Source organism: Stegodyphus dumicola, chromosome 10 (genome assembly GCF_044657685.1).
Source record: "Stegodyphus dumicola isolate Sdum_Otavi_A_Nest chromosome 10, ASM4465768v1".
In the NCBI taxonomy this organism is placed as follows: Eukaryota; Metazoa; Arthropoda; class Arachnida; order Araneae; family Eresidae; genus Stegodyphus; species Stegodyphus dumicola.
Genome location: NC_140777.1, coordinates 69,574,131 through 69,677,862, shown reverse-complemented (window position 1 = coordinate 69,677,862; position 103,732 = coordinate 69,574,131). Strand labels below are relative to the sequence as shown.

Below are 103,732 nucleotides of genomic sequence, written 5' to 3'. Positions count from 1 at the left end.
AGAAGATAGCGTCACCTCGTGATTTCAATTAATATCGCGGATTGGAGGAGCCTCGTGACGTACACATATGTATAAGTAGGGCTTCTGCAAGGTACGAGGAGAACGCTTGTGAGATGGATGCTAAAATAAACCTACCACTTTATATTCCAAAATTTGTCTCATTCCTGTTGCCCCGGCTGCACAAAACAAATAATGTATGAGAAATTACATTTCATATATATATGTTTGGCTTCCTTGAACACTTGATGCCAAGTTTACGAACTCGGAGGCATTGGATTTTCGTTTGGTTTATTTGGGGATGCCTGCATAAGGGGAAGGATGCCTTCGTTGAGGGCTTCCTAAAGGAAACTGGCTTGTATACTTGTTACATATGAGGAAAACCAGAAAACGCCCACGCAGCCAGCCCTTTCGTGGGAATTCGAGCCTCAAAACTAGCAGTGTTCAGCGACTTTACCGTTCGGTCACTGGTGGGCCCCGAAGGCAGTGGGAAGATTAACAATATAACAGAAGAATAATTATTAATTTAATTGATTACTGTTAAGGTTTAATGACTGAATCAATTTAAACCCAAAAATTAAAATTATGGGCAATATTTAAAAAAATATATTACTTTACTGGGTATGAATATTAGATTATTTTAGGCCTCGCCAAACACCAGATTTTAAACTATGCATAATTTATATTCAGTGACTTAATAAAAAACATAGCTTGATAATTATTTTCTCAGCACAGTATGAAAATTTAAAAATTGTTTAAAGAAATGTATCTAAATATAATAAGTATGTATACATAATACATGGTGCAAAACTTACCCTAGGTTATCAAAGTCACATCGGAACAATACCACATTTCATTCTTTTACTTTGCTCATCTGATACTGTAAACAGGATTTGTAAAGAGAAATTCTGAAATATAATGAAATCTTGCTAAGACGACCACCCACAGATTCTGACAATTTTGGTCTTCTGAAGAGGTGGTCGTCTTAGAAAGAAGATTTTTTGATACCGCTGTTTATGCATGCTTTCAGTAATACTCGTCAGTTTCAAGAGGTTGCAGATCTAGGGGGGGGAGGTCAGAGGTCGACACCATGAGGAAGTTTCAGTGTCTATATCGCTAAAAGTGTATACCAGCCGCGCTTCTTGTATTTCCCTTGAAATATATACGCATTTGTATAGAAATAAGATGATAGATGTATGCAACTAATGCATTTTTTTCATAGAATTCTCAAGAAATCGTTTCATTCAAAAACGCTTTTAATGTGCGATATAAATGGAGATAGAAGCTCTAAATAAACACATCTCAGTTTCTTTTAGTCAATATCTAAGTGCAAATAGGAAACATAAAGTAGCATATGACATTCATTTCTATGCTTGTAAAAAGGCACTAGGGACGAATAAGCGACTAAAGAGCATGTACATTTTCATTTTGAGTGAAACATGAGAACTGATTTAGGTTACTGGTAAAACCCCTATTCAAATAGCTGGCATAAATCGATGGCATTGTCCAGTGACAGAAGGAAGGCATATAAAAATATAAAGAAATAATAACCAGCATAAACATAGAGCAGGTGACAGAATTATTGACTTATTATAATCTTTAGCTGTATGAACTGCAGACTTTTTATAGGTATTTAATAGGAGGGGGAAAAAACAGATTTTAATGCTGTATTTTGGATCCCTTTAATTGTATTTCAGACGGAATTTTATTGTTATTTATTTATTTATTAGTCCAAAGGGATTTGAATCCCGAAGGACTATTAGTTTCGTTTTGACATTTTGCGTCGGACTCATAAATGTCGGTTCACTTTTCAAACTGTTGCCACAAAATGTTAGAGTCCTGCATTATATTTGAAGAAATTAAATAATGAAAAATCTGCATAAATGTATGTATATTTCTCGTATTGTGATAAAACAACGGTACATAGAGTCATCGAATTTTGAATTACGTAATCCTCCAACGAATATGAGCATGTGGAAGACCAAATTTGAAATTTGAAATTTGTTTTATGATCGATTTCCTATTTTTTAAAACTTTGACGAATTTTTGATTAACAAACTCAAGGATTTCAAAGCGAGCAATGGCAACGTTGTGCAGAAAAACATTTTTATCTCCAGCGCGTGACTCTCTGTATCGGAAATTCTAAAGATATGCTCGTTTTAAAACTATTTTGCGATATTGCTGTTGCACTGGATCTTATGGTTTAAGTGCGAAGAACATGATATTTAATAAAGAAAGGTAACACACAAAATGTTAAAAAACGCCCCTTTGGACGTAATTTAAAATCTGAAACATTTCAGATTTTTTTTTTTTTTTTTTTTTTTTTTTTATTTATTTATTTTCAGCTAAATCTAGTTTCGATGATATACAACGTAGTTTGAGGGAAAATTATTATCTTAACCTCTTAAATATATTTCATACGAAATTTTAAAACAATCAGCATTAAATACTGTTACCAGTTTTATATTTAGACAGCTAGTTTTAGTAGAATTATAATTAAAATTGTTGTATTTCCCCGTGGAATGTAGCGCGAGACAAATTTTAAGAGACGGCAATGCCGGAAAAGTAAGAATACAGAGGCCTGTGCATTTAATAAACGGATATCTCTGTAACTTATGTTGAACTTGAATAAATGTAATTGACCATTATGTTAGCTATAACCGTGATTCCATCCTCTTTATTTATTTATTTACCATAAGATGAGCAGCTGCACCGCCTTTAAGACATTCAGCTTTTACGCTCATCTGATGGAATTAGCTACCAACTGTGTTGTTATATAAAATACAATAAAATTTTAGAATTCTGATAATTACGTAATAAAATTAAATATCAAAAAATAAATATATAAATAATACAATATATAATAAACATAAATAGATACAATAAATAAAAGCTAAAAATTTAGAATAAGATAAATACAATGTTGCTATATATGAAGCCAATAAAGTATTAGAATTTTGAGAATTATGTAATAAAAATTTTAAATTCCATCCTCTTATAGCTTTCCAGAAATCTCGAGAAGGAGAAAGTACAAGAAATTTCTCCCTACCGGTTGAAAATTCTAAAAGGCCGGAGAAAGAGCGCCTCAGATCAGTTGCTTAGTTATTGTCGTTGTGATTTGTTTAGTTCCGCGGGAATTGTAATCACGTATTGTACTGAAACGTGTATTGTAATACGTGATTATACTACACGAAATGGTGTAAATGTTGAAATCGTGTGTTGTAATCGCGAAAATTTCGGGTATCATATTTCAGCGAAACTATCCATTTCAACCTTTCTCGAAACCATTTGAACTATGTTTTTGCCTAACATCTGTACGTACGGACAGAATAAAGGACGGTATTTGCCAAAAATGATTGTAAAATGGATTTAAAATGGATTCAGAAGAGATTTTCTTCTTGACATTTGTACGTAGGCATGTATGTATGTATCTAATATTACTCAAGAACGAGTAGACTCACGTTGAAATTTTGTATATAGGACTGCTATAACATATAGTTGTGCACCTCCCATTTTTGTTGCACTCGGTTGCACCAGTCTTATATAAATGTATATAATCCCACTCTGCCTCGGTAAACTTAGTATTTTATTTATATATTTTGGTAAATTGTGCATTTTTTGTTTTAAAAGTTATTGAATTATGTGGTTTTTATGCTCTGGTTAGGGATTTTGTGTTTTTAGTTAATCTGAATGCAATAGTTTTAGAATTATCAACAATTTCAAAGTTTAAGTTACGATTTAAGCCTAACGATACCGCCATTTTTTTTACATTTGAAACTTGATAGAATATTGAATACGTCTGTTTCTGCATTTTCAAAGTCTTTTGGTCGAGTGGGACCAAAAGTAAACTTTCAGTTTTGTGCACCGAATAATCTGATTTCTTGCCCGCTGGCCGTATTGCTTGCTTCTGCATATAAAAATCTAATTTTAATTGTAAAAATTATTGTTTTAATTGTATTTGGTGTTTTACATTTTTTCTATATTTTATAATTTCACTGGACCCGGGCACTTTGGACGGGTGTCTACCCGGTGGCATTTGGTTCGCGGAACTGCCAACCGGGTGGTCCAGGCGTTGGGTTTGGGCGTCTCGTGCAAGCCTCCCATGTGGCCTCTCTGCCTTTACTCTGTATAAGGGCGGACGTGGCCCTATATGCTAATTAACTTAATAGTAAAGGGGTGGTGGCCACGTCCTCCGTCACTATCACTATCACTTTCACTATATTTTATAATTTTGAATGGAGATGTTTTATGTTTTTATGTATTTTTGCTTTGCCTCGAAGTAAGAACTAAATTAATTGAATGAGAAATATATCTCTAATGAAGTTCTAGTAAATAAGTTTAAATGAAATACAGCAAAAAGTATGTATAATTTAATAGGCTATACAAGGAATCCATATGTTATCCACATCAGATTAATTTCCATTGAGCAAACTAATGTCATGATTTTAATACCTGCTAAGGACTTTCATGTGGTAAAGGTGCAGTAAGATACAAAATTCAAATAGGAATAGAAAAACTGTTAATAATTCACAGTATGGAAAGCATTTTTGGGCCTTCTGAGTGGATATTGAATCTAGAATCATAATTTTAGGTCATCGGCATTTCAATATCATCTGAATTTCCTCTTTTCTAAAGTAGAGATGGGCAAAATCACTGCTTTATGGGATCGAATCAGAACATTAGCTCACTGAAATGAATCGATTATCTTTTATGACCCACCGCTCACTAGCAGCAAATAAGCATCATGAAAAAGATCCGAAACGAGAATGGAATCAAGAGCGGTTAGCGAGGATGGAAAGACGAACAGAACGAATCAAACTAGCAGTGGGATCGTCACCGACTAGCGAGGTTTTAGAGAAGAACGAAAAGAAACGAGATGTGGGATCAGAAGAATCGGCGGTGTCAAAGCCTAACTCAGTGAACTGGTTTCTTTCAGCTGTAGTTTTGAAGTTCTTTAAAGCTTCCTTTTTAAACAGAACTAACAAAAATATTTTAGAATAATTTTTTTTTTCAAAAAGTTGGGCATGATAAAAATTAAACTTATTTTCAGTGTGGGGGAATAAACATTCTTTTCTCCCCTAAATTGGGAATCGAACTTTTTTAGTACGCTTCTAACAAGTGCTCTGCTCTTCTTTTGTTTTTACGAATCAGGCTTTCGCTCTTTCAGTAAAGTGAATCAATTTGTGAGCGAATAGCAGATCTCTATTCCTGGCATGCTTCCAACAAGAGCTCTTCGTGAACTATAAAAGAGCTATTGCTGCGTTTTCAGTAATCAGAGCAAACTCACTTAGTAAAGTGAATTAGTTCCAGAGCGGACCATCTAACTCTATTCTAAAATATAATAATGATTTTAATACCTGCTAAGGATTTTCATGTGGTAAAGATGCAGTAAGATACCAGATTCAAATAGGAATAGAAAAACTGTTAATTAATTCATAGTACGGAAAGTATTTTTGGGCCTTCTGAGTGGATATTTAATCTAGGATCATAATTATAGGTCATCGGCATTTCAATATCATTTGAATTTCCTCTTTTCTAAAGTAGAAATGGGCAAAATCACTGCTAATTTTAATTAATCTTGTAAAATTTTAATTAATCTTGTAACAGCCATCTGCAGTGAGATACCTTTAAGGTATTTCTCAATTATTTCATTCCATTGATAATTCTTAATACATTACTCTGCACTATTTGAAGGCATTTTCTCGACGTAAACAAAAGATTGATTTTTCATGTGGCAATACTAGGTACATCGTTACCATTTAAATTAGTTTTTTATTTTCTGTACCAGTCCATTTCTTCTTTTTTATGGGGAGATAAATGCTGATTAGAATTTAACTTAATCCGAAATAAAATTATAAAGTTTAATATAATTATAATGTTAATAATTGTAATGTTTGGTATGTTACCTTAAAAATTAAGTTTTTCTATTTAATTAAGGTAAAAAAATTTAAATGGATAATAATTGATAAATCATCAAGCATTGAAAAATTGTTTATTTGAATTCCTATCATTTCGTGGGATAAATATTTTCTGGTAAATACAGCTGCAGTGCATTTCGATTTAAGTCGTATGAGTGCAATTAATTTATGTTCATTAGTTAGTAACAAACAAATTTTTAACTTTTTCTGCGATGATTTCCCTGACGGAATGCTGCATTATTAAGATTGAAAATACAAATTTGTAGCTTTTCGTAATACTAGCTTAATGCAGTGAGGTACTAAAACATTCTGATTTGAAATGCCTATTCCATTTGACCATTATCTCTATACAGGAACATTTTTTTAGAAACTTTTATGCAGAACTTAATTCAAGTTTGTTGAGTAGTCTTTCTAATTTTATATGTGTCTCTGAGACTGATATTATTGATATTTTCTCGGAAATATTATGGTAAGAAGTGGATGGAATAGGTTTTTAAATGATCGTTCGAAAGAAAATGCAAGAAAACATGACTGAGATTTGAGGACATAAACCTGGTATAAGGACGTTGCCTGCCTCGGTGGCCAAATCATGCTACGTGCTTTCTGAAAAACTTAATTGTTAGAAATCAATGAATCTCGCTTGACATCTGATTATTTTACTGTCAACGTTCTTGTGAAAAGAATATGTTTCTCTTATATTTTCATTATAAACAGCATGAATTTGTATTTTTATAGTATTTAAATAAACAAACCGAAAATTTTATTTTCAATATTATTCTTTATATATTTATGTCTTTATTATTTATATATTTATGATGCTATGCAATTCTGTCACTGATGAGAAGAATTTTATAAAAATGAGAAAAGTCTGATTTTTTTCATTGAAATTTTTTCTTGTAGTATATATCTATACTTTTTAATTTAAAAGGAAACCTGTTGAGTCAAAAACATGCAAAAGTTTCATAGTATTAGAATAGATAATTTATTTCATAGTTTAATAGATGTGCTCCTTAAGTTAATTACAAAATACCGATTATTATGAGAAATTTGTAAACAATCATCATGAATATGCCCTGATGTGCAACATTTAAGCACGAGACAGGTTTCCAAAATTTTCTTTAGAAAGAGGTGTTTCATATTGATCCAGATCATACCATACCTGCAGAAGTGTTTGACAACGATCCACTCGTACAGAAGTGTTTCACATCGATCCAGATCATACTGTGAGATCCCAAAGATGTGAAATTACAGACAAGAGACCAAAACTATCCAAACAAAGAATAATATAATATACAAGTAGTTTTTGTAATTAGATGTATCTACATGGACTGGAATCCCAGCTGAGAACCCTCATATGAGGCAAGGCGGGTAGTACGCCAAAAAAAACTTTAGAGATCAAACAAAATCCTTGTGCCGAGTATTCGGTCCCACGCCGGATCCTTTCGGTCTTTAACAAAGTTATGCATAACCCCAAAGTCTAACCGAGCTCGAAGTGTCTTTTTCTCGGTCTCGGTACCATGGCCGGGTAGCATATAAGCAAAATCAGTGCCTCCTAGATAATCTAGGAGGCACTGGCAAAATGTACACTGCTAGGACAACGGTTAAGTTTGGCCAATGACAATCCAGATAAGGATCAGCATTAACTCCGCCCACATGAGTGATGTCACATTCCTGACGTTTGTTTACATTCTGCTATTCGGCGTTAGGAAGTGCGTTCTTTGAATGAAAAACATTTTTACTTTGCAACGTAAATTTGTTCTAGTGATACTATTTTTTAAATTTTCCTTTAAAGTATTATTTCCTTACTGTTCCAGAAGGAATATAAATTTGTGTCTCAAACATTACAAAATTTCTCACTATATGCGTGAGTGTGTATACACACGCATGCTCACATACATATATTTTCAATATATAATTAATCATATGTCAATTATATCTATCAATATGTGTGTGTTTTATGCCTATAAATATGAGTGAGTGTGTGTGTATGCGTGTATTCATTTTTCAGAATGTCAGATTTCTAGAAAATAATCTACAAAGCTTTTTTTTCTCTTAATTTTTCCCATCTTCACATTCAATTTTTTAAAATAATTAAGCTGAATGTATTCATATTTAATATTTCTGCACAACTTGATTTATCACTTAAAAATGCATTTATTTAATTTTGAATAAAGTGGGATGTTAATTTCAGTAGTATATGATTTTTAATAGTAGAATAATTTCTTTAAAGAAGCTTTTGTTTGTTTTTATTTTTTAATTCCTTTATAAGAAAATTTCGTAATAATATTACAAATAATTAATTTGTTACTCCTTACACATGTCTGAAACAGGTTAACAGAAAATTTTCATTCAATAGCTTTATAAATTTATTTTAAGCAGTATTTTAATTTAATAAGAACTAGTGTTGATAAGTGAATTTCCATTGCTTTCTTTATACATTTAGTTTAGAATTCAGTTTTCAGTGCATGTAATTATTCTCCTTCATGGCCCTCGAGCCCATCAGCGGCCGAGCGGTAAAATCGCTGAAAATTGGTAGTTCGGTTCGAGCAAGAATCCCGTGAATGGGCTGGCTACATGAGTGTTTTCGTGGTTTTCCTCATGTGTAATATGTATACGAGCCAGTTTCCCTTAGAAAGTCCACCACAGAGGCATCCTTCTCCTTAAGCAGATAGCCCTCGAGGCTTTGCCGTAATTAAATAACCTAACCTAACCAAACCTTCATGGCCCTCCCCACACAGCCCAACAGAGGCTGAGTGGTAAAATGACTAGAACGCTGATAGTTCGATCTGAGTTTGATTTCAGTTGGACAGGCTGGCTGCATGAGCACTTACCTGGTTTTCCACATGCGTAACATGGATATGAGAGTTTTTCCCTTAGAAAATCCTCCACAAAGACATACCTCCCACATAGACCTTGTATGCTTTCCATAATCAAACAAACGAAACCAACCCTCCAAGCAAAACAGCTCCTCAAAAGAAATTCTTCATATCTGTCAAGCAAATGACATTCGTTAATGTAATAAACTGTAATCATACATACTAAATCAAACTCGGAGTTGTTATTAATTATGCTTACAGAAACAAAGTACAGATTTTGTTGATTAATTTGCATTTTAGAAATAGTTGAATAAATTTCTGACCTTTAATAAATACAGTGAACTCTAAGATGACCACCAGTTCTACATGATTTTAATTTTGTGTAAAGCTTGTCATTTCAAAAAGAAGATGTTCAGTACCAGAATTTGTGTATTGAGGAGAAGTAGTCAGTTTCAGAAATGATCACAAAGAAAAAGTTTACTGTGTTAAAATGATAATCTGTTCCTAACTTTTTTGCAGGGTTTGATTTGGTTTATGTGATTTATAGCATTTTATAGCTCGAGGGCTATCTGCCTAACCAGAGGGATGCCTTCATGGAGGACGTTCTAAGGGAAACTGGCTTGTATACACATTACACATGGGGAAAACGATGAAAACGTCCATGCAGCCAGCCTGTTCGCGGGATTCGAACCTCAGACCGAACTACCAGTGTTCAGCGACTTAACCGCTTGACGCTGGTGGGCTTCTTTTTTTGCAGGGAAGGAAGTGTAGGACATAACATATCTAAATAGTCCATGTTAAAATTTAATCTAGGAAATGAATAATGTTGAAGCTGAAATTAAAATTATATAAATTTGAATATCATGTAATGTTAATCTCAAATTTCGTTTCCTGTGATGTGATTTTTTTTTAATGTAAAGATCAGGCTCTGATATATTGATATATATATAAACTTTAAATATAGTATGAAGTCTTATATTTGAGCATAATACTGAAAAAGGTTCGACATATGAGAAAATAAATATATGTTTTCTTCACATGTTATGGAATATTCATCCTTGACTTAACGGAGCGTGAAGTTACACAGTTTTAAATTTAAAGTTTACAGAAAAATGCATGATAGTCACAAGCGTGACAAAAGATCCTTTGCTCAAATGATAAAAGGCTTTGGGGAACATAGATGCTAATTAGAAATGTGTGCTAAATACGAGACAATTGGCATCCACAAAAATGCAGAGTATTAATTTTAACACTGTTTTAGGTTCTTACATATTATCCCTTTGACCGGCCAAATAGCATGATTTAGTGCCCTTGGTTTAGTGATTTTTTTGCCCTCGGTTTGGTTTGGTTTATTTAATTATGCAAAGCACTCGAGTGCTATCTGCTTAACAGGAGGGATGCTTTTATGCAAGACTTTCAAAGGGAAACTGGCTCTTAAACACATTACCATTACATACATTGAGGAAAACCATGAAAGCGCCCATGCAGCCAGCACATTCGGCAAAATTGGAACCCTGGGCTAAATATCTAGTATTCAGCGACTTTACTACTCAGGTGCTGGTGGTCTGGCCCTCGGTCCTATTAAACTAAAATTCATCTATATTTATAAACGGCCTATCAAAAAAATGCACACACTTTAATAATAAAAGAAAATTCGGTTAATCTTCAGATTATGTTAACTTGGCAATTTTTGGGTGAAAATTTGGGGACCAAACCTGCTAGTTTTTTTTTTTTTTTTTGGACGCCATTTTGTTTTCACACAGTAAAGGCTTTTTTTTTTTAACTCAACATTTTTTTCCAACAATCTGCTAGCCGAATTACGCTTATGCTAGAACTTTTATGGAACAAAAGTGCTTAATTATGATGAAGATTAGGTTTGAAATTGGGACAAAGTGCAGAATCGCCCACTGCTTGCCGCGTTTTTAAGAATTGCACATACAACACCGTATCCATGTACACGTCGACCTATTTTCACTTAAAAAAACATTCCAGAATTGCACAAATATGGCATTGCGCACACTCTTGACTTTATCCATGTACACTCCTAAAGTCCTAGCTAGTAACCTTTATCACCTTACCAAAATGTCGCCAAACTACCTGTTACCATATTCCAAAGATTATTTGTAAATTCTTGTGCTTTAGTATTGAACTTAATTATAATTAAATCATAATATCAGAGGCTATGCTAGGTTTAATAATAATATTTATGAATATGTACAGTAACTTAGATTGCTCAGTCACAGCGGTAGCCATTAACAGCTAGAGTTATAGCACAATACTGAGCAGTTATTTGAACAATGTTTAGTCGATGTGTCTGAGGCGACTGCTGCACATTCTGCCATAATTTTTTGATGAAGGACCTCTAGCCTAACCGATTTCTTGTACTACACAACATCGCTCAGAGTCCTCCAAATCCATTTTGGTTCACTGTCATGTGTTACATATATGCGAGAGTACGAACATGTTAAGGAAACATCATACTACATATAAAGATAATTCAACTTAGAAGCCCATATATAGATATCATCTATTAAAGTTTCTGTGTATTTTTCTGACAGATCCTGTATGTGAAGTTGTACTTTTCATTAGTCCCACCTATTAATTAACTTAGGGGTTTTATTGTACGGAATATCTATGAAACTGAACTGATAAATTTTCATATCTGTTTATTTGTTTGCTTTTCATATATTTTTTATGTTGCTTTACATGATGTCAATTTAAACATAAGAAAGCAGAGAACAAAAGAAATTCACACTGAAACTAAATTTAAAATTAGTCTGAAGATTACTGATGTAAAATAAATAGTGTCTAATTTATCAAAATCACATAAGAGGGCAAATAAATAATTAGCATATTCAGATATTTATTATAAGCAAAAATTTTATATTCTTAACAGTAAAAATGCACATATTACAATGCAATTACTTTATTACTTGCAACCACCTCAGTAGAACTCGTCAAATTTTTAAAATGTGTCAAACTCTAGCAACCATGCTCATAACAATCCTTTAATAGGACAATGTCGCCATTTTCGTATACATTCTTTGTGTTGTATTTCAAGTTTCAACATTTTTATGAACAAATTGTGATATTTTTTGCCTTAATTTTAAAATATGCTCTTTGGAATTTATCAACAATGGAAAAAACTACAGTGGAAACTCTACAGGAATACAAAATTTCTAAAAGAAAGAAAAAGGAAATGCATTTGGTAGATAGCCGATGCTGCTGAAGTTTGTGTGATGCCAAGTGTCTGAAATTATTTAATTTTTTTTCAAGCAAAAACAAACCGCTTGGGGAAAAGAATAGGGCAAAACAATTACAGAAAGATTTGGAGATGAACGTGCTTTATTTCCTTATTTAATAATTAAAATTTATATTTCAAATTCTAAAGTATGTTTTCTTTTTATAATTCGATAATGTTAGCCAACTTATGATAGATATCAATAATTTGGGTATCTATTTAAGAAAAGTTGTGCAAAGCATCAACTGGCACCCAATGAATAATTTTTACCTTTTCATGTGTTAAATCCAAATTGAGCTAAGGTGGTTGTGTTAATATGTAAGTATCATTAATTTTACAGGCAATACACTGTATTCTTTTATATACTGTAATATTTAGTTTGTGCTGAAATTATGTAGTGGCAATTTTACTTAAAAGAGAAATTTTTCAATATTACAAGTTTACATTTTGGTTAATTTTTTTATGTGATAAAAAGCAGCATGTTAAAAGTTGGATTTCTTAAATTTTGTAATAGTACTAAGTATTATATTTTAAATTACTCAATGACTAATCCAGAAATAAATAATTTAATTCTGTATACTCGAAGAAAATCATTTCTGACTGGCATAAAAATCAGATTTTTGAAACAGTAGTAGAAGAATCGTTAAAAATACTTAGTTTTAAAACTCGAATGCAATAAAAACAGGTTAGCATGAAATGTCTGAGTTAAAGCTAACTTGTGATCATTATGTATATACTGTCATTTTTATGTAAAATAAATGTTACACGATTTCTTAGACCTCTGCTTTTCAAACTCTATCTATTAATCTGAGAATTTGATTATTTCAGTGTAGTAAATAAATGTATTATAGACGTCAATATGTTTGTTTTTTGTAACATATACTTTGAACATTTTAATTAAATAATTTTTCTTCAATAATGTGTGCATATATTTTACTTATGATGAAGAGAAATTAACATTTAAAAAAGGAATTATAGACTGAAAATATTTTGTAAAAGAAGATATTGGAAAAGGAAATTATTGCAATTCATAGAACTTGTAAATAAATAAATGTAATAATTAGTATCATATTGTTCTTATTTATTAAGAATGGATATTAAATTATTGATAATAGAATGGACTTCTAAATGTGAAGCACTTATGCAAACAATAATACTAATTCATAACATTCTGATCTTGATTTTAGTACTTAATGTAAAGCATTATTGACAGCTTAGTGGAACTCATATTAAATAGTTACAGTGCAATCTTAAGTCCAATGTATTTATTACAAGATAATGAAATTATAGTGTGGATTTTAATTCAAAACTCTTTTCACGTATCTTTAAAAGCCCAATTTTAAACGGTACTTTTCTGTTATCAGGACAGGATTCAGACAAATAATGTATGTATCAACGAGTGGTTTGGGTTTCATTTTAGTTTAGTATGGCAAAGTACACTAGGTCTATATGCCTGTGGGAAGGGATGCCTTTGTGGAGGACTTTCTAAAGGAAACTGGCTGGTATACACTTTACAAATGGGGAAAACTACAAAAACGCCCATGAAGCCAAAGAATTTGCCTCGATTCGAATCTAGTGTTCAAAGACTTTACCACTCTGCCACTGCTGGGCCTATGCACGTGTGTATAAGTGTGTGTGCATACACACTTAACATGAATACATACAAAATCTGGTTCCGGAAATAGAATAGTACCTTTTAACTGTATATCTTACAGTTTTGATTAATTTTATGTACTGTCATCAATAATACATCTTATTAGATACATCAATGCATCTTATTATCATTAATTTCTTACTAACAATTCAATTTCAATTGCCATGAGTTGATGCATGACTCATACATATATAATATATAAGTTGGTTCAATATAAAGATCACAATATAAGTTACATAGCATATTTACAATAATTATTTATTACTCATACATATAATGTATAAAATCAGGAGTAAATTGTAAAAAAATACTTTTAATGAAATTGGAAATAAATGAAAATATAATAATCTACATGTCATTACAATTTTTAAATGCACAAACTTCACAGTTAAAAATACATACTGATGTAAGAAAATCAATATTAAATGCTTTTTCTCAAAAAAAAAAAATTGCCTGTTCAAGACATATTTTATCAAGTGCAACCATCAGTGGAAACCCAGGTAATCAGTCTTTAATACGACAAAATGTAAAATTTGAAATACAACTTTAAGTTATTTTTTTAATCCATTCAGTTTTGGCTTATGTAAGTTTCACTGTATTTAACTAGATGTAAAGAACTATAAACACACATTCACTTGAAGGTAAATTCAACATTACACCTTAGAACACGTAATGATACCTCCTTGTTAGGCATTTTCGATAGTCTTGAAATAGCATAACTGGTAACATATATTTCTAAATTCAGTTCTTGTTAAATTATGTTAAGCATCATTTAGCATTTGCAGTTTTATAACTAAATTAGGTTTCAGTAGGCAGTGGCATAGCTAGGGTGGAGCAGAGGAGGCGGCATCTGTCCCTAGGCGCAGCATCCAGGGGGCGCCAAATTGATGGTACGAAATTTTAGAATGAAGTGTTTTCTATTCGTGGCACACATAAAGGGGCAGAAAATCTTCAGTTGTCCTCGGGCGCTGAAAAATGGCGCTACGCCTCTGTCAGTAATTCTATTACTCTAAGCACTTACAGTTATTCACTATTATTTTCTTAACATTTTAACTAAACAATGAGCTTCCTTTCTAAGAATGCATACTGAACAATGAAAATTCCAAATATTGTAGTATATGCTTTACCAGAACTATAATGTCAATTAATAGTGATTTTTTAAAATTGAATTTGATTAAGATTCCTCATTGTTAGGCATTTTCGATAGTCTTGAAATATCATTACTGGTAACATATCTTACTAAATTCAGTTCTTGCTAAATTTTGTTCTTTAGCATTTGCAGTTTTATAGCTAAATTAGATTTCAGTAGGTCTATTACACTAAGCACTTACAATTATTGAGTATTATTTTCTTTACATTTCAGAAAAATAATGAACTTCCTTTCTACGATTCCAAATATGATATATGCTTTACCAGAACCATAATTTGTCAGTTAATAGTGATTTAATCTTCATAGATAAGCATATCCAACAGTCTTGAAATATCAGAGCTGGTAGCATATCTTAAATATATTCAGTTCTTATTAAATAACATGTTCATCATTTAACTTCAGTAGTTTCACAGCTAAATTACATTTCAATATGTTCATTAGAGTGGACACACTTTTTCATCTTTTATACTCTTTATGTTCTAATAATGAAATGAAGTTTATTTCTAAGAAAGCATATTGAATCCTGTAAATCATATTGATTTCTTAATCAAAGCACAATTAATGTTGTAAATATTCAAATAGATATATATGAAATTTTCTTGACACACACTATGTCAACAGTTACTGGCAATAGTTACTGGTGGCAATTTGATTCAAAATATTTACTGCATTAATTACTGACACAAAATAGCACTTGGATTCACTAACTTAACATAACCTTCACTTGGTTTAATTCCCGCAAGTACATTTTATATAGTAGATGATTTAAGTCATTGTCACTTAAAAGTTTCTGATTATCAATATGCAGAATAATTTGTAAACCACACTTTACATGCATCTTCCAGCCATCAGTAACTTCTATCTGACTAGACCTAATTTTGTATTGGAACAGTAGAATAATCCTTAATATTCCGAAAAAAACATTAAATCGGTTATATACAGATATATACGCATATATATACACTTTTATTCCGAAAAACTAAATGTACATTCGAAAAACGCACTTCGTAACTCTGAACAGTAGAATGTAAACAAACGTCAGAAATATGACGTCACTCATGTGGGCGGAGTTAATGAAACCCTCATCTGGACTGTCATTGGCCAAATTCAAGCCGTTGTCCTAGCAGTGTACATTTTGCTTATATGCGGCCGGGTATAGCCCTATTTGCTGAATCTGACTGGTCGTCATAATTTGCTACCTACCACTACTACGCTAGAGGCTTGATTCCCGCGATGGAACCAACACAAGGCTTGCGCCACCTTGATCTGTGGGCCAGACCAGTTAATGAAGTCATACCTTCACAGGTTACGGAGAACCGCCAGGCTCAATGATTTTGTTCCCCTGGTGCCAAGGTTGCCTAAGTACAGATCCTAGCGAGCACACTAGTCGACCCCCAAGGAAAACACTAGTTGACCCCCAAGGAAAAAATGGAATAAAAAAGCTAAACAGGCACTTTATTAAAAAGATAGCTCCGAGCAAAACGGGAGAGAAGACAGAAATGCTCCATGTGAGAGACGTTTGGCAAGAAATATCCATTCTCCAGAAGGGGATACGATCATTCGTGACTCCGATGTAGTAATTACGATGTCTGTTCATGTTAAGAACAAGTTTATCAAGGAGTTGTATCGCGGCAACTTGTAGCGCCAATTCCAGCTGCGGAATCGTTGCTGGCGGCTAGTCATGTGCAGCCAAGAATTTTCCGAGAAGGTACCATCTATTAGCTCAGGAGACATTGCAGGTCAGCCTTATACGTTGAAAATCTTCACTCTGCGATAGCTACTGTACGATGAGATGTAGCATGATCGCCCATGACGACGAAACCCGAACCCATAGTACGTCTAAACAAGTGCAAATGAGGCAATAGAACCTTGGTACAACAGCAATTGACTGTAACAGTGACTATAGTAGCAATAGTAATTGTAGCTCATTGGGAGATGTAGAGATTAATGTAATTACTAAGTATAATACCGCCCAAACGAGAACTCTGGCACTCCAAAACGATCCCTGTCGATGATGTTGGAAGAGTTATTGCGTATTTTCTTCTTCCTCTAGATGTTTACACGTCCAGAACTGCTTGTCAGACTAAATTGGCTCTTATCCATAAAGATCACCAGACCGAACTCCTGTTTTGTCCAGTTCTTGTGTTCCCGGCGCCACAGAAACCGGCGTTTCCCATGATCAGGCGTTAATGACACACACCGTAACGTCTTCGTGCGTTTAGACCATGTTTGTACGCCTTCTGGACTCGTTCAAATATGATATCGGCCATTCAGTTATCTTTTGCATGTGCCTTGCGATACCTCCCGCTGTCGGTCACTTGTTTCTTATAACGTCGTTGTTGCTCTTGGACGTTGTTGCTCTTGCTACTGAGCACTGGAGTCGCTGTTCCTGCCGTATGAAATGCTCTTCAGGTTCGTGAAATGACGCTATGAGAGATCTCAAACTCTTTTGCTATACTTGTCACTCTTTGACCTTCTACTACGAGTAAAGTCATCCTGATGTTTTTCCCTGGATTGCTTGCTAGCCATATCACACGGTAGGACAGACTTAGTTCAAATCACTATATACCGAGCAATAGCTTTTACTTCACTGCTGAGTTTACACCGCCCGCGTACACCAATTCTGACACTCCTCGCTATAAGTGATGGGCCACATATGCACATGCCCTGTCTCAAGTCTATTTCTTGATTGGTCTTTACGTCTGTTCTGTTGCCTTGCTCCACTTTTTTTGCTAATATCTCCACCTGGTCTTAATTTTTACACACTAGTATACATATGTATACAGGATGTCCGTAATTAAAATTCCCGTATCCTGAGCTGCCTACATCCGTCAGCAGACATCAGAAAAGTGTGAATCTTTGTTGTGATTTAATAAAGGGATGTGAAAGACGCTTAACAAAACACTAAATTGGTTCGAAGTGTTTCCGTTATGGAACACATATTACGCATGCAAAATTTTGTCAGCGTCACACAACTGTTATAAAGCCTGCAAACATTCCTGGGAAATTCTTGTTTCTGGTGTAATTGGTCACTCTCAATGTCCTTGAGTTTGCAAGATGACGTTTTATAAGTTAAATTCTTTTATCAAACACAAATTACGCCCTATTTTCTTTATTCGAATTTTGAAGGGGTTTTGAAGACGCACTATCTCTGCTAAAATAGCCTACAAATTATAATATAATTTGAAGCAACATCATCATTGGCTGTTCAACTTGGAAGAGGACGATATCCTTCTTCTAAAATGGTAGTAGAGGGGGTTGCTGTTCAAACATAAGCGAACAGAAGTTTAAACTTTATAGCCGGCACTAGTGTTCACTGTGTAGTAATACCAATGAATAAGCACTACTCACCTATTCATAAAATCCTCATCCGATATTATCAGTGCGAACTTTTACTTATACAGAGTTTTTTCACTCGATTTTGATTGACGACTCGAGTTCTCAATAGTTTTTGCTCGCCGTTAAATCGATTTCGAATTTCATTTGGAACGACTTCTGCGAATTCACAACTGGCAAATTTAGAATTCACAAAATTTACAAGCAAGGGGGTTATGCAGCGTTGCTTTAGAACGAAATTATTTCAACCGTGCAAGTATGTCGGTGCCTTTCACGGTCAATACAAAGAAAGCTAATCCGCATATTACAATACAGTTACATATTACATTATTCATACAAGAATGCTACTCCACATATTACAAGGATCTTTGCAAAATATATTTTACAGAAGAACGAATCATTTACATAATTCAGCGGCATTGCAATAATATCAAGTATGAACAAATGGAAGGTTGAATCATAATGTATTTATAAATGGGTTCAGAGGGGTGTTCCCCCCCCCTTTTTTTTTTTTTTACCCGGCTTTTATTTTTGCAATCGTTGGTCGTAGATACATACTTTCGGCTATAGAAATGTTTTAAATGACGAAAATATTCATATTTCGGCAATTTGAAATTTAAACAAAAATCATTTTGGACAAATAACCAACTCTACTTTTAGTACGTTCTACCGGTTCCTACACTTATATTTTCGAAAGTGTTTTACTCGTTGTGAAAATAAGAAGTTTGTCTCCTGTACAAAAAAATTGACCAGGATATTTTAACTTCAGAATTTGAATTTTTGGTACTATTCGGTTTTGAGGGCCGTAAAAAATCGCCAAACTGTTGTTGATGCCAGTGCTACCAAAAAGTAATTGCGGCAACCCTAACGCAAGAAAGGAAGTATACTAGTAAATAGCTATTTAAGATTCATGTTTTAATTAAATGAAAGGTTAATTTCATATAATACTTTTTTATTATTATAATATATATAAAAAAGGCTAAACATGACTGAATGGAAGCATAAGAGTCAATAACTATTTCAGATCATTATTACAATATATATAAAAATTGCTAAACATAGCTGAATGGATGTCTGCCTCGCTATTTCGCTACCGAGTTATCGCTAAAGCACAATTTCATCTCGTTGATTGTTCAAACATAATTTTCTATAATGCATGAATGCCTTTTCTTTGAAAAAATTCTCGGTAAAGTGCAGAATCGCCCACTTATTTGTTTGCCATTTTTTACAATAGTAAAAAACAATTGGATTTTTGTCAATTTTCTTTTAAGTGAAAATAGGTCGATGTGTACATAGATAAAGTCAAGGGTGTGCGCAGTGCCATTTTTGTGCAATCCTGGGAATTTTTTTTAAAAGTGAAAATAGGTCGATGTGTACATGGATATCGAGTATGTGCAATTCTTAAAAACGCGTCAAGCTGTGGGTGATTCTGCACTTTACCCAAAATTCTATTGCACACTTTTCGTCATAGGAAATTCCCAAATTGTTAAATCCATAGGATATCAAAAAAGGATTTAAAAATTAAACTAGTATTTCAATGGCGTCTTAAGAAATACACAACTATATAAACTTACGCAATCTGAAATCAGCGCGTACGCTAGATTTGGCGCGCTGTTAAATGGGCGCGTTTGCTAGGTTTGGCGCTTTTGCGCATACATTTTCGCTGCAATTTTTTTACGGTTCTCAAAACGGAATAGTACCGAATTTTTATGTCATTTTCAACTAAGGAAACGGTTAATTAAGTTAGAATAATTCGAAGAAACAAGTTTAAATGAAGTACAGCAAGAAATGTGTGCAATTCAATTGGTATATAAGGAAGTTTTGAGGTGCCACAGTACATTTTTACATCTATTGTCATGCATTTATTAGCAAGATGATAAATATGAATAAATAAAACGCATTCACACAAAAATATTTGAAAAATTTTATTTATTTTCCAATGTATAACTAATTTTAATTTCATTTCTATCAAGATCTTGATACACTATCTTCAAAAATCAGTAAAGCTTCAAAATTGCATTTTTTTTATAATTATCATGGTAACAACGTTCATATTTCTTAATACTTTCGTTAGCATTCTTATATTTCCGTATTTTCCTTTTATTTCCTTGAAGTGCTCTTTTGCATATTTTGAAAATCACATAAAATGATTCTAAGACATCGGTGATAGCCAAAAGAGAAATTCCTAAAAAAACGCCCAAGTATCCTCCGATGTAACCGAAAAGTTCAATAGCCTGTGGGGGAAAAAAATTAAAACAAATTTATCATAAAATTTAAATTTATAACTGTGAATAATGTTGAGAATATGTGTTTTAATCAGTCTAACATCTGTTGTCTTTAATATTTTTTTTATATCGTCATGCAGGTACTATAACGATTTAAATTGCTAAGGGAAAATTAACAAGACTTTCAAGACTCTCTAAAGAATACAAGGCGTTGGTACGTGGTGCCATCTACCAGAGCTATGGGGAAAGTAAAAATGCAATGGGGAATGCAAAATTGACCAAATTTTCAACCATTTACTGTGCACTTTAGAAAGATGTTTAGGAGACAAAAACTCAGATTCATCCTAGTTGTTTGGAGTGATTATTATTTCCTGCTTTTTTTAAATAAAGTTGTAAACAATATACAGTGGAGTAGCTAAAGGGAAAAGCGCGGTCCGGTCCAGGAAGCGGCATTTTTCATGTGAAATATAATCTTGCAGGACTTAGTCATATGGATTTGGAGGTGGCAGAAAGAAGTGGCATTTATAGGTTTGCCGCAAAGTTTAATAAGCTTATGGATTGCATTAGCGATGCCTTGTCGGCGATTTTAAATTCCTCACGAAGGATTTAAAAATTGAGAATTAATTCATGTTACGAAAGATGCATTGGCTCGAAAAGACGTCAAGCAATGACACATATCCTACGTTACGCCAATGGTAAACTAAACTACGAAAAATTCATGCAGCCAGTCCCTCCTTTGGAGTTAGAACTGAGGTTGAACTACAGGTATTCCAACAACATATTTACTCAGTCTTTGCTGAATCGAAGAATCACGAGATGCTGAATTGTCGAACGAAGTTCAATTGAATTGAAGTTGAACTCATATTGAATTCTTTCTACACTGAACAGAATGTTCAAAGAAGTTGCAACAAGACTTCAACAGTTTCATGTTTTTGCTATGCTATCCTTACTCCAGCGAAACTTTTAAATGTGAAATACAAATACCAATCCATTTATGATATTTGAATTAGATATCATAAATGGATTGATATTCTGTAACTACTTCTATTGATATTCTTGATATTCTGTTCTATTGATATTCCGTTACTACTAGATTGATATTTTGTTACTACTTCGGAAGACGAAACAAATGGATAGAAATGTGGTCGCTTTCAAATTCCGCAGTTTGTTTTAAAATACAGTATCCAGAATGCAATTCCAAACAATGTAATAGTACCACTGCGAATTTTCCTCATATTTGCTCGATGTTTTAGTAATTGTGAGAGCAAGTCTTCTGTGATAAAATACCAACTGGTGTCATGTAATAAACTTCTAGAATGTCATCAACTATTTCGCTAACAGAAAAACTATTAAAATAGCTTAATATCTAAACTTTTCTTCGATAGCTATTTTTGCGTGTCTGATACACGTAAAAGTATCCAATGTTTATTCTCATTAAATAGAAGATATGTTAATTTAATAATTCAACCCCTTTTTTCATGATGTATTTACTGAAAATAATCTATTAACAAAAACGTGTATTTTCTTTCATTTTTATGTCTCAAGTAGTAAATTTTGTTCAAAATAGCTTCACTTGGATTTTTAAATAGAATTTCTCGATTTTAGTTATTTGTCAAATTGTTTTAAGTTGTTTTTAAGTTTTTTTTTAATTTATTAAGTTGCTAAGGTTGTTAAGTTTATAAAGTTCATTTGTTAAATTTATTAAGCTGCTAATATTGTTAAACTTGTAAAGTTTATTTGTTAAGTTTATAAAATTTATTTGTCAAGTTTCTGAAGTTTATTTTGTTTTTTGTTGTTTGTTAAGTTTGTTTTATTTTGTGTGTTTATTAATTGCTTATTAAGATGACTTTAGATATTTAGTCCGCATCGATCAAACATTTGCTCAAAATTTTAAATAAACTGAAAGTGTATCATATTCATATGAAAGGAAATTAGAAATAGTTAATGATTAATGTTCATGGTTCCCCCCCCCCCAAAAAAAATCAGTCTCGATAAACGATTTTGCGTTGATTTATTTTAAATCCGTTGCTTCATGTTTCGTTTGAGTCTGTTGCCATTTTGCAAAATGTAAGATATTTAAGTTTCAAATTTAATTTGTCCGTTATTGATTAACAAACTAAGCTGTATAAAAGTAACTGATTCATAAAAATAATATAATTTAATTATAATAGTTTCAGTAAATTAGTTGACCTTATTTCATTAAAATAAATGCTACATCTAATATCTATCATATGAGATTCTAAGGTATGATGTGGCTGTCAAATTTAAAAAGATAATAATATAGTTACCTGATATTTTGGCGAATATATGTAAGTTTTTAATTCCATTCTATTAAATGCAAATGTTATAGTCGAAGTGCATCTACAACAGGGAAATAAAATGAGCAAAATAAGCATTTATACACTTTCGAATACATATGTCATAAATAATCATTAATTAGAAGTTATTTCCTAGTGTTGTTTGTAATCCAATTAAATATAGGAAGAAGCACATAAAACAGAAATTTTAGTACTTACTCTTCAAGCTCATATCTGCTATTCTGAAATAAAAAAAGAAAGCAAAAAATCATAACTTATGCAAATGGCACTTATTTCTCAGAAAAATATCAAAAGACTTGATATTCATAATCCATTACTCTCTTCTTCAAACAGATTTAGAAATCAAGAAATTTAACCAATGTACAAGAATGATTACATGTGCCGAGCACGCACGCATATACAGAGCATATAATACAATTCCTAAACAGTGAAATAACGTTTGAGTGCGGAAAGTTAGAGTTCTAAAAGTTGTGTATAGTTAAAGTAAAGTGTTTGTTCTGTATCGTCTAAGTGCGACTGCAAAGCTGTTAGAGAGGAATTTCGGAAGTTAGCAAATCTGTCATGAAAACTGTGAGAGGTAGAGAAAAAGTTTAATAACAAAAGTATGAGCATTACAGTTTGATTATAAAATAACGCCCTACTTTCACCAATAATTTGAACAGAAGTCCTGAAATGGATCCCTCGGTCTTGACGACGTATAAGTAACTTATGATAATGTAAAGTCTTTAAACGGAACTTCATTTCATATTTCATCAAGAAGCAAAGCTTTGCAATTAGAGAAAGTGTCTCAGAGGGCTTGTCGACTGGATCTTTGAATCTAAAAATAGTTAGTTAAACATAGTTATTAGTTAGTTATTCTTACGTACGGGTACTGCAAGATAGTTCTTTTGCACAACGAAATGTGGTCCACGAGCAAGAGAGGCAGCATGGCGCTCATACTGCTACAGTTAATATCATCAATATTGTTCTCCGGTTTAGAGAAACAGAGAACACTGCAAATCAACCGACACTTGCAAGTGCACTCATGTTTTATCTAAACTGATCTAGCATATATAGGAAGAAGTTATTTGGCTGTTTGAGCTACCAAATTAAAATTAGTATTTCTATATTTCGCTAGCAAATTGCAGTAAGTAAGAGATAATTAATGAGCCTAACGAAGATATTTCACGATTCGGAGCTTAAGACTGATGTTCTACTTGTTAGTGATTATTCGCGTGGATCTTCAATGTAAAATGAATAGGCTCTTTTTATCGAAAAAAAAAATGCTAGAAATAGTGGACTAATTTGAAAACATTAATATTGATAATACAACAGCAAAGAAAAATTCACATGTGGGCGAAATATTAAAATTGTCATAAAAGTCAAACAAATGCTTTTATTGGCTTACGCCACTTATGGTGGACTTCACAAATCTTATCTCCTGAATACTGGAAGTTTAGAGGCAATTCATGCTACCAGGCTTAGTAAATGAATTATTTAGTAATGTCAACAATTTATAAATTTTTTCTTTTTTTTTTTTAATAGAAGAATTAGAAATGAATCAGAAAAATTCTTGAGTTTCGTTAAATAAACGAAAAATTATTAGAAAGTCAAGACAAATGTGCACGTCTTCGATAACACGGCGCTTAAATGAAATCAGTTTTCTGCACTTGGAATAATCATTTTGCAGATACTTGAAACATAACTATGCAATACATCTATTAAAAATATAAGGTATTTCTCGCACCTTCTTGGCATGCCTTCGTGGTGTGGTGGTCTGCACGCTGGGCGCGTACTCCAGAGGTCCGCACTTCGACTCCCGGCGAAGGCGTTCCTAATTTTTCATCTTGCCTGCTTCGAATAACCTACTATAGTGGCGCCCGAACTAAAAGGGTGTTGGGTGATGATTCTCCACGCCCAGGATTTGGCGATTGGGTTTCCCTAAAACTCTAGTCGCCCTTTAAAAAGGGGAGTATGTAAAGTATTTCTCCCGCCTTCTTGGCATGCCTTCATGGTGTGGTGGTCTGCACGCTGGGCGCGTATTCCAGAGATCCGTGGTTCGATTCCCAGGGAAGGCGTTGTTAATTTTTCATCTTGCCTGCTTCCAAAAAAATACCTAATGTCTCTACAATAGGTACTCAAATTAATTGTAATCAATTAAATGAATAAGATAGACCAAAAAAAATGAACCAAGAAGGATGAGACATTTAATCATAATACTTATTAACCTACCCTCACTGAAAGTGAAGCATGTTCTTCAACATCAGTATATATGTCTTCTCGCCTAAAATGAACAAAAAGTCAAAATTTAAATGAAATATATTGCAATGCTAAATAATGCTATAAATCTGTATGTATTGAAATTTCATAGAAAAGAAGTACTTGCACGATACGAAAATAAATATAATAAATTTTCAAAAACGAAAAAAAAAAGTTAATAACATTATAAAATTTCTTTCTTGAATAGTAACGGCCAAGATACTAACATCCTCATGCAGTGTTTACAACAAGATACTAGTAGCTGATCAAAAAAAAAAAAAAAAAAAAAAAAAAAAAACTAAAAACGATAACAAAAGACTTCAGTTAATTTCCATTAAATCATATTAAGGAATTCATGCATAAATATTTAAATACTTCATTAGATACAAATACGACAAGGAAATCTACTCTAAAAGATACATATTCTCTAACTCGCTAGCCCTATTTCTTAAAACTAAGAAAAAAAAGGTTTTTTTTAAAAAAACTGATATAGCATATAGCATGAGGCATAGTTTCTAGCAATTTATTCGACAATATGGGGCCCTAAGCATAGCGTTCGATCTAGTGCTCACTTTATAAAGTATTTTCTCCCTCCCTTACTCATACCTTCATATTGTCACTGGAAACACCTTCGATACGTATTTCGGAAGTCCGGAGTTCGAATCTCAGCGAGGGCACTGTAGATTTCTTTAGTTCCTGACATCAAAAAAATTCAAAGTGACTTTACAAGTGCCCTCCGAAAAACTGGTGATTGATGATTTGTCACCACCAGGATTTAGCAACTGGGTCCCCCGGTAGCCTTTTTTAAATTTCAGTCCCTCCTTTTCGCATGCCTTCGTGGGGTAACTGGAAGTACGCTCGACGTTCCGAAGTTCGAATCCTGGCGAAGGCAATGCACATTTTTCATGTTCCGGCTTCCGTATAACTTAATGACTCTACAATTCATTTTGTTAGGACAGTAAAGAAGGTGAGTAATCTTAGTGGGGATTTAGGGGACTCTAAAATTTGGAGACTTTACTTTCTTACATAGGGAGATTTTGCATAGATGTATTTAAATTTCGATTACAATTAATTACAATTAATGTTACCTCGATCGATATTCTATCCCTTTTACTGCTAATCTTCTTCTTAAATGAATGACCAATTGATTTTCTGTTGCACTGATAACTAACGCAGCTGTGTCAAATTACTATTTTTTTAGTTATTGTCCTCTCCAAGCAAGTGATTAAAAATAAATATATATGTATACATCTGGGAATACAGTATTGAGCAATATATTAACCTTTATCAGTTTTTTATTTTGCTGACATGTTTTCTTAAAAAGCCAAATATTTTGAATCATTAGCTGGCGCTGAAATACACAGGTTTACTGGTTTATATATAAATACGTTAAATTACTATACCACTCATGTATCATACATATTATGTAATAAAAATTTAAGTGATGAAGTCGAAGAAGAGGGCGTTATAGAGCTGATGATATTTCTGACAATAATCTTTCTTCTAGATCATCTTAAGCAGATTCGTACAATAAACATAATGAAGCAATACCAGGCCGAAACGAGAACACGTGCTGTTAAATGATTTCAAGCATATATTCCACTTATTTACAGAAATGCGATTTATGATAAAGAGAAAGGCTTCAAACTATGTGTTTAGAAAGTTGCAACTAACTCACACACACACGAATATATATAACACGTATATATAATTAACACATTAAACAAAAAATTCAAAAATGTAAAATGGACCTGTGTATCAAAGTCAAAATCAAGCTTTAACGCATCTAAGATTGAAATATAAATTTAATTCATAATTATTGGCGATTTTATAATAAAGGACCTATTTCCTTTGAAAAGTCAGCCTTTTCTATAGAATCAATAATGATTAATTTTATTTTATTTTATTCTGTCACTCTATTTTTTTTTATTGTTCAAATACTTTTTATGAAGTTTTATTTCCATACTTTAAACTCATTTTCCAAAGGAATTAAACTTTTTAGAAGTCTCGAAATTACAATAGTTTTTCACTCTTCACTTCCAAGGTGAGGGTTGATATTGTTACGAAATGTACAGGCGCGGTAAAATGGCTTCCACGCAAAGCAGGTTTAGGGTTGCCATAAAATGGCAAGGGAAGGCAGGGTTGCCAAGTTTGGAGAAAAAATTGCCGATATACCATGGACGGATGGAAAACCTTCTGGAACGAATTCTTACCGGTTTAGCCCAGAATGTTCTCGAACACCAGTCAAAAGCTATACAAACCCTGCTAGTCCGCAGTCAGTTAGTGTGTCTCGTCTAGCAAGTCAGTCCGTGTGGATTCGATCGAGTTGACAGCCGGGCAGCGAGTGCCGAGTGGATCGTCGAGTGTACCGAAGGAGTCTGTTAGTGTATCGCGGTCGTCGAGAGACCGTGTTGAGCTCCGGAAACGACTGAACCGAAGAGTCGGGAGCTGTGCTCGTGTGTCATCGAGTGCATCGCGAGTTGTAGCGTGGAGAGTCTCGAAAGTACGTGGAGTTCCGAGAACGACCGAGCAGAGTCGGGAGCTGTACTCTGGTGATTTGTGGGAAGCTGTCTCCAACGTTAGTGCCTGACAGAGTGAAGGCTGTGTCGCTGATTGTTCCAGCGTATTTATTGTAGATCTTCGATGACTTCAAAAAGTGGTTTGGAGCAGTCCTGACAACACTGGCCAATAAAGTGTGTTTCGATACTTCATCAAGTACTATTGTCATTATTCACTCCAAATCCGTACGAACCCTGTACGAACGTGAAGGAAGAAAATAACGTAACTGGTGTCAGAAAAAAAACGCAATAATATAAATAATTAAAATTTATATATACGTATGTTTATCTGCATATTTATGTGCCGAGTGACCCAAAGTCCGCTAACATTTGAAAATTCAATAATTCACAGAATAATGTAGATAGAGAGATACAAACACTGACACATATGTTTTAAATGACATGGAGTTTTACTGTAAGCAAAAGGAGGCCAACAAAATTTCAGTCACGCCGCATGAGAATCGTGTATGGAATGCTGTAGTGAGAGAAGGAATCAGTCCCTTCATAACTTTGCCACATTTCTATCTTCGCCTCCAAATGTTGGTCACGGTGTGATGTGGGCAAGGAGGTTAGAATACATGGAGATGCCCTGCGCGCAGTCCAAGTGAAGCCAAAAAGTGGGGGAAAGCATGCCCTTAGTAGTCGTGGCTTTAGAAAGATTGACGAGCTCTTCAGCCAATGAGGCAGAACCTAGCCACACTCAGTTTCGTAAATTAAAGACCGTGGATTCTTCGCGCGCTTTTTCCTTCACTTTTCCCCGCCATTTCATTTTATTTCTACATTTTCTATCATCTTGTAGACGGCTGCAATATTGTTCCGAGAAGCAATTTTTATTCCTGCCAAAATGGTAAATTCCTGCGTCGCTTTCGGCTGTACAAATAGAAGAATAGCAGGATCCGCTATTACATTTCACAGGTAAATATTCTTTTAACATATATACTATCATTTATTTAATTATACTTTGCTCAAAGTTAGATAAAAGTTTGCTGTGCATGTTTAAAACATATCCAAGGAAACGGCTGCAAGTGCTGATAATTGTATCAATTCTAATCATTATCAGGATATGCAGAGGGAAAATATATGTACAAAGGGACTGATTCCATTAAATGAGAAATGCATTATGTAATTACATGCTGTCATTAATGAATGCTAGCAATAAAGGTATTGTGAAAATAAATAAATAAATACTCAAACCATTAATTGATTATATTTTAGTTATTCTAAATATATACAGGTATAATTCTCAATTTTCCATGTTAGAAATACTACTTACGTTTTGAAAAATATTAAATTGCATGAACAATGATAAAAAATAATATTTAAATTCTGCATTGTTATTTTTAAAACTCCCACAAATTTCACCCCAAATTAAATCCTGTTATTAAATATTTACTTGAACAGAAAATAAAATTAAATACATAAAATATGACTTGTAATATAATATGATCACACCTTTAAAATAACGCGTTTTCTTTTCCAGGATGAGCTGACCACTCCCCCTTCCCTTGTTTACTTACCGTTTTGCTTTTACAACTCAGTTAATTACGAGTATAATACTCAAACCATTAATTGAAGAAAAATCTGAGAATTATAGATGTTTCTTCGCGCACGTCACACCGAGAAAATACTCAAACTCTTTTCTGACGGCTTTTCAAACGCACATTTCAATTATTCTACTTATTTATGCATGTTAAAAAAACATTCTTTTATATGGAAATGAAATCCGAAATGTAGACATTATTTCAATGTAACCATTCAGTACCTTATAACCCTCTCACGTCTTCACATAAGAAATCAGAAAACACACTCAAAACTTCAAACAAGCTGACGTTTAACCTCACTTCATATAGTAAGGGAAGCGTTTTCTTGCCCTCACGAGGCGTGGCTTATTTGCTTCCCCCGGCTTCACTCTCCTCGTATTGCGACAGCAGAGACGCCATCTCCATCTATTCTAACCTCCTTGGATGTGGGTTTATCATGTCAATCGTGATCGGACCCTTTTCCTTTGAGGAGATGCGTGGTTCTCATATTCAAACTGTCAGTGTGACGGGTAAGGTAAAGGTAAAGGTCAGTTTACACCTGTCGGAGCGAGTCGCTCGTTACGATTACTTTGACAGTGTAAACGCTCACTTCGACGGAGTAGAAACGTAGCGGAGATGAGTCAGCGCTTCCGTTTCTACTTTGAACCTGTTGAAAAATCTATCCGGGCATTTAGTCCGAGCAGCGTTCGCAGGGACGGTGAGTTTTATAATGCCGAGATGTAAAGCGATAGCCAAACCATTCTACAAGCATCCTACATGATGATGCAATAAATATATGATATTGTAAAATATAAAAATAAAAATGGAATTATGAAAAAAATAAAAATAAAAAAAATCTGAAATGTTTCAGATTTTAAATTACATCCAAAGGGGCGTTTTTTAACATTTTGTGTGTTACCTTTCTTTATTAAACATCATGTTCCTCGCACTTAAACCATAAGATCCAGTGCAACAGCAATATCGCAAAATAGTTTTAAAACGAGCATATCTTTAGAATTTCCGATACAGAGACTCACGCGCTGGAGATAAAAATGTTTTTTCTGCACAACGTTGCCATTTGAAATCCTTGAGTTTGTTAATCAAAAATTCGTCAAAGTTTTAAAAAATAGGAAATCGATCATCAAACAAATTTCAAATTTCAAATTTGGTCTTCCACATGCTCATATTCGTTGGAGGATTACGTTATTCAAAATTCGATGACTCTATGTACCGTTGTTTTATCACAATACGAGAAATATACATACATTTATGCAGATTTTTCATTATTTAATTTCTTCAAATATAATGCAGGACTCTAACATTTTGTGGCAACAGTTTGAAAAGTGAACCGACGTTTATGAGTCCGACGCAAAATGCCAAAACGAAACTAACAGTCCTTCGGGATTCAAATCCCTTTGGACTAATAAATAGATCTGTTTTATTGTGGATATTTAAATTTCTTGCTTTGTATAAAAGCATTCTGGGCTATAATTCGTTACAATTCAGCTTGGATGTGTGAGTGTATTAAGGTTTATATAAATTATGCTAGATGAATTCTAATCTTCTTAAACTATCCGTTTTAGCATTTTAAAAGTAAAATATAATCACTATATTTAACCATTATTAATTTTGTTGATATCACTTTGTGTGTTGTCCAGAAACACAATTTAAGTAGGATCCAAAAGTAAGAATTTGAGATAAATATCTTCCTGTTGGAACTATGTCATAATATACATATTCTTTTACCTGTGGTAATATATGTAATGCTCCTAAGTTTTTTGCTACTTATTTATTTAAGATTTTCTGAATAATTAGGTAGATATTATACATTTTACTTCTGCCGTTGCTTTGAATAAATATTTTATGTGTTAATTTTGCATTCTTCTCTAGAAATAACACAGTTCCAGTCAGAACTCTGCATAATTAATTACATGCACGGAGAGCTATTGATTCTGTGGATTCTGGATGAATAAATATATTCTCTCTATTAACAAATAATAAAACACATTATTACTTTTACATTATTTTGTAAATGATTAATTAGATGTAAATAAACAGTTGTATATAGTAGAAAAACTTCGTTAAATTGAATTTCAGTAACCACAGTTGACTAAATAACTTCTCTCAAACTGAGTTTCGTTTAAATTCTTCTATCTGATATGCAATAACGTTTTTGTAACTTTAGACATTCTCGTCCGAAATTCATTTAATAGTTCATTCGATACTCCTAATTCATCGCGGCAAGCTACCCAGTCACGTACCCATTTCCTTTTCTTCTTCTTTTTTTTCCCTCGTAAGAGCAGAAATTAATTTGTTTGAAACTGCTTCCCAGACTTCAAGCACTGCAGCCCAAAAAAATCTATGTATGTTCAATGCATATTCTTTCCTGCAGCTGTCACGTCGGTATCCATTTCGTAAACAAACGGAGGCGAGTTGTCAGTCCACTCTGATTGGTGTAAACAATCTATCAGAGTACAAGTCCGTTCACTCGGTTCGAAACGCACGGACGAGCGACTCGCTACAAGCGGCTCTGACAGATGTAAACTTGCCTTAAAGGTAAAAGTATGGGGGACACAAGCGATGTACCATAGGTCAACTGGTAATGCCTTCCCATACTAACTCTTTGAGAGAAAAAAAGGGGGGTAGTGAGAGGTATGCTACTGTGTTACAGAATCGCGTCATCCCTAGTCTGGCACATGAATACCTGTTAGAAGGCATGACTTTTATAGATGGCGCTCCACCCAATATTGCTACACATGTGAAAGTTCTCTTGCACACATAGTTTGGTGAGGATCGCTTGCTGAGTCGGCACTTCTGTCATACTTGACCTCTCAGGCCCCCAGATCTTAATCCGTGGGATTATTGGCTGTGGGGTTACTTGAAATTTCAAGTCTACCGCAATCGTACGACTTCATTAGGAATGCTAAATGACATCATACGACGGCAGTTTCTGACCAGATAACCTACATATACATCATTATACCTACATATATGCTGTATAGTGAACCTACATATACATCATTATACCTACATATATGCTGTATAGTGAACCTATATATACATCATTATACCTACATATATGCTGCTACATATATGCTATTCACAACATTGTCCCTCGACTACGGGTATTATTGATGAAAGACGGCCGACATGTTAAACATCTGTTATAAAGAACATAGTTTTGCTAAATAATAATTGTTATGCTAATTATTGCTTTTATTATCATATGAAGCGCCATCTGTTGGCAGTTTTAAGCACTTCTCTCTGCATACATTATTCAGTCAGTTATTGAATTTTCAAATGTTAACGGACTTTTGGTCATCCCAATGTATTTATATATATATCGGAGAGAGGAATAAAATCTAGCTATAGGTAGACTTCATGACATTTTAACCCAAAAAATTAAGACGATATAATAATGAATTTAATTTTAGAAATTTCAGAAGCCGAAGGAGCTTTTAGGGAACAAATATTATGAGGTTTCATTTATAGACTTGACTACTGCATTAAGATATACAATGGTGTGCAAAAATTAAGGACGAGACGGTTTTTTCAATATAACTTTGTACAAAAGCTTTCCAAATCAACACATTTAATACGTAAAATCCCCAATACGTAAGGACATGAGTAATGTAAGCTACATTTACTAAAAGAGAAATCAGAGGGATAAAAAGAAGCTTTATTGAAAAAGTAGCATGGAGCGCAATGCGACTGAAGGCCGAAACATCCCTGTGATGGGTGTCCATCAAGAAACATCCGGTCTTTAATAGGGGATATGATCTCCCCTGACTGCTAGGCAGGTTTCACAGCGTCTGCCCATGCTGAGAATGAGGGTGTGAATGAGTTGTTGAGGCATTGCTGCCCATTCGTCTTGCAGCCCCAATCGAAGCTCCGGAATTGTTACTGGTGGTAAGGAACGAGCTGCCAAGAGTCTAGAAAATCCCATACATGCTCGATGGGATTGAGATCCGGAGATCGTGCCGGCCAATCCATACGTTCAATATCCTCACTCTCTAAGAGCTGTTCGGCAGCTACTGTGCGATGACATGGTGCATTGTCGTCCATGAAAAGGAACTGCGGACCCATAGCGCATCTAAAAAGACGCACATATGGAAGAAGAATCTCGTTACAATAACGGGTCCCGTTGACTGAACCTGCGTCGAAGATGTGAAGGTCTGTACGACTACCAAACATGATGCCTCCCCAAACGAGAACACCGCCACCTCCATACTTGTCCCTTTCAATGATGTTCGAAGGATGATTGCGGCTTTCCCGCTCTCTCCAGATGAGTATGCGATGAGAGTCGCTACTCAGACTGAATCTGCTCTCATCTGTAAGGAGTACTCGTCCCCATTCATTGTCTCTCCGATTCCGGTGTTCCCGGCAACACAGAGAACGCCTTCTCCGATGGGCAGGCGTTAGAGGTACACACCGTACAGGGCGTCGTGCAAACAGATCACCACCGTGCAGTCTTCTGGCCATGGTAAAACGCGATATCTGTCGTCCAGTCGCCTGTGTCGTGTGTCTAGCGATTTCTCCCGCTTCTGCCGCCTGTTTCTTCTGGCCTGTAAGGCAATATACCGGTCATCTGCGGGTGTGGTTCCTCGTGGACGACCACTACTAAACCCCCGGATAGCTGTTCCTGTAGTTTGAAATTGTCTCCAAAGTCGTGAAACGATGCTGTGAGCAATTCCGAACTCTGCAGCCACACTTGTCACACTGCGGCCTTCCTCCAAGTTCCCAATGATTCGACCTCGGGTAAAAGCATCCAAATGTCGTCTAACAGATTGATTATTCCCCATTTCACGCTGAGGCAGCAACTCGGTGTGATTTTAACTGCTATACGGCGTGCAATCTCTTTGCCAGAAATACTGATCTTACACCGACAACATGCTTTATACCACTCAGACACTCCCCCATTACGTCTACCTGCATATCTGCGCATGTGCTACTGTACATCACCTTACTTAATCTCCTGATTTGTCTTTCTGTTCGCTCTGCCTGTTCGTTCAATTGATACGCTAATTTTTCGACGTCGTCCTTAATTTTTGCACACCAGTGTATATTTCAATCCACAACAACGATTTGACCGCTTATTATCAGCTTTAAAAATAATAATATTTGGATTATATTATATTTTACGTGAGAGAGTATCACCTTTTTGATTAAGATCAAAACAGAATAATTTACTACTGAAGCTAATAATTTCTCTGCAGACTATACGGAATATTTCTGAAAGATTTAAAATAAGTATCTAAATTTCATAATGCCCCATGAAAGTTTACCCCATACTGAATTATCGCAACATATTCGAGTGGAATTTACTTTCGTTTACTTAAGGAGACTAATATTTCAAACTACAGTTAGGTTTCATTGCTTCTGAATGGAGACATAAAATTTGAAATTAATTAATTAAGATCGATTAAGTATTGATTCTATTCAAATAAAAATCGGTTTTGGTTTTAAGCCGTTAGTGATGAACTTATTTTTTATTTCGCATGAATATTGAGATTTGTTGGGAGAGGAGACTTTAATTTACTCACTCGCAGGCTCTAGAACAAAAACTTTCACATTTTTCTGTATATTTTCGACCACCGACAGCTGTAGGAAAACAAAAATAATACAAATTAGAATAGTAAAATCCTCAAAGCATGAATAATTTAAATTTCACAGTTCTTAACTTTTATTATTTAATTTCAGTCTACTTACGATGTTTACATATTGGTGCAACATTGGGATAAGTTATGAAGAATGGATCCACGCAATGTGCATCTTCTACAGATGCATTGTAAAGACATTCTTCCCTACATTGCTAAAGGGTATAATGAAATTATATATTAAGATATTTTTTTTCTATTTAAAAGTGTTATTAAGCATTTTTATTTAAAATACTAGCAATCATTGATGCAAATATAAGATTATTAAAGAATATTCTTTATTATGTAATACCGTTCTTTATAATGTATATGGAAGTTAAGTAAAATTGGTTTTCTATGTACATTCAAAACAACTACTCTATCGAAAATGGCCTCCAAAGAAAACGAAAACACAAACAAAAATAAACGCCATTTCTGTTTATTAATATTAGCAAAAGTAGTTCAGTTTAAAAAAATCTAACGTGCACATCATATGACTTCCTTGCACGGAGCATTAAATTACACGCATTTCTTCTTGCATTTCATTTAAACATATTGGGTTGAATTAAATCTACTTCGTCGATAGCGCATAAACCACAATAGAATAAACTATATTTGTTTACCACAGCGACAATCTGGCGCTAGCTTGACTTAATAGTGTTACATTTAGTTCATATTATAAATCACAGATCACAGATCACAGATCATCGTGTAAAAGGCATACTGTTGATGCCTTTACCAGTCTATATTTCCTAAGTTCTTAATAGCATAAAGATGAGAAAAAAAAAAAAAAATTCCGAACAAGCGGAGAGTCTTAAAACACTGCGTGCGGGTCTCATAAGAGAAAGAAATATGACGTCATCTGTTGACTTTAGAATCTTCAGTAATGGCATATCGTTGGAGTGACGTTCATGTGGCGCCATCTGATGCCATGGGATAAGGCAATAGGATAACTCTGAAGAAGTAGATTTTCCTTGAGATAGTTTCTTGAGACAAATTCCATTTTGCATAAATACAGTGAAGAGCATAAAAATAAGTTTCAAAAAAGAGAAACAATTTTGTACAGGTATATGTGGGTAAAAAATTCTATCGGGATTCGAACCAGATATATATTAAATTAGAATGCATATAAATGTATATCATTTGAAGAATTATATAATCGTTGCCACATGTTTTATTCAAATACTACAATAAATCTAAAACGATGTATAAAAGAAATTAAGCAAACAAAACAAAAAAGAAACAGTTTTTGACAGACGATTCAGTATTTCTCATTCAATTAATTCAGTTCTCACTTCCCGACAAGGGAAAAATACATAAGAACTCAAAATATCTATATTAGAAATTACGAAGTAAATCTTAAACACTTATTTCCACGAAAAAATTCCAGAAAGGATTAAGCATGATTTAATTCGCAATAATAAATGAAGGCGTTATCTTAGATGTTGCGAAGCTTAGTCTCTCTAGATTGGCAACAAATCTACAATTCTGCTGCTTCAAATGTAAGCAAACATGTCCGCCATATTATTTAAAAATTATGCTTAACCGCACAAATGAAATGCAAGAAAAATGCGTATAATTTAATATTCCGTACAAGGAAGTCATGTGGTGTACACATCAGATTTTTTCTGAAACAATTGATCTCGTTCATGTTATGTTAACGGCCATCGGGACGAATTTCTTTTAAAAATATGTATCATATTACCCTTAACGTCTAACTAGCATTTTTGTTTTCATGCTAGAGGAGGTTCCATGACATAGTGCAACAATAGTGAAGCAGTTGTTATTTTGGGAATGAAATAATAATATGCAACTACTTTCATAAATAGCAACGAGTAGCATATTCATCAAACTTCAACCGATGTGATTTTGAGCTCTAAAACAGACAATTTGGAGTTTAAAGGACCTCCTGGAAATTTATCTGAAGCCTGGGCTAGCGACGTTAATATATAACACCTCTACAGAAGAACTCAACTCTATTATGCAGGTCTGCTACTCTGAGGTTTCAATTAGAATGAGGAGGACAACATACTGAGCATTTCTAATGACACTCGTGAATCAATATTGCTTTTGTATCAATTTCCACTGTAATTAAGCACCAAACATCAACCTACCAGCAAATTTTTAATTATATATTTTTATACCAAAATAAGTTGCGTTGTTTCATGTGTATTTAAGCAACGTTTTTCAAGTACTTGCGATATATATATGCTATTTCAGACCATTTATTTTATTATAATCTATATCTTTTATTATAATTTATAACTTTAGTTATTCTTGTATACTTTGGTTGTGATAATTTAGAGAAAAAGAATAATAACATATTACAGAAGAATAATTGAATCCAGTAGGGTTTCTCGGTAGAGTAATTTTTTTCGTTTGCAAAATGACAAATTGGTGACAATATTCTGGCTTTGCATCCGAATAACTAGTTGTCGATTTGAGGAGATTCTTCATGCTCCGTTTTGTAGCTTGTTATAAGATGCAAGAATTTTTACTTTTTGCTTAAGATCTGCATTCGTTGCATATAAGCAAATTATCCTTAAATGCCTTCTGCAATTTCAGTGTAATTTCTTCCGAAGACTTCATTTTTTTTACTTTCTTTTGTCTATTTTTATATAAAAAGGAGTACATTTATCACGCATTAGACATATTGTTTTACATGTTAAAAAAGAAGCAAGAGCGACTGCTGTGTATTTTTAAACGAGAGGAATATATATATGATTTAAAAAGACATTATCTTTTTATGTAAGTTATATAAAGAATAAATGTTTTCCATTATAAAGTATTAATAAAGGTAATCTTCATTGTAATAATGACTATCTCCGAGCACATGCTCCAGACGAGGAAATAACACATTTAATTGTCTATTTTTAAATCGGTATTTTGCGATAACAATCCTAGAACTTTATAATATAAAGCAAATCTTAATCAGAAACATAATATCTTGGAAAAGAAAAAAAATAAAGTCTTGCTGAAGCGTAGAATGATATATGGTATTATCAAGAGCTAACTCATAGTAATATGTTATTATTTAATAAAATACAATTGAATTAGATCTTCATAATTTCATGCATTTAAGCAATAGTAACAACAATTAAGAATCTGAAAATTCCGAGCGAATTGTCAGTTGTCAGCCAAAAGCGCTAACCCAACAGTATAAGTTCACATTTCTAACATTTGCTTAATTAATTTATTCTTAACAATTAATTCTTAATAAACAGTAAAGCAACTTGGTGGATTCCATTAAAACTTTCTTATTGATTAAATCAAAATAATATGATAATTTTGGAAGACAAATATATATATATATATATATATATGTAAGATACAAAATACGAAAGCAAACTTCTAATTTTAATTGGCTATAACCTCTTTTAATTTTTATTTAATTTGGGGACTTCCTCTCTCTGTCTAAAAATAGCGCTATAAGTCTAAACTGCGTCATTAAAATTAATCATATAATCTTACGTAACGCATTATGCAGATATCTCTTGTCCATTCAAAGTAATTTGTAAACCAAAACCTTTTTTTGACAACTTTCCTTCTTCCTCTGAAGTACTGCGACTCTTTCTTTTCGCTTAAGCTTTCATCCTGTTAAGATGCTGCTGCAATAATCTATATTCGCTTCTGTAGCTGTAGTATCAAAATTATTCTGAAAATAGGTATGACTGGAGTGCCATGTGAATTGTGGATACAAAATGTGAATTTAAATAAATATGGAATTTAATCCGGCTCGATTCCTTATTCTTCAAAATGGACAGACGCTCTAAGCATCAAGTATCTACGCCTAAATAACACTGCTACGCGTGTGTATCTCAGTGTTCTTACATCAGTATTTTCAAAATTTGTGTTTTATTACATTTTTCGACCCGATCTAATAATGAAGAAATCTGCACGGGTTTGTTATTCTATGTTCACAGTGAATCATGGGAAAAGTCCTGTTTCAACGAAAATTTTAATGCAAGTTTGTTCCGCATTCATAATCAAATCATTCATGTCGTATCATCGGACCGCAGTTTTATTACATATATGTATATGAAAAGAAAAATAATAAGGCTAAAGTGTTAAAATTTAATATAAAATTTAAGATTGTTATTGCATTTATTTAAGCGTCTTAAAATTTATGGTTTTGGCAATTTGGTTACTTTATTTAGACACAGTACACGATAGCAAGAATGTTAGATTATAGAAAAGGAAAGATAATTGTTATTTTAAAATAAGTTTCTCTCAAACTATATAAATATATAAAATTTTGCAACTCTTTACCGTTTTTGTCAAAGGCCCATGACCACCACGTTCTTCCCACAGTCTGTGATAATCTGTACAATTTGTTGCGTAAGGAAAAGGCAGCAATAGATTCCTGATCTAAAACATTAAAAAATGATTCTGCATAATACATAGCGTTAAAAAACCTCACTTAAAATAATGCTGAAAATGCTTGTAATTACGAACTGCATATATTTTAAATGGTTTCTGCTAGATGTTAATAAAATGAAGCTGTAAATTACGAAATAGTACCTTTATCTTAAATACGTCAGTTTCTTAAGCAAAATGTGGAAGATAAATTAAATATATTATACTACGTCGACTGCAAATATTGTGACAACTGTCTATCTGGCAGACTACACAAAAGATGAAACATGTGTCGTGCAATAGCAACATATTCCAGACCACTTGAATACTAAATACCATTATAAAGTAAAGTAACGTACTTCTTTCAAATTTGCTTAAAATTACACTTCTAGTCATTAAAAATGCTACATTATGTTTGAAGTAGCCAATCCACGTAAAATTTGCGTAAAAGTTAGAACATCAAAGAACGTAAAAATGGTGGTTTTGCAGTGCTTATGAAAATAGCGTGAATTTGTAATGTAGTCCACAATCAGTGGGAAAGAGAAGAAAGGATGGATTTTCATGCGAGAATTATGTTTCCTCTTTATTTGTCTAACTGAAAGTGTAGAATGTGCCTCACAACAGAAGACGGAACGTATAACAACGTATATCCAAATGTAGGTCGAGAGAGAATAATAGGTATCTATAAATGCGGATTATGATATAGCTAAGTTGCTACCCCTGTTACTTAAAATCCGCCACTGTTATGAGAATATGAAATTAAAGGGTGTAAGAAGAATAGTTGAAGTGGTCTTAAGCTACAAATGTCTGAGTAGATGACACCTTAGGTGAAAGGCCCGCAATGACAGTACAGCCACATGACGCGCTCTAGAACAGAACTTCTTCACTTTAAGAGCATACGCCAAGATCTGCTTGAAAGTACGAGATGTGGTCTTGAGTGTCACGCACTACACACTACTACTGTACTTGGACTGTTGATTACAGACTACAGACTGCTACTGTATTTCTGCAGTGGTCATTGCTTTGCCCGCTTTAAACTGCAGCAAAATTTCAATATAATTAAACTCTTTAATTGTAATTAGCACACTTTTAATTTATCACTGCACAGAAGTGTGTGCCCGTAGTGGTGCTCGAAAGATACACATGGCCGTGTGAATGGTATAACACTCTCTCCTCACATGAACTCACTTCTGCATGCAACATCACGATGAACATGTACGCATATGGTACCACCGTGGGGGAGCAGTCTTTGAAATCTTCCCTTATACATTGTCAAACCTGTCCAACACTGGAAGTAACTATATGAAGGGAGATTAGACAAGAGTTCTGCTCGTGTCAGGTTCGCATATCTGGCATTTGACCAGTCAGCGTGATTATAGGCGTATTGAGGTCTGTTATTTTCTCATATCTTCTATATAAAGTGGCATCATATAGCCACTTTCCAAAAACATAATATGCGCAACCACATCCGACTCCTCCTCAACATACAGCAGGTTACGCTTCGGCTTTGGCTGAAAAATTCATTAGATGTTTCCTTAATTTAGCACATCTAGTCCAAAATGTAAGACACGCTGACAAGAAAAAGACCATCAGAGGCTGCAATAGATCAACTAGGAAGGTTGGAATGGACTCTGGCAAGGAATTACAGTTTTCTGGATCGCAGTGTCACAAAATGCCATCCAAGATCTTTTCTTTCTATGCCTATCTGTAGAGTAGTGGTTATTATCGTTTATAATGGCCATATTTGGTGCATATAGCATATTCCATTCGCTCAGTGTACCTGAAAGTTTAATTATTTTACCTTTGTATTACAAGAAACGTATAAAATAAATATTATTTTGCCCTTGCTTACACTACAGTTTTAATGACTGGCAGTGTAAAATAATACAAACAATTCACTGATTACTAAATAAGAAAGTATTTTACAATTTACTGCCAAATAAAGTAATTAATAGAACTAACTTTTAATATAATACGATTCTTTGAATTATTCTACTTATATAATTTAGTATGTAATTTTTTATATAATTTAGAGTTACTAAAACTAAAAAATGAATTTAATTTATTATACAACATTGTAACTTACACACAACAACGCAATGTAAAAAAAACTGTTTTACTTCGATCACCTTGAACATCTATTCAATTTAGTAAAATTCGCCAAATGGATTTAAAAAGTTAAACCTCCCAAAAAGAGACTCACTTTAGTGCAAATTTTACGTTATCATAGAGTTCCTGCTCTAGCTCTTCAATATCCAAAAGAGACACTATGAGGCAGTTTACTTTTAAGCCTACAACATTATCATATAGAAACGGTACCTTTTGGAAAGTTAGGGTATCCAACAGCTAGATCCCAAAGGCAAAATTTGGTTTTGCCTTTTCCGGTTTTTATGAAGTTTTTGCAGCGCCATCGGAAACGTTTATTCCGCTACAATAATCACAGATCTTTTACACCTGTTCAGACGCACTGAAAGAGGGCATGTGATCTAAAATCTCTCGAAAACAGAACCAATTTTCAAACAGCAGAAGCTAATGTAACATACATACAATATGCTTTCCAACAAAAGCTCCTGAGCAAGCTCCTAGTTCTCAGTCTCACAGCAAACTGTAGCAAGAAAACATAGCGCAGGTTACGCTGGTGGTGATGAGCATTAATGACTATTGTCCCAAAACTCGACAACTAGACTAATTTCACATTTCTGTTCCAAGTATTGCAAACTAGGCCTCATTAGAAATAATTGCTATGTACCTGTTTCATCATGTTTCCAACGCTAAAAGAGGTCAGAGGGTGTTTAGGCCAGTATATTCAATCGTGAGGGACTTCTCTGGGGAACAGAGGTCGTATTACCATTCCTATTTCGAAGTTTTCCACAAGCTCTGGAAAGGGACTCTTCTTCAAAATAGGAGTCGTATCTTCAGCCATTTCTATCGCAAGGCCTTTTACAAGCACGGAAAAGTGAAGTCATGATGTAAGGAAAGTATTATGCTTGCAGATTAGACATGGAAATCCGAAATCCATGGATCTGACATCTGTTATTTCAAAAATAATTCCCAAAATGAAGTATCCTTGATCCCAGTGATTGCCTGTTTTTGTTGGCGAAATTAAGGATAAGCGATGAAGTGAAGAAGTTCTGGTTTTAAACCATCTGGACCTGGTTCACTACATTTCCATACAGACAATGAGGATGCTCTACATGGGGGGCAATATGAGTATGCTAAGTTGATTTTTTAGTTTTTAGACGTCTTATGAATTGTAAGAACGTGCTTTTACTATACTGTGAAACTCCGAAATACTCTCCGAAGATTTACTTATCAATGTTATTGAAACATTTTCACAAGCACTATCGTTCGTCAGATTTCTCTATATCTCATTTTATTTTTGCTTCAGAATGTGAAGATCATTTATTCCTAAAGATATTCAGAAAAATCTGTTTTTTTTTTTTTTTTTTTTTTTTTTTTTTTTTTTTTTTTAACTCAGGGTATAACCAGAGGGCCATGTAAACGTTACATTTAACCAAGAAAATAAGAAAGAATTATAATTATAAGAAAAACACTACATGGAAGAATTACATGTCAAAAGTAATAAAGGTAACATAAAGCAATTACTCTTGGATAAGAGGAAAAGTTATGTCCATGCAAAAATCTGTCGAATCTCTTTAACTAACGGTTCAGATGTTAGATGTTTCAATTTTTGTTGACTGTCGCCATTTAGCGTTAGGTTATAGACTCCCCCTCGGGCTCTGATGACGTCTCGACGAAGAGTCCGCAAGCTATTTCACATTCATCTCTATAAAGCGAAAACCAGGAATCTTTTATGACGAGTTTGAAATGATTGATTTTAACTGCACAGAATGAGGATAATTCTTCAAAACATCAATGAATTGGGATGATTCATTTAACATGGAATCAGGGTTATTCCACTCAAACTTCACAGAATCGTTATGATTCATTTAACATGGAATCAGGATGATTCCACTCAAACTTCACAGAATCGGTATGATTCATTTAACATGGAATCAGGATGATTCCCTAAAACTTCACGGAATCGAGATGATTCATTTAACATGGAATCGGAATTATTCCCTGAAACATCACTGAATCGGGATGATTCCCTGAAACATCACTGTATCGGGATGATTCCCTGAAACATCACTGAATCGGAATGATTCACTTAACATAGAATCAGTTCTTGAAAAGTTCATTATATGGGGTTGGATCTCCCCCTGGTTTGAAGCGACTCTCGAATTCTAAAAGCCAAATCACAATATCAGATCCATCCTACTGTAAAAGGAACTTTGAAAACAAAAATTTTGAAATTGCAGAATAGTTCGAAGGCAGCACCTGTGGAATTACTATTTAGTGTATCTTCATTACTTTTGCTAGACGACTGCACTTAATGCAACACATTTTTGAGCCACTTATTTTCCTTTTCTAAATTTGAATTTTGTTTCTTATGAGAATATTAAAATGTTTACTAGAACAATCATCTGTTGTTGAACTAGCGTCTTTCAGTTTTTAAACCGTTTTCTCCACTTCATCATCAAGGTCTTATTTTTCTTCTTCCAAGCCTCTGATGAGTTGCTAAATTTTTTCGTAGGTTTTTCAAATAGAGTTTAAGATTTCTTTTCTAATCAATGATAACTGAGACTAATAAGATTGAATTTAAGATCTGAAGAATTTCCACATTTATTCTTTGGTTCTTCCGTTCCAGTAGCTTTGACTTTTAATGACATATTTCAATTATTTCCTTCTGTTGATCCACTTCTTTTTTATTCTCAAATATTATTTCTTTTTATTTAGAAAATTAAACATGCTCTCACTCTATGTTAAACTATCATAATCAATTTAACTTTGTATAAAATACAATTCCTACTTACTGCATGATTGCTTTACAATAAACGCAAGAACATTGGATTAATCCTTCATTGCCAGGATGGCTGTTAATTTCCAGATTGTCAAAAATCGAAATTTTCGATATCACCAGGGTAATGATTTTCTTCTTTTAACGCAAGTAAAGCTCGAAGAAAAAATTGCGCTCGACTTTCGGTAATAAGTTTTAAATTTTTGAGGCTTCGGGCCCACTGTTGGGCTGCCAGTTTATAACCAGAGGGCCATGTAAACTTTACATTTAACCAAGCAAATAAGAAAGAATTATAATTATAAGAAAAACACTACATGGAAGAATTACTTGTCAAAAGTAATAAAGGTAACATAAAGCAATTACTCTTGGATAAGAGGAAAAGTTATGTCCATGCAAAAATCTGTCGAATGTCTTTTAACTAACGGTTCAGATGTTAGATGTTTCAATTTTTGTTGACTTTTGCCATTTAGCGTTAGGTTATACGGGTAGAATGGTAAAATTTTTTCAAAGTCTTTAATTGTTAAATGGAATCAATTATAAGGATTTTTAGCTCTGCTAAATAGGAGCAAAATACTCACTTGCCATTATTCACATTCATAGGTTCTTTTCCATGCCTTAAACTTTTAAACTAACAAATTAAAACAACTAATGAAAGCTACGCAATTAAATTTTATACGTAGATTATCATATCTAGGAAATTCCCTAATTTCTTGTTTCAGCAATTTGTATTTACTTTTTTAATTGTTTCTAGCAAAATATAACCTAAATTTGAACAGTTTGAGTCCAAAACATTCATTTATGCAAATTTCTACGCATTTAAATTTCTTCATTATATGAAATAAATTTTAAACATTTCTTAAATAAAAAATTTGCTGAAAACAGCAATGCCGTTATGAGTAATAAATTAAGTAAACGCTTACTTTTGAAATATAAACGAAATAATTGTAACAAGGCTTGATAGCAAAACCTGTTTTGAAAGGATTCACAATGACTCTAGGACTATGGACCGAAATCTGAATTGCTCCTGGAGTAGAAGTGTAAAATGCATCACGTGTAGCAGTTTTAATCTTCAGTATCACTTCTGAAACAAAACAAAAAAGCCTAATTAATCATGAACACTATTCTGGTATAGACCTCTTCTTAATCTACTCCGCCTCTCTTATTTCAAACTTGTTTCAGTTTGTGAATAAAAATCATAAAAAAATAATCTTTGGTCCTAGGCAAAAAATAAAACATGTATATGTGTATATTGATTGTTTCTATATTATCTAAATGCTTTTCATAAAACAAACCTCTTCGTCTGCATTAGCTTCTAAAAGAAATGGGCTATGCTTTCAATTAAAGACAAAAGTTCTGAACAGTTTAAATCTTTTTAAATAAAAAGATTATTTGAACCTTCTTACTACTAGTTATGTCAGACATAGAGATAATTCGCTTTACTTCTGTTTGGATTGTTGGACTAATTACCAAGTCCAGATCAAGTAAAAGTCCCACAAATTGAAAACACAATTTAACGAGCTACACGTATTTTGAGATACTAATTAAAAGAATTTCAGAGAGTTTATTCGTTATTTTATAGCCAATATTAAGTGAATGCAAAATATTTTACGATAATCATCCTTTTAAAAATACTTGCTATCTTTTCGTATTTCCAGTTAAAATAAAAATATCAGTTGTTCTCACTCATTTGAATGTTTTTAATGTCAATATTATATTGAATTTATTTTGAATATCTTCAAGTATTTTGAATATCTTCCTGATCTCTTATTTGTTTTCATATTTTCATATAGTTATATTCCTTGTTTGAATTTTTGAACGCGTTTATTTGTTTAATAATAATAAGCATAAACAATAACTTACTTGATTTTGAAGCCATGGTTTTCGGACTTTCATGTACATTTCCAATGAGGCTATTCACAGCATAACAATTATTAGGTAATCCCATCGTGTCGAATGCGCTTATCCATCTGGTTTCATTTCTAAATCAAAGACAACACTCTGTGAATAACATTCTTCAATTCGCTTTTATCGATAAATCACGATACTGTATTTGGTATTAATTTTAAAGAATCACATGTTAAGACCAAGCTTTCGACAAATTTCTTTCAAAAGTAGCCATTAACTTTACTTATATGTCAAAAAAAGAGATAAACACAGCATAAGGACACGTATCTGTAAAAGCTGTGACAACTGTCTCAATCAGAAATTTTTCTGTCATAAAACTAGGAATAGGGTACTTACCATAAAGTGCCCGTTACTTCAACATCGATTTTAAAGAATGCAAAAAAAAAAGATAAGTTTTGACGATTCTACGAAAAGTACAGATTGTTTTACAATTGCATTATATTCTTTTAAACATTACAATATATCCTAATATCTGGTCAAGAAGTAGTATTTCGCAAAATCTTTTAATGAAGTTATTGCATTTTTAACGTAATTTGGTGCAAGTATAGTGGCTCAGTAATATACCAACAATTTATATGATAGTGAGAAATATAAATATGTAATATTAATGAAAAAATTTCGCAATATTTTTTTAATTAATAATAATATTAAAGCATAAACTTCAAAATGTCAGAGAAACATCTTCTCCCTTCCTGCTGTATATTCGTTGATATATTCATAGCGACTAAGGCTTCAGAACAAATTCAAATAATATTCTTCGTGTAAATCATGTAAGAAATCAAATAAAAAGTTTTAATGCAGTTTTACAAAAAATGTTTTATTTATCTTTAGTTGCTAATATTTCTTTAGTTGCATCACCATGATGTTACCATTTTCTTCTTTTTTAGGTATCTAAAAACAAGCAAACAAAAGAGAACTATCTGATCTAACAACTAACACAGCTCATTTCATTCATACACAGGGTTCGAGAAAAGTCCGTGCAAAACCCTTCTATTTTAGACTGAATTGTCCTAAACGGTAATAAGTTAGATCAGTATCGCCATATGTTAAGCCAGATCGAATAAAAGCAATTGCAGCGATTTAGGAAAATTAGATCAATTTTTTTAGATCTAACTCTGCAGTGACGCTAGTTAAAGAAAAACGTCAATTTTAAACTTAAGCAATATCATCTTATTCCTGTGGACTGATATCCACAACTGCATTAATGCTCAATAATTAGGGCATTTATATCACCAGGTATAAATTGATTACATAAAGCGTTTCTTTGACACAACAACTTTTATTGAAGAAATGTTTCCAGATTTGATATTTTTGTCATAAGCGACGACTACCACGCTTTCTTAAAATTTTCCACATATTTTTTTAAAGCATTTATCGCTTCCCTTGCTCTTCATCTATGTTCAGCCTTAGAATCACAAAGAGCGTTTGAATACCAAACATTCTAGGCCTGCCAAATCGAGAGCATTATTAGCCATTTATTCAATAATATGCAGCATTTCTTGTATGCAATATGCATTTCATTTCGTTTCTTGAATGGAAGGCTTCCGACTATAGGCTACTAATCCGCACAGATCTAGCGCCAGCTCTTCAAAGTATATGGCAAGTAATACGAGAGCATACCTGTGGTATTCGTAACTAGTCTATATTTATTGTGGATTAGGATATAAAATATCAACAACGATTAAAACTAAAAGAGGAGAAGTTGGAAAGTTTGTAAAGGAAGAAGACAATATTAATGGCTTCTGAGTTTGTGAATTGCTGACGATATAGGCTACCCAAGATTGCAAGTTATTTTGGCTTGATTTTCTCAATCTGTGAGTTTGGTAAGGAAATTCATAGTCAAAGCTACAGTGAAGCCTCTAATAGTCAAACACATAATCAAAGTTCTGACGACTTAGGGCAAGCGATTGTTGCTACTGCGCTGCAGACCTGGTTTGGCAATACAACCAATTAATATTTAAAAGAAACTCCCAATGAAACACCTCTTGGCCTCGAGGAAGAGGCCAGCTCTGCAGATAGTGGTATGGGTGTGACAATACCTGTTTACCAATGTTAGCCACCAAGTGTCCACGTCCTCTGTCACCCGTCAAAGACATATTTTAGCTTCAGAAACACCCCTTGGACACAGGCCAAAGCAAAACTGGATATAGCAAAGTCTCCATGTTCTATAAAAACTGTATAATGATAGCGCATTTGCTTATGAAAGTTCAACTGATCTTTGGGAAAAAAAGTGTGTTACATCTCGACTGCCAATTCGGAATTCTAGAGATTTAAAATGCTAAGATCCAAGTAAGAGACAAGGGAAATTTTTCATTTAGAATTCAGCAAGTTGTATTTTCTCATCCACGAGAGGGGAAAAATCAGCAAATTGTGTTGTCTCATTCGCTGTCTCATTAACCTATGCAGAGCGAGAACCAGAACACTTACCGTTTTAAGCTCAAAGGGGAGTTAAAGACTATTTTCTATTTTTCTAGAAACAGCAAACTATGAAAATGAATGTCTTTTATAGCTTCCAGTCAATATTGCTACATCATCAACATTTTTGTCTACGTAATGGAGGAGATTAATTTGAACTGATAAACCAAATTATTACTTCGAAAATGCTTGTAGTAAGTGTGTATGATAATGAAGCTTCTTAATTTATATTTTACATAAATTTCAGCCGTACCACTCTCTCTTTTAGTATATGCACATTTTCAGGTATAAACTCAGACATAAGTGCGTCCTGCTTCATGAAGTAAACTGAAATGAGGTGAGACGGAGAATCTATTAGCTTTCCTTGATGTCAGGAAAGGCGTCGAGCGCTTTCCGTCATTTAAAAAGATAACCTCTTAAATCATGCCGTATAAGGGATGAATCTTAAAACTAAATTCAAGAATGAAATGATAAACACTTACTCAAAATAAACAGAAAATACTTTGTATTATTGTATCGTCTAAATTTGGGAATAGATGGAAATCATATGCTATTGAACAAAGCCGAATTATGAACGTATACGCAGAAGCATAGGATTGTCATTTGCAATAATGTGACAAGAGTTAGGCAAACTGTGGCAGTCACTTCAAGTAAACAATCATAAAAGGCACCAAAAGATTTCACTGCAAAGATTTTCACCACAATTTTTACTTTCCTTCAGCTGCATATAGCATACATTTATTTATCTTTCTGTCTTAGTGACAAAATATCGAAGGTCTTTTTTCCCATTAGCTTATCACTACTATTAAGTAATCAAACATATACAAACAGCGATATGTCACATAGGATCCATTATGAAAAGGGCAAAAAGGTAAATGTATTTACCTTCATGATTATTTTCCTCTTCAGTTCCTGTAAATTTATGTAAAGTCATATAAAACGTTAATTGTGTTTTGAAAAACCTTTGAATATTTCGGAAAATTACCATTACACATTTGAATGCGGCAACAAAAATGCTGTTTCATTCACATAATTTAATATATATGAAAAAAAGTATTTGTTTTAATGTAACGTATAATAGACTTACAAACAAGGAGCGTGGCCGCTAGTATATCTAATTTCACACAGCTCTAACAAGTCTTCAACTTTGTTCCCTAATTCTTTATATTCTATTCTATCTAAATCAGGAAGTTCGTAAGTAGAAACAGCAGGCAACTGAAATAAAACGTAGTAATAACAAAGTAGCAGTTTTGTTTTATTTTCATATTTTCAAGTAAAATACAAATAGTACAATTAATAATAGTGGTAAAAGGTAACATTTATCTCTGTTTAATTATTTCAGCATTTTATTAAACAGTTAGAATAATGAATTTAATAAAATTTTCAGAATGCTAAAATTATATTCCGAGTACAAAACTCATTAGCACGGAGTGAGATTTTTGTCTTATTGAGAAAGAATATGTTTCTATACAAGATATCTTCAAAACGTTGCCAGTGTTACAACAACTCGTGTGAAAAAGAAGCAAAATGGAGTAACAATGCATATTTCAGAATCTGAAAGCATTGTGTCCGTGTTGTGTTACCAAGAGCGGAGAAACAATATCCTTTCTGACAGCAACGAAGCACTTCCTCGTTTGTTTGATGAACATATAGCACTGTTGAAATTCATAGTGTCATGCTTAAAGAATAGAAATCGACTAGTAACCAGTGAAGTACAGTATCATAACATTAGAATTTTGCATATATTCTCCTAACTTACCTCCAAACAATTTCTTATGTTTGAAAAATTTGCAACATAATTTCTCATTTTTCGCGTTTCGTTTCTTTCTTACCTTAACAGAGCCTTTATCATTATTAGAGCCCAAGCTGGGGAAGCATACATTAAAATGGGGCGGATAGCTTGTAGATAAATAACTCTTTTTGTAGCGAGACTAAGTTTAGAATTTCACCGTATAACTGCACAGAAACTGCCTATTGCTTGGTTGGCTTTTTTACAGATATTTTCGATATGGTTTTTGAAGGTTAGTTTTTGATCAAGATAAACACCTAACTATTTAATGCATTTTACATTTGGGATGGAGATATTATTAATTGCGATATTATTGAGATGTCTTCTGAAAGGGTTCTTTTGGAAATAAATTGTAGTGATTTGCTTTCATTAATTTTGATTTTCCAAACATTAAACCTTGGGAAGATATAATCTATTGCATTTTGGGGGTTTTGAATTGCTCTTTGCGATTTGATGGATTTGCTGAGAATTGCAGTATCGTCTGCATAGCAGGCGATAATGGCATCTTTGTGACTGGGAAGATGATTTATGTAGATGTTGAAGAGAAAAAGCGAAAAATTCGAGTCCTGAGGGAAACCTGCTTTTAATACACTGATATAATGCAGGCGGGTAATTGTTCCCGATAAGTTTGATAAGGAGGCCTGGGTGCCAAACCTTATCAAACGCTTTTTCAATATCAATGAAGATGCCAGGAACACACCAGAGAGTTCGTGGTGGCGGGAGTATCTAGAGAGAACGCAGTGGTCACTTGATTTTTAAGGTCCAAGCCGGTGAGGCCCCATAAGGATGCTAGTTCATTGGCTGGAGCTTGATCCTGAGTGCTTGAGTTTTAAGGCGGCCATGTGTCTATGGTACCAATCCGAAGCTTGGGATAGAAGATATTCTCCATTGGTCCTTAGAGGTCACGTGACAGTGAACGAAAACAAATGCTGATACTTAAATGACGGCACAAATAAATGCAATATGAAGTTATTCAATACTAGATGAAGAAAGGAGGAAATAAATGGAAACAGACACTGTATACACTATTTACAATATTTACAACCGGCATTTGAAATTCGTGCACAGTTCATGCCCTCTAAGTTGTAAAATTTCCATCTCCTAAGAGATGAGCGAAGAAAGAACGTAGTCTCCTATCCTCTTCCAATATTTCATATCGGAAGGCAGATGAATAGTTGACTGTGTAACAGCTTGCTGCTTTCTACCTGGTAGCAGTTCCAACTCCCAAGATTATGTCTAAAACCAAGATCTAGGGGAGTTCTAGTCTTTTTCGAGTAAAGGCAGCTAATCTTCCCCATACTGCCCATTCCCACCATATGAACAGTACGAGAAACCATCTCAGGGGGGTTCGGAGCCGATAGCCGCGTAAGTAGGACAGCCAACACACGCATTGCCACCCCTCCTCCGCGTCGAGGGAAGAATATTTGTTTCCGATGGCGGACCTAAACCATCCACAGGCAATGGCCACTACTAAGGCCAAAAGCGGTGGTCACTTTATTTTGGAGGCACCTAATAGGTGGGCCACCTATGCCTCCTATGAAGGTACGAACAAATACACCATGCATTCTCCGAGATTCGAACACTTACGCTTTGGTATCGCAGTCGGCTTTCCTAATCACTATACTGTCTGAGCGGCAAAGGAGTAAAAATGGAGGGCTTTTTAAGATAACTCGGATCTAGGCTCTGTCATTTTTAGGAGCCTGGGTCCAAGTCAAGACAGTGAAATACTCTACCGCCATCACCAAAGAGCTCTTCGATGGCGAATCTAAATACTTCAACTCTTTCAAATTTGCGAACGATGGCTCCGGAATACACCTATTGTCGTCACGCCTTGTTGTTATTGGACCAAGCCGTATCGTGGTGCCCACTACGATTGGTATAGCTAACCAGTTGCTCGGCTTTTAGGTTGGATTAGAAATTTTCTCTCTTGGTGAATGTTTGCCTGTGGAGCGTGTGTTCTTCTTGACTTTCTGCTGATTGTTAGGATAAAACCGAGGACCAGGTGACAGGTAAAGGAGGACGGGGATGCCTGGTGTTTAACATAGGTAGACAGTCGTGTGTCCCACGCCCTTCCCTATCTAGGAACAACAACTCCCTGGAGCCCCCCCCCGTGAGGCTGCCTCGGGAGTTACTTACACAGATCTAAAGATCAATACATGGCCAAACAGGGACTGAGGATTATTGTTTGACAATGGTTACGTGACAATAGCTTTGTTGGTGTGCATGGCCGTTGGAATAACACAGATACATAAAAATATACAAAACAAAGACAAGAATAGATACATGTAATAGAGAAAAACAAACAATACTAATTGTATTTGTTTGTTTCTGTCTGTACATGTATCTATTCTTGTTTTTTTGTATATTAAACCGAGGACCATTTTATCCCAAGCTTGATGCTTTCCGGATCGCTCCAATACAGCAGCGCGTGAGAAAGCGATTAATAGTGAATCTTAAGTGAGAGGGGCTTCAAGCGGATTTATGAAAATGCGTATATCTAAAATTACGTGGAAAATATTTCAAGAAAGATTTAGATAATTTTAAAATACATTAAACCTTTCGTTATGGCTTAAGGTGACAGGCCTCTGAGTTTATGGGCGAGTAAGCAATTAAAAATATAAAAAATGCGCTTAAAATTCATCTCATATTCAAGATATAATATATATATATATATATATATATACACGTGCGTAGGATTTTAAAGCACGTAGATGAAAATAAACATATGTTGTTTGTACGATGTTTGGTTTCACACCAATAATTATACATTTATACATACCGTCATATTATTATCATATATATAGTTTCTATCACAAAAATAGAAATACATTTTGCAGAATTCCGTATAGTTTTTCTGCGGTGAGCACAAATCCGGAAATCTTGCACAGAAAGTGGAAGCTTGTATTCTGAAAAACAAATGACAGTAAATGAATAAAATGGAAATTTAGGAAAGTTACTCTTTTATGCCGTGAAGCAATACATTTATTCTATTGTTTGCACAAATACGTTATAACAATAACATATCTTTATTCCAAGTAATCAATCTTAAGTTGTTATGCATCATACCTGCCTTCTATTTATGCTTTCTTTCTTCAAAAAACGGAGAACACATGAAAGTTAGTTAAGAAGAAAACACGAATGATTTGATTGGATTAGAGGAAAACATTCACTTTATTTCCCTGCTGCAAGAGAAACTGCGGATCTTCTGAGAGAATTTCAGGCACAGCTGTTGTGAAAAATTAATGTTTCACTTCAACAGAAAGTACTGTAAATTTTGGCAAATTCTGATTACGTGTATTTGCGTGCCTAACATTTATTTAGAAAATCAATTGCTTTGTCTTACTAGCTTAATTGCTGATTTGAACTACAAAACATACTAGTTAGTTTAATTAGTGGCTGAAATAAAATATCTCGTAAGATCAGTGATAGACAGAAAATTAATATACAGAAAATCAGATCCTATATATAATTGCAATAAGTATTTTCCTGCTAAAACTTTTACTTTAAAGAAAATTGCATTATAATTAGAAAAAAAAATGGAGAATAACTGAAAAAAAGGGAGAACTGAAAGCTTTCAGATTTTATATTGCAGCCAAAAAACCCCCCGCCCCCCCCTTTTTTTTTTTTTGACGTTTTGTGTGTTACCTTTATTTATTAACAATCATGTTCTTCGCATTTAAACCACATAAAATTCAGTTCAAAAGCAATATCACAAATTTAGAAACAACATATGTTTAGAATTTCCGAAAGGCAGTCTCGCTCGCTGGAGATAAAAATATTTCTTTTCCGTACTGTCTAGCCATTGCTCCCTTTGAAATCTTTAAGTTTGCTAATTAAAAATTCGTTAAAGGTTTACGAAATATGAAATAGCTAATAAAACAAATTCGAAAGTCAAAATTCGGGCGTCCAACTGCCCATGTTCGCGTAGAGGATTACGTTATTCAAAATTTGATGGCTCTAGGGACCGTCGTTTTTTCACAATGCGAGAAATATACATACATTCAGGTAGATTCTTCATCGTTTAGTTTCTTTAAATATATTTATTACAGTTACTGATAATATTTGGTGCCAAGAGTTTAAAAAGCGATTCGCGTTTATAGTGAAACGCCACAAAATGCCGTTTTGAAACTAATCACTCATCTGGGCTACCGCCCCTTTGGGCTAATAATTTCGTATAATTATGGATAAATTAAACTCTTCTTTATTCTTTTAAACACTGATGAAAATTAATGTATCGAATATTTTTTTTATTTATGGGATATTTATATAGAAATGGTGTAAGTGCCTTTCATGACGGAAGATAATACAGGACAGAAAATACTATCTCTTATTATTAACCATGTGCTTAAAAGCTTAAGGGGACTCATACACCTTAAAACCCATAAGATGTTCGAATAGGTGACTGTCGCAAGAATTGGAGTAACTTATTTATTTTAAAAGCAATTACTACCAACTTTTTACAGCTGACTACATAATATAGCTGCTTTCTGAAATAGTCATCAGAAAGTTTGTGTTGCCACAAATATTTTTATAATTTAATCCGCTTAGTGACAACATTTTTCGTCATGTTTCCAACTTGCGCGCACAGTTTAAAACATTCTGTTTCATAATTTAATTCCATATTTAATATATTAGCTTTTATAATATTTGAAAACTACCGTGAACCTAAAATTCTAAAAATTTCATGTTAAATTTTTATTTTATTTGGAGCTGACTTCATAAAATGTATTTTATTAAAAAAATTTGTAATGTTTCCGTCCATAAAATTTTTCAATACTAAAATATTCATCAGATTGTTGGTTCAGTTAGAAAATAGCGCCCATATAAAGAATTCCATCCAATTTCAAGTATGTACCATTAGCCATTTTTAAAATATCATGCGCGCAAGATGGAAACATGGCGAAATATTTTGTCACAAAGAGGATTAAATTACAAAAATATTTGTGGCAACACAAACTTTCTGGTTACTAGTTTCCAAAGCAGCTATATTATGTAGTCAGCTATAAAAAGTTGGAAGTAATTCCTTTTAAAATAAATAAAATATCTCAATTCCTGCAACAGTCACATATTCGAAGATCATGAGGGGGTTTAAGGTGTATGAGTCCCCTTAATATATTATTCCTCTGAATTAATGATTGTTCGACTGGAGATTTGTCAAGTGCTTTCGTAATCTTGAGCTTCGAATTGATTTGTTTGAGACAGCTAACTAAGCCTAACAGATTTGTTTCAATATTTAGAAAGTTAATAGCCTAAATGCCAGCTATACTCTTCGAGAGTTTTAAGAATACATATTATTTATAAAGCAAGATAATATAAGCAATTTTTGATAACTTTTACGTAACTCCCAACTGTATAATATGAACTCACCCATTGTAACTGCAGAATGTAAAGGCTGGTATTTCAACCGTTTCTGGATATTCAACATTCACGTTCATAACTGTAGGGTATTTCCAATAAACGCGTAGAAATATTGATGTAGTATAAAAAAATCCACATATACATATTAAAAATACGCAAAATCTCAAGAACCTCCTTAAGTTGTTTCTGGTAGCAAGCAGCTCTGGAATCCCAGTTATTACAGAACGTTTTAGAAGAAGTCTGAATTCCCTTTTCCATAAGCTTTCCCGCATGATGTCTCTTGCCTTTTACTGTGAAGAAAAAAAACCTTTTGTTATGAGGTAAATAATAATATGTGACGTTAAAAACACTTTTATTACAGTTACGTTTTAATGCGTTAAACACGTTTTAAAGTATATCAAAACGTACATTGTTAGCAAATGTAATTAATGTTCAGTTTGATCAGAAATTCGCTTATAAATTTTTAACTCCCCCATCGGACGCATTACAAATATTGCCATATTATTGAATTAAATATTAATCTTATTTTTTAATGTAATATATAAATGATATAATTTAAAATACCCTTGACGTATTACATATTGCAATGTTTGTAACCATGTATATTGATAATGAATGAATGAATGAATGAATGCTGTTGGAACAAAGGGGTGCTCTAATACGCATAATAAACTATTTTTTCTCTTTTTTATCGCATGCATTAGCCATTTTTGTCTTTGGCTACTACTAAGGCCAGAAACGGTGGTCATTTTAATTATGGAGGACTTCGGACCACTTTTAACGGTGAACTTAACCGCTCTCCAGCCGAGCTGGTGTACGACCAAACTTTGCGTCTTCCGGGACAATTCGTTGTGCCTCCTGACAGCAACATTCCGAGAAGTGACTTCCTACAAAAAATAAACTCTTTTAATAAATCAAAATATATACATAGCGTTAGGATAACATAAATCTCAGCGATGAATACAGTGTATACACGGACTCGTAAAAACAGAAGGCAAAAGTTCGCTTTTTGCAATCACGCAGAGATGAGATTCTTATCGCGCATGCGCGAGGCGAAGAACTCGAGGTGCTGAAGAAATGTAAGGCTGCGTTCAGACGGCGGCGTAAAGCTGCGTTCAGACGGGGGCGTAAAGGGCATAAGTGGTTAAAGCCGAGGTCCCTTGCCAAGGCAACCAGTCTGTGCTACGTCACAAAATCTGGTTTAGGGCTCGTGGCATAAGGTTCAAAGTTTTCAACTTTACGCCGAGTTTGGAATAAGCGTCGACCAATCACAGCGAAGCTGAAACGAACACGGCGTTCTACAGAAGCGAAGACTGAATTCCGTTGTAGCAATAAGCAGCAAAACTAAACAAGGGTTATGCATAAATGCAGAGTGTATACAAATGCAATTACAATTGAACAATAAAATTAAAAGAGAGAGAGACAAGATGTATGCAGGTACATTTGAAGTAGTAGTTATAATGATACTTTGTGTAATGAGGCTTACTATTGTGCTGCTGCTTTGCAGAGTGCCATTGCATAGTCTTACAAAGCGTTGAGACTTAATGATGCTCAAAGAAAAAGGTGTGCCTAGCTACTTGATACTAGCGGCTATGTACTGAATATGTGAAATGTATCAGGAGATCAAGGCCGCTTTGGATCCCAGAAGGGCAATATTCTACAACATTCAACAATTAAATAGATAACTAACATTTCTGCAAGTATATTCATCATTCTAAATCCAATGCATTTTTAACTTTGAAGCAGTGCTATCAAATAATACTAGGTCATATAACATTTTTAGAAAGTCTCTCATGAAGGCATCCTTTCGTTTGGACAGACAATCCTAGTCTGCTTTGCTTTATTATAATAAATCCAATATAATCTAATCTAACCGTACACTGCTTTCTCTTTCGACTTAGTTTTAACTGATTTTGAAAACGAGCTAAAACGAGGATAACGCGTTCTCATTAAATAACATTATATCTCATTTTTAACGATAAATAACGAATTCAACGTTTTCGTTATACGAGGATAAATCTGAACTCGTTTCGTTTTAAAAGAATTAAAATGTTTTAATGAATTAATAGTGTATGTTTAACTTCTTCTTTAATCCCTTTATCTTATATTTCATTTATTTCCTTGAATTGATGAAGTTAATTATTCTTCTGAATAGCTTAACTGTTCTGACACACAATGAACTTGAAATTAAACAGATTTTAAGGAGAATTCAATCGGAAAATATTTTGATGGAGAAAAAAAAGAAATATTGAAGAATAAGTAATTTAGGAAAAATACCTTATAAAATTTAAGTATATATGATTCAACATCTGAAAATGGGTACATGCCTAAATTTAAAACCAATGAACTGTTTTAAGGTACTATTCAAAGTATCCTAACGTTTATACTGGTATATTTTGCTTCCTACAGTAGCAGTTAAATAGGCTAGTTTTATCTACATCTTAATATGATACAGTGTTGCTTGCAAAGTTCTCTGCACATACATCTCTTCCTCCGAAACAATAGCCCAAGAGCACTTAGCAATAAGTAAATATTTAAAGCAACCCTTTCCCACAGGAATACAGGTGCTCTCATTTATTATGAATAAAGACAATTTCATTACTACTTTTAGTAATCGTTATCAAGGAAGCAAATTGCTATGGCAGATAAAAGATTATAACCGGAGATTTGATCGTGTAAAATATCGCATTCTGCGAGAAACCATAGTTCAACATTTAACGATTGATACGAATGATAGAAGTAAATTTTGACATGAATAATTGTAGTAATCCTTATTCTTTCCCATCTGAACTGCATTCAGATCTGCTCCTTGAAATAAACAACGAATGAGAGTAATTTTCGTCATTTTTCCAAGTGAGCAGCTGCTTTGAACAGTTGAAATGCTTTGTGTTGCTATAAAAATTGTATCTTTACCATTCGAAGACAGGGTTCTACTTATCATTCTCTGCTTATAATCATTGCAAAAGTTTGTGAAAAAGGATTTTCACTGAAATTCCATGTTTAAATTGTGGAGTCTTCGAAACAGGAGAGATAAAAAATGAGCAATGCTCTCGCCGAGACTCGAACCACGGACCTCTCGAATACGAGCCAAGCGTATTGACCACTACATTACGAAGGCATGCTAAGAAGGCGGGAGAAATACCTTATATACTCCCCCTTTTAAAGGCGACTGGAGATTAGGAGATCCAAACGCCAAATCCTGGTGGTGGAGAATCATCAACCCTCACCTTTTTTAGTTTGGGCACCACTGTCGAACCATTAGGTTATTTCGAAGCGGGAAAGATGAAAAATGAGCAATGCCCTTGCCGGGACTTGAACCACGGACCTCTCGAATACGCGTTGAGCGTGCTGACCTCTACACCAAGAAGGCATGCTAAGAAGGCCTTATAAACTTCGCAGAACTTCTATTCTTTTGGAATAAATTTTCAGAATCTGAAGACTGTTTCTCGAATCCTCGTTATAAAACAAACTCCACTGTCAAAACCGTTGCCCAATTCGAGCAAGATTACGCCTACATGTAATATGAAAAAAAATCTCTGCTCAGGATAGTGTTTAGTGACTCTGGCTGAGGTACCGAAGGGCCCGGCTTTGAATCCCGGAGAACACATGTACGTTTGTATAAGTATAGTGTCTGTGCGGCATGGGGCGTTCTAAATATTCGGTTAGTTGAAAGGCCTATCGAGAGGTTTGAGGTATGGTAAAAGGGGTGAGAGACACTTGCTCCGTGCCTTGGCTTTTCTTTAGAACTGGAGGCGGAACTGAACTAAAGTCGGGCTGTCATTTATATGGTGCTCAAGACTCTTGCCAGCGACAGACACATTTGACTCCTTACCATGATGAATGTCGTAGGGTTGTGCTGACCCTTGTCAGACAAGTGAGATTGGTAACAGTGTCAATAGCATAGACCCTCTTCGAGCATTTTTCTTTTTCTTTGGAAGGTTAAGGTCAAATGGAGTTTGGTGATCTGTTAGACGGTAATTTTATGGCACACATCTGATCTTGAAGTTTCTCATTAGTTTTTCTATATGAACAGATCATTCATTTTCTGCTTTTGAAATTTTCAACAATAATACAGCTCTTTTTAACTGCTTTTATTAGAGACGTTACAAATGTTGTATTTATTTTTAACAGAACGAATTTAACAGTTTTACCATCCGAACTATCTGAAAAACATAAGGAAACATAAGAGGCATGCGCTTAAGACCGTTAATTCTCTTCCCTACTCACATTCATAAACATTACAAAAGTACATATATTTTGAATTGAATGTAAGTAATTTGAATTTTATGTTATGATACGAAATTAAAAGAATTTAAAGTGGAGCAAATGAGGATTTTACATACGAGACGACAAGTTAAAGGCCTACAGTTTTCTTGTCCTTGATTTTGCGTTTTTAAAATCTTTAACTCAGATAAGAAGGAACACAGATAAGAAGGAAAGTTTATTGCTCAATAAATTAACAATAAGCAATTTGTTTTATTTTTCTAAGATGAATTTTCACAAAAACCTAATTTTCCAGTTCCCTAGCCTATTACTTTGAAATAAACACATCTATTGCCATGGTTACGGGGTAAGACAGAAGGGAACAAATGAAACTGATGTGCCTACACCAAATCAACAGACTACAATAGGGTTTATAACTTATGTGTTAACAGAATAAGGATTTCGTACAAATGCCAAATATTTCGCTGATGTGCCTACACCAAATCAACAGACTACAATAGGGTTTATAATTTATTTGTTAACAGAATAAGGATTTCGTACAAGTGCCAAATATTTCGCTGATGTGCCTACACCAAATCAACAGACTACAATAGGGTTTATAATTTATTTGTTAACAGAATAAGGATTTCGAATAAATGCCAAATATTTCGCTTCGCATTTTGTTCATTTTTAACCACTTTGAATCAACAATAATACTAATTAAGGATGAGAGAAAAGCAAAGTTCTAAACAAGATAGTTTTTTACATGAAAATAAAGCAAACCTTTCAATAACAGAATATGATCTAAAATTCAGACTTGTAATAACGAAGTGATTGCGTTTAATGATAACGTGCTAAAGGTAATATTAAACAAAACAAAGAAAATAGTATAATTCCTTTTCTTCTTCTACTCGGGAACAAATTTTCATTAAAGTAATTGATTTAATTTTAAATTCTTACCAAAGGGAGCATTTTTTACTTATACAAAGTTATTTCCATTGTTATGAACGTTTCAAAAGAATTATTCATGATATATGTAGTATATTTAATAAATATAGAAATACATGTTCGTCACATACTATGTTTGCTGATTCTAAATTCCATTTATGTCTGAGATGAAATTCTATGAATGGCATTGATGGTCATCTACATAACTAAAATCAGAAGCAAGCCTTTTATCAAAAAAATGAAAATTTACTCTTATCTTAAAAGACGCTTATATGAAAAAATATTATTGATTACGATGCGTGTATCATTTCTGAGCAATGCCAAACGTACAAATCACAGCAAAACTGCACTTCATTATTTATTTTTCCTGCAGCTAAGAACAGTTTTAAATTGGTCCAAATTTCAATAACGCCAAAATTTATCAATGATTTCTGTCACCTGATTTTATTTCTTACTTCAAATCGATCTTCGTTCAAAATGAAAATTCATAAACTATTCATATTTAGAAGCTAGATATTGTGCTTTTAAGAGTTTCTTTATTTCAAACGTATATTATATGTAAACACAGATAGGCTTTACGTTTAAGCATATATTAAATTATATATGTCGATTATCTTATCTAACATTTTATATATGCATTATCTAACATTTTATATATGCAAATATTTACATAAACGCGTAATTATGAAACATACTGAAAAGGCTCTAAATATCATACTTAAATAAAAAAAATGTTTGTGTCGAAGGATTGCATGCACATATAGATACGAATAGGAACTCAATTTTAAAAAGGAAAGCCGATATATAACTATTACATAGCAAATAACAGCCTTATATTGGAAAATCTATTCGCTGGTATCAATGAAACAGGGAAGTACGGTTCAAAGAAATTACTAATATTAACGCATTCATAGAAAGTAGTTGATCATAATACTTAGTTTTTATATATTAAGAAGACGTATATTATAGTTATTACTTAATGGAATACTGTTCACAAGAGAAGGATAATATTGAAAATAGTAGTTATTAAAATAAAAATTTTATAAAAAAGAAAACGAATCATGATATTTTTCATTCTAATTTTTTGCAAGAAATTAAATTAGAAACTTAGTTAATACTTTAATTAGTTAAAGCTGTTTTTTAGCATTTAAGTTTCTTACCTTGAAATTATAAGGATAAGTTTATTTTAACAATAATTAGAATAAACTTCTGCCGCCAAATCGCTTCTTTTCTGTTATTATGTCAGTTGAGTTCAACTTGCAAATTGGTCACTGCAATCCCACATGCAATTGGTTATTCCGTGAAACTTCACACTTCCTTTTAGTCTTCACAAAGAAATATTGATCCATAAAGAGGACGAGCTTTTATCGTTCTTTGTGTAGGGAGGAAAAAATACATAATTGCGGCAAAATTCTCTTATTTGGCACTTTAAGGAAAAGGGAAAAAAATGAAAAAGAAGAAATGAAAGTCTTCATTTCAGTTTCCCTTTTTGTAACTTACTGAATGTCAGACCAGAAAATGTATCTCTAAATAATCGAAAACTTTAAATTCATCTATTGTTTACCCAAAGACGTATTTCCTAAAATACTTTTTGCCGTAAACTTGAAGTTACTGTGCTAATGGAGACAGCACATTATTTTTTCATCCAAACTCAATAGCACCCAACGGGCTGAATATTGCTGACATTAGTAATTTATCATCCAAACATAAATTATAAGTAGACTACATTTTAATTAGATTCAGCTTTTCGATAGCACAAAAGCAAGTAAAATCAAACTAATGCATTTCCTGAAATCTACAGACTACAGCTAAGAAACAAAACAGAAATTCAAAACAGAAAGTAAATGCTGCTATGCGATTTGCAAAGACTAGATTATAAACACAATAACAGAAGTTCAGTACTTGGTGTTAATGTCTACATAATTTTACCAAAAATCATGTTGACTAAAGTAAAGCTCTCATCTATAGATGTTAAAACTCATAAATAAAACAAATCATAAACCCGGAGCCAACTCCAATTCTTGACGACTAATTACACTGGTGTACAAAAATTAAGGACGAAGTTGGGAAATTAATTTATCAGCGGAATAAAGAGGCACAACGGGCTGGAACACCGATCAGGAAGTTTACTAAAATCAGGTACGGTAGTACATGCGCATACAATGCAGCTAGAGTTAATGAGGGAGTGTCGAAAGGGTAAAAAGTGCGTCGGCACTGAGAACTCAGCATTTCTGGGAAGCTGTTGTATGGCGTATATTAAACGACATCGAATTGCTGTCTCACTGTGAAATGAATCACAAAGAATCTCTTAGATGACATCCGGATGATTTTACCCGAAGTCGAATCACTGTAAAGATTGAGGAAGGTCGAAGTGCGACAAGTATGGCTGTGGAGTTCAGGATAGCTCATAGCATCGTTTAACGACTTTGGAAAGCATTTCAAACTACAAGAACAGCTGTCCGACGGTTCTGCAGCGGTCGTCCACAAGTAACCACGGCAGCAGACAACCGTTATATTGCCCTACAGGTACTACAGGTTTACGGATGAGAGAAGATTTAGTCTGAGTAGCGATTCTAGACGCACACACGTCTGGAGAGAGCGGGGAACACGTAATATCTCCTCCAGCATAATCGAAAGGGACGGGTTTGGAGGTCTCGGAGTTCTCGTTTGAGTAGGCATTATGCTTGCTAGTCGTAGGACCTTCACCTCTTTCAAAGAGGTTCAGTCCTCGAGGCCCGCTATTGTAACGATGTTCTTCTTATGTGCAACTTTTCAGAGGTGCTATGGGTCCTCAGTTCCTCTTGATGGACGACAACGCTCCACCTCATCGCACAGTTGCTGTCAAAAAGGTGTTGTAGGGTTAGGATATTGAACGCATAAACTCGCCGGCAAGGTCTCCGGATCTAAATCCCATCAAGCATGTATAGGTCTTTCTAGGGAGACGCGTGGCAGCATGTAACTTATTAAAAGTAACGAATCCGGAACTGTGATTGGCGCTACAAAAGGAATCGGCAGCAATGTGTTAACAACTCATTGACGACATATCCCCTACTATAGGCTGGATGTTTCTTGCTGGACACCTTCACATGGATATATCTGGTGTGTCGTATTGTGTTCCATGCTACGTTTTCAATAAAGTTCCTTTATATTCTCTTCATTTCTTTCTTGATAAGTTTCACCTACATTACCAATGTTTTTACTTCTTGGAGACCTTTGGTATTATTTGCGTTGATTTGGAAGGCTTTTGGACGACGTTATATTGAAAAAAACCGTCTCGTCCTTGACTTTTGCACACCAGTGTACATCCGTATTACACGGCGAATTCAAGTACTGAATTCACTTAAACTCACTCACATAGCTTGGCAGTCTTCTCCATTGGATCTTGTTTTTGATGGCGCTGCTTCTCATGTAATTATAAGGTTTTGTGCTAATAAACATAGTTATTTTATTACTTTCACTTCTACTTTCGTCATCTCTTACAAGAACACAAATTAGTTAAAATATAAATAAGCGCATAGTTCTAGAGTTTAGAGAGATGATTTCCGACAAGGTAGCTGATAATCACTCTGCATTGCTTCCCTGCTGATTGAATTTAACTGATCTTGATCTGCTTACGTTTCGGCTAGCCGGTTTTCCTTCGCGAACACTCAGTACCAATGCAATGTTTAATAGGAAATGTTGAATTTGTATTTCATACTTGAATTTGAACGCATGTTTTAAATTATCCACAATCATCGAAGTTTTTCTGTTATACTTTTCAGTTTGTATAACAGTCTGGTTGTCTCTTTGTGACGATACCTTTAATTAGAAGATGGGCGGTACGATAGTTTGACAGTTTTTACGGTTCTTCTGAATTATACTTTGTAAAGTATTGAAGAAATGTATGCGGTAATATAAGGATGGCGGCCTAAAAAATATTACGAAAAATATTTTATAAACAGCTATTTCAGAATTTTATTGATTTATTTACCCGAGTGCAGGATTTCCTTAATAGAAATTTTAATGTAAAGGCTTCTTTCTTCTTTTGAAGTTTTTAATAAAAAATATTTATTCCAGTATAAACACTTCTATACTGTACGAAATACAATCAAAAATATTTTTGGCATTAAATTGAATAAAGAAATTTGAATAAAAATATCTTGTACTAAGTGTGCTGAAGCAAATAGTAAACTGTACATTGGGGTGAAGGATTTCGAAATATATTCATTTTTTACTTCCTTGCAAGAAGCAAAGGAAGTATTGTAATCGCGAAAACTTTCGAGTATCATATTTTAAAGAAAATATCAATTTCAACCGCTCTCTAAACCATTTGAAAGATGTTTTTGCGTGGCATCTTTACGTACGAAAAGAATAAAGGACTGTTTTTACCAAAAAGGATTGTAAAATGGATTTAAAACCTATTCAGAAGAGACTTTTTGTTTGACGTGTGTACGTACGTAAGTATAGCTCGGATAGCTTAAGAACGAGCAGCCGTAGAACGTTTAAAATTTTAAATATAGGACTGTCAAGAAAGTCAAGATAGTCAAGAAAGTCAGAGCCTGCACCTTCAGTGTCTTTTTGCCAAGTGGGACCAAAAGCGAAAGTTCAGTTTTGTGCACCGAAAAATGTCTTCTTGCAAGCTGGCCGAATTGTTTGTTTTTGTATAAAAACTCTAATTTTGATTGCAAAAAAAATGTTTTTAACTGTATTTGGTGTTTTATGTTTTTTGTATGTTAACAATTTTTAATGAAGATGTTTTGAGATTTTACGTATTTTTACTTTGCCGCGAAATGAGAACTAAATTAATTGAATGAAAAATATATCTCTAATTAAAATTTGATGAAATATGTTTAAATGAAATGCTGAATAAAAAGTGTATAATTTAATAGGCCATAGAAGTCAATGTGGTGTCCACATTAGAGTATTTTTAAATGTGACAGAGCTTTCATCTTTCCCACTCTTTGAAATCTCTTCTAATTTACTTTACTTAATAGAAACTTAAGTCGGTAGAAAGCTTTTTTAATGCAACTTTTGCAGGATCTAACAACAAAAACGCTGTTATGATAGAGCAAACTATAAAGAATTTTTTTAATTATTTTTGAAGCCATTCGTTTAAATATAAAGCAATTTACCATAATTAGGAACACAATATTCATTTAAAATATTAATTAAAACTGCATAGATTTCGCAACATACCGATTTTGTATGACTAAAGAACAAGGACATTAAAAAGCGATAAATATTTCAAAGTGTAAAGGTCAGGAAATGGGCAAATTTGGAGAGAAGAAAAAGACATACTTTAGCTTAATCTTCAGACACCATTCCTCGCTGTCATCAAGATTGTGTTCGACTCAAAAGAACCAAAATGTTTTCTCGACTGAAAACAACATTTGGTGGAATAAATGGATTGGAATAAAAGTAAAAATATTCATTAAAAAGAGTATTAAATAACTTCGACCCCATACACAAAGGCTTTGATTTTTGTGATAATTTCATATCGAGTTATAATAAAGTTTTAAAAGATATCTCAGATTAATATAAAAAATATTAAATCCAACAAAAGATGAGATTAAAGCTGTAAATTTTGATATACTAAAACGTCTAGAACGTACTAAAACTTAATTCAGAACCCTGGTCTAAAGTAAAATAACTGCAGCAAGAAAATATTTTAGAAACCTAGTGCAATAAATTTCATTTAATTTTTAACCAATTCAAATTAATTTGAATATAAATTATTTTAATTTTTAAACTGTAGTTTTTTGCTTTCTATCTTACATCCCTGACTAAAAAAAAAAGGAGAGAGCAGGTGAAAGGAGTAAAATTTAAATAAAATTGGCAATTAAAGTTACAAATTCTATTTGCATTATTAGAATAATTAAAAATCAGTAAGCACACATGCAAATCTGGAGAATGAAGCTAAAATAAAGAGACTGAGCCCATTCTTAATAATAATTAAGTGTCTTTATAAGCGAGCAATGGAGAATAAAATAAAAAATACTTTTAAAATTCACCCCCCTCATTGATGCCAATCGTTAACACCCTCGTTAATGCCAATGCAGTTGCCAGCCAAAGACTAATCGGTCAAGCCAGGAATTGAACTGTGACGGAGCCATATCGACTATCATAACCAGACTTAGGACAAATCACTTAAAAGGGATGAGGATTTCTGCAGACGGACAGCGTAGTTACACCAACATTTGTCCAGATGACATCCCACTGTCTCGCCATCACATTGCCCAGCAATCCAGGCCAGACTGTTTGATATCGGCATTGAAGACCCAGGGGACCTACTTTATACTGATAGAGCTGCCGAGGTTGCAAAAGCTGTCAAAGACAGCTTCGGAGCTATTTAATTGCACTTTGTCATAGACACGACATCATCACATATCCAGTTTGTAATAAATCACATTCAATAACCAAAAACACATAACTACAATTTCAAACTTCAAGAATTAGAGAAGCGGCAATATACAAAATACAAAAATGAAATATGGAATTTGCTCTTCCACTACATCGTCATCGGATGGGAATTTGTGCAACGGAAGAAACAAATAAATGAAACAATATGTTTCTGAACCGACAGAAACACAAATTTAAAGTTTAAAATTTAAAAATAATCTTAGGAAATAAAAGTAATATGTGTCTTTATCAGTCTAACCCCTAAATAATGTAAGCAAAGTGCAATTAATCTGTAAAAAGTCTCTGAAAAGTACCATTTTTATACATAAGGGAAACCCAGGAATAGATGCATTTCATATTAAACTATTCCTCTCAGTTTTCATTGTAGCTGAATAAAACTCGAATTACCTACTATTTTTTATGTCTTAAACGTTAAAAATAGCTTTCTCACAAATTTGGTATGGTTCGTAAAACGTAGTTTGAAAATTCTTATTAAAGCTTAATTTTTTATTTCAAACAAAAAATATACGAGAAAAACGAACTTGTGGTTATAAAACATTTTATTATTATGATGGAGTTTTATACAAAATCAATTTCGCGAAATAGTTCATGTTTAGAAGTGATATATAAACGAATAGATCAATGCGCCCCTTTTCATCTGTAAGCATTCTTCATTATTCATCCTCACCGCTTTCTAATTCATACCTTTCCATTAGTTTCTTGTACACTTTATAAGAAGTAATTGGTACGCCAGACGTTTCACACATCTCTTTAACAAGTCTGTATTCTACAAGAAGATAACAATAGAGCAGAGTTTTACGAAAATATTGTATGCTTATTTTTTTATTTTCAGCTTCATTAAATTATAATGCTCTTTTTCGTGCAAGTATAGTTCACTTGTTTCTGATATTACCATGATTAAATACTTACTGCATTTTAACGGGATTTGTTTTTTTCTTTGCCTGTCTTAAACAATAAAAACCTGAAAATTTACTTAATACATTTATGTATCGAAGCAATCGCCTTACTGCTTTAGTGATATAGCACGAATAAGCAAACTGTAAAGTTGTAAGTAGAAATCCTGTTAGCACTCTTTAAATGTCACTGGGTAAAAAATCAGTGCAAAGCAAAAGAATTAAGGCATATCTTGTACCTCAAGACACGTTTCGTATCTAATTAATTTAGAAAAACATTACAGCGCATTTTATAAACAGGATGAATTTAATACAGAAAGTGTTCTTTATTCAACTGGAAACTTGTCTGCATATAGAAAGATTCTCCTTTTTAAATTCCTACGCCCATCAGCGGCCGATCGGTAAAGTCGCTGAACACTGGTAGTTCGGTCGGAGGTTCGAATCCCGCGAACGGGCTGGCTGCATGGGTGTTTTCGTATTTTCGTAGTTTTCCCCACGTGTAACGTGTATACGAGCCAGTTTCCCTTAGAAAGTCCTCTACGAAGCCATCCCTCCCCTTAGGCAGATAGCCCTCGAGGCTTGGCCGTAATTAAATAACCTAACCTATTATTTAAATTCCTACCATTAGTTGACACTCTCCCTATATCTTGCTCAAATTTTCAATCGTTAATAAAGTACTTTTTTTTCATCTACTCAAGTTCAAATACATTTTTTAAACTTGTACTGGATGACACTTGATGTTAATACAGTTTTTTTCATTTTGGGGATAGAATCAGAAATTACAGACCATTGTAATGAAATTATAGTTTCATAAATTAGAAACTAAAAAATGTTGATAATGTTAATAAAAAGTAACTAAAATAAAATTTTTCTTTTTTGACCTAAGTAGGAATTGACTTTCATCTTTTTTATATATTACTTGTTGTAAAGAACATCTGTAAAATAAAAAGTGATAAGACAAAGGCTGCGTATTTTCTTTCTTTCCAATAGATTTTAATCGAAAACTGCATCATAAAATATAAAATTTCGTTTATAACCGTAGTGCATCATCATTTCCATTTGTAATCTATTAGAGGTACGATTTTGACCCAAGCTAAATTTAAAATACATGAAGGGAGCCATTACCTCCGTTCAGAAATGAAATATGTTTTAATCTTACTTTTCATTCAGTTCTTAATTTTAAATGTATTTAAATATATATAACAAAATATTAAGTTTTTTTATCTGGTGGGTTTAAATTTCATATCATGGCATAATTTATTTTATGTTTTAGTCATAACAAAATTTAAATTTGTGTTCAAAATATAAATATAGTTTACAGCAGCATCTAAAGAGCACAATACTCCCTAGAAATAACAAAAATATTAGAAACAGTTACTCTAGACCAGTGATTCCCAACCTGTGGGCCCACCAGCGGCCAAGCGGTAACGTCGCTGAACACTGGTAGTTCTGTCCGAGATTCGAATCCCGCGAACGGGCTGGCTGCATGGGTGTTTTCGTGGTTTTCCCCATGTGTAACGTGTATACGAGGCAGTTTCAATTAGAAAGTCCTCCACGAAGGCATCCCTCCCTTAAGGCAGATAGCCCTCGAGTGCTTTGCCATAATCTAATAAACCAAACCAAACAAACCAAACCGGTGGTACGCAAATAAATGAAGTATTTTTTAACTACTAATTTCAAAAATCTCGTGAAGAAAAAGCAAAATTGATAAAAATTAGCCTAATAATCAAGCTAATAATAAGCTCGCGCTAATAATCAAAGAATTGGATAATAATATTTTAAGCTTTTTACCACTTTAAAAAGTTTTCCAACCGAACATAATTTGAAAATAGAAGAAGAAATAAAATTTTAAATTAAAAATCATTGTTTTCATTGACAAATAATTTCAACGTGTAATTTCCCGAGAATTATGAAAAAGAAAATTGGATTAGAAATTCATTTTGTCCAAATGTACCCGAAATTTTATCTAGTGAAGAAAAAGAACAATTGATAGAAATGTCCTATGATCGAACCCTGAAGATTTCAAAACTAACACATTCGTTAACTTTTGGCTGAACAGAAAAAAAAAACAATTTGAAGGGATTTCAAATAAAACTATTAAATTTTTATTGCCTGTTTTTCACAATTTATTTGTGTGAACAAGGATATTCTTCCATGCTATATCTGAAAAATAAGTACAAAGCAAAATTAAAAATTAAAAGGGGATCTTAATTTACGGTTACAACTACGTGAAATATGATCAAACATAAACAAATTGATCTCTCTTAAACAGGACCAGATTTCACAGCAAATTTTAGAATTAAAGTATTATAACTTAAATTTTGATAATTAAAATGTAACCAATATTTAATCTAATATTTTTTATTTGTGCATATTTAATACAAATAGCCAATAGGTTGCACAAATGGCAAAATATAATTTTTTAATATTTCTATACAGAAACTGAAAAATAATCATTGTAAAATATAGTTTAAGTACTAAAAGTTTTTCAATTTTTGTTTAGGTGGTACGCAAGAACCGCTGCTCTAGACAAACCAATGCTCACTTGTTATGGTTTGGATATTATTTAGAAACCTTATAGAGCTTTCTTATGTAAGTTTAGTTGTGATATCACCGGTAGTGGAATCGCAAACGATAATCGGGACTTTAATAATCGGGATAAAATTTCGTACATTTGAACAAAATGGATTTCTAATCCAATTTTCTTTTTCATAATTCTTGGGAAAATACACGTTGAAATTATTTGTCAATGAAAACAATGATTTTTAATTTGAAATTTTAATTCTTCTTTTATTTTCAAATTATGTTCGGTTGAAAAACTTTCTAAAGTGGTAAAAAGCTTAAAATATTATTATCTAGTTTTTTATTATTAGCTCGAGCTTATTATTAACTTGATTATTAGGTTAATTTCTATCAATTGTTCTTACATTGATAATCGAATTATTACTTTGTTTCGTTTTATTTATAACTATTATTATTGCATATTATAAGAAAATAGTTTTCTCATTAAAGATATAACCTGATTTTGCAACTTTCTACTCTTTGTTATAAGTTGCCAGTAAATATCTGCTTCTTATTTAAGGTAGCAAATGTTTTCGTTTGGATTTAAATAAAAAGCAGACTGCATTTCATTCCTTAGGTTTAAGGAATAAAAAAAAATCCTTACTATTTTAAACAATATGTTTTCTGCGAGTAGAGAATGTATTAGTGGCTATTTACACGTGATAATAATTCGCCATGGTATTTTATATAGTTCATAGTAGCTTTAAGGTGTGGTTCACAAGACTCGAGAACAGTGTTTGAAGTGAAATGAATAGACTGCTCACACATTTTAACATTCTCTTAAAGGTATTCATACAAGTTCTTATACATCGTCGGTCATCTGGGAATGACCTGTTCTTGAATTTCTCATATATTAATAATATGTAGAACTGTGTCCTCTAAGGCTGCGTTCAGACGGTGACGAAAAGGGCATAGAGGCATAGTCATAAGGGCATAAAATACGGGAGTTCCGTCCACACCTGCGAGAACGGGGTGTAAGCCGTGGCCAATGAGAGAAGCTAAATTTGCGCATGCGTGGATGTGTCTACAACTTTCCCGCGCTGCTCTCCTGCTCGATAGATTTCCCGCGTTCGCTGTGCTTGTTTTGTAACAGCGAAATCTTCTGTAGAACGCCGCTTCGTTTTAGCTTCGCTCTGATTGGTCGACGCTTATCCCAAACTCAGCGTAAAATTGAAAACTTTGAACCCTATGCCACGAGCCCTAAACCAGATTTTGTGACGTAGCACAGACTGGTTGCCTTGGCAACGGAGCTCAGCTATAACCACTTATGCCCTTTACGTCCCCGTCTGAACGCAGCTTAAATGGTCGTGATAACTGAAATTCTGCGTCTTAGGTTTTAAAAACTTTTTTTGTTTACTATATCCGACATACTTGTATTTTGAATATTTATAAGTTCAACTAAAACTGTAATAAAAGTAATGTTCTCTATGCAAATAAATTCTGACAAAGAGCATAATTATCTTACTTGGGTCACGGCATCGGAGTATATCGCAAATTATCAAAGAATTTGAACGGCAGTTTAGAACAAACATACGTAGGAAATCGGTGACAGGAAACACAAAAACGCTTAAGACACAAAGGAAAGCAAAAGCTCCGAATATAAAATAAGAAATGGAGTCTTGGGTTTTCTTCTCCAGTTTGTCCAAATCGGGGACGTCATCGTCGTTCTGGTCATCTTCATAGTTCTGTAAAGTAAAACAATTCATTTTCCAATACTTTTTCATGCGCAGTAAAAACTGCAGCATTCAAATTTAATGATACTTAAGATACAGACGCATGAGATAGACTCATACATCTGATCATGTGAAAATTTATGATTATATGACGTCGTAGTTACATGAAAATTTTAATCCCATTCAAAAATTCTGGTGATGTTTATTTTTAACTGAACTCGATACCTGTTTCATCATAATTAAAAGAACAGTTCAAGACTATTACGCACTTTCTTATTACTTTTTTAGCATTATACAGACATTCTAAATAAAGTTAAATCCTTACCACAGGGAATATTTGCTGAACGAACTGAAATTTAGGCAATTATGTAAAGGCATCAGCAATATGGAGAAGTATTGAACTTTTATTTTAGAAATCTACCGTGCTGTGTCAAATTCAAATTATTTTAACTGCTTAATAAACACTTTTTATACATCACATGTTCAGTTTAAAGTCCGGTAGCCATAATATGCTGAAAGTTTTCTAAGAAAACTGTATGTAAGCACCGGAAATCTGATAGACGGGTTTCCCTGAGGCAAAGTAAACGTTGCATATCCAACAAAAATCTGTCTTTATTTAAAACTCATTTATTTTGAATCTAGTAATTATAATAAAATCTTTTATTTAGTTCAGTCATGCTGCTTCACTGCGATTGGAATTTTGAAATCGTTTTTAATTTACTTCTTGATGAGATATCCAGTTCAAACTTTGTACATACACTGTTGGTTGGCGACAGCGCAATATGGTGAAGGGATATTTTTCAAAATTAGATTTAGATTTTTTTTCATTTGGTGTTCATTTGGTTCTCCGCACATATCTTCGTTTTAATAAACAAACTAAACATATCAGAATTTTTCTGTTTGCAACATGAGTTAGCGTGTAAAGAAAGCTTTCCAATGAAACCTGTAGGAAAATTGTAACATTCTAAAGTCATTATTAGCTCTTTAAAAAAAAAAAAAAAACAGGAGTCCTGAAAAACGAACAGTGCCCTCGCCAGGACTCGAACCCTGGACCTCTCGAATACGTGCCAAGTGTGCTACCATTACACCACGAAGGCATACAGAAAGGAGGAGGACAATACCCTTATATACCCCCCCATTTTAAAAGGCGACTGGGGACTGAGGACCCAGTCGCCAAATCCTGGTGGTGAAGAATCATCCCTCATCCCCTTTTAGTTCAAGCGCCACTGTAGAATCAATTTGTAACTTTCAAGACAAGGAAATCGAAGAAATCCGCAATGTTCTAGCTGGGAATTGAACCCTGTACTTCTCGAATACGCGGCAAGTGGGCTATCATTACACAACGAATGCATGCAGAAAGGAAGAAACCAATACTTTATAACATTAATTCTGAATTTTTGAAGATCGCTTGAATTTTCGGCTATTTGACGTTTATGATTTTAAAATTTCAACACCTTAAAGGTATCGGATATAAAGTTTTTGAAACTTTAGAAGATTATAAAATTAACTTGTTACCTTCTTTTAAAGCAAGAATGATAAAAAGGCATGATTGAAAAATTTTCTGCATTATTTTTTTAAAAAATGCGGTCTAAAGTAGACGGGGTTAAATAAAAAGCATTTCTCGAGAAAAAATTACTTTTGTGATTGTTATCATGCCCTTAATGACGAATCAGTGATATTTGTTTTTTCATTTTAGCTTTAAGTAAAATGCTTGTTGTAACTTTATTATTACGTCCAATTTCCGAAACTGAATATTCAAATCGATTTCTTCTTTCTCCGAATGACTCTCGGTTATTTTTCTTTAGTTCATTTTTTTTTATAATTTAGTGCTTGTGCACTAATTAATAATGACTATAAACTGATAGCATATAATTGAGATTAAACAGAAAATAAAATACAACTAAAAATGTTTTTTATAAAATAAACTTTCATTTAAAATGGATATGAAAATTAATGCACTAAAAGAAGAAATGTAGCTTATTATATAGTTAAAAGGGAATAGAATAGAAGAGAAGCACGCCGATGTGACAATCAAAATCGCAATAACAACCTTGTATTTAGCGTACATATACGCTTGTATAAGGTTGTTATTGTGATTTTGATTAAATGGGAATATTTGTTTAAATAATTTTATTTACAGAATTTATCTGCAATTTTATATAGGAAATAATAAAAGCGTGAGAAGCTTAAATAACAAATTCTATTAATTTAATTACATTGTCAGATGCATGATCCATTACCATTTTTAGTTTATCATGCCCTCCCCCCCCCGTTTTTGTTATTCACTATATACACTCATGTCCAGAAATTAAGGATAATTAAGGAGATTAAGGAGTCTCGCGGAAATCGAACTCTAAAATAAATATATCACCTGTAAAATCACTACACACATCTTCAAGAATCATATGCAAATTTCAGGAAGTAACCAGATGACACCGATGGTACGTCATAATGACGAGAGTGTAAGAGAGTGATATATAAGGAATACAGGCAAAGAAGTAAAATTGTTTGCAGCCGCTTTATAAGCATTTCAGTGCAATAACCGAATAGTTATGACACAAAGGACGCATTTGAAAGATTTTTTAACGTGGTAGAATTATCGGCGGTTTGGAATGTGGGCGTACCCAACTGGAAGTATCAGACGAACTTGGAATTGCCCAGAGTGTCATCTCCAGGCTTTGGCAACGACTCCAAGACGATGATAATGTGAGTAGACGTTACAGCACAGGTCGCCCCAGAGTTACAACGCCGAATGAGGACCGGCATTTGGCAGTTACTGCCAAAAGAAACAGGCGGAGCACAGCCTCAGACCTGTCTCGTCAGTTCTCTTCAGCCACTGGTACTACAATTTCAAGACAGACCGTGTACAGACGCTTAGGGCAGATTGGTCTATATGCTCGTAGACCTGTCAGATGCGTTCCACTTACTGCAACTCACTGTAGCCTGCGGTTAGCCTGGAGTAGAGAGCATGCATTGTGGACACCGCAACAGTGGGCTTGTGTGATGTTTTCCGACGGGTCCAGGTTTAGCTTGCAGTCTGATTCTCGCCGGACTTTCATATGGAGAGCTCCAGGTACCCGTTACCACCAAGAAAACATCATTGAACGACACCGTTACGGTGGTGCAGGAGTGCTCGTTTAGGGTGGAATTATTCTGGGTTCCAGAACTGACCTGCATGTTCAAATTCGAACCATGACAAGCCAAATCTATAGGGACGTCATTCTGGAACAACATGTACGTTTGTTTCGGGGCGCCATGGGCGCACAATTTGTGTTTATGGATGACAAAACTCGTCCTCACCGTGCACACATCGTAAGCGAATGCCTTCAATCGAAGGATATCACCCGTATGGACTGGCCAGCATTCTCACTGTACTTGAGTCCAGTAGAGCACATGTGGGACATACTTGGTCGACGAGTGCAGCCCGTCAAACTCCTCCTACATGTCTACCGGAACTTCGGAGAGTATTGCTTCTTGAGTGGTGTAATATCCCCCAAGATCAGATCGATAATTTGATACTTAGCATGCCTAGGCGTTGTACGGACTGTATTGCATCGTCTGGGAGACATACAATGTATTAACAATCATACCAACCAATATTGGTTTTTTTTGTAAATAGTGTTTTTTTTTTTTTTTTTTTTTTTTTTTTTTAATGTGCTCCATGGAGAAAAAATCGCTTTTTTTTTAATAATATCAAACATATAGCATCTTTTTTAGCTCTTTACCTTTTATTTAATAAATAAGCTTTACAAATAAGTCAAATTTGTTTTGCTTCTAACTCTTCCTTTGCCTGATTTTGCATTATCCTTAATTTATGGACATGAGTGTAAAACTGTAGATGAATTCTGTAAATAGAATTTTTCACTATTATTCCCATTAAACTATATGACAAATTATCTTTCTCCTTTTAGTGCATTAATTACCATATACATTTTAAATAAAATCTTACTGTATAAAACACTTTTAATCAATCTTATATTAGCTTGTGTTTCACATAACCTCATCAAGACTGCATACGTCATCACAAGTTATGCTAGATAACAAAAAAAAAAAAAAAAAAAAACCGAAATAAAAACTGTGATTGCATTTACAAAGCATTCAGTATTTGATACCTAATATTTTTTAAACCCAAGAGCGTTCTTCTTATGTACTACATATTCTCTCCTTTAAAGTACAATTAACTGTAATTTTTTTCTGGTGAAGTTTGTTTATAATAACATTCATGACTAGATCTATGAAAATGCTTAAATTCAGATCTATGCTTAAATTCAAAAGGTACTCACGTTCTCATAATCATCGTCAAGTTTTCCTCCAATCACTATGGGTTCTTTGGTTGCTTTCAGCAATTTTGAATTCTCCATCCACGGTAAAGCTAATAAAATGCGCGATTTACGAAATTCGAGATCCTTTACAAAATCTTGCTGATTTTTTTGCTTCTGATTTGGATTCATCATATCTGATAGCCAGCCTCCAAAAATAAAATGTTTCCCTTGTTTAGTTGTAATAGTGACTGGATGATCTTTCAACGGATTCGTGGGTTCAATATAAGGCGTCATTTGCTAAAAAAAAGTTCATGGTAATAATCTATAATATCTCAAGGCAAAGAAATTATTATTCCAAATTTCAATCTTTCTTTTCATTACAAATTTCAGTTCATAAGTTTAATTATAAATTTCATTTGGTAGGTTCAATTTGAAGACAACAAAATGATGTTAAATCCCAGTTAATCCATTCAAAGGAACCCAGTACATTAAAAAAAGCTCTTAGATTGCATTATAGCTTCAGCCAGAATTTTATCTTAAATATTGTATGATGGCATGATTAAGTAATTCAAAGTAAGCACAGCAGATAAAGTTTTCAAAAATAAATGCATAGCAAGTTTTTACACTTTTAATATTATCTCTTTTTTTCTAAAATTCTTATTTGAAAACGTTATCTTATTGAACCTAAAGGATAGTTTCAGTTAAAATATGGTTTTGAATGAAGCAAGATTTTATTTAAAGAGAGTCCCGACCCATCTAGCCAAATCAATATTTAACCCTTATGTCGTAATCATGGTGGGCAGAAGTTCTTCTGTTGATAAATCTATCCTGCGATCTTTCACTAACTCGTTAATATCCTCTTCGCTGACTTCTCAGCCCATAAACTTGTCCAAAAATAGGATAACAGGAACAACTGGTGAAACCCTTCAAGTCCCTTCCAGTACCCAACTGAGGGCAAAGCATTTTCTAAGCTGAGTTCATTGTTCTCAAAGAGCTCTCTGAGGCTTTAAGCTTTTTATAAATGCTTCAAACCTTTTATAAATTATTCTTAGGCAATGGAGGATATTGTATTGATTCTTCCAGAAAGGTAGTGGAGGATATTGTAGTGATTCTTCCGGAAAGGCAGTGGAGGATAATGTAGTGATTCTTCCAGAATTCTCCGACGGTCAGTTCAGTTACAGTAAGACCCCGCTTAACGCGGGGGATACGTTCCATCAAAGTAGAGCGTAATGCGAAACAGCGCTAAACGAGGCTATCTTTACATGTAAATATTGGGGTTAGGGGAAGATGGCTAGGAAATTGGTTAGGTATTAAATTTAAAAAGTATGTTTTTTTAATAAAAATAAAACCAAACATTTATTTCTTAAAGCCCAAATTAATACCACATTATTATTTCTTGCAAAAATAGAAACAAAATATAAATAACAAAACGAATATTCTTAAAAAAAAACAAATAAAATTCTCAGTCAGTCATATTTAGTTAGCCTTCCGCGTTTTCAGTGTTCTGCCTTTTTGTGACAAAAGCATCTAATGTTGTTTGCCTTTTTCTTTTGCGTTGTTCTCTTAAAAGTTCTTCATAAACGGATAGAGCATCTCTAACACCACGCCTTACTTTTGAGCTCCTGTCAAAATTCGGATCATTTTCAATGAATTGATCCATTATTTCAGTTATGGTAGACAAACTCCTCTTTACAAATGCCATCGAAAGTTCTTTTTGCTCTTCTTCTGAATCACTGCTGTCAACATTTTTGTTTTCTTCTTGTTCAGTTAATTCCTTGAGCTCATCATTAGAAAGACTAGCCGCTGCTTCTTGAATTATTTCTTCGACATCTTCCACATTTATCCCTTCAAAATATGTCTGTACAATACCGCACCGAACAAGAAATACAAGTACACTCTTTCGGATATGTATTTGAAACCTATCGCTGCATAATATTTCGGGGAATCCCCGTATGCTGCGAGCGATTTCGTGGAATCCCCGAGTCGAAATAAAAGAGCGCTAAACCGAAACAGCGTTAAGCGGGGTCTTACTGTACTTTTATAACCTAGGCTTCAAAGTATCTTAAATGTAGTCTTGGTGTATATTTCTTTTTTAAGTTTGAGATAATCTGCTTCTCTGTGGGCTGAATAAGATACGCAATGTTGGATGGGCCACAAACATTATATTATCTCCGCTCCCACGAAATCTAGCTGAGACTATACTCGCCCATTATCTTCAAAGCGTATAAGCTCAAGAGCATTGACCTTTACCGGGAGATTTTCTTTTCCTGGAGATAAGCCTTTATTGAAGCAACAAACTTATCGCGTATCCATTTAGTGAAAATCTGTTCATGCTTTTCAGTTTGGGCCTCGCATAATAATAAGTTTGCTATTAATAATATTGCTGTACTTAAAAACTCGTGGATTCTCTGAATGGTACATGAGGAGATTTTGATGTAAAAGTGGTACAGACACTTCTTCTTTTGAGATGTACTTTCGCCTGGGCTTCGTTTTTCAAGAGGCCTGATGGACCCCAGATTCCAAACCCAAAGAGGGCTAGGATATTTATAAGTGCATGGTGTCTTTGAGGCATTGGGCCACCTAAAATACACAGCAAGCCAAAACTCCTCTCGAATGGTTTGATGGTAGAGGAAGAGGGACGAAAAACTCTTCGATCCGTTATACCATCCTAGCGATGACTTCGTTATTCCAAGGTGTCCAAGACCATTCTGCATTTTTCAGTACCGTAGAGATATATTCGATTTAGGCATCGCGAACGAAGTGGCGAGATCAGCAATATGTCTAACGCTTTTAAAACTTAGCGATAAAACATTCCTTAGCTTTAATTGCAGTTGTAAAACCTTTCCTCTCTTATTCTTATTTTCTTCAATTATATATTTTAAGTTTTATGGCAAATATAATATGTTGTTTGTATAAAAATAATACAAACGAGCCCAAAAACATAAAATTAGCAGTGAGAATCACATGAGATGCTTTCATTACAATTGAGATATTTTCATTCCGATAATGAACTGAATGACAAAGTGGTTCATGTAGTCCAGGCGTTGAGGATTTCAAAGCAGCTTCATATTTTGGGGCAATATTTGCTCTTGTTTTTTATTCAGATTCCGTAGCTTCAGAGCTTTAAAAGTCAGACTTCTTACAGGGAAAATTTCTTACGCAGGAATTTCCTATCGGAGTTCTACTGTAATTTAATCATCAGAAGGTAAACCAATGTAAAACTGAGAAGAAAGTAAGAAGTTCCAATTTGATGAGAAAAAGGCGTCAAGCCGTTTTTAGCAGTCAAAATAATATTTTCAACAAACGAATTTCGATAGATTGTCTAATATATTTAGAGTCAGATTTGCAATAATTTCGTTTAAATGCGTTTAAGTTATATTAATCTAAGTATAAACACAAAACCGATTCAAAGATTCTAAAATACTCGTCATTCGTGATAAAATTTAACTCCAAGCAATGTAAATTTATCAGCTAAACAAATTGAATAATAAACATTCAAGAAAAAAAAAATTTTGGCGCTAATTTTACATACCAAGTCCCTTTTGTATCTGCTTCTATCCATCACTTTTTCCATGTAACCTTTAGATCTCAGACACTTTAAGCAGTGATTAATCATGATTTTAGCGTAAGGCCTTTTATCACTTAGACTCATTCTGGCATCAGATACATGGTTCTCGATTGCTGGTTGGCATTCGAAGCGACAGTTCTTGGATCGCTTCAATGTCTTCAAGTTTATATTTTTTAAACGATTAAATTTCTTCCGGAAACCTGTCATACTAGGTGCATTATCTGGTCCTAAAATATCTTCGTTAAAGTTCAGATCTTCGTCGACAGAATCAGTATTGTATGGCAATTTTACGAAACCTGGAAATTAAATATTATCCATGTTCATTAATCATGTATAGGTTGGTTACAGTTAAAAGTACCCTACTTACACCTACATAGATCCTGATCTGGTAGACCTGTTTCTTTCAAACTTGGTATATGCGTTATATGAACATAGGGAAAAGAAATCTCTAATGAAAACAGTAGTTCAAATTTCGATCACCAGTTGAGAAGGCGCATGAAAAAAGAAGAACGCAAATTGGAAAAACGAAACTTTAATTTTATCGCAGCATTTGTTCAATGAGCATTCCATAACGTCATAGTACGTTCAAAGTGTACCATAACGTTTTCAACAGCAGCATGAAGTACTTCTCGATCAGTTGCAGCAACATGGCATGTTACGTTTTCAATTCAAGCACAGACCGTATGCTTCCTCCGTAGACACGATCTTTGAGGAATCTCCACAGCCTGAAGTCAAGGGGATTTAAGTTCGGAGAAGAGGTGGTCAAACAGTCAGGAAACTTCTCTAAATTTCCCAATCATCTCCAAAGTGGGCTCAAAGCAGTGCCTTCACTGGTCCGGCAATGTGAGGTGGTACACCCTCTTGCATGAAGACAACAGTCTCTAAACTTCTTCTAAGGTAGGAAGTTCTTTTAAGGTAGGAAGGACATGAAACTGAAGACGTTCGCAGTGACAGACATCCGTGATTGAACACCTTAGAGGGTCTTGGGGGCAATGAAATTATCAGTAAAACCACACCATACAGTAACGTAATCAGGATACAGACACCGTTCATGCACAACATTAGGACTTGCAGTACCCGATATGCAACAATTTTCAGCATTATCTTCTCCATCCAAGGTTCAAATACGACCTGTCAGACCACAAAATGTTCCGAGGTCATGCATTTTTCGGGCTAATCTGGCCTAAAGAAAGGCAGCAAAATCAATACATTTGTCCGGGTATGCAAATTGCAACTCTTATAGAACTTGGATCTTGTTTGGATACCACTTTACAATGGATCGCAGACCCTTCGTTCGGTCGACCAAATGAGAGATAAATCACTTGACACCTCTCGAATACTTTTAGAAGAATATTGAGAACCAGACGTTCTTTCGACCATCGCAAATGCAACTTCTTCCACAGTGTCATTTTTTATTTATTATGTGCTTCACCATTTGGCATTACACGGAAGGGGAAAGATGCCACGTGGAGGACTTTTCAAGGGAAACTGGCTCGTATACACGTTACACATGGGAAAAGTCACGAAAATACTCGGTGCAGCCGTTCGTGGGAACTCGAGCCTCGAATCCAACTACAAGTGTTCAGTGAGTGGCTGTTACCTCTCGACCGCTGGTAGACATCACAGTTTCATCTGAAATCTGTTTCAATCTTCTTTCTCATAGCACAGACATTCCCCAATCTCTTCATCTGCCTCGATATAAGCCCTCTTCGAAGCCTTTCAAGTCGATATTCTCGCAGCGCATTTGAAAAAATTACTGTTATTCTGACAAAAACTACCTGATCAGCAAAACTCGAATTTTTCTTCTCTAAAGGAATAAATGATTGAATGAAGAATGAATGACGAAGAGTGATTTTACAACACTGAGTACTAATTTTTTAAGGCGCTCCAAATCTGGATAATGTCTTTTCTATATAGTAAGACAAACGCCATCTATCGTTCAAAATTTGAACTATTAATTTTAAATGCAGTTTTCATTTTCCCATGTGTCATACTATAATGTATCTACTAAGATTTTAATGAAAAAGGTCCACCAGAACGGGCTCTACGTAAGTTTAAATAGGGTGACTTCAATTATAATCAACCTGTAGATATGAAAAAATTAAACCTGAAGATATGAAATTAAAAATTTCAAGGATGGTAAAATTCAGTACTAACTGCGAATTACACTTATTCTAAAAGATAATTTAAAGTGATAAGAATGCAAATATTCATTTCTAATTAAGGCTTCTAAGATCAGTATTTATAAATTACATATTATATTTTACAATTGATGTAATCTTGACGACGTTTACTGAAGTAATTCTTGCCTGCCAGTGACAGAGTGTGTAAATTCACTTAGGACTGATAATTTTACCAAATATGAGTTACTTCGCTTAGCAGGCTAACTGAATATTCACTTCTTTAAAATTTTTCTTGAGTGACAGAAATTACAAGTCTTTTTTTTTTTTTTTTTTTTTTTTTTTTCGGAAGACCACTTCCAAGGCTTTCATTTTCGAAGAACATAAATTTTCATACTTTCATAAATACCAAGTATTTGATAGTAAACTGATTTTGATAGAAGATGCTTAACGTGTTTTAAATAGACGCAAATTCTCAAGGTTTTATACTCTGCTACAGAGTGTTCGTGAAAAGTAATAATAGCTTTATTTGTGTTCATATTTTGCTTAGAACCCTTTTTACATTTGCTTGAATAAAGGATTGTTAACAAAGCGATATGAAGTATTTGCAGTCATGTAACTAATGCAAGGAAAATTAGAATGAAATGGGATATTTTACTGATTTTTGTAATATAATGGATTAATAAACGTCAAAGTGTTAAAAAATGTAATAGAAAGTCTAAAAGAAAATCTGTAAAAGAAAGTCAACAGTAAGCTGATGAAGGAATACTTTATTGTTGAGTTAAAACCTTCTTGATTCCGGAATTTAAAATGATAAGGAACTAAATTAAATTCAGCGCTAGCTATCAGAAATAATAAACGTATCTTTTAATGAATAAAACTAAACTAATAAGAAACTAGAATTAGACAAAAATTAGACTTCGCTTTTAGATAGAATTTCACGCACTTTTGTCTAATTGAAAAATACAAATTCTGAAAATTACCAGAGATAAAATTGAATGAATAAAGCCATTTGCAAAATCATTCTACATAATTCTTGCACATGACTTTTAAAAAAAATTTTTTTTTTTGGTAAAGCAGAATGATAATGTTCTATCGCTGGAAGGAACATGAATAAGATGTACCGCTCTTGCCGAGATTCGAACTCCGGTCCTCCCTCATATGCGCTGAGCGTGCTTCCAGTTACGGCACGAAAGCATGCGAAAAGGAGGAAGAAAATGTTTTATATACCTCCTTTTAAAGGGCGACTGGGGAATAGGGGACACAGTCTTCAAAATCTTGGTTGTGACGAATTATCGTCCAGGCGCCACCTATAGAATCATTAGGAACATGAAAAAGGCACAATGCTCTCGCCGGGGTTCGAACTCCAAAACTCCCGAATATGCATCGAACGTTCTTCCAATTACACCCTATGCGGAAAGGAGGGAGAAAATACCTAAGTTTTATTTGTAAGTTGTAAATTTTTAGAAGGTTTACACTTTTTCTAAGGGAAAAAAGTAAAATGTATTCATTACATGTAATATAAGATTATTTTGAGATATATTTCATTACGTAATTGAACTGTAAGTCTGTGATAATTGGTGCAATGATATGCTGAGAGATGCATGTCGCAGCAGGCATTATATTAATTAAGTAAGCTACTATAATCAAAGTGGCTATATAAATATATTTGAAGGAACAAAGGAACAAACAAATGTGTTAGAAATTAAACAAACTGGAGTATAAATTCTTTTTAACTATAGACTTTGCATAAGTCTATAGTGAATAATTCACTTCATGAACTCTTTGAAAGCTATTTCGATTTAAATCTGAAATTATTATCATAACCGTTAAGTTCCTATTTTTATATTTTAAAACACTGAAAATAATCGCTCTCCTTCTTTGAGATTTCGTGTGGACAACTATTGCGTAGCAGCCAAGAAAAATGAGTCCTTTTTCTTCGCTGTAAAATCTAAAAGATTAGTAAAACATCTTCTTCCGGTCTGAGGATATAAATTTGCACTTGATGTGCTGAGTAGATGTAACGTATTCTATGTAACATCCAATTCTTTTCACTTTAGTTCTCTCAGCATTCTGCTGATGTGAAATTATTTTACCATTATCGAGTTTCTTCCAGATTTTGCTTCATGAAAAAGAAGCCGCTTTTTGCAGATTATTCTGTAAAGCACTTAATATAAAACTATTACAAAAGGATGATAAGAGATATTGTTTTCGAAAGTGAAGAAATTTTCATAAATACTCCAACTACACTTGTGTCAAATTGGTTGGCTACATATCACTGAAACGAGCTCAAAACTCATCAGAGCTTTATCTGATGCTAATCATCTGAATTTAATCAAAATAAAGCTTTTTAATTACTATAGAATTTCCCTTTCATCTCAGAATAATTTATTAATAAAATACTGCTTCGTGTCTACAAGCAAAATCCAATAGTTTTTACAATTAATTACACTTGAATATTAGGTTTCTGACACTAGACATAAAACTTTTTGGTGCATAGGAAAGTTACTCAAACATAAGCCTTGCTCCCATTTTTAACTGAATCGTTAGACAAGACTGATACAATTAATAAGCTATTAGATAAATTGAAATTTTGGTTTTTGAATAAATCTAAAAAGCAGAGTAATATAAAACAACTTTGCTTAATATAAAACTAAAATCCTTCGATAAGATCCTTTAGCCATAAAATAGCAGATATTTTTGGAGGATTTATTTCTGGATTTTAAAAATAAATTTCATCATTCAGTATACAGAATAGTTGAGTCCGTTTTAGTAATCATGTTGTTTTAGTAATTATATTTAGTAAATACTTTGATTAACTAATAACTTATTTTAATTTGCATCTTTATCTCTCTTCTTACTTCAGTCACAACTAGTTCTTTCCAGAAGGCTATGTAGAATTTTATATGGCAAACGTAGGTGTATAAATGTAAGGTGTTTATGTTACTTAACCAGTTATTTTATGTTACGAATCTATTCTGTCACTTCTCTCTTTCCGTTTTCCTGCCAGAATGCAAATTAGCTCTCGTGTATTTAAGCGAGGATTTGATATTGTTTCAACCAGAGCGTGTTCTGCCTGATGAAGGCCACGTTGCTAGTTGTTACTCGACGATAAGCACCTTGCTCCAATGCGTTGCTTTATTCTCGCAGACAGTGTTGTCACGGCGTTGCAGGTTAAGAGCCAACTTAAATACTTCTGCTTAGCCTTTGTGCTGATAAAGACTTAAATTTAGTTTTTTATTTAAAATTCTAATTTTGATTTCAAGCCATAAATCCTTGCTGATTTGTAAGCACCTTCAGTTCAGCTTACTTAGCTCTTAATAAAAGGGTCTTTTACATCCTTAGCATGTTTTTGCTATACTTTCCAAGACTTAGCGATAAGTCATTGACAGTCTTCAGTTAAGAGCGTTCACTTAGTGTATGTTACCAAAACAAGAGAGACTGCAAAATTTTAATCAGAAGCCGTAGAAGTTGCCTGAGCGAATGAGAAATATGAAGCCGCGCTTAGATTTGGATTGGCTGTTGGCTAATGTTTGAAGGTAATCCTGGCCACTGGGGGAGAGTTCCTAGAAATACCTATCCAAATGGTAAGCTGCAGCTGAAAGTTCAAGGAGCTTACTATTTCCTAGAAAAAATTGTGGTTCCTCCTAGATTAAATTGAATTGTGAATTTCTCAAAATTTAAACTTTACCTTACATTCAATGACCACCTAGCTTGTAATTATTGTTTTAAGATCTTAAATTGAGAACTGTTAAAGCTACATAATTCAGACTTAATACAGTATTTTTGTCAGCGTGGACTTCGGTACCTCACTCCCTTCACGAAAACTCATGCCACGAGATTTATTGGTACCTGCTAGAAATCACGCATAGCTAAGTTTAGTTGGTTACATTCAGCTACTTCATATCGAATACGTAGGTGTCATAGTGTTACGAAATGTACAGGCGCGGTGAGATAGCTTTCCCTCAAAGCAGATTTAAGGTTGCCATAAAATGGCAAGGGAAAGCGGAGTTGCCGCATTTGGCGAGAAATCACCCATTTGGCGACAAAATTAGCGATATGCCATGGAAGGATGGAGAACCTTCTGCAACGAATTCTTACCAGTTTAGCCCAGAATGTTCTCGAACAGGAAGTACGTGGAATTCTGAAAACAACCAAGCAGAGTCGGGAGCTGTACTCCGGAAAGCAGAGTCGGGTGCTTTGCAGGAAGCTGTCTCCACCGTTATTGCCTGACAGTGTGAAGGCTGTGTCGCTGATTGTTCCGGCGTGTTTATAGTAGATGTTCGACGACTGTAAAAAGTCTTATTGGAGCTGTCCTGATTAACATTGGCTAAATAAAGTGTGTTTCGATATTTCATCCAGAAGTGTCGTCACTCCAAATCCACAAGAATCCCGTACGAACGTAACAATAGTGTAAATTTAGAGTAGTTTTAGTAAGATTTTATTTTTTATTATCTAAATGAAAAGTTTAACAAGTTGAGATTAGTTTATACTGTAAATTACGTTTTTAGAATTTCATTATGAAGCAGGTTGATTTAAGTTAAATAAAAAGCAATTATATGTTTTTAAATATTAAACTGTTTAGCGTATGTAAATCTGAGTATTCTTCTAAGATATGATTCATATAAATATAACATATTGATAGGGATATATTTGATCAGGAGCTATTAACCCCACCAGACGTGAAACGAATTATCGCTCTAAGTAACTATAACCCATGTAAATCCTTCTGATTAAACAGAAATTAGAACATCAGTACATATATAAGTAATTACAAGCCAAGGAAAGGTTTTGTAAATTACAAGCCATGAAACTTTTTTTTACTAAACAGAAATTAGGGCATCAATGCATATTGTTGTGTCATTAAACGTAATCACAACTCACGGTAACATTGAGTAAATGGCTATCTCCGTAATCTGGCAAGATATCGCCAAGCTGGCATAGGTTTGCTAGCTAATTTTTGTAACCAAATAGCTAAAAGTCGCCAAACCTGGCGACAGTTTGGTTTGGTGCCTGTATCACAGTAATAGGCATACTAACTGAATAACTATATTTGACGTTCTCTGTAGCTGTAACCGTAATTCGACGCTCATATGCCTTCCAGTAATTTCGATAATCTTTACTCTCCTCTGAAATTATGAAATTGCCCCTCTTTCTATGTACCTTTTCTTCGCACCTAAGTTTGATTTTTCACCCCTCGGTGCAGAAAGACTTCGCGGGTGCAAAACAAGACATCTGTCTACATTGTCTGTCTGTCAGAATTTCGATAAGCAGAAAGTATTAGAAACAGAGGCCTGTGCAAACTATGTAAGGACAAAGGGAGCATTTGTCGTGAGTTGTTAGTTCAGAGTGACTACGGAATATTGAAAGCTTAGCCTTTTAGATGCCCTTAGCTTTCGCTGTGTTTAATGTTCTTAGTAGTTTGAACTGTAACTACTGATTTTACTCTGTGGTACTGCGAACACCTTCACTAGTATTTTCTGTGGAAAGTTTCGGAACTCTGAAGTGTTTCTTTTGATAAAAGAAATTTTGTCAACCTGTCATCGGAGCAGTGGGCATTCAATCCATTGTGGACCCGTATTTTGTTTTGTGTAAATACAAAAACGGCAAGAGGAGTTAATAAGTTTTAGCAATTTTGCATCGTGAAAATCGGGAAGGGATGGTAAAAAATAAATCGTATCTTAATCTGATGAATGTTATAAGAAATAAATCAAAATAATTTCGATCGAAAGGAATTCAAATTCAGAAAAAACAATCTTTTTTCTATGCTTGCATGCCTTTAATCATTTTGAAACTAGATAATGTTCCTTCTTGGAATGTAAAATATAATTTTATATGCAAAAATATTTGGTTAGATCTAATATCCTAATTACTTCTGGTTTCTGATGAAAATATAAAAGGTATACGGCAAATAGATGTTCAAATTGATACCACTGTGATAGTGACAAATTGCAGTATGCTAACGCAGCTTTGTAACTTACTTTCGAATGCTCCATAATGATGCTTTGTACGGAGATTTATTTGACTTAAAGACCTCTTTTAACGGGTTTAAACTCGAATTTAGCCGCTCAACCAGGAGAATGGTTAGAGACGCTTACTGCCATACTGAAGGCAATACTGAAAACTGACCTAATCTCACTAGTCTATAGGAGGCACACTGTTGAGGGTGCAAAAAAATTTCACCTAACCCAGTACGCTAAACGTCACCAAACGTTACAGCTCATCAAAAGGAATAATATTGCTAAACGTTGTTTGGGAAATTTCCCATGTAATCGAGAGCTATAAGTTACGGTTTTGTTAGATAAATTCGACATTTAGAAGGGATAAAAAAATACTTGAATTCATACATCGACACCTTTAAAATATATAATGTTGCGTGCGTACGGGTTCGTTATGAAATGAATGCACAAGTCCGATGAAAAATGAACAAAAATTTATTATTATCACAACAAAAATGCTTAAATTTTCTCAAATTATCATGCAGTATTACAATATCTCACAGTAGTTATCTTTTAACTACTCAAATGTCCAATAGAACGTAATTCAAAACAGCTAAAGAACGCTAATCCGCGAATTCGCTACAATCAACAAGAGCAGTTTTCTAAACAACAACAAACCAAGCAACTACTACAAACTGAGATGTTTTCCTCCTTTTATAAGATTTTAAAATCACGCGCTAGAATTTTCCAGTACTTTCTCGAAATCAAAAAGAGATATTTATTTATTTAATGCACGCGCTCTTGTATTTTCAATTTTCCGGCTTAGCTTTCTTTTTATATTCGTCACGCGCTGCACTGCGCGAGAAATAAAACCATTTAATTTATAATTGAAGTAACATTAGGTTTTTAAATACCAAATTCGTAACACTGCCCCCTTCCCAAGGACTGCACGTCCCGGGCAGTACAATCCCTGGACAGGAAGCTAAACTTACAACTGTGGCATAAATGCAACTGAGGGCATAAACATTACATTACAATATCAAACAACATGAACAATAAATGCAATAACTAACTTAAACAAATCAAATGCTATCAAATACTAAATACAAAACAAATACTAAATACAAATCAAATACTAAATGCAAATCAAATACTAAATACAAATCAAATCAAATACACATTTAAAAACATAAAGGACCATGGTCTGATATTATTTACAATTATTTACATTACGTACTATGGCCATAGTAATGAGCTAACCTGTCGTAAGAGTTCGAAGACTCACGGATCCGAACCATGACGTCATTTAGCCTGTTTAGGATTGTGTGCGAACCATCCCAAGGTGACTGTAAATCAGGTCTGACTCCTTTTCGTCGAATCGGGTTCCACAACCACACCTTGTCTCCTTCGTTGGATCTATGTCCAGCAGCTCTCGTGTTGTATCTGGTCTTCACTTTCTCCGTGACCAAGTTCACTCGCTTTCGTACGGAACGGTGCATCGCTTCAAAACGGGCCTGGACATCTTGGATGTGTTCATCAGGCGATGAAGGCGCATCCGTATGGCGATCAAACAGGCGGTCATAAGGCAGACGAAGGTCTCGACCGAAGAGCATCTGAGATGGAGAATAGCTGGTAGTCTTGCGTTTCTTTTCAACCCTAGTATGATTTCGGCAGCTTCCCGAGCTGGATCTTTCGGACAAGGCGTCGACATTTCCAGGCGAGGATCCCTTTTGAGGATGGATAGTCATGCCGTCAGAGGCTGAAAGCAGTTTGTCGTTTTTCAAGTCTAAGGAAAAATTGTATTTCCTTAAAAAGTCCAATCCGAGTATGCATGGATCTGTGATATCCGCCACATAAGCCGTGTGATGGTAGGCGGGACTTCCAAACGTGATGCTTACGTTTAACTTGCCAATTATGTCGATCTTATCACCAGACGCAGTCTGAAGGGTAACACAGGATGGCATCCAAATAAGTTTATCTTTAAACTGTTCAGCTAAATCATTCCTAATGATGGTAACATTAGCTCCTGTGTCAATGATCATATTGCAAGGAACTCGATCGATATTCCCATTAATGGACATTCCGTTACTGTTGCCACTCATTGTATAAATTTTAAGCGCTTTAAAACAAGGTTTTTCACTATCTGGCAACCTCCGTTCCTCGATATGGTCACTAATTTGTTTACTGCGTTGTTGCTGGGAAATGGTCTTATTTTCCGTACCTCGGGGTGTTCTGCAGTTTCTTCGTATGTGGCCTTCAACTCCGCAGTTCCAGCACTTTAGAATTAGTTTCTTTTCACTTCTGTTCCGTCTCAAGCCACTGACTTGTCTGGTAAAATCATCTGTTTTATATTCCGTACCCTGGGGTGTTCTGCAATTCCGTCTTAGGTGACCTTCACTACCACATCTCCAACACCTTAGAGCCACTTTCTTCTCGCTCCTACTCCGTATCAAAGCGTCGACTTGTCTGGCTAAATCATCTATACGAGCCATCAGTTGATCCACTGGCTCATGGACTCGCACAGCTCTAACTGGGTAGCGGTCTCGACGAGTGGCTTGCTGGGCTGCCTCGAATTTCATGACGTACACTAGAGCGCTTTTTAAATCTTTTACATCCGCCATTCGTAGAGCTTTTTGTATTTCAGTAGCCCGGATGCCGTCGATAAAGTATTGCAAGGACAGGATTTCCCTTGTTTCTGTCGGGCATTCCGAAAAGGCGAGATGGGACAGCCTTTTAACATCCGTGGCGAGCTCCTGAAGTGTTTCGGTAGGCTTATGTTGACGAGATTTTAATTGGAGCCTGCTGTAATCTTTTAAACACTTCTCTCCAAAGCGCAGCTCCAAGGCGCCGGACAGAGCTTCGAAATCTAACCTTTTGTTTTCGGGAAGAGTCTGAAGGATATCCGCTGCGTCGGCTCTTAAAGAAGCGGCGAGATGACAGGCCTTAGCTTGGGAATCCCATCCATTCGCATCCGCAACGATAGAAAACTGGGTCTTGTACACTTGCAGGATGTCTTCCCATCATATGTGGATAGCTTCAGAAATGAACGAGCAGGCATCGATAAGAATTTAAAATCATCACTCTTGCTCCCTGCCGTCGCTACGAATTTCTTTAAAGTTTCCATTTCTTTGGCAACTGCAGAAACTCTCTCATCAATTTGTTGTTCTATTTAGTGTTGGACGGCACAAACTCTTCCTTCAATTCGTTCCTCCACAGCCGAAACTCTCCCTTCTATATGTTCTTTTTCAGAAGAAACTTTTTTTTCTATTTCTTCTTTCACCGAAGAAACTCTTTCTTCAATTTGATCTTTTACGAAAGAAACTTTTTCTTCAATTTGTCCAACTTTATTTTCAACTGTGTCAATTCTGCCTTCCATAGCTTCAAATTTATTTTCTATTATGCAGGTAATTTCTCTTTTCATTTCTTCTTGACATGCTTCAATCTTTTCTTGACCAGCTTGAACGGCTTTCATTTCGTCCTTAACGGATTCCTGGCCCAATTTCATTTCTTCTTTAAATGAGGCAAAGGCTGATATTAACTGCCTTAATTGCTCTTCCATCGCTCTTGTTATTGGCATTCAAATCCCACTCCTGACACCAAAAATTGTTGCGTGCGTACGGGTTCGTTATGAAATGAATGCACAAGTCCGATGAAAAATGAACAAAAATTTATTATTATCACACCAAAAATGCTTAAATGTTCTCAAATTATCATGCAGTATTACAATATCTCACAGTAGTTATCTTTTAACTACTCAAATGTCCAATAGAACGTAATTCAAAACAACTAAAGAAAGCTAATCCGCGAATTCGCTACAATCAACAAGAGCAGTTTTCTAAACAACAACAAACTAAGCAACTACTACGAACTGAGATGTTTTCCTCCTTTTATAAGCTTTTAAAACCACGCGCTAGAATTTTCCAGTACTTTCTCGAAATCAAAAAGAGATATTTATTTATTTAATGCACGCGCTCTTGTATTTTCAATTTTCCGGCTTAGCTTTCTTTTAATATTCGTCACGCGCTGCACTGCGCGAGAAATAAAACCATTTAATTTATAATTGAAGTAACATTAGGTTTTTAAATACCAAATTCGTAACAATAAGTTTTTCAACTATTTAATCTACATATTTAGAATAAGAAAATGTGTAAATTATTAGTAGTTAAATACAAAGTAACTAAAAAACATCTGGCAGAAGTGTAAAGTGAAATCGAGGAGACCTAACCAACAAGATTTTGTAACAGAATGAGAGAGCAGAAATGGTGCATTGAAGACGCTGTAGGATACAAGACGCTGTGAGTTAAAAGCATTCTGTTGATATAAACTGTCATTCTCCGTAAGAAATTTGAGAGATATGCATCACTACCCGAATTTGAAACTCACTGACATGCATTGTACTTATGGGAGTGCGAGTAAATTAAAACAGTTAGTCAAAGAAGGTACAGAAAACGATTCCTGCGTATCTCTTTTTAGCAGTACTCCGTTTCCATCCATAACCCTATAGATAAAATGCTTACCAGCGAGCCCCACGTTCAAGGGCGTAGTTAGAGGGGGGCAAGGGGGGACATCTGTCCCTGGGCGCAGCATCCGGAGGAGCCAAACTAATGTTACAAAATTTTAGAATTAAATATTTTCCATTCTTAGCAAACGGGTGGGGGCACGAAATCTTCAGCTGTCCCCGGGCGCTGAAAACCCTAGCTACGACTCTGCCCACGTTTGTGCAACGATTCATACCACTCGAAATTTGAGCAAGGTATAACAACTTACGCCAACAGAACTCTTTTATCTACCGGTCAGCCAAGTCTTGTAATACCTTAAAGCGTCCTTTATATACACCCATTCCATTACAAAATCTGCTAATTTCGATCTCCCATACCCGCCTTTATATTCTTGCGAAATATTTTTAATCCTCCTGTACATACTTACAGATATATGTTTATTTCTATATAGGTTACTTTTTTCAAATTAAATATGTTTCTTAATTCAATATATTCCTTATTAAATGTCCTCATTTAGTATATGATTATTAACATTAAATGTGAAAAGTTGAAGAATTCTTTTATGAGCTATTTTCAGTAATCTTTTGTTATCTGGACCGAATTAAGAAATGTATGTATGTATGGACATGTGTATGTATGTATATGCATATATGTGTGTATGTATATGCATATATGTATATACATATGTACGTACATGCATACATGAACGTAGATGCATGCATACATGAACACATGAATCTATGCATAAAGCCATACATACATACATTTCTGATTTCGTCCCGATAACAGAAGAGTACTCTATTTTCTTCTGTGTTAAATATAATATTCAATACATTTTGAAAATAAAATCAGAAAAAAGATCTTACTTAAACTGATGATTATGCTTAAAATAAAAAGAACCGGCATCAGAAAGAAAAGGCAAATACATAGTTTTATTTTCATACCAAATACAAAATAACTGAATTGCCAAAATAAGGCTTGAAGCTATGCGATGCCAACAGAGTAAACTTTGAATAAAAAATGTGGTAAATTTACATAATTTAATCATTATAGCAATAAGCAAAAATATATCTCTAATTTTGTCTAATTTTAAGCATTTTGATATATTTATGTACATTATATACATATATCATTCTTAGTAAGATACATAATTATGTTTTGAAATTTTTACTAAAAATTATACTTTATTTATACGTTTCATCAGAATTTTGAAAAACTAAAAGAAATTCAAATTTTTGACTAACTTTAACTATAAATTGTGTGTGTATTTGTAGTGATAAAAATGCGGCCAAATTATGCAAAATTAAAAACTGCTTTTTCAAAACTTTATACTTAAAACTAAGTGGCAACTACAAACATGAAATTGTTTCAAATTTTAGAAATGCATTCCTACATAATTCATGTAAATAAAATTTTGTTTTTGTTATGTTATTTGTTATTTAACAATTTTTGTTTAGTTATTCAACTGCAAAAATGGGAGAACTTGTTTGATTGGATACTAAAAAAAGAAAAAGATCAAATATCCAATAATTTCTTGCCCTAAGAAAATATTTTTCTTATCACGACGTTATTTACAGTGTGAGTACACAATTGTAAGATTAAGTTCGTGCAAAATCAGATCTTGCAGAAAGTAATAGTCTTTCTTCTTGATTAATTTACAATCCTTATAAGTAGGTACAACGTTTAGCATGGTCATGCAGCTTCCTGATTCTTTCGTAGAGCTTATCTTTTGGAATACTTCATAAGTCTGTGATTAGATTTTTGTGAATGTCTTTGTCTATTAAATTAATAATCTCTCAGTTTAATTTTCACTTTAGGGAAGAAGAATAATTCTGTCAAATCTAGTGAACAAGAGCGGTTACTTAAAGTTCTGACTAAGTAAAAGTGTCGTAAATAGAAACCACTTAACGAGAATGGAATCATGTGATGAAGCATTTTCCGTGCAGTTCAGGAAAAACTTTGTGAATTATCTATTTGCAGTCAAAAACGGCCAACAATAATAAATATAAATTTCGGTCTTTTCTGACCCAAGCAGGTAATTGCATTTTGTCTCGGAATCCTAAGCACCAAGTTTCATCTCGAGTACCGGTTTGTTTGGAAAAATTAAGATTAATGTCTGCTATTTGAGATAAATAATATTGTACAAAAATTCAATATCCTTTCCGTGCTTCAGTTTCTTTCCGTTTACTGTTTCTATCAGTGCATAAAAGATAAAAAAGAAAACAAATTTTTCTTTTCGCAAGATTATTCACAGCATTTTTGTGAGCATTTTTCTATTAACATATTATGACGTATATTTAATTACGACGTTCTACTGACGTCAACTGTCATTCTAAAAATCAAGTAAAGATTGTTCAAACCAGTCGTCAAGATTTTCCAATGTTCTCATCGATTCGAGACTGTGAAAGACAACTTATCTTGGGCTCATTATGAACATCTTCGAGTACATCTGTTAGTGAAACATCTTCGAGTACATCTGTTAGTGAAACGAAAAACATTGGATAATGTTAATACTTGATTCCCGTATCCTTTGCATAGCATATCATATATCGTTTACCATTTACTTCCTTTACATCAGAACTTCATTGCTATTCTTGCTCAGCTTTCGGATCCATGATATCAAATTATCACTGGATTAAATTCAATGATGACAGAAAATTTTCAGTCAGACATATTAGTAATGTGGAAAATACCTTAGGAAATTTATTTTTCACATTACGAATATCTTTAAAATTGCTTTTAAATTTTAAAATTACACAAAAATTACTTCCTTCAGCTGAGAATTATTCATTTTATTCATCATGAGAAACCAAGGAAAAGAGAAAAAATACAAGGCCAAGTACTCTCTAATAAATATATTGTCATCTTTAGCCAAAGTTTATAAAAAAAATGTTTTATAAGAGCATTCTGTGTAGATATAATCAATATCTCAATGAATAATTTGCCAAAATCAACGTACTTTCTTGTTACTTCCTACATGAGGAAGTGAACCACCATCTTAGCAAATAATATCATCATACTTGAAACATTTAATAAATGATAAAATTAATATTAAATTTAATAAATAAAAAGTCTTGCTCGGAAAATAAGGACCTTTCGTATTCTAAATTTTATACGTTCTTTTTTTGCGGAAATGAGGAAAGAATGAATGTTTGAAAACTAAATCAATATTTTAGGATTTCGTGTATGCTTTGAACTTCATTCATAGATAATACCTTGCTTGTTGCTTTACCCTCGACAGTTTCACAACTTCTCTAAAACTTCTACTAAGTTTTGAGAAATCTACAATCCATTTTTAAAGTTAAGTTAAGCTCGTAGAGATTTTTTTTTAAGCCGGAGACGTGAAAAATGTGCAATGCTGTCACCGGGACTCGAAACCTGAACCTTACGAATACTTATCAAGTATGCTGTTAATTGCACTATGAAGTATATACGCAAAGGAGGAAGAAAATACCTTAAATTCTACCTCTTTTAAATGGCGACTGGGTTGACGAGACCCAATCGCCAAATCCGAAGAAGTATCGTCCACCACGTTTTCGCTGGGACTCGAACCCTGGACCTCTCCCATACACGTCGATTGTGCTTCCAATTATACCACGCAAGCATGCGGAAAGGAGGTAGGAAATACCTTTAATCTCTGATACAATTCAGTATTTATAAAATGTAAATATGTAAATGTTTTGATTATTATTTCGCTCCACCTCATACATACCTAAATTAATTAATAATGATCGTTGTTGCTTGTCACATGAAATGTTATACTGTTTGGATTGTGTGAACTTAGCGAAGTATACTATTTAGCAACTTTCAATAACAAGACCAGTTTTGCAAGTACATCCATTCTGGTCAAATATTTCTTCGGTTAACTTTCTTTCAGTTCTTTCTTCTTTTCGCATTATTTATTAAATTCTATTGACATCAATATTAAATCACTTTCGCATAAAATTTCGGAAATTTGTGACTAAACTGTTAATGAAGGTAAAACTATTTACCAAAGAAGTGGCAGTTTGAATTTAAGATATTTACTCTGTTAACTAAAAGAAAGAAGGAAAAAGAGTAAAAGATAATTTATAGTGCAAAGTAGACAGCAAATTTAGTATTGCTAAAGATACCTCTTGCAATTCATAAGGAAACATACACCATATGCCTAGCAGAACATCTCTCTTCTTCACACAAATATTGAAGACATGGAATTTCCAGAAATGTTTCTCTTTCTGACCCTCTCCTTTTTCTATGCTCATTAAGGTTGGGTTTAAAAATTCGAGAAACTTCGAAATGTTGTTGAATTAGACGCTATTTCTCCAAATGTTGTCAATTACTTCACAGAGATTCATTAGGTTTAAAATCTGTTATCGCCATTTCTACCGTACCTTTTAGTAAAATGTGAATCAGAATTACTACAAGAACCGTGAAAGTCCTCAAATTTTCAAGAAAAAAAATACGCAATTGTTATTTATGCAGTGAATCATTAAAGCTTTGAGACTGGATTCATAAGAAGTTCAGATATGTAGGCTACAACTTGATCACTGATTTGTCTTCTACATATATTTCTGCTGTTAACATTTATATCTTGGTTCATTCATGGAGCTAATATACTGCTTCGTGTAAATCAAATTTTGGAATAGTTTTTCATCCTATTTTTATGGTTTTCTTAATCACTTAAATTATCTTATAAATTAACATTAAATGGCCTGTAAGATGAAATTTTGTTTCAAGGTTTGGTTTGCTGTATTTGATTTAAAAGAGGTTTGCAAAGCACTCGAGGGCTATCTGCCTAAGAAAAGGGAGGCTTTCGTGGAGGATTTTCTAAGGAAAACTGGTTCGTATACACGTTACACATGGGGAAAACGATGAAACAAACATGCAACAGCCCGTTAACGGGATTCGAACCTCGGACCGAACTACCAGTGTCTAGCGATTTTTCCTCTCGGCCGCTAATGGGACTCATTTCAAGGAAGAGAGAGTAGTTCGCAGATGCTAAATTCTAATGAGTAAGGGGAATGACTGACAGCAGCTACACTTTTGTTTTCAATAAGCTATTTCGTGACATTCGCATTATGCGCAGAGAACTTTCTGACTTCCCGTTGCTTAGCTAATGAATAAATAATGTCAGATATCAGTTGCATAAAATTAAATGAAGACTTTCAAAACTTCTCTCAGTAAACAACAATATTTTAACATAAGTATGTTGAAAATGCGTTGGTAAACATTGCCTCTGATTAGTGTACGGTAATTTCATTGAATCACTCAAAGAATTCAGTCCTAAGACTTTGCAGATGCACTGTACAAATTCATACATATATTGTTTTGTTTCTATATTTAAACCTGAAAACAACTAAAGCCCATAAAAATGGACTAAATCTTTATATTTATGAAGTGTTTTAAAAAAAAAATCTGATGTGTACACCACATGACTTCCTTGTACGCGAGCTGAGGTTTTAGCGACTTGGTTAAAATTGCTGTGTCGTCGGCATATTTCACTACTTTTGCATTCAAAGGAACCGGCATATCATTCGTGTAGATATTAAACAGAAGCGGTCCCAGAACGCTTCCTTGAGCCACTCCGCTTTTAATTCTTTTTCTTGAAGAGAGAGAGTCATTAATTTTTACCTGAAAGGTCCTGTTTTTAAGATAGCTTTTCATGAGCTTAATAAAACTGATGGGCAGATGAACAAGGTGCAGCTTGTAGAGGATACCCTCATGCCCCACCTTGTCAAATGCTTTTTCGAGGTCTAGAAAGCAGCTGGCGATTGTGTTCTTTTTTGCGAAGGAGTCTGCAATAAATTCTGTAACGTTCAGTAGTTGGTGCACGGTACTATGACCGGCTCTAAAACCAAACTGCTCTTTACATATAATTTCCTTATCCTCTAGATGTTGAGTTAATCTCGTTTGGAGCACACTCTCAAATACCTTTCCCAAACTGGGGAGAAGGCTGATCGGACGGTAGGAGTTTCAGTCCTTTGGGTTCTTCCCCGGCTTGACAAACGTAATTATCTGCGCGTGCTTCCACTGTTGCGGAAAGTAATTGAGCCTCATACAAATATTGACTATGTTTGTAATGAGGACTATGTAGGTTTTCTTGGGAGAGCTTTGAGAACCGTATTGGTGATGCTATCGTAGCCGGGAGCTTTCCTGGACTTTAAGCTGCTAATTATATTACTTATTTCTGTTGGAGAAGTTGGGTTGAAGTGATTATTACAATTTCTGTCAGCTAGATGGCTAATGAAATTATCGACTTCTTCATCTGTCTCATCATTATTAGAGGCATGATTGGTGAAAGTATTTTCTAGATGCTGCGCAAGGGCTTCAGCCATATCATGTTCAGAATAAGCAATTCCACTACTGGTGTGGAGAGGACCAATATTTCTGTTATAGAACTACCAGTATTCCTTAAGGAATTTCCAATACGCCAGACTGTATTCGGAGAGAAATCCAAGGAGTCTAAGAAATCTTCCCAACAATTTGATCTGTACTGTAGGAGAAGGGTCTTGATGTTCCTAAATTTTCTGTTCAGATTTCTTTTAACAGTGGGATCGCCTGTTCTTCGCCAGATTTTTGCTGTGGTGTTTTTGGCTTTTATTTTCTCAATGATGTGGTCGGGGAGCTTGTCTTTCTTATAATCTTTGAATTTGGTGGAATCATCAAGGGCTTTCTTAATTTTACTATTGATTTTAGTGATATTGTACTCAATGTCTACAATATTGGCAAAAGCCGGGTGTGCAGGTAATTGTTCCAGAGAATTATTGAATTTCTGTCAGTTTATAATTTTCTTTAAAGGCAAGGTCTTCTCAAAGCCATGATAAGTAAATTTAACAGGGAGATGGTCAGAGGTTAATTGATTAATCATCTGTAGGAAAGGGATTTGCTGGATATTTTTTGTAATAACAATGTCGAGAACATCCGAGCTGCCTGTATGATGATACCTGGTAGGTTCCGTTGGTCCAAAAATTCTAAGGTCATTCGTAAGAGCATAGCTATAAAGTTTGTTGCCATTTGTGTTATTTCTTTGAGAATTCCAGCTATGATGTTTAGAATTCAGGTCCCCTGCTATAATAACAGGGTGAGTGATATTGTTAAAAATTAGCAAGTCATTGTTGGTGAGAATGTTTCTGGGGGAATTATAAGCCGAGATGATGACAACTGGCTCATTTGTGCGCGAATGCACAACGATCGCAGTGGTTTCAATGCTGCTGCTATTGGGAATATTAAACTCTTTGGCATGCAGATGCCTTTTAATTAATATCATAGTACCGCCGCCCCTGTTATGGTCTCTGTCCGTCCTGAATGCGTTGTAACCATTGATATTGAACTTACCATTAGGTCTGAGCCACGTTTCATTCACTAGAAACACAGACTGAGCCATCATATGTTTGAGAGATCGGACGTGTGTCGTTTCGCTCCTGTTCTTCGAGATTTTCTATTGGAAATTCTGCCGCCGAAAGTGCGCCGTTGGTTTTAAAGTGTGTATGAATATCTGCTGCATGCGTGGATACTTTGTTTATGTGTGTGTGTGACCATTTTTTACGGAGATATAAGTGTTTTAGTGCAGTAACAAAGGATTATAGGCTGCTGCAATTTCAGCGGACTTCTGTTCACTTACCTCGCCGCCTCCCCTACGGAAGGTTCCCGCCGGCCAAACACGTGGCACCGAGGTAGGCTTAACTTTTTGCTTGAAATTTTCTAAGTCCATAGATTAGACAATTGTTTTCAAAAATCCATAACTCTTCAAATTTTAGTGATTTTCATACCGGGTTATGTTCAAAATGTGTTAAATTTTAAGTTCTATCTTTTTGTATTACTTAATGTAATCTTGTATTGATATTTAACGAGATAGGATATAATAGCTATGTTTTTATGCACTTATGCTAAATTTCACTCAAATAGGCTTAACTGTATTTTCATATGTATTTGCTCCAAAGGGTTTGTCCTTTTGGCAGTTGTTTTTTGCGAAATTTTTAACATTGTCGAGAAGTTGAACTTTTTGTCGAGATCCAGTTCTCGTCATTAGACTATTGTCGAATCTCACTCGACAAGTGTTCGGTTTTCGTTTTTTGACATTTGTATTGATTAAAATAGTGTTTTAAGTATATTTCTTGATCTCTCAACTGTCTTATAATATTCCTTAAGCATTGTTTCACTTTTTTTATGGTTTTTTTATGTAATTTAATTAATTTTACTGGACTTAGTTGTTTCATATTGTGAAGATTGAAATCTATAATTTCTGCCTATATTTAGTGTCTTGCTATTATAACTGCTGATAATATACCTCGATATGTATTTGAGTCAGTTAAAATTTTAGTCATTCTGCTGTCTAAACATTACTTTGTGTATATTGATTAGTTATACAGGAATTTTGCTTGTATTATTCTCTGTTATCACGTGTCACATAGACATTTTAATCTGATCGTTCTTAGTGACTTTTGGACATTGCACTTTTAGTCTATGTTTTGTTACTGCTCTTTACTACTTTATAATGTCTCGTAAATCCGTTTTAAAAACTGCCAGAGAAACATCACAGGGGGCTACTAGCGCACCCGATTTGTTAGACTCTGACTTACCTTATGCGGATAAAATTACACTACTCTGTGCTGATATACGCAAAGTAGCTACCACCAGCAGAGGTGGCAGAATCCTCTTATCTTCGGACCTTCGAGAGCATCTGTTACAATCTCTGACAACTTTGCAAACTTTGGCCTTACAAACTTTGGCCTTTGGAATAGGTAAGCCTGAGGGCTTACCTATTCCAGAATTGGTGGACGCTGAAGTCAATACATCTACCATACTTTGCTGTGAAGCGGTTCGACAACATTCTTTCCAGTCACCAGTTCTCCCATCTACAGCTGACCAGGCTTTGGCTCCTGCTCCATCTTTTGCGGATATTGTTCGACGACCTAAAAAGCCTAGCCTTATTATTCGTCCTAAAGCTGACACTACTAGTGATACGCTTAAAGAACAGCTTAATACCAAAGTTCCTCTCTCACAACTTAAAATTGGAATAGATCGTATTACTAAAATAAATAACGGAGGTTTGGAGGTCTTCTGTCAAACCCCTGATGATGTTGCGACACTCGAACAAGAACTCACGCGCTCTGATGTACCAGCAGATGTCAGTAGACCAATCAGACGAAAACCAAGAATTGCTATCCATGACTTGCCGGGATCAATCACACCGCAAACAGTACTTTCAGAACTTAGCGGAGCCACGGGATTGCCAGAAACAGCATTCACGATGCGATTCCGTCTCAGGGAACGACGGAAAGGATACATTAAATGGATTGTTGAATGTGACTCCCCAGGTTTTGCTGCGGTCATGCGTCGACGAAAAATTTTCGTTGGCTGGCAAGCTCACAGAGCCACTGAATTTATTGGAATTAAAAGATGCTACTCCTGTCAGCAATATGGCCATGTGCAAACAGAATGCAAAAGTAAGCGAAAATACTGCTCCTACTGTGCAGGAGATCACGGGCTCAAAGATTGCACAGCTCAAACACCTGAATGTATCAACTGTGGCGAAGCCAATAATCGTTACGGTGCCAGATATGACTTCGCCCATCCCGCCTACCACCCCGATTGTCCAGAGTACCAACGTCGCGTCCAACTCATCAGGGCAAACACAGACTACTAACTTCAATCCTTATAGTCTAGCATCAGGTAACTTAGTATCTGATTCTTCATTGGATCATATACAAAAAGATCTTAATACCACTCTTCTGCAACGAACTTTACCGACGGAATGTCTACAAATAAACCTTCAACATGGTCGAGCTGCGACGGCACAGACTGTAGAATATGCTACTTCTGAGCATATTGACTTCATCTTAATCCAGGAGCCGTATTGTCTAAATGGTAAGGCGGTTGGCTTTCCACTGCACTGGACACTATATCAAAAGGAAGATCCTTTACTTCCACCCCGTGCAATTATTGTCAATTGTAATCCTTCCTGGTCTCGTTTACTTGTCACTGCGCAGCGAGATATTGTTGCTGGTCTTCTGGAAGTTCATCATCTGACAGTCCTCCTGGTTTCCATTTATTCCTCACCGTCTTCAGAAATCGAACCTGTGCTCTCTGCGAGGCAAGATTTACTGACCTCAATTCAAATTCCAAATTTGCTCTTTTCTGGTGATTTTAATGCCCATAATGTTTCGTGGGGATATGCTACTACGGACGTAAAGGGTAGACTTCTGGAAGATTTTATATCCAGTTTTAATCTCGTGAAACATAATTCACATGATGCTCCTCCGACTTTTGATCGTCAACATTCACATGGTTGGCCAGATTTGACTTTGTCTACTTTGCCTATGGACTCTCTTCTTCAAGATTGGCGAGTAATTGAGGGTCTAAGGCCAATTTGGCTTCTTATCATTCTCGTCTTCAATCTCTGCATTCTCGTGAAGATCTACAAAATTTTACTAGTGATCTTATGGCTACCATTCGAATAGTATGTGATAGTGTTTTGCCTATTCGTACCACTAAGAAGTTATGTACATTAAATTGGTGGGATGCTCAGTTTCGTACTCAACAACAAAAATGTAGAGCTCTTCGACGTCGGCTAAAGCAAGAGCGTCGAAATAATATCAGCTCCAATACTCAACTTCTTTACCGACAGGAAAGAGCATGTTACAAACAAATGATTATAGGTGCCAAATTAACTAGCTGGCGCAAATTTTGTTCTGAGACAACATCTGTTTATGGTATTCATCATAAGATTGCGACCGACAAGCTGTTTAAGCCAGCAACTTTCCATCTTTTACCTACAGTTAGTCCTAATAGTCACCCGACTGAATCAACTCTATGAGAAGTCCTTGACACGGTTTTTTCTACAGATGATAATTCAACTGATTCCTCCTTTCATCAGACTATTCGAAATCAAACTTCTAGTCTTCAAACACCAGACGATGTTATTTTTACTACTCAAGAAATTCGGCGAGTCTGACGCCAACTCCCTAATAAGCCCGCACCGGGTCCAGATGGTGTTGACTATCGTATTGTCAAATTGATTATTAGCACCAATCTCAGTCTCTTCCAAAGCCTGTTTAATAAGCTATTCAATAGTGGAACTTTTCCTTGGCCAGGTGATCTTATTTTTAAAGAAACACCGTGATCCAGCCCGAGCCGATTCTTATCGCCCTATTTGTTTGTTGTCAGCTTTTGGCAAAACTTTTGAAAAACTTCTTATGGGACGACTGAGATTTCATTTGCACTCAACAAATTATCTGTGTCCTTTTCAATACGGTTTTCGCACCAAAAGATCAACACTGCATGCTTTAAAGGAAGTTCAAGATACCATCCTGCGCAATAAGTTCTCCGGCCACCACACAGCGTTTATCTCAGTGGATTTAAAGAGCGCCTTCGATACGCTGTGGTGGCCGGCAGTT

The 103,732-nt window shown here is 34.3% G+C and overlaps 2 protein-coding genes across 3 annotated transcripts; both read right to left on the bottom strand.

The window, feature by feature from the left end:
* Positions 1–20,030: 20,030 nt before the first annotated feature.
* LOC118180098 (uncharacterized) lies at positions 20,031–61,781 on the bottom strand. Of its 2 annotated transcripts, XM_035349239.2 has the most exons (13): positions 61,603–61,779; positions 55,301–55,581; positions 52,713–52,839; positions 49,232–49,359; positions 45,685–45,803; positions 44,745–44,905; positions 38,877–38,975; positions 34,681–34,783; positions 34,515–34,572; positions 24,867–24,918; positions 22,854–22,876; positions 22,626–22,698; positions 20,031–20,346 (listed from the first exon to the last, which is right to left on the bottom strand). In XM_035349239.2, exons 2-13 carry the CDS (start codon positions 55,561–55,563, stop codon positions 20,110–20,112), a joined length of 1,443 nt encoding a protein of 480 aa, XP_035205130.2. In that variant the 5' UTR covers positions 55,564–55,581; positions 61,603–61,779; the 3' UTR covers positions 20,031–20,109. The 2 variants fall into 2 exon arrangements, with proteins under 2 accessions (XP_035205130.2, XP_085682192.1); XM_085826066.1 differs by lacking the exon at positions 22,854–22,876 and having other exon boundaries at positions 20,211–20,346; positions 61,603–61,781.
* Positions 61,782–67,403: 5,622 nt separating this feature from the next.
* LOC118180099 (uncharacterized) lies at positions 67,404–99,720 on the bottom strand. Its single transcript, XM_085825124.1, has 5 exons — positions 99,672–99,720; positions 79,764–80,095; positions 76,253–76,528; positions 71,762–71,981; positions 67,404–67,607 (listed from the first exon to the last, which is right to left on the bottom strand). Exons 1-5 carry the CDS (start codon positions 99,718–99,720, stop codon positions 67,495–67,497), a joined length of 990 nt encoding a protein of 329 aa, XP_085681250.1. The 3' UTR covers positions 67,404–67,494.
* Between the last annotated feature and the right edge of the window lie 4,012 nt (positions 99,721–103,732).

Excerpts from the sequence above, each read along its gene's own strand:
- LOC118180098 (XM_035349239.2), bottom strand. The coding sequence starts at position 55,563 with ATGCGGGAAAGCTTATGGAAAAGGGAATTCAGACTTCTTCTAAAACGT. Across the intron at positions 45,804-49,231 it reads AGCGGCCACGCTCCTTGTTT|AAATGAAACCAGATGGATAA; the intron begins GTAAGTCTATTA and ends TCTTTGATTTAG. Across the intron at positions 24,919-34,514 it reads TTTTGTTCTAGAGCCTGCGA|GCGAGAAGACATATATACTG; the intron begins GTGAGTAAATTA and ends TGTTCATTTTAG.
- LOC118180099 (XM_085825124.1), bottom strand. The coding sequence starts at position 99,720 with ATGGCTCAGTCTGTGTTTCTAGTGAATGAAACGTGGCTCAGACCTAAT. Across the intron at positions 80,096-99,671 it reads AACGTGGCTCAGACCTAATG|GTTTCGTAAAATTGCCATAC; the intron begins GTAAGTTCAATA and ends TTTAATTTCCAG. Across the intron at positions 76,529-79,763 it reads GCAGATACAAAAGGGACTTG|CAAATGACGCCTTATATTGA; the intron begins GTATGTAAAATT and ends ACTTTTTTTTAG.